Genomic DNA, 144,179 nt, shown 5'->3' on the forward strand with positions numbered 1-144,179 from the left:
CTCTGGAACTGAAATGGGAATGCTCACTGACATTTCCCCTATCTGAAAGTCTGATAAACGCCGGAAAAATGACTAAGTCCAAAAAAAATTTTTTTTAAACTTTTTTCAATTTTACCCCCGTGGGATATATATTCTACCCACACAAATTTGGAACTCTCCTTCGGTACCCTCACACATATTATTCCCTCATTTAGTGGATATTTTCACAAAAAAGTGAAATTTTCAAAAATCCAGAAAATTGGCTGAAAACGACTAAATATCAAAGACTCATTGGGCGAATCGCTCTGGAACTGAAATGGGAATGCTCACTGACATTTCCCCTGTCTTAAAGTCTGATAAACGCCAGAAAAATGACAATCAAAAAAAAAATTTTTTTTGTATTTTTTCAATTTTACCCCCGTGGGATATATATTCTACCCACACACATTTGGAACTCTCCTGGGGTACCCTCACACATATTATTCCCTCATTTAGTGGATATTTACACAAAGAAGTGAAATTTTCAAAAATCCAGAAAATTGGCTGAAAACGACTAAATATCAAAGACTCATTGGGCGAATTGCTCTGGAACTGAAATGGGAATGCTCACTGACATTTCCCCTATCTTAAAGTTTGATAAACGCCAGAAAAATGACTAAGTCCAAAAAAAAAATTTTTCAACTTTTTTCAATTTTACCCCCGTGGGATATATATTCTACCCACACACATTTGGAACTCTCCTGGGGTACCCTCATACAAATTATTCCCTCATTTAGTGGATATTTTCACAAAGAAGTGAAATTTTTGAAAAATCCAGAAAATTGGCTGAAAACGACTAATTATCAAGGACTCATTGGGCGAATCGCTCTGGAACTGAAATCGGAACGCTCACTGACATTTCCCCTATCTGAAAGTCTGATAAACGCCGGAAAAATGACTAAGTCCAAAAAAAATTTTTTTTAAACTTTTTTCAATTTTACCCCCGTGGGATATATATTCTACCCACACAAATTTGGAACTCTCCTGGGGTACCCTCACACATATTATTCCCTCATTTAGTGGATATTTTCACAAAAAAGTGAAATTTTCAAAAATCCAGAAAATTGGCTGAAAACAACTAAATAACAACGACTCATTGGGCGAATTGCTCTGGAACTAAAATCGGAACGCTCACTGACATTTCCCCTATCTGAAAGTCTGATAAACGCCGGAAAAATGACTAAGTCCAAAAAAATATTTTTTTCAACTTTTTTAAATTTTACCCCCGTGGGATATATATTCTACCCACACACATTTGGAACTCTCCTGGGGTACCTTCACACATATTATTCCCTCATTTAGTGGATATTGTCACAAAAAAGTGAAATTTTCAAAAATCCAGAAAATTGGCTGAAAATAATTAAATAACAAGGACTCATAAGGCGAATCGCTCTGGAACTAAAATCGGGACGCTCACTGACATTTCCCCGATCTGAAAGTCTGATAAACGCGGGAAAAATGACTAAGTCTAAAAAAAATTTTTTTCAACTTTTTTCAATTTTACCCCCGTGGGATATATATTCTACCCACACACATTTGGAACTCTCCTGGGGTACCCTCACACATATTATTCCCTCATTTAGTGGATATTTTCACAAAAAAGTGAAATTTTCAAAAATCCAGAAAATTGGCTGAAAACGACTAATTATCAAGGACTCATTGGGCGAATCGCTCTGGAACTGAAATCGGAACGCTCACTGACATTTCCCCTATCTGAAAGTCTGATAAACGCCGGAAAAATGACTAAGTCCAAAAAAAATTTTTTTTAAACTTTTTTCAATTTTACCCCCGTGGGATATATATTCTACCCACACAAATTTGGAACTCTCCTTCGGTACCCTCACACATATTATTCCCTCATTTAGTGGATATTTTCACAAAAAAGTGAAATTTTCAAAAATCCAGAAAATTGGCTGAAAACGACTAAATATCAAAGACTCATTGGGCGAATCGCTCTGGAACTGAAATGGGAATGCTCACTGACATTTCCCCTGTCTTAAAGTCTGATAAACGCCAGAAAAATGACAATCAAAAAAAAAATTTTTTTTGTATTTTTTCAATTTTACCCCCGTGGGATATATATTCTACCCACACACATTTGGAACTCTCCTGGGGTACCCTCACACATATTATTCCCTCATTTAGTGGATATTTACACAAAGAAGTGAAATTTTCAAAAATCCAGAAAATTGGCTGAAAACGACTAAATATCAAAGACTCATTGGGCGAATTGCTCTGGAACTGAAATGGGAATGCTCACTGACATTTCCCCTATCTTAAAGTTTGATAAACGCCAGAAAAATGACTAAGTCCAAAAAAAAAATTTTTCAACTTTTTTCAATTTTACCCCCGTGGGATATATATTCTACCCACACACATTTGGAACTCTCCTGGGGTACCCTCATACAAATTATTCCCTCATTTAGTGGATATTTTCACAAAGAAGTGAAATTTTTGAAAAATCCAGAAAATTGGCTGAAAACGACTAATTATCAAGGACTCATTGGGCGAATCGCTCTGGAACTGAAATCGGAACGCTCACTGACATTTCCCCTATCTGAAAGTCTGATAAACGCCGGAAAAATGACTAAGTCCAAAAAAAATTTTTTTTAAACTTTTTTCAATTTTACCCCCGTGGGATATATATTCTACCCACACAAATTTGGAACTCTCCTGGGGTACCCTCACACATATTATTCCCTCATTTAGTGGATATTTTCACAAAAAAGTGAAACTTTCAAAAATCCAGAAAATTGGCTGAAAACAACTAAATAACAACGACTCATTGGGCGAATTGCTCTGGAACTAAAATCGGAACGCTCACTGACATTTCCCCTATCTGAAAGTCTGATAAACGCCGGAAAAATGACTAAGTCCAAAAAAATATTTTTTTCAACTTTTTTAAATTTTACCCCCGTGGGATATATATTCTACCCACACACATTTGGAACTCTCCTGGGGTACCTTCACACATATTATTCCCTCATTTAGTGGATATTGTCACAAAAAAGTGAAATTTTCAAAAATCCAGAAAATTGGCTGAAAATAACTAAATAACAAGGACTCATAAGGCGAATCGCTCTGGAACTAAAATCGGGACGCTCACTGACATTTCCCCGATCTGAAAGTCTGATAAACGCGGGAAAAATGACTAAGTCTAAAAAAAATTTTTTTCAACTTTTTTCAATTTTACCCCCGTGGGATATATATTCTACCCACACAAATTTGGAACTCTCCTTCGGTACCCTCACACATATTATTCCCTCATTTAGTGGATATTTTCACAAAAAAGTGAAATTTTCAAAAATCCAGAAAATTGGCTGAAAACGACTAATTATCAAGGACTCATTGGGCGAATCGCTCTGGAACTGAAATCGGAACGCTCACTGACATTTCCCCTATCTGAAAGTCTGATAAATGGCGGAAAAATGACTAAGTCCAAAAAAAATTTTTTTTAAACTTTTTTCAATTTTACCCCCGTGGGATATATATTCTACCCACACAAATTTGGAACTCTCCTTCGGTACCCTCACACATATTATTCCCTCATTTAGTGGATATTTTCACAAAAAAGTGAAATTTTCAAAAATCCAGAAAATTGGCTGAAAACGACTAAATATCAAAGACTCATTGGGCGAATCGCTCTGGAACTGAAATGGGAATGCTCACTGACATTTCCCCTGTCTTAAAGTCTGATAAACGCCAGAAAAATGACAATCAAAAAAAAAATTTTTTTTGTATTTTTTCAATTTTACCCCCGTGGGATATATATTCTACCCACACACATTTGGAACTCTCCTGGGGTACCCTCACACATATTATACCCTCATTTAGTGGATATTTACACAAAGAAGTGAAATTTTCAAAAATCCAGAAAATTGGCTGAAAACGACTATCAAGGACTCATTGGGCGAATCGCTCTGGAACTGAAATGGGAATGCTCACTGACATTTCCCCTATCTGAAAGTCTGATAAACGCCGGTAAAATGACTAAGTCCCAAAAAAAAATTTTTTTAACTTTTTTCAATTTTACCCCCGTGGGATATATATTCTACCCACACAAATTTGGAACTCTCCTTCGGTACCCTCATACATTTTATTCCCTCATTTAGTGGATATTTTCACAAAAAAGTGAAATTTTCAAAAATCCAGAAAATTGGCTGAAAACGACTAAATACCAAAGACTCATTGGGCGAATCGCTCTGGAACTGAAATGGGAATGCTCACTGACATTTCCCCTGTCTTAAAGTCTGATAAACGCCAGAAAAATGACAATCAAAAAAAAAATTTTTTTTTACTTTTTTCAATTTTACCCCCGTGGGATATATATTCTACCCACACACATTTGGAACTCTCCTTCGGTACCCTCACACATATTATTCCCTCATTTAGTGGATATTTTCACAAAAAAGTGAAATTTTCAAAAATCCAGAAAATTGGCTGAAAACGACTAAATATCAAAGACTCATTGGGCGAATTGCTCTGGAACTGAAATGGGAATGCTCACTGACATTTCCCCTATCTTAAAGTTTGATAAACGCCAGAAAAATGACTAAGTCCAAAAAAAAAATTTTTCAACTTTTTTCAATTTTACCCCCGTGGGATATATATTCTACCCACACACATTTGGAACTCTCCTGGGGTACCCTCATACAAATTATTCCCTCATTTAGTGGATATTTTCACAAAGAAGTGAAATTTTCAAAAATCCAGAAAATTGGCTGAAAACGACTAATTATCAAGGACTCATTGGGCGAATCGCTCTGGAACTGAAATCGGAACGCTCACTGACATTTCCCCTATCTGAAAGTCTGATAAACGCCGGAAAAATGACTAAGTCCAAAAAAAATTTTTTTTAAACTTTTTTCAATTTTACCCCCGTGGGATATATATTCTACCCACACAAATTTGGAACTCTCCTGGGGTACCCTCACACATATTATTCCCTCATTTAGTGGATATTTTCACAAAAAAGTGAAATTTTCAAAAATCCAGAAAATTGGCTGAAAACAACTAAATAACAACGACTCATTGGGCGAATTGCTCTGGAACTAAAATCGGAACGCTCACTGACATTTCCCCTATCTGAAAGTCTGATAAACGCCGGAAAAATGACTAAGTCCAAAAAAATATTTTTTTCAACTTTTTTAAATTTTACCCCCGTGGGATATATATTCTACCCACACACATTTGGAACTCTCCTGGGGTACCCTCACACATATTATTCCCTCATTTAGTGGATATTGTCACAAAAAAGTGAAATTTTCAAAAATCCAGAAAATTGGCTGAAAATAACTAAATAACAAGGACTCATAAGGCGAATCGCTCTGGAACTAAAATCGGAACGCTCACTGACATTTCCCCGATCTGAAAGTCTGATAAACGCGGGAAAAATGACTAAGTCCAAAAAAAATTTTTTTCAACTTTTTTCAATTTTACCCCCGTGGGATATATATTCTACCCACACACATTTGGAACTCTCCTGGGGTACCCTCACACATATTATTCCCTCATTTAGTGGATATTTTCACAAAAAAGTGAAATTTTCAAAAATCCAGAAAATTGGCTGAAAACAACTAAATAACAAGGACTCATTGGGCGAATCGCTCTGGAACTGAAATCGGAACGCTCACTGACATTTCCCCTATCTGAAAGTCTGATAAACGCCGAAAAAATGACTAAATCCCAAAAAAAATTTTTTTAAACTTTTTTCAATTTTACCCCCGTGAGATATATATTCTACCCACACAAATTTGGAACTCTCCTTCGGTACCCTCACACATATTATTCCCTCATTTAGTGGATATTTTCACAAAAAAGTGAAATTTTCAAAAATCCAGAAAATTGGCTGAAAACAACTAAATAACAAGGACTCATTGGGCGAATCGCTCTGGAACTAAAATCGGAACGCTCACTGACATTTCCCCTATCTGAAAGTCTGATAAACGCCGGAAAAATGACTAAGTCCAAAAAAATTTTTTTTTCAACTTTTTTTAATTTTACCCCCGTGGGATATATATTCTACCCACACACATTTGGAACTCTCCTGGGGTACCTTCAGACATATTATTCCCTCATTTAGTGGATATTTTCACAAAAAAGTGAAATTTTCAAAAATCCAGAAAATTGGCTGAAAACAACTAAATAACAAGGACTCATTGGGCGAATCGCTCTGGAACTAAAATCGGAACGCTCACTGACATTTCCCCTATCTGAAAGTCTGATAAACGCCGGAAAAATGACTAAGTCCAAAAAAATTTTTTTTTCAACTTTTTTTAATTTTACCCCCGTGGGATATATATTCTACCCACACACATTTGGAACTCTCCTGGGGTACCCTCACACATATTATTCCCTCATTTAGTGGATATTTTCACAAAAAAGTGAAATTTTCAAAAATCCAGAAAATTGGCTGAAAACAACTAAATAACAAGGACTCATTGGGCGAATCGCTCTGGAACTAAAATCGGAACGTTCACTGACATTTCCCCTATCTGAAAGTCTGATAAACGCCAGAAAAATGACAATCAAAAAAAAAATTTTTTTTTACTTTTTTCAATTTTACCCCCGTGGGATATATATTCTACCCACACACATTTGGAACTCTCCTTCGGTACCCTCACACATATTATTCCCTCATTTAGTGGATATTTTCACAAAAAAGTGAAATTTTCAAAAATCCAGAAAATTGGCTGAAAACGACTAAATATCAAAGACTCATTGGGCGAATTGCTCTGGAACTGAAATGGGAATGCTCACTGACATTTCCCCTATCTTAAAGTTTGATAAACGCCAGAAAAATGACTAAGTCCAAAAAAAAAATTTTTCAACTTTTTTCAATTTTACCCCCGTGGGATATATATTCTACCCACACACATTTGGAACTCTCCTGGGGTACCCTCATACAAATTATTCCCTCATTTAGTGGATATTTTCACAAAGAAGTGAAATTTTCAAAAATCCAGAAAATTGGCTGAAAACGAATAATTATCAAGGACTCATTGGGCGAATCGCTCTGGAACTGAAATCGGAACGCTCACTGACATTTCCCCTATCTGAAAGTCTGATAAACGCCGGAAAAATGACTAAGTCCAAAAAAAATTTTTTTTAAACTTTTTTCAATTTTACCCCCGTGGGATATATATTCTACCCACACAAATTTGGAACTCTCCTGGGGTACCCTCACACATATTATTCCCTCATTTAGTGGATATTTTCACAAAAAAGTGAAATTTTCAAAAATCCAGAAAATTGGCTGAAAACAACTAAATAACAACGACTCATTGGGCGAATTGCTCTGGAACTAAAATCGGAACGCTCACTGACATTTCCCCTATCTGAAAGTCTGATAAACGCCGGAAAAATGACTAAGTCCAAAAAAATATTTTTTTCAACTTTTTTAAATTTTACCCCCGTGGGATATATATTCTACCCACACACATTTGGAACTCTCCTGGGGTACCCTCACACATATTATTCCCTCATTTAGTGGATATTGTCACAAAAAAGTGAAATTTTCAAAAATCCAGAAAATTGGCTGAAAATAACTAAATAACAAGGACTCATAAGGCGAATCGCTCTGGAACTAAAATCGGAACGCTCACTGACATTTCCCCGATCTGAAAGTCTGATAAACGCGGGAAAAATGACTAAGTCCAAAAAAAATTTTTTTCAACTTTTTTCAATTTTACCCCCGTGGGATATATATTCTACCCACACACATTTGGAACTCTCCTGGGGTACCCTCACACATATTATTCCCTCATTTAGTGGATATTTTCACAAAAAAGTGAAATTTTCAAAAATCCAGAAAATTGGCTGAAAACAACTAAATAACAAGGACTCATTGGGCGAATCGCTCTGGAACTGAAATCGGAACGCTCACTGACATTTCCCCTATCTGAAAGTCTGATAAACGCCGAAAAAATGACTAAGTCCCAAAAAAAATTTTTTTAAACTTTTTTCAATTTTACCCCCGTGGGATATATATTCTACCCACACACATTTGGAACTCTCCTGGGGTACCTTCAGACATATTATTCCCTCATTTAGTGGATATTTTCACAAAAAAGTGAAATTTTCAAAAATCCAGAAAATTGGCTGAAAACAACTAAATAACAAGGACTCATTGGGCGAATCGCTCTGGAACTAAAATCGGAACGCTCACTGACATTTCCCCTATCTGAAAGTCTGATAAACGCCGGAAAAATGACTAAGTCCAAAAAAATTTTTTTTTCAACTTTTTTTAATTTTACCCCCGTGGGATATATATTCTACCCACACACATTTGGAACTCTCCTGGGGTACCCTCACACATATTATTCCCTCATTTAGTGGATATTTTCACAAAAAAGTGAAATTTTCAAAAATCCAGAAAATTGGCTGAAAACAACTAAATAACAAGGACTCATTGGGCGAATCGCTCTGGAACTAAAATCGGAACGTTCACTGACATTTCCCCTATCTGAAAGTCTGATAAACGCCAGAAAAATGACTAAGTCCAAAAAAAATTTTTTTCAACTTTATTCAATTTTACCCCCGTGGGATATATATTCTACCCACACACATTTGGAACTCTCCTGGGGTCCCCTCATACATATTATTCCCTCATTTAGTGGATATTTTCACAAAAAAGTGAAATTTTCAAAAATCCAGAAAATTGGCTGAAAACGACTAAATATCAAGGACTCATTGGGCGAATCGCTCTGGAACTGAAATCGGAATGCTCACTGACATTTCCCCTATCTGAAAGTCTGATAAACGCCGGAAAAATGACTAAGTCCAAAAAAAAAATTTTTTCAACTTTTTTCAATTTTACCCCCATGGGATATATATTCTACCCACACACATTTGGAACTCTAGTGGGGAACCCTCACACATATTATTCCCTCATTTAGTGGATATTTTCACAAAAAAGTCAAATTTTGAAAAATCCAAAAAATTGGCTGAAAACAACTAAATATCAAGGACTCATTGGGCGAATCGCTCTGGAACTGAAATCGGAACACTCACTGACATTTCCCCTATCTGAAAGTCTGATAAACGCCAGAAAAATGACTAAGTGCAAAAAAAATTTTTTTTTAACTTTTTTCAATTTTACCCCCGTGGGATATATATTTTACCCACACACATTTGGAACTCTCCTGGGGTACCCTCACTCATATTATTCTCTCATTTAGTGGATATTTTCACAAAAAAGTGAAATTTTCAAAAATCAAGAAAATTGTCTGAAAACGAATAAATAACAAGGACTCATTGGTCGAATCGCTCTGGAACTGAAATCGAAACGCTCACTGACATTTCTCCTATCTTAAAGTCTGATAAACGCCAGAAAAATGACTAAGTCCAAAAAAAATTTTTTTTAAACTATTTTTCAATTTTACCCCCGTGGGATATATATTCTACCCACACACATTTGGAACTCTCCTGGGGTACCCTCATACATATTATTCCCTCATTTAGTGGATATTTTCACAAAAAAGTGAAGTTTTCAAAAATCCAGAAAATTGGCTGAAAACGACTAAATATCAAGGACTCATTGGGCGAATCACTCTGGAACAGAAATCGGAACGCTCACTGACATTTCCCCTATCTAAAAGTCTAATAAACGTCGGAAAAATGACTAAGTCCAAAAAAAAAATGTTTTCAATTTTACCCCCGTGGGATATATATTCTACCCACACACATTTGGAACTCTCCTGGTGTACACTCACACATATTATTCCCTCATTTAGTGGATATTTTCACAAAAAAGTGAAGTTTTCAAAAATCCAGAAAATTGGCTGAAAACGACTAAATATCAAGGACTCATTGGGCGAATCGCTCTGGAACTGAAATCGGAACGCTCACTGACATTTCCCCTATCTGAAAGTCTGATAAACGCCGGAAAAATAACTAAGTCCAAAAAAAAATGTTTTTCAACTTTTTTCAATTTTACCCCCGTGGGATATATATTCTTCCCACACACATTTGGAACTCTCCTGGGGTACCATCACACATAATATTCCCTCATTTAGTGGATATTTTCACAAAAAAGTGAAATTTTCAAAAATCCAGAAAATTGGCTGAAAACTACTAAATATCAAGGACTCATTGGGCGAATCACTCTGGAACTGAAATCAGAACACTCACTGACATGTCCCTTATCTTAAAGTCTGATAAACGCCAGAAAAATGACTAAATACAAAATAAAATTTTTTTCAACTTTTTTCAATTTTACCCCCATGGGATATATATTCTACCCACACACATTTGGAACTCTCCTGGGGTACCCTCATACATATTATTCCCTCATTTAGTGGATATTTTCACAAAAAAGTGAAATTTTTTGAAAAATCCAGAAAATTGGCTGAAAACGACTAAATATCAAGGACTCATTGGGCGAATCGCTCTGGAACTGAAATTGGAACTCTCACTGACATTTCCCCTATCTGAAAGTCTGATAAACGCCGGAAAAATGACTAAGTCCAAAAAAAATTTTTTTTAAACTTTTTTCAATTTTACCCCCGTGGGATATATATTCTACCCACACACATTTGGAACTCTCCTGGGGTACCCTCACACATATTATTCCCTCATTTAGTGGATATTTTCACAAAAAAGTGAAATTTTAAAAAATCCAAAAAATTGGCTGAAAACGACTAAATATCAAGGACTCATTGGGCGAATCGCTCTGGAACTGAAATTGGAACGCTCACTGACATTTCCCCTATCTGAAAGTCTGATAAACGCCGGAAAAATGACTAAGTCCAAAAAAAAATTTTTTTCAACTTTTTTAAATTTTACCCCTGTGGGATATATATTCTACCCACACACATTTAGAACTCTCCTGGGGTACCCTCACACATATTATTCCCTCATTTAGTGGATATTTTGCCAAAAATAGTGAAATTTTCAAAAATCCAGAAAATTGGCTGAAAACGACTAAATATCAAGGACTCATTGGGCGAATCACTCTGGAACTGAAATTGGAACGCTCACTGACATTTCCCCTATCTGAAAGTCTGATAAACGCCGGAAAAATGACGAAGTCCAAAAAAAAATTTTTTTCAACTTTTTTAAATTTTACCCCTGTGGGATATATATTCTACCCACACACATTTGGAACTCTCTTGGGGTACCGTCATACATATTATTCCCTCATTTAGTGGATATTTTCACAAAAAGGTGAAATTTTCAAAAATCCAGAAAATTGGCTGAAAACTACTAAATATCAAGGACTCATTGGGCGAATCACTCTGGAACTGAAATCAGAACACTCACTGACATTTCCCCTATCTTAAAGTCTGATAAACGCCAGAAAAATGACTAAATACAAAATAATTTTTTTTTCAACTTTTTTCAATTTTACCCCCATGGGATATATATTCTGCCCACACACATTTGGAACTCTCTTGGGGTACCGTCATACATATTATTCCCTCATTTAGTGGATATTTTCACAAAAAAGTGAAATTTTCAAAAATCCAGAAAATTGGCTGAAAACTACTAAATATCAAGGACTCATTGGGCGAATCACTCTGGAACTGAAATCAGAACACTCACTGACATTTCCCTTATCTTAAAGTCTGATAAACGCCAGAAAAATGACTAAATACAAAAATAAAATTTTTTTCAACTTTTTTCAATTTTACCCCCATGGGATATATATTCTACCCACACACATTTGGAACTCTCCTGGGGTACCCTCATACATAGTATTCCCTCATTTAGTGGATATTTTCACAAAAAAGTGAAGTTTTCAAAAATCCAGAAAATTGGCTGAAAACGACTAAATATCAAGGACTCATTGGGCGAATCACTCTGGAACAGAAATCGGAACGCTCACTGACATTTCCCCTATCTAAAAGTCTAATAAACGTCGGAAAAATGACTAAGTCCAAAAAAAAATGTTTTCAATTTTACCCCCGTGGGATATATATTCTACCCACACACATTTGGAACTCTCCTGGTGTACCCTCACACATATTATTCCCTCATTTAGTGGATATTTTCACAAAAAAGTGAAGTTTTCAAAAATCCAGAAAATTGGCTGAAAACGACTAAATATCAAGGACTCATTGGGCGAATCGCTCTGGAACTGAAATCGGAACGCTCACTGACATTTCCCCTATCTGAAAGTCTGATAAACGCCGGAAAAATAACTAAGTCCAAAAAAAAATGTTTTTCAACTTTTTTCAATTTTACCCCCGTGGGATATATATTCTTCCCACACACATTTGGAACTCTCCTGGGGTACCATCACACATAATATTCCCTCATTTAGTGGATATTTTCACAAAAAAGTGAAATTTTCAAAAATCCAGAAAATTGGCTGAAAACTACTAAATATCAAGGACTCATTGGGCGAATCACTCTGGAACTGAAATCAGAACACTCACTGACATGTCCCTTATCTTAAAGTCTGATAAACGCCAGAAAAATGACTAAATACAAAATAAAATTTTTTTCAACTTTTTTCAATTTTACCCCCATGGGATATATATTCTACCCACACACATTTGGAACTCTCCTGGGGTACCCTCATACATATTATTCCCTCATTTAGTGGATATTTTCACAAAAAAGTGAAATTTTTTGAAAAATCCAGAAAATTGGCTGAAAACGACTAAATATCAAGGACTCATTGGGCGAATCACTCTGGAACTGAAATCAGAATGCTCACTGACATTTCCCCTATCTGAAAGTCTGATAAACGCCGGAAAAATGACTAAGTCCAAAAAAAAATTTTTTTCAACTTTTTTCAATTTTACCCCCGTGGGATATATATTCTACCCACACACATTTGGAACTCTCCTGGTGTACCCTCACACATATTATTCCCTCATTTAGTGGATATTTTCACAAAAAAGTGAAGTTTTCAAAAATCCAGAAAATTGGCTGAAAACGACTAAATATCAAGGACTCATTGGGCGAATCGCTCTGGAACTGAAATCGGAACGCTCACTGACATTTCCCCTATCTGAAAGTCTGATAAACGCCGGAAAAATAACTAAGTCCAAAAAAAAATGTTTTTCAACTTTTTTCAATTTTACCCCCGTGGGATATATATTCTTCCCACACACATTTGGAACTCTCCTGGGGTACCATCACACATAATATTCCCTCATTTAGTGGATATTTTCACAAAAAAGTGAAATTTTAAAAAATCCAGAAAATTGGCTGAAAACGACTAAATATCAAGGACTCATTGGGCGAATCGCTCTGGAACTGAAATCGGAACTCTCACTGACATTTCCCCTATCTGAAAGTCTGATAAACGCCGGAAAAATGACTAAGTCCAAAAAAAATTTTTTTTAAACTTTTTTCAATTTTACCCCCGTGGGAAATATATTCTACCCACACACATTTGGAACTCTCCTGGGGTACCCTCACACATATTATTCCCTCATTTAGTGGATATTTTCACAAAAAAGTGAAATTTTAAAAAATCCAAAAAATTGGCTGAAAACGACTAAATATCAAAGACTCATTGGGCGAATCGCTCTGGAACTGAAATCGGAACGCTCACTGACATTTCCCCTATCTTAAAGTCTGATAAACGCCAGAAAAATGACTAAATCCCCCCAAAAAAATTTTTCAACTTTTTTGAATTTTACCCCCATGGGATATATATTCTACCCACACACATTTGGAACTCTCCTGGGGTACCCTCATACATATTATTCCCTCATTTAGTGGATATTTTCACAAAAAAGTGAAATTTTCAAAAATCCAGAAAATTGGCTGAAAACGACTAAATATCAAGGACTCATTGGGAGAATCGCTCTGGAACAGAAATCGGAACGCTCACTGACATTTCCCCTATCTGAAAGTCTAATAAACGTCGGAAAAATGACTAAGTCCAAAAAAAAAATGTTTTCAATTTTACCCCCGTGGGATATATATTCTACCCACACACATTTGGAACTCTCCTGGGGTACCATCATACATATTATTCCCTCATTTAGTGGATATTTTCACAAAAAAAGTGAAATTTTCAAAAATCCAGAATATTGGCTGAAAACGACTAAATATCAAGGACTCATTGGGCGAATCACTCTGGAACTGAAATTGGAACGCTCACTGACATTTCCCCTATCTGAAAGTCTGATAAACGCCGGAAAAATAACTAAGTCCAAAAAAAAATTTTTTTCAACTTTTTTAAATTTTACCCCTGTGGGATATATATTCTACCCACACACATTTAGAACTCTCCTGGGGTACCCTCACACATATTATTCCCTCATTTAGTGGATATTTTGACAAAAAAGTGAAATTTTCAAAAATCCAGAAAATTGGCTGAAAACGACTAAATAACAAGGACTCATTGGGCGAATCGCTCTGGAACTGAAATCGGAATGCTCACTGACATTTCCCCTATCTGAAAGTCTGATAAACGTCGGAAAAATGACTAAGTCCAAAAAAAAATTTTTTTAAACTTTTTTCAATTTTACCCCCGTCAGATAAATATTCTACCCACACACATTTGGAACTCTCTTGGGGTACCGTCATACATATTATTCCCTCATTTAGTGGATATTTTCACAAAAAAGTGAAATTTTCAAAAATCCAGAAAATTGGCTGAAAACTACTAAATATCAAGGACTCATTGGGCGAATCACTCTGGAACTGAAATCAGAACACTCACTGACATTTCCCTTATCTTAAAGTCTGATAAACGCCAGAAAAATGACTAAATACAAAAATAAAATTTTTTTCAACTTTTTTCAATTTTACCCCCATGGGATATATATTCTACCCACACACATTTGGAACTCTCCTGGGGTACCCTCATACATAGTATTCCCTCATTTAGTGGATATTTTCACAAAAAAGTGAAGTTTTCAAAAATCCAGAAAATTGGCTGAAAACGACTAAATATCAAGGACTCATTGGGCGAATCACTCTGGAACAGAAATCGGAACGCTCACTGACATTTCCCCTATCTAAAAGTCTAATAAACGTCGGAAAAATGACTAAGTCCAAAAAAAAAATGTTTTCAATTTTACCCCCGTGGGATATATATTCTACCCACACACATTTGGAACTCTCCTGGTGTACCCTCACACATATTATTCCCTCATTTAGTGGATATTTTCACAAAAAAGTGAAGTTTTCAAAAATCCAGAAAATTGGCTGAAAACGACTAAATATCAAGGACTCATTGGGCGAATCGCTCTGGAACTGAAATCGGAACGCTCACTGACATTTCCCCTATCTGAAAGTCTGATAAACGCCGGAAAAATAACTAAGTCCAAAAAAAAATGTTTTTCAACTTTTTTCAATTTTACCCCCGTGGGATATATATTCTTCCCACACACATTTGGAACTCTCCTGGGGTACCATCACACATAATATTCCCTCATTTAGTGGATATTTTCACAAAAAAGTGAAATTTTCAAAAATCCAGAAAATTGGCTGAAAACTACTAAATATCAAGGACTCATTGGGCGAATCACTCTGGAACTGAAATCAGAACACTCACTGACATGTCCCTTATCTTAAAGTCTGATAAACGCCAGAAAAATGACTAAATACAAAATAAAATTTTTTTCAACTTTTTTCAATTTTACCCCCATGGGATATATATTCTACCCACACACATTTGGAACTCTCCTGGGGTACCCTCATACATATTATTCCCTCATTTAGTGGATATTTTCACAAAAAAGGGAAATTTTTTGAAAAATCCAGAAAATTGGCTGAAAACGACTAAATATCAAGGACTCATTGGGCGAATCACTCTGGAACTGAAATCAGAATGCTCACTGACATTTCCCCTATCTGAAAGTCTGATAAACGCCGGAAAAATGACTAAGTCCAAAAAAAAATTTTTTTCAACTTTTTTCAATTTTACCCCCGTGGGATATATATTCTACCCACACACATTTGGAACTCTCCTGGTGTACCCTCACACATATTATTCCCTCATTTAGTGGATATTTTCACAAAAAAGTGAAGTTTTCAAAAATCCAGAAAATTGGCTGAAAACGACTAAATATCAAGGACTCATTGGGCGAATCACTCTGGAACAGAAATCGGAACGCTCACTGACATTTCCCCTATCTAAAAGTCTAATAAACGTCGGAAAAATGACTAAGTCCAAAAAAAAAATGTTTTCAATTTTACCCCCGTGGGATATATATTCTACCCACACACATTTGGAACTCTCCTGGTGTACCCTCACACATATTATTCCCTCATTTAGTGGATATTTACACAAAAAAGTGAAGTTTTCAAAAATCCAGAAAATTGGCTGAAAACGACTAAATATCAAGGACTCATTGGGCGAATCGCTCTGGAACTGAAATCGGAACGCTCACTGACATTTCCCCTATCTGAAAGTCTGATAAACGCCAGAAAAATCACTAAGTCCAAGAAAAAATTTTTTTCAACTTTTTTCAAATTTACCCCCGTGGGATATATATTCTTCCCACACACATTTGGAACTCTCCTGGGTTACCCTCACACATATTATTTCCTCATTTAGTGGATATTTTCACAAAAAAGTGAAATTTTAAAAAATCCAGAAAATTGGCTGAAAACGACTAAATAACAAGGACTCATTGGGAGAAGCAGTCTGGAACTGAAATCGGAACGCTCACTGACATTTCCCCTATCTGAAAGTCTGATAAACGCCGGAAAAATGACTAAGTCCAAAAAAAATTTTTTTTAAACTTTTTTCAATTTTACCCCCGTGGGATATATATTCTACCCACACACATTTGGAACTCTCCTGGGGTACCCTCACACATATTATTCCCTCATTTAGTGGATATTTTCACAAAAAAGTGAAATTTTCAAAAATCCATAAAATTGGCTGAAAACGACTAAATAACAAGGACTCATTGGGAGAATCACTCTGGAACTGAAATCGGAACGCTCACTGACATTTCCCCTATCTGAAAGTCTGATAAACGCCGGAAAAATGACTAAGTCCAAAAAAAAATTTTTTCAACTTTTTTCAATTTTACCCCCGTGGGCTATATATTCTACCCACACACATTTGGAACTCTCCTGGGGTACCCTCACACATATTATTCCCTCATTTAGTGGATATTTTCACAAAAAAGTGAAATTTTAAAAAATCCAAAAAATTGGCTGAAAACGACTAAATATCAAAGACTCATTGGGCGAATCGCTCTGGAACTGAAATCGGAACGCTCACTGATATTTCCCCTATCTGAAAGTCTAATAAACGTCGGAAAAATGACTAAGTCCAAAAAAAAAATGTTTTCAATTTTACCCCCGTGGGATATATATTCTACCCACACACATTTGGAACTCTCCTGGGGTACCATCATACATATTATTCCCTCATTTAGTGGATATTTTCACAAAAAAAGTGAAATTTTCAAACATCCAGAATATTGGCTGAAAACGACTAAATATCAAGGACTCATTGGGCGAATCACTCTGGAACTGAAATTGGAACGCTCACTGACATTTCCCCTATCTGAAAGTCTGATAAACGCCGGAAAAATAACTAAGTCCAAAAAAAATTTTTTTCAACTTTTTTAAATTTTACCCCTGTGGGATATATATTCTACCCACACACATTTAGAACTCTCCTGGGGTACCCTCACACATATTATTCCCTCATTTAGTGGATATTTTCACAAAAAAGTGAAATTTTCAAAAATACAGAAAATTGTCTGAAAACGACTAAATATCAAGGAATCATTGGGCGAATCGCTCTGGAACTGAAATCGGAATGCTCACTGACATTTCCCCTATCTGAAAGTCTCATAAACGCTGACAAAATGACTAAGTCCAAAAAAAAAAAATTTTTCAAATTTTTTCAATTTTACCCCCATGGGATATATATTCTACCCACACACATTTGGAACGCTCCTGGGGTACCCTCACACATGTTATTCCCTCATTTAGTGGATATTTTCACAAAAAAGTGAAATTTTCAAAAATCCAGAAAATTGGCTGAAAACGACTAAATAACAAGGACTCATTGGGAGAAGCAGTCTGGAACTGAAATCGGAACTCTCACTGACATTTCCCCTATCTGAAAGTCTGATAAACGCCAGAAAAATCACTAAGTCCAAGAAAAAATTGTTTTCAACTTTTTTCAAATTTACCCCCGTGGGATATATATTCTTCCCACACACATTTGGAACTCTCCTGGGGTACCCTCATACATATTATTCCCTCATTTAGTGGATATTTTCACAAAAAAGTGAAATTTTAAAAAATCCAGAAAATTGGCTGAAAACGACTAAATAACAAGGACTCATTGGGAGAAGCAGTCTGGAACTGAAATCGGAATGCTCACTGACATTTCCCCTATCTGAAAGTCTGATAAACGCCGGAAAAATGACTAAGTCCAAAAAAAATTTTTTTTAAACTTTTTTCAATTTTACCCCCGTGGGATATATATTCTACCCACACACATTTGAAACTCTCCTGGGGTACCCTCACACATATTATTCCCTCATTTAGTGGATATTTTCACAAAAAAGTGAAATTTTCAAAAATCCATAAAATTGGCTGAAAACGACTAAATAACAAGGACTCATTGGGAGAATCACTCTGGAACTGAAATCGGAACGCTCACTGACATTTCCCCTATCTGAAAGTCTGATAAACGCCGGAAAAATGACTAAGTCCAAAAAAAAATTTTTTTCAACTTTTTTCAATTTTACCCCCGTGGGCTATATATTCTACCCACACACATTTGGAACTCTCCTGGGGTACCCTCACACATATTATTCCCTCATTTAGTGGATATTTTCACAAAAAAGTGAAATTTTAAAAAATCCAAAAAATTGGCTGAAAACGACTAAATATCAAAGACTCATTGGGCGAATCGCTCTGGAACTGAAATCGGAACGCTCACTGACATTTCCCCTATCTTAAAGTCTGATAAACGCCAGAAAAATGACTAAATCCCCCAAAAAAATTTTTTCAACTTTTTTGAATTTTACCCCCATGGGATATATATTCTACCCACACACATTTGGAACTCTCCTGGGGTACCCTCATACATATTATTCCCTCATTTAGTGGATATTTTCACAAAAAAGTGAAATTTTCACAAATCCAGAAAATTGGCTGAAAACGACTAAATATCAAGGACTCATTGGGCGAATCGCTCTGGAACAGAAATCGGAACGCTCACTGACATTTCCCCTATCTGAAAGTCTAATAAACGTCGGAAAAATCACTAAGTCCAAAAAAAAAAATGTTTTCAATTTTACCCCCGTGGGATATATATTCTACCCACACACATTTGGAACTCTCCTGGGGTACCATCATACATATTATTCCCTCATTTAGTGGATATTTTCACAAAAAAAGTGAAATTTTCAAAAATCCAGAATATTGGCTGAAAACGACTAAATATCAAGGACTCATTGGGCGAATCACTCTGGAACTGAAATTGGAACGCTCACTGACATTTCCCCTATCTGAAAGTCTGATAAACGCCGGAAAAATAACTAAGTCCAAAAAAAATTTTTTTCAACTTTTTTAAATTTTACCCCTGTGGGATATATATTCTACCCACACACATTTAGAACTCTCCTGGGGTACCTCACACATATTATTCCCTCATTTAGTGGATATTTTCACAAAAAAGTGAAATTTTCAAAAATACAGAAAATTGTCTGAAAACGACTAAATATCAAGGACTCATTGGGCGAATCGCTCTGGAACTGAAATCGGAACGCTCACTGACATTTCCCCTATCTGAAAGTCTCATAAACGCTGACAAAATGACTAAGTCCAAAAAAAAAAAATTTTTCAAATTTTTTCAATTTTACCCCCATGGGATATATATTCTACCCACACACATTTGGAACGCTCCTGGGGTACCCTCACACATGTTATTCCCTCATTTAGTGGATATTTTCACAAAAAAGTGAAATTTTCAAAAATCCAGAAAATTGGCTGAAAACGACTAAATAACAAGGACTCATTGGGAGAAGCAGTCTGGAACTGAAATCGGAACTCTCACTGACATTTCCCCTATCTGAAAGTCTGATAAACGCCGGAAAAATCACTAAGTCCAAGAAAAAATTGTTTTCAACTTTTTTCAAATTTACCCCCGTGGGATATATATTCTTCCCACACACATTTGGAACTCTCCTGGGTTACCCTCATACATATTATTCCCTCATTTAGTGGATATTTTCACAAAAAAGTGAAATTTTAAAAAATCCAGAAAATTGGCTGAAAACGACTAAATAACAAGGACTCATTGGGAGAAGCAGTCTGGAACTGAAATCGGAACGCTCACTGACATTTCCCCTATCTGAAAGTCTGATAAACGCCGGAAAAATGACTAAGTCCAAAAAAAATTTTTTTTAAACTTTTTTCAATTTTACCCCCGTGGGATATATATTCTACCCACACACATTTGAAACTCTCCTGGGGTACCCTCACACATATTATTCCCTCATTTAGTGGATATTTTCACAAAAAAGTGAAATTTTCAAAAATCCATAAAATTGGCTGAAAACGACTAAATAACAAGGACTCATTGGGAGAATCACTCTGGAACTGAAATCGGAACGCTCACTGACATTTCCCCTATCTGAAAGTCTGATAAACGCCGGAAAAATGACTAAGTCCAAAAAAAAATTTTTTTCAACTTTTTTCAATTTTACCCCCGTGGGCTATATATTCTACCCACACACATTTGGAACTCTCCTGGGGTACCCTCACACATATTATTCCCTCATTTAGTGGATATTTTCACAAAAAAGTGAAATTTTAAAAAATCCAAAAAATTGGCTGAAAACGACTAAATATCAAAGACTCATTGGGCGAATCGCTCTGGAACTGAAATCGGAACGCTCACTGACATTTCCCCTATCTTAAAGTCTGATAAACGCCAGAAAAATGACTAAATCCCCCAAAAAAATTTTTTCAACTTTTTTGAATTTTACCCCCATGGGATATATATTCTACCCACACACATTTGGAACTCTCCTGGGGTACCCTCATACATATTATTCCCTCATTTAGTGGATATTTTCACAAAAAAGTGAAATTTTCACAAATCCAGAAAATTGGCTGAAAACGACTAAATATCAAGGACTCATTGGGCGAATCGCTCTGGAACAGAAATCGGAACGCTCACTGACATTTCCCCTATCTGAAAGTCTAATAAACGTCGGAAAAATCACTAAGTCCAAAAAAAAAAATGTTTTCAATTTTACCCCCGTGGGATATATATTCTACCCACACACATTTGGAACTCTCCTGGGGTACCATCATACATATTATTCCCTCATTTAGTGGATATTTTCACAAAAAAAGTGAAATTTTCAAAAATCCAGAATATTGGCTGAAAACGACTAAATATCAAGGACTCATTGGGCGAATCACTCTGGAACTGAAATTGGAACGCTCACTGACATTTCCCCTATCTGAAAGTCTGATAAACGCCGGAAAAATAACTAAGTCCAAAAAAAATTTTTTTTCAACTTTTTTAAATTTTACCCCTGTGGGATATATATTCTACCCACACACATTTAGAACTCTCCTGGGGTACCCTCACACATATTATTCCCTCATTTAGTGGATATTTTGACAAAAAAGTGAAATTTTCAAAAATCCAGAAAATTGGCTGAAAACGACTAAATAACAAGGACTCATTGGGCGAATCGCTCTGGAACTGAAATCGGAATGCTCACTGACATTTCCCCTATCTGAAAGTCTGATAAACGTCGGAAAAATGACTAAGTCCAAAAAAAATTTTTTTTCAACTTTTTTCAATTTTACCCCCGTCAGATAAATATTCTACCCACACACATTTGGAACTCTCTTGGGGTACCGTCATACATATTATTCCCTCATTTAGTGGATATTTTCACAAAAAAGTGACATTTTCAAAAATCCAGAAAATTGGCTGAAAACTACTAAATATCAAGGACTCATTGGGCGAATCACTCTGGAATTGAAATCAGAACACTCACTGACATTTCCCCTATCTTAAAGTCTGATAAACGCCAGAAAAATGACTAAATACAAAATAAATTTTTTTTCAACTTTTTTCAATTTTACCCCCATGGGATATATATTCTACCCACACACATTTGGAACTCTCCTGGGGTACCCTCATACATAGTATTCCCTCATTTAGTGGATATTTTCACAAAAAAGTGAAATTTTTTGAAAAATCCAGAAAATTAGCTGAAAACGACTAAATATCAAGGACTCATTGGGCGAATCGCTCTGGAACTGAAATCGGAACGCTCACTGACATTTCCACTATCTGAAAGTCTGATAAACGCCAGAAGAATCACTAAGTCCAAGAAAAAAATTTTTTCAACTTTTTTCAAATTTACCCCCGTGGGATATATATTCTTCCCACACACATTTGGAACTCTCCTGGGGTACCCTCACACATATTATTCCCTCATTTAGTGGATATTTTCACAAAAAAGTGAAATTTTAAAAAATCCAAAAAATTGGCTGAAAACGACTAAATATCAAGGACTCATTGGGCGAATCGCTCTGGAACTGAAATCGGAACGCTCACTGACATTTGCCCTATCTGAAAGTCTGATAAACGCAGGAAAAATGACTAAGTCCAAAAAAAAAATTTTTTTCAACTTTTTTCAATTTTACCCCCGTGGGATATACAGAGCCTACAAGTAGTATTCAACCCCCTGCAGATTTAGCTGGTTGACACATGCGGAATTAACTTGGCATTGTGACATTTGTACTGTAGATCAGTCTGGAAGTGGGAAATGCACTGCAGCAAATATATATATTTTTTTTTTAAAACGTTAAAAGTTAATTCAGAGTGTCATTTATTATTCAACTCCTCAAACCACAAGAATTCTGTTTGGTCCCCCTAAAGTATTAAGAAGTAGTACAGGCACCAAGAATAATGAGCTTCACATGTGTGGATTAAAGAACTCTTTTGCCAGCCTTTTCTGACTATTTAAGACCCTCCCCAAACTTGTGAACAGCACTCAGACATGGTCAACATGGGAAAGACAAAGGAGCATTCCAAGGCCATCAGAGACAAGATCGTGGAGGGTCACAAGGCTGGCAAGGGGTACAAAACCCTTTCCAAGGAGTTGGGCCTACCTGTCTCCACTGTTGGGGGCATCATCCGTAAGTGGAAGGCTTATGGAACTACTGTTAGCCTTCCACGGCCTGGACAGCCTTTGAAAGTGTCCTCCCGTGCCGAGGCCAGGCTTGTCCGAAGAGTCAAGGCTAACCCAAGGACAACAAGGAAGGAGCTCCGGGAAGATCTCATGGCAATGGGGACATTGGTTTCAGTCAATACCATAAGTAACGTACTCCACCGCAATGGTCTCCGTTCCAGACGAGCCCGTAAGGTACCTTTACTTTCAAAGCGTCATGTCAAGGTTCGTCTACAGTTTGCTCATGATCACTTGGAGGACTCTGAGACAGACTGGTTCAAGGTTCTATGGTCTGATGAGACCAAGATCGAGATCTTTGGTGCCAACCACACACGTGATGTTTGGAGACTGGATGGCACTGCATACGACCCCAAGAATACCATCCCTACAGTCAAGCATGGTGGTGGCAGCATCATGCTGTGGGGCTATTTCTTAGCCAAGGGGCCTGGCCATCTGGTCCGCATCCATGGGAAGATGGATAGCACGGCCTACCTGGATATTTTGGCAAAGAACCTCCGCTCCTCCATCAAGGATCTTAAGATGGGTCGTAATTTCATCTTCCAACAAGACAACGACCTAAAGCATACAGCCAAGAAAACCAAAGCCTGGTTCAAGAGGGAAAAAGTCAAGGTGTTGGAGTGGCCTAGTCAGTCTCCTGACCTTAACCCAATTGAAAACTTGTGGAAGGAGCTCAAGAATAAAGTCCACATGAGACACCCAAAGAACCTAGATAACTTGGAGAAGATCTGCATGGAGGAGTGGGCCAAGATAACTCCACAGACCTGTGCCGGCCTGATCAGGTCTTATAAAAGACGATTATTAGCTGTAACTGCAAACAAGGGTTATTCCACAAAATATTAAACATAGGGGTTGTATAATAATTGACCCACACTTTTATGTTTAAAATTTAATAAAATTCAACTGTGCAACAAACTTTTTGGTTTGTAAGATTTATGCTTCTGTTCATAAATCCTACTCTCGTTTGCAGTTTGAAGGCTCTAACTTATTTGCATCTTATCAAACCAGCTAAATCTGCAGGGGGTTGAATACTACTTGTAGGCACTGTATATTCTACCCACACACATTTGGAACTCTCCTGGGGTACCCTCACACATATTATTCCCTCATTTAGTGGATATTTTCACAAAAAAGTGACATTTTCAAAAATCCAGAAAATGGGCTGAAAATGACTAAATATCAAGGACTCATTGGGCGAATCGCTCTGGAACTGAAATTGGAACGCTCACTGACATTTCCCCTATCTGAGAGTCTGATAAACGCCGGAAAAATGACTAAGTCCAGAAAAAAATTTTTTCTACTTTTTTCAATTTTACCCCCGTGGGATATATATTCTTCCCACACACATTTGGAACTCTCCTGGGGTACCCTCACACATATTATTCCCTCATTTAGTGGATATTTTCACAAAAAAGTGAAATTTTCAAAAATCCAGAAAATTGGCTGAAAACGAATAAATAACAATGACTCATTGGGCGAATCGCTCTGGAACTGAAATCGGAACGCTCACTGACATTTCCCCTATCTGAAAGTCTGATAAACGCTGGAAAAATGACTAAGTCCAAAAAAAAAATTTTTTCAACTTTTTTCAATTTTTCCCCCGTGGGATATATATTCTACGCACACACATTTGGAACTCTCCTGGGGTACCCTCACACATATTATTCCCTCATTTAGTGGATATTTTCACAAAAAAGTGAAATTTTCAAAAATCCAGAAAATTGGCTGAAAACGACTAAATAACAATGACTCATTGGGCGAATCGCTCTGGAACTGAAATCGGAACGCTCACTGACATTTCCCCTATCTTAAAGTCTGATAAACGCCAGAAAAATGACTAAATCCCCCCAAAAAATTTTTTCAACTTTTTTGAATTTTACCCCCATGGGATATATATTCTACCCACACACATTTGGAACTCTCCTGGGGTACCCTCATACATATTATTCCCTCATTTAGTGGATATTTTCACAAAAAAGTGAAATTTTCACAAATCCAGAAAATTGGCTGAAAACGACTAAATATCAAGGACTCATTGGGCGAATCGCTCTGGAACAGAAATCGGAACGCTCACTGACATTTCCCCTATCTGAAAGTCTAATGAACGTCGGAAAAATCACTAAGTCCAAAAAAAAAAATGTTTTCAATTTTACCCCCGTGGGATATATATTCTACCCACACACATTTGGAACTCTCCTGGGGTACCATCATACATATTATTCCCTCATTTAGTGGATATTTTCACAAAAAAAGTGAAATTTTCAAAAATCCAGAATATTGGCTGAAAACGACTAAATATCAAGGACTCATTGGGCGAATCACTCTGGAACTGAAATTGGAACGCTCACTGACATTTCCCCTATCTGAAAGTCTGATAAACGCCGGAAAAATAACTAAGTCCAAAAAAAAATTTTTTTCAACTTTTTTAAATTTTACCCCTGTGGGATATATATTCTACCCACACACATTTAGAACTCTCCTGGGGTACCCTCACACATATTATTCCCTCATTTAGTGGATATTTTGACAAAAAAGTGAAATTTTCAAAAATCCAGAAAATTGGCTGAAAACGACTAAATAACAAGGACTCATTGGGCGAATCGCTCTGGAACTGAAATCGGAATGCTCACTGACATTTCCCCTATCTGAAAGTCTGATAAACGTCGGAAAAATGACTAAGTCCAAAAAAAATTTTTTTTAAACTTTTTTCAATTTTACCCCCGTCAGATAAATATTCTACCCACACACATTTGGAACTCTCTTCGGGTACCGTCATACATATTATTCCCTCATTTAGTGGATATTTTCACAAAAAAGTGAAATTTTCAAAAATCCAGAAAATTGGCTGAAAACTACTAAATATCAAGGACTCATTGGGCGAATCACTCTGGAACTGAAATCAGAACACTCACTGACATTTCCCCTATCTTAAAGTCTGATAAACGCCAAAAAAATGACTAAATACAAAATAAAATTTTTTTCAACTTTTTTCAATTTTACCCCCATGGGATATATATTCTACCCACACACATTTGGAACTCTCCTGGGGTACCCTCACACATATTATTCCCTCATTTAGTGCATATTTTCACAAAAAAGTGAAATTTTCAAAAATCCAGAAAATTGACTGAAAACGACTAAATATCAAGGACTCATTGGGTGAATCGCTCTGGAACTGAAATTGGAATGCTCACTGACATTTCCCCTATCTGAAAGTCTGATAAACGCCAGAAAAATGACTAAGTCCAAAAAAAAATTTTTTTCAACTTTTTTCAATTTTACCCCCGTGGGATATATATTCTACCCACACACATTTGGAACTCTCCTGGGATACCCTGACGCATATTATTCCCTCATTTAGTGGATATTTTCACAAAAAAGTTAAATTTTCAAAAATGCAGAAAATTGGCTGAAAATGACTAAATAACAAGGAGTGATTGGGCGAATTGCTCTGGAACTGAAATCTGTACGCTCACTGACATTTCCCCTATCTGAAAGTCTGATAAACGGTGGAAAAATGACTAAGTCCAAAAGAAAAAATTTTCAACTTTTTTCAATTTTACCCCCGAGGGATATATATTCTTCCCACACACATTTGGAACTCTCCTGGGGTACCCTCACACATATTATTCCCTCATTTAGTGCATATTTTCACAAAAATGTGAAATTTTCAAAAATCCAGAAAATTGACTGAAAACGACTAAATATCAAGGACTCATTGGGTGAATCGCTCTGGAACTGAAATTGGAATGCTCACTGACATTTCCCCTATCTGAAAGTCTGATAAACGCCAGAAAAATGACTAAGTCCAAAAAAAAATTTTTTTCAACTTTTTTCAATTTTACCCCCGTGGGATATATATTCTACCCACACACATTTGGAACTCTCCTGGGATACCCTGACGCATATTATTCCCTCATTTAGTGGATATTTTCACAAAAAAGTTAAATTTTCAAAAATGCAGAAAATTGGCTGAAAATGACTAAATAACAAGGAGTGATTGGGCGAATTGCTCGGGAACTGAAATCGGTACGCTCACTGACATTTCCCCTATCTGAAAGTCTGATAAACGCCAGAAAAATCACTAAGTCCAAAAAAAAATTTTTTTCAACTTTTTTCAATTTTACCCCTGTGGGATATATGTTCTTCCCACACACATTTGGAACTCTCCTGGGGTACCCTCACACATATTATTCCCTCATTTAGTGGATATTTTCACAAAAAAGTGACATTTTCAAAAATCCAGAAAATTGGCTGAAAACGACTAAATATCAAGGAATCATTGGGCGAATCGCTCTGGAACTGAAATCAGAACGCTCACTGACATTTCCCCTATCTGAAAGTCTGATAAACGTCGGAAAATTCACTAAGTCCAAAAAAAATTTTTTTTTTACTTTTTTCAATTTTACTCCCGTGGGATATATATTCTACCCACACACATTTGGTTCTCTCCTGGGGTACCCTCACACATATTATTCCCTCATTTAGTGGATATTTTCACAAAAAAGTGAAATTTTCAAAAATCCATAAAATTGGCTGAAAACGACTAAATAACAAGGACTCATTGGGAGAATCACTCTGGAACTGAAATCGGAACGCTCACTGACATTTCCCCTATCTGAAAGTCTGATAAACGGTAGAAAAATGAGTAAGTCCAAAAAAAAATTTTTTTCAACTTTTTTCAATTTTACCCCCGTGGGATATATATTCTACCCACACACATTTGGAACTCTCCTGGGGTACCCTCACACATATTATTCCCTCATTTAGTGGATATTTTCACAAAAAAGTGAAATTTTCAAAAATCCAGAAAATTGGCTGAAAACGACTAAATAACAAGGACTCATTGGGAGAAGCAGTCTGGAACTGAAATCGGAACGCTCACTGACATTTCCCCTATCTGAAAGTCTGATAAACGCTGGAAAAAAGACTAAGTCCAAAAAAAATTTTTTTTAAACTTTTTTCAATTTTACCCCCGTGGGATATATATTCTACCCACACACATTTGGAACTCTCCTGGGGTACCCTCACACATATTATTCCCTCATTTAGTGGATATTTTCACAAAAAAGTGAAATTTTCAAAAATCCATAAAATTGGCTGAAAACGACTAAATAACAAGGACTCATTGGGAGAATCACTCTGGAACTGAAATTGGAACGCTCACTGACATTTCCCCTATCTGAAAGTCTGATAAACGCCGGAAAAATGACTAAGTCCAAAAAAAAATTTTTTTCAACTTTTTTCAATTTTACCCCCGTGGGCTATATATTCTACCCACACACATTTGGAACTCTCCTGGGGTACCCTCACACATATTATTCCCTCATTTAGTGGATATTTTCACAAAAAAGTGAAATTTTAAAAAATCCAAAAAATTGGCTGAAAACGACTAAATATCAAAGACTCATTGGGCGAATCGCTCTGGAACTGAAATCGGAACGCTCACTGACATTTCCCCTATCTTAAAGTCTGATAAACGCCAGAAAAATGACTAAATCCCCCCAAAAAAATTTTTCAACTTTTTTGAATTTTACCCCCATGGGATATATATTCTACCCACACACATTTGGAACTCTCCTGGGGTACCCTCATACATATTATTCCCTCATTTAGTGGATATTTTCACAAAAAAGTGAAATTTTCACAAATCCAGAAAATTGGCTGAAAACGACTAAATATCAAGGACTCATTGGGCGAATCGCTCTGGAACAGAAATCGGAACGCTCACTGACATTTCCCCTATCTGAAAGTCTAATAAACGTCGGAAAAATCACTAAGTCCAAAAAAAAAAATGTTTTCAATTTTACCCCCGTGGGATATATATTCTACCCACACACATTTGGAACTCTCCTGGGGTACCATCATACATATTATTCCCTCATTTAGTGGATATTTTCACAAAAAAGTGAAATTTTCACAAATCCAGAAAATTGGCTGAAAACGACTAAATATCAAGGACTCATTGGGCGAATCGCTCTGGAACTGAAATATGAATGCTCACTGACATTTCCCCTATCTGAAAGTCTGATAAACGCCAGAGAAATGACTAAGTCAAAAAAAAAATTTTTTTCAACTTTTTTAAATTTTACCCCCGTGGGATATATATTCTACCCACACACATTTGGAACTCTCCTGGGGTACCTCCACGCATATTATTCCCTCATTTAGTGGATATTTTCACAAAAAAGTGAAATTTTCAAAAATCCAGAAAACTGGCTGAAAACGACTAAATATCAAGGACTCATTGGGCGAATCGCTCTGGAACTGAAATCGGAACGCTCACTGACATTTCCCCTATCTGAAAGTCTGATAAACGCTGGAAAAATGACTAAGTCCAAAAAAAAAAATTTTCAACTTTTTTCAATTTTACCCCCGAGGGATATATATTCTTTCCACACACATTTGGAACTCTCCTGGGGTACCCTCACACATATTATTCCCTCATTTAGTGCATATTTTCACAAAAAAGTGAAATTTTCAAAAATCCAGAAAATTGACTGAAAACGACTAAATATCAAGGACTCATTGGGTGAATCGCTCTGGAACTGAAATTGGAATGCTCACTGACATTTCCCCTATCTGAAAGTCTGATAAACGCCAGAAAAATGACTAAGTCCAAAAAAAAAAATTTTTTCAACTTTTTTCAATTTTTCCCCCGTGGGATATATATTCTACGCACACACACTTGGAACTCTCCTGGGGTACCCTCACACATATTATTCCCTCATTTAGTGGATATTTTCACAAAAAAGTGAAATTTTCAAAAATCCAGAAAATTGGCTGAAAACGACTAAATAACAAGGACTCATTGGGAGAATCACTCTGGAACTGAAATCGGAACGCTCACTGACATTTCCCCTATCTGAAAGTCTGATAAACGGTAGAAAAATGAGTAAGTCCAAAAAAAAATTTTTTTCAACTTTTTTCAATTTTACCCCCGTGGGATATATATTCTACCCACACACATTTGGAACTCTCCTGGGGTACCCTCACACATATTATTCCCTCATTTAGTGGATATTTTCACAAAAAAGTGAAATTTTAAAAAATCCAAAAAATTGGCTGAAAACGACTAAATATCAAAGACTCATTGGGCGAATCGCTCTGGAACTGAAATCGGAACGCTCACTGACATTTCCCCTATCTTAAAGTCTGATAAACGCCAGAAAAATGACTAAATCCCCCCAAAAAATTTTTTCAACTTTTTTGAATTTTACCCCCATGGGATATATATTCTACCCACACACATTTGGAACTCTCCTGGGGTACCCTCATACATATTATTCCCTCATTTAGTGGATATTTTCACAAAAAAGTGAAATTTTCACAAATCCAGAAAATTGGCTGAAAACGACTAAATATCAAGGACTCATTGGGCGAATCGCTCTGGAACAGAAATCGGAACGCTCACTGACATTTCCCCTATCTGAAAGTCTAATAAACGTCGGAAAAATCACTAAGTCCAAAAAAAAAAATGTTTTCAATTTTACCCCCGTGGGATATATATTCTACCCACACACATTTGGAACTCTCCTGGGGTACCATCATACATATTATTCCCTCATTTAGTGGATATTTTCACAAAAAAGTGAAATTTTCACAAATCCAGAAAATTGGCTGAAAACGACTAAATATCAAGGACTCATTGGGCGAATCGCTCTGGAACTGAAATTGGAATGCTCACTGACATTTCCCCTATCTGAAAGTCTGATAAACGTCGGAAAAATGACTAAGTCCAAAAAAAATTTTTTTTCAACTTTTTTCAATTTTACCCCCGTCAGATAAATATTCTACCCACACACATTTGGAACTCTCTTGGGGTACCGTCATACATATTATTCCCTCATTTAGTGGATATTTTCACAAAAAAGTGAAATTTTCAAAAATCCAGAAAATTGGCTGAAAACTACTAAATATCAAGGACTCATTGGGCGAATCACTCTGGAACTGAAATCAGAACACTCACTGACATTTCCCCTATCTTAAAGTCTGATAAACGCCAGAAAAATGACTAAATACAAAATAAAATTTTTTTCAACTTTTTTCAATTTTACCCCCATGGGATATATATTCTACCCACACACATTTGGAACTCTCCTGGGGTACCCTCATACATAGTATTCCCTCATTTAGTGGATATTTTCACAAAAAAGTGAAATTTTCAAAAATCCAGAAAATTGGCTGAAAACGACTAAATAGCAAGGACTCATTGGGCGAATCGCTCTGGAACTGAAATCGGAATGCTCACTGACATTTCCCCTATCTGAAAGTCTGATAAACGCCAGAGAAATGACTAAGTCAAAAAAAAAATTTTTTTCAACTTTTTTAAATTTTACCCCCGTGGGATATATATTCTACCCACACACATTTGGAACTCTCCTGGGGTACCTCCACGCATATTATTCCCTCATTTAGTGGATATTTTCACAAAAAAGTGAAATTTTCAAAAATCCAGAAAACTGGCTGAAAACGACTAAATATCAAGGACTCATTGGGCGAATCGCTCTGGAACTGAAATCGGAACGCTCACTGACATTTCCCCTATCTGAAAGTCTGATAAACGCTGGAAAAATGACTAAGTCCAAAAAAAAAAATTTTCAACTTTTTTCAATTTTACCCCCGAGGGATATATATTCTTTCCACACACATTTGGAACTCTCCTGGGGTACCCTCACACATATTATTCCCTCATTTAGTGCATATTTTCACAAAAAAGTGAAATTTTCAAAAATCCAGAAAATTGACTGAAAACGACTAAATATCAAGGACTCATTGGGTGAATCGCTCTGGAACTGAAATTGGAATGCTCACTGACATTTCCCCTATCTGAAAGTCTGATAAACGCCAGAAAAATGACTAAGTCCAAAAAAAAAAATTTTTTCAACTTTTTTCAATTTTTCCCCCGTGGGATATATATTCTACGCACACACACTTGGAACTCTCCTGGGGTACCCTCACACATATTATTCCCTCATTTAGTGGATATTTTCACAAAAAAGTGAAATTTTCAAAAATCCAGAAAATTGGCTGAAAACGACTAAATATCAAGGACTCATTGGGCGAATCGCTCTGGAACTGAAATCGGAATGCTCACTGACATTTCCCCTATCTGAAAGTCTGATAAATGCCAGAAAAATGACTAAGTCCAAAAAAAATTTTTTTTCAACTTTTTTAAATTTTACCCCCGTGGGATATATATTCTACCCACACACATTTGGAACTCTCCTGGGGTACCCCCACGCATATTATTCCCTCATTTAGTGGATATTTTCACAAAAAAGTGAAATTTTCAAAAATCCAGAAAACTGGCTGAAAACGACTAAATAACAAGGACTCATTGGGAGAATCACTCTGGAACTGAAATCGGAACGCTCACTGACATTTCCCCTATCTGAAAGTCTGATAAACGGTAGAAAAATGAGTAAGTCCAAAAAAAAATTTTTTTCAACTTTTTTCAATTTTACCCCCGTGGGATATATATTCTACCCACACACATTTGGAACTCTCCTGGGGTACCCTCACACATATTATTCCCTCATTTAGTGGATATTTTCACAAAAAAGTGAAATTTTCAAAAATCCAGAAAATTGGCTGAAAACGACTAAATAACAAGGACTCATTGGGAGAAGCAGTCTGGAACTGAAATCGGAACGCTCACTGACATTTCCCCTATCTGAAAGTCTGATAAACGCTGGAAAAAAGACTAAGTCCAAAAAAAATTTTTTTTAAACTTTTTTCAATTTTACCCCCGTGGGATATATATTCTACCCACACACATTTGGAACTCTCCTGGGGTACCCTCACACATATTATTCCCTCATTTAGTGGATATTTTCACAAAAAAGTGAAATTTTCAAAAATCCATAAAATTGGCTGAAAACGACTAAATAACAAGGACTCATTGGGAGAATCACTCTGGAACTGAAATTGGAACGCTCACTGACATTTCCCCTATCTGAAAGTCTGATAAACGCCGGAAAAATGACTAAGTCCAAAAAAAAATTTTTTTCAACTTTTTTCAATTTTACCCCCGTGGGCTATATATTCTACCCACACACATTTGGAACTCTCCTGGGGTACCCTCACACATATTATTCCCTCATTTAGTGGATATTTTCACAAAAAAGTGAAATTTTAAAAAATCCAAAATTTGGCTGAAAACGACTAAATATCAAAGACTCATTGGGCGAATCGCTCTGGAACTGAAATCGGAACGCTCACTGACATTTCCCCTATCTTAAAGTCTGATAAACGCCAGAAAAATGACTAAATCCCCCCAAAAAATTTTTTCAACTTTTTTGAATTTTACCCCCATGGGATATATATTCTACCCACACACATTTGGAACTCTCCTGGGGTACCCTCATACATATTATTCCCTCATTTAGTGGATATTTTCACAAAAAAGTGAAATTTTCACAAATCCAGAAAATTGGCTGAAAACGACTAAATATCAAGGACTCATTGGGCGAATCGCTCTGGAACAGAAATCGGAACGCTCACTGACATTTCCCCTATCTGAAAGTCTAATAAACGTCGGAAAAATCACTAAGTCCAAAAAAAAAAATGTTTTCAATTTTACCCCCGTGGGATATATATTCTACCCACACACATTTGGAACTCTCCTGGGGTACCATCATACATATTATTCCCTCATTTAGTGGATATTTTCACAAAAAAGTGAAATTTTCACAAATCCAGAAAATTGGCTGAAAACGACTAAATATCAAGGACTCATTGGGCGAATCGCTCTGGAACTGAAATTGGAATGCTCACTGACATTTCCCCTATCTGAAAGTCTGATAAACGTCGGAAAAATGACTAAGTCCAAAAAAAATTTTTTTTCAACTTTTTTCAATTTTACCCCCGTCAGATAAATATTCTACCCACACACATTTGGAACTCTCTTGGGGTACCGTCATACATATTATTCCCTCATTTAGTGGATATTTTCACAAAAAAGTGAAATTTTCAAAAATCCAGAAAATTGGCTGAAAACTACTAAATATCAAGGACTCATTGGGCGAATCACTCTGGAACTGAAATCAGAACACTCACTGACATTTCCCCTATCTTAAAGTCTGATAAACGCCAGAAAAATGACTAAATACAAAATAAAATTTTTTTCAACTTTTTTCAATTTTACCCCCATGGGATATATATTCTACCCACACACATTTGGAACTCTCCTGGGGTACCCTCATACATAGTATTCCCTCATTTAGTGGATATTTTCACAAAAAAGTGAAATTTTCAAAAATCCAGAAAATTGGCTGAAAACGACTAAATAGCAAGGACTCATTGGGCGAATCGCTCTGGAACTGAAATCGGAATGCTCACTGACATTTCCCCTATCTGAAAGTCTGATAAACGCCAGAGAAATGACTAAGTAAAAAAAAAAATTTTTTTCAACTTTTTTAAATTTTACCCCCGTGGGATATATATTCTACCCACACACATTTGGAACTCTCCTGGGGTACCTCCACGCATATTATTCCCTCATTTAGTGGATATTTTCACAAAAAAGTGAAATTTTCAAAAATCCAGAAAACTGGCTGAAAACGACTAAATATCAAGGACTCATTGGGCGAATCGCTCTGGAACTGAAATCGGAACGCTCACTGACATTTCCCCTATCTGAAAGTCTGATAAACGCTGGAAAAATGACTAAGTCCAAAAAAAAAAATTTTCAACTTTTTTCAATTTTACCCCCGAGGGATATATATTCTTTCCACACACATTTGGAACTCTCCTGGGGTACCCTCACACATATTATTCCCTCATTTAGTGCATATTTTCACAAAAAAGTGAAATTTTCAAAAATCCAGAAAATTGACTGAAAACGACTAAATATCAAGGACTCATTGGGTGAATCGCTCTGGAACTGAAATTGGAATGCTCACTGACATTTCCCCTATCTGAAAGTCTGATAAACGCCAGAAAAATGACTAAGTCCAAAAAAAAAATTTTTTTCAACTTTTTTCAATTTTTCCCCCGTGGGATATATATTCTACGCACACACACTTGGAACTCTCCTGGGGTACCCTCACACATATTATTCCCTCATTTAGTGGATATTTTCACAAAAAAGTGAAATTTTCAAAAATCCAGAAAATTGGCTGAAAACGACTAAATATCAAGGACTCATTGGGCGAATCGCTCTGGAACTGAAATCGGAATGCTCACTGACATTTCCCCTATCTGAAAGTCTGATAAATGCCAGAAAAATGACTAAGTCCAAAAAAAATTTTTTTTCAACTTTTTTAAATTTTACCCCCGTGGGATATATATTCTTCCCACACACATTTGGAACTCTCCTGGGGTACCCTCACACATATTATTCCCTCATTTAGTGGATATTTTCACAAAAAAGTTAAATTTTCAAAAATCCATAAAATTGGCTGAAAACGACTAAATAACAAGGACTCATTGGGAGAATCACTCTGGAACTGAAATCGGAACGCTCACTGACATTTCCCCTATCTGAAAGTCTGATAAACGTCGGAAAATTCACTAAGTCCAAAAAAAATTTTTTTTTTACTTTTTTCAATTTTACTCCTGTGGGATATATATTCTACCCACACACATTTGGTACTCTTCTGGGGTACCCTCACACATATTATTCCCTCATTTAGTGGATATTTTCACAAAAAAGTGAAATTTTCAAAAATCCATAAAATTGGCTGAAAACGACTAAATAACAAGGACTCATTGGGAGAATCACTCTGGAACTGAAATCGGAACGCTCACTGACATTTCCCCTATCTGAAAGTCTGATAAACGGTAGAAAAATGAGTAAGTCCAAAAAAAAATTTTTTTCAACTTTTTTCAATTTTACCCCCGTGGGATATATATTCTACCCACACACATTTGGAACTCTCCTGGGGTACCCTCACACATATTATTCCCTCATTTAGTGGATATTTTCACAAAAAAGTGAAATTTTCAAAAGTCCAGAAAATTGGCTGAAAACGACTAAATAACAAGGAGTTATTGGGCGAAATGCTCTGGAACGGAAATCGGAACGCTCACTGACATTTCCCCTCTCTGAAAGTCTGATAAACGCCAGAAAAATCACTAAGTCCAAAAAAAAATTTTTTTCAACTTTTTTCAATTTTACCCCTGTGGCATATATATTCTTCCCACACACATTTGGAACTCTCCTGGGGTACCCTCACACATATTAGTCCCTCATTTAGTGGATATTTTCACAAAAAAGTGAAATTTTCAAAAATCCAGAAAATTGGCTGAAAACGACTAAATAACAAGGACTCATTGGGAGAATCACTCTGGAACTGAAATCGGAATGCTCACTGACATTTCCCCTATCTGAAAGTCTGATAAACGCCGGAAAAATGACTAAGTCCAAAAAAAATTTTTTTTCAACTTTTTTCAATTTTACCCCCGTGGGCTATATATTCTACCCACACACATTTGGAACTCTCCTGGGGTACCCTCACACATATTATTCCCTCATTTAGTGGATATTTTCTCAAAAAAGTGAAATTTTCAAAAATCCAGAAAATTGGCTGCAAACGACTAAATAACAAGGACTCAATAGGCGAATCGCTCTGGAACTGAAATCGGAATGCTCACTGACATTTCCCCTATCTGAAAGTCTGATAAACGTCGGAAAATTCACGAAGTCCAAAAAAAATTTTTTTTTAACTTTTTTCAATTTTACTCCCATGGGATATATATTCTACCCACACACATTGGGTACTCTCCTGGGGTACCCTCACACATATTATTCCCTCATTTAGTGGATATTTTCACAAAAAAGTGAAATTTTCAAAAGTCCAGAAAATTGGCTGAAAACGACTAAATAACAAGGAGTCATTGGGCGAATTGCTCTGGAACGGAAATTGGAACGCTCACTGACATTTCCCCTATCTGAAAGTCTGATAAACGCCAGAAAAATCACTAAGTCCAAAAAAAAATTTTTTTCAACTTTTTTCAATTTTACCCCTGTGGCATATATATTCTTCCCACACACATTTGGAACTCTCCTGGGGTACCCTCACACATATTATTCCCTCATTTAGTGGATATTATGACAAAAAAGTGAAATTTTCAAAAATCCAAAAAATTGGCTGAAAATGACTAAATATCAAGGACTCATTGGGCGAATCGCTCTGGAACTGAAATCGGAACGCTCACTGACATTTGCCCTATCTGAAAGTCTGATAAACGCCGGAAAAATGACTAAGTCCAAAAAAAAATGTTTTCAACTTTTTTCAATTTTTCCCCCGTGGGATATATATTCTACCCACACACATTTGGAACTCTCCTGGGGTACCCTCACACATATTATTCCCTCATTTACTGGATATTTTCACAAAAAAGTGAAATTTTCAAAAATACAGAAAATTGGCTGAAATCGACTAAATAACAAGGACTCATTGGGAGAATCAGTCTGGAACTGAAATCGGAACGCTCACTGACATTTCCCCTATCTGAAAGTCTGATAAACGCCGGAAAAATGACTAAGTCGAAAAAAGATTTTTTTTCAACTTTTTTCAATTTTATCCCCGTGGGATATATATTCTACCCACGATCATTTGGAACTCTCCTGGGGTACCCTCACACATATTATTCCCTCATTTAGTGGATATTTTCACAAAAAAAGTGAAATTTTCAAAAATCCAGAAAATTGGCTGAAAACTACTAAATATCAAGGACTCTGGGCGAATCGCTCTGGAACTGAAATCGGAACGCTCACTGACATTTCCCCTAACTGAAAGTCTGATAAACGCTGGAAAAATGACTAAGTCCAAAAAAAAATGTTTTCAACTTTTTTCAATTTTTCCCCCGTGGGATATATATTCTACCCACACACATTTGGAACTCTCCTGGTGTACCCTCACACATATTATTCCCTCATTTAGTGGATATTTTCACAAAAAAGTGACATTTTCAAAAATCCAGAAAATTGGTTGAAAACGACTAAATAACAAGGATTCATTGGGCGAATCTCTCTGGAACTGAAATTGGAACACTCACTGACATTTCCCCTATCTGAAAGTCTTATAAACGCCGGAAAAATGACTAAATCCCCCCCAAAAAAATTTTTCAACTTTTTTCAATTTTACCCCGTGGGATATATATTCTTCCCACGCACATTTGGAACTCTCCTGGGGTACCCTCACACATATTATTCCCTCATTTAGTGGATATTTTCACAAAAAAGTGAAATTTTCAAAAATCCTGAAAATTGGCTGAAAACAACTAAGTAACAAGGACTCATTGGGCGAATCACTCTGGAACTGAAATCAGAATGCTCACTGACATTTCCCCTATGTGAAAGTCTGATAAACGCTGGAAAAATGACTAAGTCCAAAAAAAATTTTTTTCAACTTTTTTCAATTTTACCCCCGTGGGATATATATTCTACCCACACACATTTGGAACTCTCCTGGGGTACCCTCACACATATTATTCCCTCATTTAGTGGATATTTTCACAAAAAAGTGAAATTTTCAAAAATCCAGAAAATTGGCTGAAAACGACTAAATCTCAAGGACTCATTGGGCGAATCGCTCTGGAACTGAAATCGGAACGCTCACTGACATTTGACCTATCTGAAAGTCTGATAAACGCCGGAAAAATGACTAAGTCCAAAAAACAATTTTTTTCAATTTTACCCCCGCGGGATATATATTCTACCCACACACATTTGGAACTCTCCTGGGGTACCCTCACACATATTATTCCCTCATTTACTGGATATTTTCACAAAAAAGTGAAATTTTCAAAAATACAGAAAATTGGCTGAAATCGACTAAATAACAAGGACTCATTGGGCGAATCGCTCTGGAACTGAAATTGGAACGGTCACTGACATTTCCCCTATCTGAAAGTCGGATAAACGCCAGAAAAATGACTAAGTCCAAAAATAATTTTTTTTCAACTTTTTTCAATTTTACCACCGTGGGATATATATTCTACCCACACACATGTGGAACTCTCCTGGGGTACCCTCACACATATTATTCCCTCATTTAGTGGATATTTTCACAAAAAAAGTGAAATTTTCAAAAATCCAGAAAATTGGCTGAAAACGACTAAATATCAAGGACTCATTGGGCGAATCGCTCTGGAACTGAAATCGGAACGCTCACTGACATTTGACCTATCTGAAAGTCTGATAAACGCCGGAAAAATGACTAAGTCCAAAAAAAATTTTTTTTCAATTTTACCCCCGCGGGATATATATTCTACCCACACACATTTGGAACTCTCCTGGGGTACCCTCACACATATTATTCCTTCATTTAGTGGATATTTTCACAAAAAAGTGAAATTTTCAAAAATCCAGAAAATTGGCTGAAAACGACTAAATATCAAGGACTCATTGGGCGAATCGCTCTGAACTGAAATTGGAACGCTCACTGACATTTCCCCTATGTGAAAGTCTCATAAACGCCGGAAAAATGACTAAGTTCAAAAAAAAATTTTATTCAACTTTTTTCAATTTTACCCCTGTGGGATATATATTCTACCCACACACATTTGGAACTCTCCTGGGGTACCCTCACACATATTATTCCCTCATTTAATGGATATTTTCACAAAAAAGTGAAATTTTCAAAAATCCAGAAAATTGGCTGAAAACAACTAAATAACAAGGATTCATTGGGCGAATCGCTCTGGAACTGAAATCGGAACATTCACTGACATTTCCCCTATCTGAAAGTCTGATAAACGCCGGAAAAATGACTAAGTCCAAAAAAAAAATTTTTTCAACTTTTTTCAATTTTACCCCCGTGGGATATATATTCTACCCACACACATTTGGAACTCTTCTGGGGTACCCTCACACATATTATTCCCTCATTTAGTGGATATTTTCACAAAAAAGTGAAATTTTCAAAAATCCAGAAAATTGGCTGAAAACGACTAAATATCAAGGACTCATTGGGCGAATTGCTCTGGAACTGAAATCGGAACGCTCACTGAAATTTCCCCTATCTGAAAGTCTGATAAACGCCGGAAAAATGACTAAGTCCAAAAATAAATTTTTTTCAACTTTTTTCAATTTTACCACCGTGGGATATATATTCTTCCCACACACATTTGGAACTTTCCTGGGGTACCCTCACACATATTATTCCTTCATTTAGTGGATATTTTCACAAAAAAGTAAAATTTTCAAAAATCCAGAAAATTGGCTGAAAACGACTAAATATCAAAGACTCATTGGGCGAATCGCTCTGCAACTGAAATCGGAACGCTCACTGACATTTCCCCTATGTGAAAGTCTGATAAACGCCGGAAAAATGACTAAGTCCAAAAAAACATTTTTTTCAAATTTTTTCAATTTTACCCCCGTGGGATATATATTCTACCCACACACATTTGGAACTCTCCTGGGGTACCCTCACACATATTATTCCCTCATTTAGTGGATATTTTCACAAAAAAAGTGAAATTTTCAAAAATCCAGAAAATTGGCTGAAAACGACTAAATATCAAGGACTCATTGGGCGAATCGCTCTGGAACTGAAATCGGAACGCTCACTGACATTTGACCTATCTGAAAGTCTGATAAACGCCGGAAAAATGACTAAGTCCAAAAAAAAATTTTTTTCAATTTTACCGCCGCGGTATATATATTCTACCCACACACATTTGAAACTCTCCTGGGGGTACCCTCACACATATTATTCCTTCATTTAGTGGATATTTTCACAAAAAAGTGAAATTTTCAAAAATCCAGAAAATTGGCTGAAAACGACTAAATATCAAGGACTCATTGGCGAATCGCTCTGGAACTGAAATCGGAACGCTCACTGAAATTTGCCCTATCTGAAAGTCTGATAAACGCTGGAAAAATGACTAAGTCCCAAAAAAATTTTTTTTCCACTTTTTTCAATTTTACCCCCGTGGGATATATATTCTTCCCACACACATTTGGAACTCTCCTGGGGTGCCCTCACACATATTATTCCCTCATTTAGTGGATATTTTCACAAAAAAGTGAAATTTTCAAAAATCCAGAAAATTGGCTGAAAACAACAAAATAACAAGGACTCATTGGGCGAATCACTCTGGAACTGAAATCGGAACGCTCACTCACATTTCCCCTATATGAAATTCTGATAAACACCGGAAAAATGACTAAGTCCAAAAAAAAAATGTTTTCTACTTTTTTCAATTTTACCCCCGTGGGATATATATTCTACCCACACACATTTGGAACTCTCCTGGGGTACCCTCACACATATTATTCCCTCATTTAGTGGATATTTTCACAAAACAGTGAAATTTTCAAAAATCCAGAAAATTGGCTGAAAACGACTAAATATCAAGGACTCATTGGGCGAATCGCTCTGGAACTGAAATCGGAACGCTCACTGACATTTCCCCTATCTAAAAGTCTGATAAACGCCGGAAAAATGACTAAATCCCCCAAAAAAAAATTTTCAACTTTTTTCAATTTTACCCCCGCGGGATATATATTCTACCCACATACATTTGGAACTCTCCTGGGGTACCCTCACACATATTATTCCCTCATTTAGTGGATATTTTCACAAAAAAGTGAAATTTTCAAAAATCCAGAAAATTGGCTGAAAACGACTAAATATCAAGGACTCATTGGGCGAATCGCTCTGGAACTGAAATCGGAACGCTAACTGACATTTGCCCTATCTGAAAGTCTGATAAATAGAGATGAGCGTTGTTCTACTCGAACTGTTCGCCAATCTCAAATTCGAGCTGTTTTGGACGGTGTTCGAGCCGGTCGGCGAACACGAACAATTTGAGAAAAATTCGGCTGTTCGGGGTTATGTTCGATAACTGTTCGTGCACCAAAATCATAACTGGATTTTTTCTCAGTAATGATGAAAATTAATGTTAATACGCAGTTTGAGTGTACAGCGGGGCGGGGGGAGGGGCAGGGGATGGATCTCTGCAGGAACAATGAAGATCTCCATTTTTTTTTCTCTTTCCCGCATTTGCAGTGGGGAGGTGCAATCTGTCAGCCTATCAGCAGCGCACACACGGAGCGAAGTGCTTTTTTTCACACAAGCAAGGGCATGTGTGATTGGCAGTGTATGTCACATGTCCTTGCCCTATAAGACCAAGCTATTTTCCCCATCGCCACCATTTTCTCACTGCTGCAGCTGCGTGTTAGACGGCACCGCTGTTGCTGTGTGCGCTATACCTTGTTAATTTCAAGCCAATTTTCGCACAAATATACAGATAGCTTGGGAGTAGGGAATAGTTGTGATTGCAGTCCTTTTAAGGACTAGGTTACAGCATTTCCTACGACTTTTATCAGGCAGGTCTGTGCTCTTAAATAGATAGATGGTGGGAGTAAAGACTAATTGTAATTGGAGTCCTTTTCAGGACTAGGTTACATCAGTTCCTATCAGTTTTTGCCAGGCAGGTCTGTGCCAGTGCTGTGCAAGTTTTTTTCACAGCATTTGGCTGAAACTAGCAAAGCTAATCCTTTTTGGCCTATTGCAGAGTGTGTTAGTCAGTGGAGTAGCCTATCTGTGTTGCAAGATATACCACCTGTGTATAGAATACCAATTTTTTTACTGCACCTAGTGAAGTAAAATCTTTTGGGCATAGCATCATTCTATTAGTCCATCTATACTGACCTCCATCAGGTTGCAAACTGAATATAATTTTTTTCTGCATCTAGCTCTGAAAAAATATTTGGGCTTCTAGCAGTGTGTGGGACTTGGTCTATTAGTCCATCTATACTGACCTCCATCAGGTTGCAAATTAAAAATAATTTTTTTCTTCATTTAGCTCTGAAAAAATATTTGGGCTTCTAGCAGTGTGTGGGACTTGTTCTATTAGTCCCTCTATACTGACCTCCAGCAGGTTGCAAATTGAATATAATTTTTTTCTGCATCTAGCTCTGAAAAAATATTTGGGCTTCTAGCGGTGTGTGGGACTTGGTCTATTAGTCCATCTATACTGACCTCCATCAGGTTGCAAATTAAAAATAATTTTTTTCTGCATCTAGCTCTGAAAAAATATTTGGGCTTCTAGCAGTGTGTGGGACTTGGTCTATTAGTCCATCTATACTGACCTCCATCAGGTTGCAAATTAAAAATAATTTTTTTCTTCATTTATCTCTGAAAAAATATTTGGGCTTCTAGCAGCATGTGGGACTTGTTCTATTAGTCCATCTATACTGACCTCCATCAGGTTGCAAATTAAAAATAATTTTTTTCTGCATCTAGCTCTGAAAAAATATTTGGGCTTCTAGCAGTGTGTGGGACTTTGTCTATTAGTCCATCTATACTGACCTCCATCAGGTTGCAAATTAAAAATAATTTTTTTCTGCATCTAGCTCTGAAAAAATATTTGGGCTTCTAGCAGTGTGTGGGACTTGGTCTATTAGTCCATCTATACTGACCTCCATCAGGTTGCAAATTGAATAAAAAAAATTTCTGCATCTAGCTCTGAAAAAATATTTGGGCTTCTAGCGGTGTGTGGGACTTGGTCTATTAGTCCATCTATACTGACCTCCATCAGGTTGCAAATTGAATAAAAAAATTTTCTGCATCTAGCTCTGAAAAAATATTTGGGCTTCTAGCAGTGTGTGGGACTTGGTCTATTAGTCCATCTATACTGACCTCCATCAGGTTGCAAATTAAAAATAATTTTTTTCTGCATCTAGCTCTGAAAATATATTTGGGCTTCTAGCAGTGTGTGGGACTTGGTCTATTAGTCCATCTATACTGACCTCCATCAGGTTGCAAATTAAAAATAATTTTTTTCTTCATTTAGCTCTGAAAAAATATTTGGGCTTCTAGCAGAGTGTGGGACTTGTTCTATCAGTCCTTCTATACTGACGTCCAGCAGGTTGCAAATTGAATATAATTTTTTTCTGCATCTAGCTCTGAAAAAATATTTGGGCTTCTAGCGGTGTGTGGGACTTGGTCTATTAGTCCATCTATACTGACCTCCATCAGGTTGCAAATTAAAAATAATTTTTTTCTGCATCTAGCTCTGAAAAAATGTTTGGGCTTCTAGCAGTGTGTGGGACTTGGTCTATTAGTCCATCTATACTGACCTCCATCAGGTTGCAAATTAAAAATAATTTTTTTCTGCATCTAGCTCTGAAAAAATATTTGGGCTTCTAGCAGTGTGTGGGACTTGGTCTATTAGTCCATCTATACTGACCTCCATAAGGTTGCAAATTAAAAATATTTTTTTTCTGCATCTAACCCAGCCAATAGTTTTGGCCTAATACCACAGTTTGGCCACTCAGCTCTGCTCGGTTACCATCCATTGTTTTTTTGTGCAAACAACTCCAGAGTTGTGAATTAGTTAACCACCAAAATGAGTGGAAAAAGGCCTGCTGCTGGTGGAAAGGGGAATAGGCGTGTTGGGAAGGGGAAAAAAGGTTGTGTCCGTGGGGTAGGTGCAGAAGAAAGACCATCTTCCAGCCAAACTAAAATGTCTACTTCTTTTAGCGGACAATGTGATAAGATCCCTTTCTTACGGCCACGCCAATCGCTACAAATTCCAGATGAGGCACAAAAACAGCAGGTGCTTCAACGGATATCAAGTGCTCCTTTAAGTGGGCTCTCCTCCACATCAACTTCAACATCACAAATACTCCAGTCCTCAAAGGTGTCACCCAAATCGCACTTGCTTCCTCACAACTCCCAAATCTCCAGCTGCCCGTCTGAGTATGAGGTAGAACAGATGGTTGAGTCTGCAGAGCTGTTTACTCATACTATAGCCTGGGAATCAGAGGTCGACTCCAGCGCTTCTGTGAATCCAGACGAGGAAATGATCTGCACTGATGCCCAGAATCTTTATGAGTCGGATCCAGGACCAGACGCAGAAGGTTCTGACCATAATGTAGACCCTCATTCCCAAACTGTAACTCCTGTTGGTGGAGACAATGAGGAAGACGATGATAAGACTCAAATACCTGATTGGAGCGACAACTTTAGTTTTTTGTCAGGGCAGGAACAGGTTGGCTCTGAGGACGACGGGTGTGATAACGCACAGGGTGATGATGATGAGGTCGGAGATCCCACTTACTGTCAACCCACAGTCAGCCAAGAGATGAGGTCAGCAGAGGAGGTGGAGGAAGATGCTAGTGACGACGAGGTCAGGTTGCGCCTTCCTGGACAGAGACGTAGTACTGGAAGCATGTCAACAACTGCATCCTCAAACACAACTCTGCCTCTCACCACAAGTCGTGGTGGCTCTTCAGGTCGCATGGGTGCTAAGCCTTGCATAGCCTGGGCATTTTTTCAGATCGATAAAGATGACCCAACTCGTGTTATCTGTAACATTTGTCAGCAAAAGCTAAGTAGAGGCCAAAAAATACATAGTTTGAGTACTTCATGCATGAACCGGCACATGGACATGAAGCATAAGTTGCAGTGGGAAGCTCAGTGTGCTACAATGCGGTCTAGCCGGCCGGGCCAACCACCGTCTGCCATATCTTGTGCATCCGCAGCCTCTTCATCCTCTGTGACTGGGGGGACAGCAGTCACACCTGTTTTGGGGCGCAGACCTGCCACCTCTTTACCCGCAACAGCCAGCGTGATTGGCAGGTCATCATTTTCTTTGGAGGTGGGAACACCAGCTGGTCTTGAGCGCTGTCCGACATCGATAGCACCACCTTTGGATCAAGGCAACCTAACATGTCCGCCTGCATCTTCCTCACAGACCGGCAGTTTGCCGGGGACACCCTTATCAACCCCGTCTAAGCACAATAGCCAGCCCTCGGTCCCTCAGATGTGGACAAGTAAAAGACCATTTCCTCCTAGCCATGAGAAAGCTAAGAGGTTGAATTTCACCATCTGCAAGCTCTTGGCTACAGAAATGCTGCCTTTCCGCCTGGTGGACACAGAGGATTTTCGAGACCTTATGTCCGTCGCAGTGCCCCAGTACCAGATGCCCAGTCGGCACTACTTCTCAAAGAAAGGTGTGCCTGCGCTCCACCAGCATGTCGCACACAACATCACCGCTTCTTTGAGAAACTCTGTGTGTGACAGGGTGCATTTCACCACAGACACTTGGACGAGTAGGCATGGACAGGGGCGTTACATGTCGCTGACTGGGCACTGGGTAACTATGGTGACAGCAGGACAAGGGGCTGCTGTCCAAGTCTTGCCGTCCCCACGAGTTGTGCGTCAATCCTCTTTATGTCATTTTTCCTCCACTGCTTCTGCCTCCTCAACCTCCTCTCGGTCTTCCACCTGCACCCAAAGCCTGTCTGGTCATGCCACAAGCTTTCTAACTGCGCAGAAGGGATCCTGCACACCTCCTTACTATGCTGGCAGTAGGGCTCAATGTCATCAGGCGGTTTTTACATTGAAATGTCTGGGAAATGTGAGTCACACAGCTGAGGAGTTGTGGTCAGCTCTGGAGAACCAATTTCATGAATGGTTGTCTCCACTGGACCTGAAACCAGGGAAGGCCGTGTGCGACAATGCTGCAAACCTGGGTGCGGCCCTTCGCCGGGGCAATGTCACACACGTGCCTTGTATGGCTCACGTGTTGAACCTGGTTGTCCAGCAATTTTTAGCCCACTATCCCAGACTAGATGGCCTTCTGCAGAGGGCACGGTCGCTGTGTGCTCACTTCCGCCGTTCGCATCCCGCAGCTCAGCGACTTACATCTCTACAGAAGTCGTTGGGCCTGCCACTTCACCGGCTAAAATGCGATGTGCCTACCCGGTGGAATTCAACTCTGCACATGTTGCAGCGACTGTGGCAGCACCGACAAGCCCTGGTGCAATACGTTCTGACGTATAGCCTGGGCCAACGAGATTCAGAGGTGGGGCAAATCACGCTGGAGGAGTGGTCTCAGATCAGGGACCTATGCACCCTTCTGCACAGTTTTGAAATGGCGACGAAGATGTTTAGTGCTGACGATGCCATTATCAGCATGACTATTCCGGTGATTTACATGCTGGAGCACATGTTAAACAGAATTCGGAGTCAGGTGGTGGCACAAGAGGAGGTGGAGGAAGTAGAGGAGGAGGAGTTGTATGCGGAAGGGCTAACATCTGCAAGGTCCAGACGGTCGGCAGCACCAGGGCGGCAGGCATGTGAGAGTGGGGGAGATGATTTTACCAGGGCGCATGGTAGCAGCCAAACTAGTGAGGAAGGTGCAGGAGCCCAGGAAGAAGTGGAGGACGAACTGATGGAAGACTCATCAGATGAGGGAGACCTTGATCACATTTCTGTTGTGCGAGGTTGGGGGGAGAGGACAGAGGAAGGAAGCATGATTGTTACCTCGCCACCAACACAACAGGGACTTGGTGCTCCTGGATGCGCAACACACATGAGTGCCTTCTTGCTGCACTACCTGCAACATGACCCTCGAATTGTGAGAATTAGAAATAATCCTGACTACTGGGTTGCCACACTGTTAGATTCCCGGTACAAAAGTAAATTTGCAGAAATTATTCCTGCCATAGAAAGGGATGCACGCATGCAGGAGTATCAGCAGAGACTGTTGCAGAATCTTACATGTGCTTTTCCACAAAATACCAGTGGTGCACGTAGTGAATCTCACAGTTCCAACTTGCCAACCGTGGGACCGTCAAGTGTTCAGCACTCAAACCGTAACAGAACCACAGTATCTGCTGGTAACATCAATTTTGCGGAATCATTTCACCACTTTTTTAGCCCATCCTTTGCAAGGCCACAGGAGACAAGAAGTCTGACACATAGTCAACGCCTAGAGACGATGGTACAGGAGTATCTCCAAGTAAACATTGAAGCCACGACTGTGTCACTGGACCCTTGCTCTTTTTGGGCTTCCAATCTGGATAAATGGCCGGAGCTAGCCACTTACGCCTTGGAGATCTTGTCATGCCCCGCAGCCAGCGTTCTGTCTGAACGTGTGTTCAGCGCTGCTGGTGGTGTGCTGACAGATAAGCGCACGCGGCTCTCCACTGATAATGTAGACAGACTCACGTTCATAAAGATGAACAAATCATGGATCCGAGACGACTTTTCTACCCCTGTTTCATCCTGGGGAGAGTAAAAGCTTGATGATTGGTTAAAATCACCCTACCAACCGTTTTAAGCTTTCAAATTACTAATCATGTTTATCTGTATCTTGACTGGAAAATAAATTGGGCTTTGTAGCAGTGTGCAGCACTGATCCTATTAGGCCATCTATAATAAGCTTCACCAGATTTAAAATTAAAAATAATTTTTATCTGCATCTAGCCCGGAAAATAATTTTGGGGCTCCGAGATGCGCAAGACACATAAGTGCCTTCTTGCTGCACTACCTGCAGCATGACCCTCATATTGTCAGAATTCGAAGTAATCATGACTACTGGGTTGCCACACTCTTAGATCCCCCAAACTTTTCGATCAACCTTTTCATTTTAATAAAGACCAAAAAAATGGTCATTTTTGAAATTATAAGCATTAGCAGGTTGTTAGAAACTGAAATCAAACAGTTTTCAACTCAAAACTTTATTCTAGGTGATGTTACATTTTCACATAGGACCCCTTGTTCGAAAGGAGCTTCTGAACTCTCTCGTCCATTGAATTTGTCAGGTTTTGGATGGTTTCTGCTTCAATTGTTTTGCATGAGGACAGAATACCCTCCCAGAGCTGTTGCTTAGATGTGAACTGCCTCCCGCCATCATAGACACTCCTTTTAATGATGCTCCAAAGGTTCTGAATGGGGTAGAGTTCAGGGGAGCATGGGGGTCACACCATAAGTTTGTCCCCTTTTATGCCCATATCAGCCAGAGATGCAGATGTTTTATGTGCAGCATGAGATGGTGCATTATCATGCAGAAAAATGATCTTGCTGTGAAATACACGGTTCTTCTTCTTGAACCATGGCAGGAAGTGCTGTTTGAGAAAATCCACATACATTATGGAGTTCATCTTTAGCGCCTTCAGGGATCCTAAAGGGGCCGACAATCTCTCTCCCCATGATTCCAGCCCAAAACATTACTCCACCTCCTCCTTGTTGGCGCTGTAGCCGTGTTTGCGTGGGGTGTCCATCAACCAGCCATCCTCCACTCCATTCATCTGGACCATCGAGCGCTGCACGGCACTCATCCGTGAACAAAACAGTTTTGAAATCAGTCTTCATGTAATGTTTGGCCCACTGGAGCCGTTTCTGCTTGTGTGAAGTGGATAGAGGAGGTCGACAGGATGGCGTATGCACAGCTGCAAACCTCTGAAGGACCCTGCATCTTGTTGTTCGGGGGACGTTGGAGGCACAAGCAGCTTCAAAAACTTGTCTGCTGCTATGACAAGGCTTTTTTGCCGCTGCTCTTTCAACCTGACGTAATTGCCTGTAGGAAAGAGTCCTCAATTTGCGCTTATCAGCACGCACACGTGTGTACTGTGAATCAGCTACATACTTCTTGATTGCCAAGACACTTCATCCTGATCATCGCACAATGTTGATTGTAGTCATGCCTTGACCTAAACACTCCACAATTTGTTGCTTCTCAGCAGCCGACACATCCTTTTTCTTTCCCATTTTGGCAGAAAATGTAGGCTGCTTAATAATGTGAGAGAGCCTTCTTAAGTAGTCTTGCCTTTCATTGGACACACCTGCCAAACTAATTAGCACAGGTGTCTGCAATTGCTTACAGTGATATAAAGAGCCCTGACACACATCACCATCAATGAGTTTAACTGACAAACAAACAAATTCTTCCCTTATCACTCCTAAACACTTTTTGCATAATAATTTGGAACGCGGTGTACATGTGCTTTTCCACAAAACACCAGTGGTTCACGTAGTGAATCTTACAGTTCTAACTTGCCAACCGTGGTCTGTATGGAATTGTTCAATAAAGGGCCCAAAATTAAGATAACATAGATGGGAGAGGTCTCTATGAATAGGAATTCCTAAGTATTTGATACCCTGTGAGGGCCAGGCAAAGGGAAAGTTGGACTGGATGGAATCCTATATGGATTTAGGGAGGGAGACATCGAGGGTCTCAGACTTCGCTGCATTGATTTTAAAATTTTACCATGTAACAAAGTGATCTATTTCAGCCATAACAGCAGGGATGGATATATGTGATTGAGTGATATATACTAGGACATCATCAGCAAATAGAGAGCACTTGTACTCGGTGCCTCCCACCTCAATCCACCTAATATTGGGGTTATGGCGAATTGATGAGAGCAGGTGCTCCGTCACTAGGATGTATAAGAGAGGGGACAGAGGACATCCCTGCCTTGTCCCATTGGTGATTGTGAAAGGTGATGAAAATGTTCTGACGCACCCCCTGGGCCTTGGGACACCCGGAGCCGGACCCTTTTTGGTGGATGCTGGTGGTTGTAGTCTTCGTGGCGGCGATCCGGTTCCGTGGCTCAGGGCGGTCAAACCAGTGGCGGAACTATTTATGTGGTTTTGATGTTTAAATGTCCGACTACGCCACCCGTGGATTGCGGTCAGAGTGAACCGCCGCTACAGGGCAGACCGCTAAGGCTGGTGTTGTGGGTGCAGCAGAGCGTAGCATAACTCCCCACGGGAGGAGTATAGCCTCAGGGCAGTGTATGCGGAGGATGGGGGTGATGGTGCAGGGCAGCAGCAGTAACGACACGGAGTCAGTGATGCAGTTCAGGGCCTTTACTCACAGTTCTTATTATCCAGACCACGTCTGCAGGTAACGGCTGCCCAAGTCGTACTGTGCTCATCAGGTGAGGGGCTCAGACAACTCCCAGATAACTTTGGAGCGCTTCACAGGACCCCCTTTGTGTGTCCTTTGTCTGGCCTTTCTTACCAACACTTCTGTCCGGCTGCCTCGGGCCTCCTCTTGGTAAACTTGGCGCCAGTTTCCCTGACCCTATGTGGTGCCTTCCTAGCGGGTGGAGCAAGGGGCTGCGCCACATAAAATGTCAGAGCCTCCGGTTTCTAGCTGAGGGTCGTTTCCTGCCTCCACTAGTTCGGGGACCGGTCTCCCCCTTTGGCCTGACCCATCCACGCAGGTGGATTCGGGCGTGCGGTGGCGACTCGCCCGTCCGCACCCCTGGGATCCCTTCATTCCTCGTTCCTGGAGCCTTCTCCGCTCCTCTTCCTTCCTTCTCCCTCTTGCAGGCCTGGGCCTCTGTTACTAGGCCCGCCTCCGGAGCAGAGCTCATGCAGAGCCCCTGCTCCCTGACACTTCTGCTCAGACTTCTCTGCACTGAACTAAGATGGTGCCCACCTTTTATACTCCCTTCTCAATGCACCCAGGAACTGCTTCTTACCTGCTCCTGCACTGCAGGGTTCCCCTTCCTCAGTGTTCCCTCCCCCCACTCCAGCCAGGGACAGGGACTGTCGTGCCCATCTCAGCTGCATATTGGTCGCCCTGCCCCACGGCAATGTGGTGTAATGCATGCAGGTGTCGGGTCCTGATCCACACTCCATCCTTATCTGAGAGTGAGATATCACACCTCTGGGTGAGGTGCAATACGTCTGTAGCAACCGAGCCCTCGGTGCTACAGTTCCATTTATCTTCAGCCTAGGTGACGTATTGTGATACAGGGCCGTGATTTTGGCTATAAAAGGGTCCCCTAGACCCCTACCCCAAGCTTTTTAAGAGAATCATATATGGCGTGCCAGGAGACTCTATGGAATGCTTTCTCAGCATCCAATGAGAGTATCTACTTACAAATTTTTAACTGCATCTAGCCCAGGAAATACTTTGTGCCTAGTAGCAGTGTCTGCTAGTCAGCGGATTATCCCGGCTGTTAAGCAAGCTACACCACCTGTAGTTTGGACACTTAATTTTTTCAAAGGAAATGCTTCGGGACCACGGGATACTTAGTGAAGAGCATCAGGAGGCACCCCAAGGCATAGGGGCTGGGACTGGCACTAGGATGCCTTGCGGTGGACAGCCGAGCTCGATCCTTATAAAAGCTTTTTAACTGCAGCAGCTTTAGTGGACGCTACTGGAGCTGGAATTACGCGGCTGCTGGCATGAGACTTGCCCTCCAATAGATCCTTGTAAATGGATTTAAAGTGTATTCATTCAAATTAGTGGGACAATTTAAATTAAAAAGCTTAGAGCTGACTCCACCACAGGGGGGCTCTCTCGACCCACCAGCGGACAGGCACCAGTATTGGGAGAGGGGGGCTGGCCGTCAGGGTTCACCGCGGCTCTGGCACAAACCCGGCGACACGGAGGTGGCACGGGCAAGAGCGGACTGGCCGTGTCGGCTTCTCACTTTTTGGATTTTAGAAGGGCATGACATGCCTATATCTGTGTCTCCCCCTCCTTTTACTCCTCCACCTCTTTTCTTTTCACATGACTATATGTACTTGTCACTTTTCCATGTGTTAGTTGTGTCTTCTGAGCAGTTTGTCAGCTTTTGGACACCTTTGAAGGTGTTTTCTATGTGTTTCTATGTGTTTTTGTTTGCTGCCATTGGTTTTAACGGTGTTCGAAGGTGTTCGACGAACAGTTCGACGAACAGTTCGGCGAACACACGGGTGTTCGACGAACCGAACCGAACTCGAACACTACGGGGGTGGCTCAACACTACTGATAAACCCCCGAAAAATGACTAAGTCCAAAAAAAAAAATTTTTTATACTTTTTTCAATTTTACCCCCGTGGGATATATATTCTACCCACACACATTTGGAACTCTCCTGGGGTACCCTCACACATATTATTCCCTCATTTAGTGGATATTTTCACAAAAAAGTGAAATTTTCAAAAATCCAGAAAATTGGCTGAAAACAACTAAATAACAAGGACTCATTGGGCGAATCGCTCTGGAACTGAAATCGGAACACTCACTGACATTTCCCCTATCTGAAAGTCTGATAAACGCCGGAAAAATGACTAAATCCCCCCCAAAAAAATGTTCAACTTTTTTCAATTTTACCCCCGCGGGATATATATTCTACCCACACACATTTGGAACTCTTCTGTGGTACCCTCACACATATTATTCCCTCATTTAGTGGACATTTTCACAAAAAAGTGAAATTTTCAAAAATCCAGAAAATTGGCTGAAAACGACTAAATATCAAGGACTCATTGGGCGAATCGCTCTGGAACTGAAATCGGAACGCTAACTGACATTTGCCCTATCTGAAAGTCTGATAAACCCCCGAAAAATGACAGTCCAAAAAAAAAAATTTTTTATACTTTTTTCAATTTTACCCCCGTGGGATAAATATTCTACCCACACACATTTGGAACTCTCCTGGGGTACCCTCACACATATTATTTCCTCATTAAGTGGATATTTTCACAAAAAAAGTGAAATTTTCAAAAATCCAGAAAATTGGCTGAAAATGACTAAATATCAAGGACTCATTGGGCGAATCGCTCTGGAACTGAAATTGGAACGCTCACTGACATTTCCCCTATCTGAAAGTCTGATAAATGCCGGAAAAATGACTAAATCCCCCCCAAAAAATTTTTTCAACTTTTTTCAATTTTACCCCCGCGGGATATATATTCTACCCACACACATTTGGAACTCTTCTGTGGTACCCTCACACATATTATTCCCTCATTTAGTGGACATTTTCACAAAAAAGTGAAATTTTCAAAAATCCAGAAAATTTGCTGAAAACGAATAAATATCAAGGACTCATTGGGCGAATCGCTCTGGAACTGAAATCGGAACGCTAACTGACATTTGCCCTATCTGAAAGTCTGATAAACCCCCGAAAAATGACTAAGTCCAAAAAAAAAAAATTTTTATACTTTTTTCAATTTTACCCCCCGTGGGATATATATTCTACCCACACACATTTGGAACTCTCCTGGGGTACCCTCACACATATTATTCCCTCATTTAGTGGATATTTTTACAAAAAAGTGAAATTTTCAAGAATCCAGAAAATTGGCAGAAAACGACTAAATATCAAGGAATCATTGGGCGAATCGCTCTGGAACTGAAATCGGAATTCTCACTGACATTTCCCCTATCTGAAAGTCTGATAAACGCCGGAAAAATTACTAAGTCCAAAAAAAATTTTTTTTTAACTTTCTTCAATTTTACCCCCGTGGGATATATATTCTTCCCACACACATTTGGAACTCTCCTGGGGTACCCTCACACATATTATTCCCTCATTTAGTGGATATTTTCACAAAAAAGTGAAATTTTCAAAAATCCAGAAAATTGGCTGAAAACGACTAAATATCAAGGACTCATGGGGCGAATCGCTCTGGAACTGAAATTGGAATGCTCACTGACATTTCCCCTATCTGAAAGTCTGATAAACGCCGGAAAAATGACTAAGTCCAAAAAAAAATTTTTTTCAACCTTTTTCAATTTTACCCCCGTGGGATATACATTCTACCCACACACATTTGGAACTCTCCTGGGGTACCCTCACACATATTATTCCCTCATTTAGTGGATATTTTCACAAAAAAGTGAAATTTTCAAAAATCCAGAAAATTGGCTGAAAACAACTAAATAACAAGGACTCAATGGGCGAATCGCTCTGGAACTGAAATCGGAACACTCACTGACATTTCCCCTCTCTGAAAGTCTGATAAACGCCGGAAAAATGACTAAATCCCCCGCAAAATTTTTTTAAACTTTTTTCAATTTTACCCCCGCGGGATATATATTCTACCCACACACATTTGGAACTCTCCTGGGGTACCCTCACACATATTATTCCCTCATTTAGTGGATATTTTCACAAAAAAGTGAAATTTTCAAAAATCCAGAAAATTGGCTGAAAACAACTAAATAACAAGGACTCATTGGGCGAATCGCTCTGGAACTGAAATTGGAACACTCACTGACATTTCCCCTATCTGAAAGTCTGATAAACGCTGGAAAAATGACTAAATCCCCCCCAAAAAATTTTTTCAACTTTTTTCAATTTTACCCCCGCGGGATATATATTCTACCCACACACATTTGGAACTCTTCTGTGGTACCCTCACACATATTATTCCCTCATTTAGTGGACATTTTCACAAAAAAGTGAAATTTTCAAAAATCCAGAAAATTTGCTGAAAACGAATAAATATCAAGGACTCATTGGGCGAATCGCTCTGGAACTGAAATCGGAACGCTAACTGACATTTGCCCTATCTGAAAGTCTGATAAAACCCCGAAAAATGACTAAGTCCAAAAAAAAAAATTTTTTTAACTTTCTTCAATTTTACCCCCGTGGGATATACATTCTTCCCACACACATTTGGAACTCTCCTGGGGTACCCTCACACATATTATTCCCTCATTTAGTGGATATTTTCACAAAAAAGTGAAATTTTCAAAAATCCAGAAAATTGGCTGAAAACGACTAAATATCAAGGAATCATGGGGCGAATCGCTCTGGAACTGAAATTGGAACGCTCACTGACATTTCCCCTCTCTGAAAGTCTGATAAACGCCGGAAAAATGACTAAGTCCAAAAAAGTTTTTTTTCAACCTTTTTCAATTTTACCCCCGTGGGATATACATTCTACCCACACACATTTGGAACTCTCCTGGGGTACCCTCACACATATTATTCCCTCATTTAGTGGATATTTTCACAAAAAAGTGAAATTTTCAAAAATCCAGAAAATTGGCTGAAAACACCTAAATAACAAGGACTCATTGGGCGAATCGCTCTGGAACTGAAATCGGAACACTCACTGACATTTCCCCTCTCTGAAAGTCTGATAAACGCCGGAAAAATGACTAAATCCCCCCAAAAAATTTTTTAAACTTTTTTCAATTTTACCCCCGCGGGATATATATTCTACCCACACACATTTGGAACTCTCCTGGGGTACCCTCACATATATTATTCCCTCATTTAGTAGATATTTTCACAAAAAAGTGAAATTTTCAAAAATCCAGAAAATTGGCTGAAAACAACTAAATAACAAGGACTCATTGGGCGAATCGCTCTGGAACTGAAATCGGAACACTCACTGACATTTCCCCTATCTGAAAGTCTGATAAACGCCGGAAAAATAACTAAATCCCCCCCAAAAAATTTTTTCAACTTTTTTCAATTTTACCCCCGCGGGATATATATTCTACCCACACACATTTGGAACTCTTCTGTGGTACCCTCACACATATTATTCCCTCATTTAGTGGACATTTTCACAAAAAAGTGAAATTTTCAAAAATCCAGAAAATTAGCAGAAAACGACTAAATATCAAGGACTCATTGGGCGAATCGCTCTGGAACTGAAATCGGAACGCTCACTGACATTTCCCCTATCTGAAAGTCTGATAAACGCCGGAAAAATGACTAAGTCCAAAAAAAAAAATTTTTCAACTTTTTTCAATTTTACCCCCGTGGGATATATATTCTTCCCACACACATTTGTAACTCTCCTGGGGTACCCTCACACATATTATTCCCTCATTTAGTGGATATTTTCACAAAAAAGTGAAATTTTCAAAAATCCAGAAAATTGGCAGAAAACGACTAAATATCAAGGAATCATGGGGCGAATCGCTCTGGAACTGAAATTGGAACGCTCACTGACATTTCCCCTATCTGAAAGTCTGATAAACGCCGGAAAAATGACTAAATCCCACCCAAAAAATTTTTAAACTTTTTTCAATTTTACCCCCGCGGGATATATATTCTACCCACACACATTTGGAACTCTCCTGGGGTACCCTCACACATATTACTCCCTCATTTAGTGAATATTTTCACAAAAAAGTGAAATTTTCAAAAATCCAGAAAATTGGCTGAAAACGACTAAATATCAAGGACTCATTGGGCGAATCGCTCTGGAACTGAAATCGGAACGATCACTGACATTCGCCCTATCTGAAAGTCTGATAAACGCCGGAAAAATGACTAAGTCCAAAAAAAAAATTTTTTCAACTTTTTTCAATTTTACCCCCGTGGGATATATATTCTTCCCACACACATTTGGAACTCTCCTGGGGTACCCTCACATATAGTATTCCCTCATTTAGTAGATATTTTCACAAAAAAGTGAAATTTTCAAAAATCCAGAAAATTGGCTGAAAACAACTAAATAACAAGGACTCAATGGGCGAATCGCTCTGGAACTGAAATCGGAACACGCACTGACATTTCCCCTCTCTGAAAGTCTGATAAACGCCGGAAAAATGACTAAATCCCCCGCAAAATTTTTTTAAACTTTTTTCAATTTTACCCCCGCGGGATATATATTCTACCCACACACATTTGGAACTCTCCTGGGGTACCCTCACACATATTATTCCCTCATTTAGTGGATATTTTCACAAAAAAGTGAAATTTTCAAAAATCCAGAAAATTGGCAGAAAACGACAAAATATCAAGGACTCATTGGGCGAATCGCTCTGGAACTGAAATCGGAATGCTCACTGACATTTCCCCTATCTGAAAGTCTGATAAACGCCGGAAAAATGACTAAGTCCAAAAAAAAATTTTTTTTAATTTTCTTCAATTTTACCCCCGTGGGATATATATTCTTCCGACACACATTTGGAACTCTCCTGGGGTACCCTCACACATATTATTCCCTCATTTAGTGGATATTTTCACAAAAAAAGTGAAATTTTCAAAAATCCAGAAAATTGGCAGAAAACGACAAAATATCAAGGACTCATTGGGCGAATCGCTCTGGAACTGAAATCGGAATGCTCACTGACATTTCCCCTATCTGAAAGTCTGATAAACGCCGGAAAAATGACTAAGTCCAAAAAAAAAAATTTTTTCAACTTTTTTCAATTTTACCCCCGCGGGATATATATTCTACCCACACACATTTGGAACTCTCCTGGGCTACCCTCACACATATTATTCCCTCATTTAGTGGATATTTTCACAAAAAAGTGAAATTTTCAAAAATCCAGAAAATTGGCTGAAAACAACTAAATAACAAGGACTCATTGGGCGAATCGCTCTGGAACTGAAATCGGAACACTCACTGACATTTCCCCTATCTGAAAGTCTGATAAACGCCGGAAAAATGACTAAATCCCCCCCAAAAAATTTTTTCAACTTTTTTCAATTTTACCCCCGCGGGATATATATTCTACCCACACACATTTGGAACTCTTCTGTGGTACCCTCACACATATTATTCCCTCATTTAGTGGACATTTTCACAAAAAAGTGAAATTTTCAAAAATCCAGAAAATTAGCAGAAAACGACTAAATATCAAGGACTCATTGGGCGAATCGCTCTGGAACTGAAATCGGAACGCTCACTGACATTTCCCCTATCTGAAAGTCTGATAAACGCCGGAAAAATGACTAAGTCCAAAAAAAAAAATTTTTCAACTTTTTTCAATTTTACCCCCGTGGGATATATATTCTTCCCACACACATTTGTAACTCTCCTGGGGTACCCTCACACATATTATTCCCTCATTTAGTGGATATTTTCACAAAAAAGTGAAATTTTCAAAAATCCAGAAAATTGGCAGAAAACGACTAAATATCAAGGAATCATGGGGCGAATCGCTCTGGAACTGAAATTGGAACGCTCACTGACATTTCCCCTATCTGAAAGTCTGATAAACGCCGGAAAAATGACTAAATCCCACCCAAAAAATTTTTAAACTTTTTTCAATTTTACCCCCGCGGGATATATATTCTACCCACACACATTTGGAACTCTCCTGGGGTACCCTCACACATATTACTCCCTCATTTAGTGAATATTTTCACAAAAAAGTGAAATTTTCAAAAATCCAGAAAATTGGCTGAAAACGACTAAATATCAAGGACTCATTGGGCGAATCGCTCTGGAACTGAAATCGGAACGATCACTGACATTCGCCCTATCTGAAAGTCTGATAAACGCCGGAAAAATGACTAAGTCCAAAAAAAAAATTTTTTCAACTTTTTTCAATTTTACCCCCGTGGGATATATATTCTTCCCACACACATTTGGAACTCTCCTGGGGTACCCTCACATATAGTATTCCCTCATTTAGTAGATATTTTCACAAAAAAGTGAAATTTTCAAAAATCCAGAAAATTGGCTGAAAACAACTAAATAACAAGGACTCAATGGGCGAATCGCTCTGGAACTGAAATCGGAACACTCACTGACATTTCCCCTCTCTGAAAGTCTGATAAACGCCGGAAAAATGACTATATCCCCCGCAAAATTTTTTTAAACTTTTTTCAATTTTACCCCCGCGGGATATATATTCTACCCACACACATTTGGAACTCTCCTGGGGTACCCTCACACATATTATTCCCTCATTTAGTGAATATTTTCACAAAAAAGTGAAATTTTCAAAAATCCAGAAAATTGGCTGAAAACGACTAAATGTCAAGGACTCATTGGGCGAATCGCTCTGGAACTGAAATCGGAACGCTCACTGACATTCGCCCTATCTGAAAGTCTGATAAACGCCGGAAAAATGACTAAGTCAAAAAAAATTTTTTTTTCAACTTTCTTCAATTTTACCCCCGTGGGATATATATTCTTCCGACACACATTTGGAACTCTCCTGGGGTACCCTCACACATATTATTCCCTCATTTAGTGGATATTTTCACAAAAAAGTGAAATTTTCAAAAATCCAGAAAATTGGCAGAAAACGACAAAATATCAAGGACTCATTGGGCGAATCGCTCTGGAACTGAAATCGGAATGCTCACTGACATTTCCCCTATCTGAAAGTCTGATAAACGCCGGAAAAATGACTAAGTCCAAAAAAAAATTTTTTTTAATTTTCTTCAATTTTACCCCCGTGGGATATATATTCTTCCGACACACATTTGGAACTCTCCTGGGGTACCCTCACACATATTATTCCCTCATTTAGTGGATATTTTCACAAAAAAGTGAAATTTTCAAAAATCCAGAAAATTGGCAGAAAACGACAAAATATCAAGGACTCATTGGGCGAATCGCTCTGGAACTGAAATCGGAATGCTCACTGACATTTCCCCTATCTGAAAGTCTGATAAACGCCGGAAAAATGACTAAGTCCAAAAAAAAAAATTTTTTCAACTTTTTTCAATTTTACCCCCGCGGGATATATATTCTACCCACACACATTTGGAACTCTTCTGTGGTACCCTCACACATATTATTCCCTCATTTAGTGGACATTTTCACAAAAAAGTGAAATTTTCAAAAATCCAGAAAATTTGCTGAAAACGAATAAATATCAAGGACTCATTGGGCGAATCGCTCTGGAACTGAAATCGGAACGCTAACTGACATTTGCCCTATCTGAAAGTCTGATAAACCCCCGAAAAATGACTAAGTCCAAAAAAAAAAATTTTTTTAACTTTCTTCAATTTTACCCCCGTGGGATATATATTCTTCCCACACACATTTGGAACTCTCCTGGGGTACCCTCACACATATTATTCCCTCATTTAGTGGATATTTTCACAAAAAAGTGAAATTTTCAAAAATCCAGAAAATTGGCTGAAAAAGACTAAATATCAAGGAATCATGGGGCGAATCGCTCTGGAACTGAAATTGGAACGCTCACTGACATTTCCCCTATCTGAAAGTCTGATAAACGCCGGAAAAATGACTAAATCCCACCCAAAAAATTTTTAAACTTTTTTCAATTTTACCCCCGCGGGATATATATTCTACCCACACACATTTGGAACTCTCCTGGGGTACCCTCACACATATTATTCCCTCATTTAGTGGACATTTTCACAAAAAAGTGAAATTTTCAAAAATCCAGAAAATTGGCAGAAAATGACTAAATATCAAGGACTCATTGGGCGAATCGCTCTGGAACTGAAATCGGAACGCTCACTGACATTTCCCCTATCTGAAAGTCTGATAAACGCCGGAAAAATGACTAAGTCCAAAAAAAAAATTTTTTCAACTTTTTTCAATTTTACCCCCGTGGGATATACATTCTCCCCACACACATTTGGAACTCTCCTGGGGTACCCTCACACATATTATTCCCTCATTTAGTGGATATTTTCACAAAAAAGTGAAATTTTCAAAAATCCAGAAAATTGGCTGAAAACACCTAAATAACAAGGACTCATTGGGCGAATCGCTCTGGAACTGAAATCGGAACACTCACTGACATTTCCCCTCTCTGAAAGTCTGATAAACGCCGGAAAAATGACTAAATCCCCCCAAAAAAATTTTTAAACTTTTTTCAATTTTACCCCCGCGGGATATATATTCTACCCACACACATTTGGAACTCTCCTGGGGTACCCTCACATATATTATTCCCTCATTTAGTAGATATTTTCACAAAAAAGTGAAATTTTCAAAAATCCAGAAAATTGGCTGAAAACAACTAAATAACAAGGACTCATTGGGCGAATCGCTCTGGAACTGAAATCGGAACACTCACTGACATTTCCCCTATCTGAAAGTCTGATAAACGCCGGAAAAATGACTAAATCCCCCCCAAAAAATTTTTTCAACTTTTTTCAATTTTACCCCCGCGGGATATATATTCTACCCACACACATTTGGAACTCTTCTGTGGTACCCTCACACATATTATTCCCTCATTTAGTGGACATTTTCACAAAAAAGTGAAATTTTCAAAAATCCAGAAAATTGGCAGAAAACGACTAAATATCAAGGACTCATTGGGCGAATCGCTCTGGAACTGAAATCGGAACGCTCACTGACATTTCCCCTATCTGAAAGTCTGATAAACGCCGGAAAAATGACTAAGTCCAAAAAAAAAATTTTTTCAACTTTTTTCAATTTTACCCCCGTGGGATATATATTCTTCCCACACACATTTGGAACTCTCCTGGGGTACCCTCACATATAGTATTCCCTCATTTAGTAGATATTTTCACAAAAAAGTGAAATTTTCAAAAATCCAGAAAATTGGCTGAAAACAACTAAATAACAAGGACTCAATGGGCGAATCGCTCTGGAACTGAAATCGGAACACTCACTGACATTTCCCCTCTCTGAAAGTCTGATAAACGCCGGAAAAATGACTAAATCCCCCGCAAAATTTTTTTAAACTTTTTTCAATTTTACCCCCGCGGGATATATATTCTACCCACACACATTTGGAACTCTCCTGGGTACCCTCACACATATTATTCCCTCATTTAGTGGATATTTTCACAAAAAAGTGAAATTTTCAAAAATCCAGAAAATTGGCAGAAAACGACAAAATATCAAGGACTCATTGGGCGAATCGCTCTGGAACTGAAATCGGAATGCTCACTGACATTTCCCCTATCTGAAAGTCTGATAAACGCCGGAAAAATGACTAAGTCCAAAAAAAAATTTTTTTTAATTTTCTTCAATTTTACCCCCGTGGGATATATATTCTTCCGACACACATTTGGAACTCTCCTGGGGTACCCTCACACATATTATTCCCTCATTTAGTGGATATTTTCACAAAAAAGTGAAATTTTCAAAAATCCAGAAAATTGGCAGAAAACGACAAAATATCAAGGACTCATTGGGCGAATCGCTCTGGAACTGAAATCGGAATGCTCACTGACATTTCCCCTATCTGAAAGTCTGATAAACGCCGGAAAAATGACTAAGTCCAAAAAAAAAAATTTTTTCAACTTTTTTCAATTTTACCCCCGCGGGATATATATTCTACCCACACACATTTGGAACTCTCCTGGGCTACCCTCACACATATTATTCCCTCATTTAGTGGATATTTTCACAAAAAAGTGAAATTTTCAAAAATCCAGAAAATTGGCTGAAAACAACTAAATAACAAGGACTCATTGGGCGAATCGCTCTGGAACTGAAATCGGAACACTCACTGACATTTCCCCTATCTGAAAGTCTGATAAACGCTGGAAAAATGACTAAATCCCCCCCAAAAAATTTTTTCAACTTTTTTCAATTTTACCCCCGCGGGATATATATTCTACCCACACACATTTGGAACTCTCCTGGGGTACCCTCACATATATTATTCCCTCATTTAGTAGATATTTTCACAAAAAAGTGAAATTTTCAAAAATCCAGAAAATTGGCTGAAAACAACTAAATAACAAGGACTCATTGGGCGAATCGCTCTGGAACTGAAATCGGAACACTCACTGACATTTCCCCTATCTGAAAGTCTGATAAACGCCGGAAAAATGACTAAATCCCCCCCAAAAAATTTTTTCAACTTTTTTCAATTTTACCCCCGCGGGATATATATTCTACCCACACACATTTGGAACTCTTCTGTGGTACCCTCACACATATTATTCCCTCATTTAGTGGACATTTTCACAAAAAAGTGAAATTTTCAAAAATCCAGAAAATTGGCAGAAAACGACTAAATATCAAGGACTCATTGGGCGAATCGCTCTGGAACTGAAATCGGAACGCTCACTGACATTTCCCCTATCTGAAAGTCTGATAAACGCCGGAAAAATGACTAAGTCGAAAAAAAAAATTTTTTCAACTTTTTTCAATTTTACCCCCGTGGGATATATATTCTTCCCACACACATTTGGAACTCTCCTGGGGTACCCTCACACATATTATTCCCTCATTTAGTGGATATTTTCACAAAAAAGTGAAATTTTCAAAAATCCAGAAAATTGGCAGAAAACGACTAAATATCAAGGACTCATTGGGCGAATCGCTCTGGAACTGAAATCGGAATGCTCACTGACATTTCCCCTATCTGAAAGTCTGATAAACGCCGGAAAAATGACTAAGTCCAAAAAAAATTTTTTTTCAACTTTTTTCAATTTTACCCCCGTGGGATATATATTCTACCCACACACATTTGGAACTCTCCTGGGGTACCCTCACATATATTATTCCCTCATTTAGTAGATATTTTCACAAAAAAGTGAAATTTTCAAAAATCCAGAAAATTGGCTGAAAACAACTAAATAACAAGGACTCATTGGGCGAATCGCTCTGGAATTGAAATCGGAACACTCACTGACATTTCCCCTATCTGAAAGTCTGATAAACGCCGGAAAAATGACTAAATCCCCCCCCCAAAATTTTTTCAACTTTTTTCAATTTTACCCCCGCGGGATATATATTCTACCCACACACATTTGGAACTCTTCTGTGGTACCCTCACACATATTATTCCCTCATTTAGTGGACATTTTCACAAAAAAGTGAAATTTTCAAAAATCCAGAAAATTGGCAGAAAACGACTAAATATCAAGGACTCATTGGGCGAATCGCTCTGGAACTGAAATCGGAATGCTCACTGACATTTCCCCTATCTGAAAGTCTGATAAACGCCGGAAAAATGACTAAGTCCAAAAAAAAAATTTTTTCAACTTTTTTCAATTTTACCCCCGTGGGATATATATTCTTCCCACACACATTTGGAACTCTCCTGGGGTACCCTCACACATATTATTCCCTCATTTAGTGGATATTTTCACAAAAAAGTGAAATTTTCAAAAATCCAGAAAATTGGCAGAAAACGACTAAATATCAAGGACTCATTGGGCGAATCGCTCTGTAACTGAAATCGGAACGCTCACTGACATTTCCCCTATCTGAAAGTCTGATAAACGCCGGAAAAATGACTAAGTCCAAAAAAAATTTTTTTTCAACTTTTTTCAATTTTACCCCCGTGGGATATATATTCTACCCACACACATTTGGAACTCTCCTGGGGTACCCTCACATATATTATTCCCTCATTTAGTAGATATTTTCACAAAAAAGTGAAATTTTCAAAAATCCAGAAAATTGGCTGAAAACAACTAAATAACAAGGACTCATTGGGCGAATCGCTCTGGAACTGAAATCGGAATGCTCACTGACATTTGCCCTATCTGAAAGTCTGATAAACCCCCGAAAAATGACTAAGTCCAAAAAAAAAAATTTTTTATACTTTATTCAATTTTACCCCCTGTGGGATATATATTCTACCCACACACATTTGGAACTCTCCTGGGGTACCCTCACACATATTATTCCCTCATTTAGTGGATATTTTTACAAAAAAGTGAAATTTTCAAAAATCCAGAAAATTGGCAGAAAACGACTAAATATCAAGGACTCATTGGGCGAATCGCTCTGGAACTGAAATCGGAATGCTCACTGACATTTCCCCTATCTGAAAGTCTGATAAACGCCGGAAAAATGACTAAGTCCAAAAAAATTTTTTTTTTAACTTTCTTCAATTTTACCCCCGTGGGATATATATTCTTCCCACACACATTTGGAACTCTCCTGGGGTACCCTCACACATATTATTCCCTCATTTACTGGATATTTTCACAAAAAAGTGAAATTTTCAAAAATCCAGAAAATTGGCTGAAAACGACTAAATATCAAGGACTCATGGGGCGAATCGCTCTGGAACTGAAATTGGAACGCTCACTGACATTTCCCCTATCTGAAAGTCTGATAAACGCCGGAAAAATGACTAAGTCCAAAAAAAAATTTTTTTCAAATTTTTCAATTTTACCCCGTGGGATATATATTCTACCCACACACATTTGGAACTCTCCTGGGGTACCCTCACACATATTATTCCCTCATTTAGTGGATATTTTCACAAAAAAGTGAAATTTTTGAAAAATCCAGAAAATTGGCAGAAAACGACTAAATATCATGGACTCATTGGGCGAATCGCTCTGGAACTGAAATCGGAACGCTCACTAACATTCGCCCTATCTGAAAGTCTGATAAACGCCGGAAAAATGACTAAGTCCAAAAAAAAAATTTTTTCAACTTTTTTCAATTTTACCCCCGTGGGATATATATTCTTCCCACACACATTTGGAACTCTCCTGGGGTACCCTCACACATATTATTCCCTCATTTAGTGGATATTTTCACAAAAAAGTGAAATTTTCAAAAATCCAGAAAATTGGCAGAAAACGACTAAATATCATGGACTCATTGGGCGAATCGCTCTGGAACTGAAATCGGAACGCTCACTGACATTTCCCCTATCTGTAAGTCTGATAAACGCCGGAAAAATGACTAAATCCCCCCAAAAAAATGTTTTCAACTTTTTCAATTTTACCCCCGCGGGATATTTATTCTACCCACACACATTTGGAACTCTTCTGTGGTACCCTCACACATATTATTCCATCATTTAGTGGACATTTTCACAAAAAAGTGAAATGTTCAAAAATCCAGAAAATTGGCTGAAAACGAATAAATATCAAGCACTCATTGGTCGAATCGCTCTGGAACTGAAATCGGAACGCTAACTGACATTTGCCCTATCTGAAAGTCTGATAAACCCCCGAAAAATGACTAAGTCCAAAAAAAAAAATTTTTTATACTTTTTTCAATTTTACCCCCCGTGGGATATATATTCTACCCACACACATTTGGAACTCTCCTGGGGTACCCTCACACATATTATTCCCTCATTTAGTGGATATTTTTACAAAAAAGTGAAATTTTCAAAAATCCAGAAAATTGGCAGAAAACGACTAAATATCAAGGACTCATTGGGCGAATCGCTCTGGAACTGAAATCGGAATGCTCACTGACATTTCCCCTATCTGAAAGTCTGATAAACGCCGGAAAAATGACTAAGTCCAAAAAAAAAATTTTTTCAACTTTTTTCAATTTTACCCCCGTGGGATATATATTCTTCCCACACACATTTGGAACTCTCCTGGGGTACCCTCACACATATTATTCCCTCATTTAGTGGATATTTTCACAAAAAAGTGAAATTTTCAAAAATCCAGAAAATTGGCAGAAAACGACTAAATATCAAGGACTCATTGGGCGAATCGCTCTGTAACTGAAATCGGAACGCTCACTGACATTTCCCCTATCTGAAAGTCTGATAAACGCCGGAAAAATGACTAAGTCCAAAAAAAATTTTTTTTCAACTTTTTTCAATTTTACCCCCGTGGGATATATATTCTACCCACACACATTTGGAACTCTCCTGGGGTACCCTCACATATATTATTCCCTCATTTAGTAGATATTTTCACAAAAAAGTGAAATTTTCAAAAATCCAGAAAATTGGCTGAAAACAACTAAATAACAAGGACTCATTGGGCGAATCGCTCTGGAACTGAAATCGGAATGCTCACTGACATTTGCCCTATCTGAAAGTCTGATAAACCCCCGAAAAATGACTAAGTCCAAAAAAAAAAATTTTTTATACTTTATTCAATTTTACCCCCTGTGGGATATATATTCTACCCACACACATTTGGAACTCTCCTGGGGTACCCTCACACATATTATTCCCTCATTTAGTGGATATTTTTACAAAAAAGTGAAATTTTCAAAAATCCAGAAAATTGGCAGAAAACGACTAAATATCAAGGACTCATTGGGCGAATCGCTCTGGAACTGAAATCGGAATGCTCACTGACATTTCCCCTATCTGAAAGTCTGATAAACGCCGGAAAAATGACTAAGTCCAAAAAAATTTTTTTTTTAACTTTCTTCAATTTTACCCCCGTGGGATATATATTCTTCCCACACACATTTGGAACTCTCCTGGGGTACCCTCACACATATTATTCCCTCATTTACTGGATATTTTCACAAAAAAGTGAAATTTTCAAAAATCCAGAAAATTGGCTGAAAACGACTAAATATCAAGGACTCATGGGGCGAATCGCTCTGGAACTGAAATTGGAACGCTCACTGACATTTCCCCTATCTGAAAGTCTGATAAACGCCGGAAAAATGACTAAGTCCAAAAAAAAAATTTTTTCAACTTTTTTCAATTTTACCCCCGTGGGATATATATTCTTAACACACACATTTGGAACTCTCCTGGGGTACCCTCACACATATTATTCCCTCATTTAGTGGATATTTTCACAAAAAAGTGAAATTTTCAAAAATCCAGAAAATTGGCTGAAAACAACTAAATAACAAGGACTCATTGGGCGAATCGCTCTGGAACTGAAATCGGAACACTCACTGACATTTCCCCTCTCTGAAAGTCTGATAAACGCCGGAAAAATGACTAAGTCCAAAAAAAATTTTTTTTCAACTTTTTTCAATTTTACCCCCGTGGGATATATATTCTACCCACACACATTTGGAACTCTCCTGGGGTACCCTCACATATATTATTCCCTCATTTAGTAGATATTTTCACAAAAAAGTGAAATTTTCAAAAATCCAGAAAATTGGCTGAAAACAACTAAATAACAAGGACTCATTGGGCGAATCGCTCTGGAACTGAAATCGGAACACTCACTGACATTTCCCCTATCTGAAAGTCTGATAAACGCCGGAAAAATGACTAAATCCCCCCCAAAAAATTTTTTCAACTTTTTTCAATTTTACCCCCGCGGGATATATATTCTACCCACACACATTTGGAACTCTTCTGTGGTACCCTCACACATATTATTCCCTCATTTAGTGGACATTTTCACAAAAAAGTGAAATTTTCAAAAATCCAGAAAATTGGCAGAAAACGACTAAATATCAAGGACTCATTGGGCGAATCGCTCTGGAACTGAAATCGGAACGCTCACTGACATTTCCCCTATCTGAAAGTCTGATAAACGCCGGAAAAATGACTAAGTCCAAAAAAAAAATTTTTTCAACTTTTTTCAATTTTACCCCCGTGGGATATATATTCTTCCCACACACATTTGGAACTCTCCTGGGGTACCCTCACACATATTATTCCCTCATTTAGTGGATATTTTCACAAAAAAGTGAAATTTTCAAAAATCCAGAAAATTGGCAGAAAACGACTAAATATCAAGGACTCATTGGGCGAATCGCTCTGGAACTGAAATCGGAATGCTCACTGACATTTCCCCTATCTGAAAGTCTGATAAACGCCGGAAAAATGACTAAGTCCAAAAAAAATTTTTTTTCAACTTTTTTCAATTTTACCCCCGTGGGATATATATTCTACCCACACACATTTGGAACTCTCCTGGGGTACCCTCACATATATTATTCCCTCATTTAGTAGATATTTTCACAAAAAAGTGAAATTTTCAAAAATCCAGAAAATTGGCTGAAAACAACTAAATAACAAGGACTCATTGGGCGAATCGCTCTGGAATTGAAATCGGAACACTCACTGACATTTCCCCTATCTGAAAGTCTGATAAACCCCCGAAAAATGACTAAGTCCAAAAAAAAAAATTTTTTATACTTTATTCAATTTTACCCCCTGTGGGATATATATTCTACCCACACACATTTGGAACTCTCCTGGGGTACCCTCACACATATTATTCCCTCATTTAGTGGATATTTTTACAAAAAAGTGAAATTTTCAAAAATCCAGAAAATTGGCAGAAAACGACTAAATATCAAGGACTCATTGGGCGAATCGCTCTGGAACTGAAATCGGAATGCTCACTGACATTTCCCCTATCTGAAAGTCTGATAAACGCCGGAAAAATGACTAAGTCCAAAAAAATTTTTTTTTTAACTTTCTTCAATTTTACCCCCGTGGGATATATATTCTTCCCACACACATTTGGAACTCTCCTGGGGTACCCTCACACATATTATTCCCTCATTTACTGGATATTTTCACAAAAAAGTGAAATTTTCAAAAATCCAGAAAATTGGCTGAAAACGACTAAATATCAAGGACTCATGGGGCGAATCGCTCTGGAACTGAAATTGGAACGCTCACTGACATTTCCCCTATCTGAAAGTCTGATAAACGCCGGAAAAATGACTAAGTCCAAAAAAAAATTTTTTTCAAATTTTTCAATTTTACCCCGTGGGATATATATTCTACCCACACACATTTGGAACTCTCCTGGGGTACCCTCACACATATTATTCCCTCATTTAGTGGATATTTTCACAAAAAAGTGAAATTTTCAAAAATCCAGAAAATTGGCTGAAAACAACTAAATAACAAGGACTCATTGGGCGAATCGCTCTGGAACTGAAATCGGAACACTCACTGACATTTCCCCTCTCTGAAAGTCTGATGAACACCGGAAAAATGACTAAATCCCCGCCAAAAAATGTTTAAACTTTTTTCAATTTTACCCCCGCGGGATATATATTCTACCCACACACATTTGGAACTCTCCTGGGGTACCCTCACACATATTATTCCCTCATTTAGTGGATATTTTCACAAAAAAGTGAAATTTTCAAAAATCCAGAAAATTGGCAGAAAACGACTAAATATCATGGACTCATTGGGCGAATCGCTCTGGAACTGAAATCGGAACGCTCACTAACATTCGCCCTATCTGAAAGTCTGATAAACGCCGGAAAAATGACTAAGTCCAAAAAAAAAATTTTTTCAACTTTTTTCAATTTTACCCCCGTGGGATATATATTCTTCCCACACACATTTGGAACTCTCCTGGGGTACCCTCACACATATTATTCCCTCATTTAGTGGATATTTTCACAAAAAAGTGAAATTTTCAAAAATCCAGAAAATTGGCAGAAAACGACTAAATATCATGGACTCATTGGGCGAATCGCTCTGGAACTGAAATCGGAACGCTCACTGACATTTCCCCTATCTGAAAGTCTGATAAACGCCGGAAAAATGACTAAGTCCAAAAAAAATTTTTTTTCAACTTTTTTCAATTTTACCCCCGTGGGATATATATTCTACCCACACACATTTGGAACTCTCCTGGGGTACCCTCACATATATTATTCCCTCATTTAGTGGATATTTTCACAAAAAAGTGAAATTTTCAAAAATCCAGAAAATTCGTTGAAAACAACTAAATAACAAGGACTCATTGGGCGAATCGCTCTGGAACTGAAATCGGAACACTCACTGACATTTCCCCTATCTGAAAGTCTGATAAACGCCGGAAAAATGACTAAATCCCCCCAAAAAAATGTTTTCAACTTTTTCAATTTTACCCCCGCGGGATATTTATTCTACCCACACACATTTGGAACTCTTCTGTGGTACCCTCACACATATTATTCCATCATTTAGTGGACATTTTCACAAAAAAGTGAAATGTTCAAAAATCCAGAAAATTGGCTGAAAACGAATAAATATCAAGCACTCATTGGTCGAATCGCTCTGGAACTGAAATCGGAACGCTAACTGACATTTGCCCTATCTGAAAGTCTGATAAACCCCCGAAAAATGACTAAGTCCAAAAAAAAAAATTTTTTATACTTTTTTCAATTTTACCCCCCGTGGGATATATATTCTACCCACACACATTTGGAACTCTCCTGGGGTACCCTCACACATATTATTCCCTCATTTAGTGGATATTTTTACAAAAAAGTGAAATTTTCAAAAATCCAGAAAATTGGCAGAAAACGACTAAATATCAAGGACTCATTGGGCGAATCGCTCTGGAACTGAAATCGGAATGCTCACTGACATTTCCCCTATCTGAAAGTCTGATAAACGCCGGAAAAATGACTAAGTCCAAAAAAATTTACCCCGTGGGATATATATTCTTCCCACACACATTTGGAACTCTCCTGGGGTACCCTCACACATATTATTCCCTCATTTAGTGAATATTTTCACAAAAAAGTGAAATTTTCAAAAATCCAGAAAATTGGCTGAAAACGACTAAATATCAAGGACTCATGGGGCGAATCGCTCTGGAACTGAAATTGGAACGCTCACTGACATTTCCCCTATCTGAAAGTCTGATAAACGCCGGAAAAATGACTAAGTCCAAAAAAAAATTTTTTTCAACCTTTTTCAATTTTACCCCCGTGGGATATACATTCTACCCACACACATTTGGAACTCTCCTGGGGTACCCTCACACATATTATTCCCTCATTTAGTGGATATTTTCACAAAAAAGTGAAATTTTCAAAAATCCAGAAAATTGGCTGAAAACACCTAAATAACAAGGACTCATTGGGCGAATCGCTCTGGAACTGAAATCGGAACACTCACTGACATTTCCCCTCTCTGAAAGTCTGATAAACGCCGGAAAAATGACAAAATCCCCCCCAAAAATTTTTTAAACTTTTTTCAATTTTACCCCCGCGGGATATATATTCTACCCACACACATTTGGAACTCTCCTGGGGTACCCTCACACATATTATTCCCTCATTAAGTGGATATTTTCACAAAAAAGTGAAATTTTCAAAAATCCAGAAAATTGGCTGAAAACGACTAAATATCAAGGACTCATTGGGCGAATCGCTCTGGAACTGAAATCGGAACGCTCACTGACATTCGCCCTATCTGAAAGTCTGATAAACGCCGGAAAAATGACTAAGTCCAAAAAAAAAATTTTTTCAACTTTTTTCAATTTTACCCCCGTGGGATATATATTCTTCCCACACACATTTGGAACTCTCCTGGGGTACCCTCACACATATTATTCCCTCATTTAGTGGATATTTTCACAAAAAAGTGAAATTTTCAAAAATCCAGAAAATTGGCTGAAAACAACTAAATAACAAGGACTCATTGGGCGAATCGCTCTGGAACTGAAATCGGAACACTCACTGACATTTCCCCTCTCTGAAAGTCTGATGAACACCGGAAAAATGACTAAATCCCCCCCAAAAAATGTTTAAACTTTTTTCAATTTTACCCCCGCGGGATATATATTCTACCCACACACATTTGGAACTCTCCTGGGGTACCCTCACACATATTATTCCCTCATTTAGTGGATATTTTCACAAAAAAGTGAAATTTTCAAAAATCCAGAAAATTGGCAGAAAACGACTAAATATCATGGACTCATTGGGCGAATCGCTCTGGAACTGAAATCGGAACGCTCACTAACATTCGCCCTATCTGAAAGTCTGATAAACGCCGGAAAAATGACTAAGTCCAAAAAAAAAATTTTTTCAACTTTTTTCAATTTTACCCCCGTGGGATATATATTCTTCCCACACACATTTGGAACTCTCCTGGGGTACCCTCACACATATTATTCCCTCATTTAGTGGATATTTTCACAAAAAAGTGAAATTTTCAAAAATCCAGAAAATTGGCAGAAAACGACTAAATATCATGGACTCATTGGGCGAATCGCTCTGGAACTGAAATCGGAACGCTCACTGACATTTCCCCTATCTGAAAGTCTGATAAACGCCGGAAAAATGACTAAGTCCAAAAAAAATTTTTTTTCAACTTTTTTCAATTTTACCCCCGTGGGATATATATTCTACCCACACACATTTGGAACTCTCCTGGGGTACCCTCACATATATTATTCCCTCATTTAGTGGATATTTTCACAAAAAAGTGAAATTTTCAAAAATCCAGAAAATTCGTTGAAAACAACTAAATAACAAGGACTCATTGGGCGAATCGCTCTGGAACTGAAATCGGAACACTCACTGACATTTCCCCTATCTGAAAGTCTGATAAACGCCGGAAAAATGACTAAATCCCCCCAAAAAAATGTTTTCAACTTTTTTCAATTTTACCCCCGCGGGATATTTATTCTACCCACACACATTTGGAACTCTTCTGTGGTACCCTCACACATATTATTCCATCATTTAGTGGACATTTTCACAAAAAAGTGAAATGTTCAAAAATCCAGAAAATTGGCTGAAAACGAATAAATATCAAGCACTCATTGGTCGAATCGCTCTGGAACTGAAATCGGAACGCTAACTGACATTTGCCCTATCTGAAAGTCTGATAAACCCCCGAAAAATGACTAAGTCCAAAAAAAAAAATTTTTTATACTTTTTTCAATTTTACCCCCCGTGGGATATATATTCTACCCACACACATTTGGAACTCTCCTGGGGTACCCTCACACATATTATTCCCTCATTTAGTGGATATTTTTACAAAAAAGTGAAATTTTCAAAAATCCAGAAAATTGGCAGAAAACGACTAAATATCAAGGACTCATTGGGCGAATCGCTCTGGAACTGAAATCGGAATGCTCACTGACATTTCCCCTATCTGAAAGTCTGATAAACGCCGGAAAAATGACTAAGTCCAAAAAAATTTACCCCGTGGGATATATATTCTTCCCACACACATTTGGAACTCTCCTGGGGTACCCTCACACATATTATTCCCTCATTTAGTGAATATTTTCACAAAAAAGTGAAATTTTCAAAAATCCAGAAAATTGGCTGAAAACGACTAAATATCAAGGACTCATGGGGCGAATCGCTCTGGAACTGAAATTGGAACGCTCACTGACATTTCCCCTATCTGAAAGTCTGATAAACGCCGGAAAAATGACTAAGTCCAAAAAAAAATTTTTTTCAACCTTTTTCAATTTTACCCCCGTGGGATATACATTCTACCCACACACATTTGGAACTCTCCTGGGGTACCCTCACACATATTATTCCCTCATTTAGTGGATATTTTCACAAAAAAGTGAAATTTTCAAAAATCCAGAAAATTGGCTGAAAACACCTAAATAACAAGGACTCATTGGGCGAATCGCTCTGGAACTGAAATCGGAACACTCACTGACATTTCCCCTCTCTGAAAGTCTGATAAACGCCGGAAAAATGACAAAATCCCCCCCAAAAATTTTTTAAACTTTTTTCAATTTTACCCCCGCGGGATATATATTCTACCCACACACATTTGGAACTCTCCTGGGGTACCCTCACACATATTATTCCCTCATTAAGTGGATATTTTCACAAAAAAGTGAAATTTTCAAAAATCCAGAAAATTGGCTGAAAACGACTAAATATCAAGGACTCATTGGGCGAATCGCTCTGGAACTGAAATCGGAACGCTCACTGACATTCGCCCTATCTGAAAGTCTGATAAACGCCGGAAAAATGACTAAGTCCAAAAAAAAAATTTTTTCAACTTTTTTCAATTTTACCCCCGTGGGATATATATTCTTCCCACACACATTTGGAACTCTCCTGGGGTACCCTCACACATATTATTCCCTCATTTAGTGGATATTTTCACAAAAAAGTGAAATTTTCAAAAATCCAGAAAATTGGCAGAAAACGACTAAATAGCAAGGACTCATTGGGCGAATCGCTCTGGAACTGAAATCGGAATGCTCACTGACATTTCCCCTATCTGAAAGTCTGATAAACGCCGGAAAAATGACTAAGTCCAAAAAAAATTTTTTTTTAACTTTCTTCAATTTTACCCCCGTGGGATATATATTCTTCCCACACACATTTGGAACTCTCCTGGGGTACCCTCACACATATTATTCCCTCATTAAGTGGATATTTTCACAAAAAAGTGAAATTTTCAAAAATCCAGAAAATTGGCTGAAAATGACTAAATATCAAGGACTCATTGGGTGAATCGCTCTGGAACTGAAATTGGAACGCTCACTGACATTTCCCCTATCTGAAAGTCTGATAAACGCCGGAAAAATGACTAAGTCCAAAAAAAAATTTTTTTCAACCTTTTTCAATTTTACCCCCGTGGGATATACATTCTACCCACACACATTTGGAACTCTCCTGGGGTACCCTCACACATATTATTCCCTCATTTAGTGGATATTTTCACAAAAAAGTGAAATTTTCAAAAATCCAGAAAATTGGCTGAAAACACCTAAATAACAAGGACTCATTGGGCGAATCGCTCTGGAACTGAAATCGGAACACTCACTGACATTTCCCCTCTCTGAAAGTCTGATAAACGCCGGAAAAATGACAAAATCCCCCCCAAAAATTTTTTAAACTTTTTTCAATTTTACCCCCGCGGGATATATATTCTACCCACACACATTTGGAACTCTCCTGGGGTACCCTCACACATATTATTCCCTCATTAAGTGGATATTTTCACAAAAAAGTGAAATTTTCAAAAATCCAGAAAATTGGCTGAAAACGACTAAATATCAAGGACTCATTGGGCGAATCGCTCTGGAACTGAAATCGGAACGCTCACTGACATTCGCCCTATCTGAAAGTCTGATAAACGCCGGAAAAATGACTAAGTCCAAAAAAAAAATTTTTTCAACTTTTTTCAATTTTACCCCCGTGGGATATATATTCTTCCCACACACATTTGGAACTCTCCTGGGGTACCCTCACACATATTATTCCCTCATTTAGTGGATATTTTCACAAAAAAGTGAAATTTTCAAAAATCCAGAAAATTGGCAGAAAACGACTAAATAGCAAGGACTCATTGGGCGAATCGCTCTGGAACTGAAATCGGAATGCTCACTGACATTTCCCCTATCTGAAAGTCTGATAAACGCCGGAAAAATGACTAAGTCCAAAAAAAATTTTTTTTTAACTTTCTTCAATTTTACCCCCGTGGGATATATATTCTTCCCACACACATTTGGAACTCTCCTGGGGTACCCTCACACATATTATTCCCTCATTAAGTGGATATTTTCACAAAAAAGTGAAATTTTCAAAAATCCAGAAAATTGGCTGAAAATGACTAAATATCAAGGACTCATTGGGTGAATCGCTCTGGAACTGAAATTGGAACGCTCACTGACATTTCCCCTATCTGAAAGTCTGATAAACGCCGGAAAAATGACTAAGTCCAAAAAAAACTTTTTTTCAACCTTTTTCAATTTTACCCCCGTGGGATATACATTCTACCCACACACATTTGGAACTCTCCTGGGGTACCCTCACACATATTATTCCCTCATTTAGTGAATATTTTCACAAAAAAGTGAAATTTTCAAAAATCCAGAAAATTGGCTGAAAACACCTAAATAACAAGGACTCATTGGGCGAATCGCTCTGGAACTGAAATCGGAACACTCAATGACATTTCCCCTCTCTGAAAGTCTGATAAACACTGGAAAAATGACTAAATCCCCCCCAAAATTTTTTTTAACTTTTTTCAATTTTACCCCCGCGGGATATATATTCTTCCCACACACATTTGGAACTCTCCTGGGGTACCCTCACACATATTATTCCCTCATTTAGTGGATATTTTCACAAAAAAGTGAAATTTTCAAAAATCCAGAAAATTGGCAGAAAACGACTAAATAGCAAGGACTCATTGGGCGAATCGCTCTGGAACTGAAATCGGAATGCTCACTGACATTTGCCCTATCTGAAAGTCTGATAAACCCCCGAAAAATGACTAAGTCCAAAAAAAAAAATTTTTTATACTTTATTCAATTTTACCCCCTGTGGGATATATATTCTACCCACACACATTTGGAACTCTCCTGGGGTACCCTCACACATATTATTCCCTCATTTAGTGGATATTTTTACAAAAAAGTGAAATTTTCAAAAATCCAGAAAATTGGCAGAAAACGACTAAATATCAAGGACTCATTGGGCGAATCGCTCTGGAACTGAAATCGGAATGCTCACTGACATTTCCCCTATCTGAAAGTCTGATAAACGCCGGAAAAATGACTAAGTCCAAAAAAATTTTTTTTTTAACTTTCTTCAATTTTACCCCCGTGGGATATATATTCTTCCCACACACATTTGGAACTCTCCTGGGGTACCCTCACACATATTATTCCCTCATTTACTGGATATTTTCACAAAAAAGTGAAATTTTCAAAAATCCAGAAAATTGGCTGAAAACGACTAAATATCAAGGACTCATGGGGCGAATCGCTCTGGAACTGAAATTGGAACGCTCACTGACATTTCCCCTATCTGAAAGTCTGATAAACGCCGGAAAAATGACTAAGTCCAAAAAAAAATTTTTTTCAAATTTTTCAATTTTACCCCGTGGGATATATATTCTACCCACACACATTTGGAACTCTCCTGGGGTACCCTCACACATATTATTCCCTCATTTAGTGGATATTTTCACAAAAAAGTGAAATTTTCAAAAATCCAGAAAATTGGCTGAAAACAACTAAATAACAAGGACTCATTGGGCGAATCGCTCTGGAACTGAAATCGGAACACTCACTGACATTTCCCCTCTCTGAAAGTCTGATAAACGCCGGAAAAATGACTAAATCCCCCCCAAAAAAATTTTTTCAACTTTTTTCAATTTTACCTCCGCGGGATATATATTCTACCCACACACATTTGGAACTCTACTGTGGTACCCTCACACATATTATTCCCTCATTTAGTGGACATTTTCACAAAAAAGTGAAATTTTCAAAAATCCAGAAAATTGGCTGAAAACGAATAAATATCAAGGACTCATTGGGCGAATCGCTCTGGAACTGAAATCAGAACGCTCACTGACATTCGCCCTATCTGAAAGTCTGATAAACGCCGGAAAAATGACTAAGTCCAAAAAAAAAAATTTTTCAACTTTTTTCAATTTTACCCCCGTGGGATATATATTCTACCCACACAGATTTGGAACTCTTCTGGGGTACCCTCACACATATTATTCCCTCATTTAGTGGATATTTTCACAAAAAAGTTAAATTTTCAAAAATCCAGAAAATTGGCAGAAAACGACTAAATATCAAGGACTCATTGGGCGAATCGCTCTGGAACTGAAATTGGAACGCTCACTGACATTTCCCCTATCTGAAAGTCTGATAAACGCCGGAAAAATGACTAAGTCCAAAAAAAAATTTTTTTCAAATTTTTCAATTTTACCCCGTGGGATATATATTCTACCCACACACATTTGGAACTCTCCTGGGGTACCCTCACACATATTATTCCCTCATTTAGTGGATATTTTCACAAAAAAGTGAAATTTTCAAAAATCCAGAAAATTGGCTGAAAACAACTAAATAACAAGGACTCATTGGGCGAATCGCTCTGGAACTGAAATCGGAACACTCACTGACATTTCCCCTCTCTGAAAGTCTGATAAACGCCGGAAAAATGACTAAATCCCCCCCAAAAAAATTTTTTCAACTTTTTTCAATTTTACCTCCGCGGGATATATATTCTACCCACACACATTTGGAACTCTACTGTGGTACCCTCACACATATTATTCCCTCATTTAGTGGACATTTTCACAAAAAAGTGAAATTTTCAAAAATCCAGAAAATTGGCTGAAAACGAATAAATATCAAGGACTCATTGGGCGAATCGCTCTGGAACTGAAATCAGAACGCTCACTGACATTCGCCCTATCTGAAAGTCTGATAAACGCCGGAAAAATGACTAAGTCCAAAAAAAAAAATTTTTCAACTTTTTTCAATTTTACCCCCGTGGGATATATATTCTACCCACACAGATTTGGAACTCTTCTGGGGTACCCTCACACATATTATTCCCTCATTTAGTGGATATTTTCACAAAAAAGTTAAATTTTCAAAAATCCAGAAAATTGGCAGAAAACGACTAAATATCAAGGACTCATTGGGCGAATCGCTCTGGAACTGAAATCGGAACGCTCACTGACATTCGCCCTATCTGAAAGTCTGAAAAACACCGGAAAAATGACTAAGTCCAAAAAAAAAAATTTTTCAACTTTTTTCAATTTTTCCCCCGTGGGATATATATTCTATCCACACACATTTGGAACTCTTCTGGGGTACCCTCACACATATTATTCCCTCATTTAGTGGATATTTTCACAAAAAAGTGAAATTTTCAAAAATCCAGATAATTGGCTGAAAACGACTAAATATCAAGGACTCATTGGGCGAATCGCTCTGGAACTGAAATTGGAACCCTCACTGACATTTCCCCTATCTGAAAGTCTGATAAACGCCGGAAAAATGACAGTCCAAAAAAAAATTTTTTTCTAACTTTTTCAATTTTACCCCCTTGGGATATATATTCTAACCACACACATTTGGAACTCTCCTGGGGTACCCTCACACATATTAGTCCCTCAGTTAGTGGATATTTTCACAAAAAAGTGAAATTTTCAAAAATCCATAAAATTGGCTGAAAACAACTAAATAACAAGGACTCATTGGGCGAATCGCTCTGGAACTGAAATCGGAGCACTCACTAACATTTCCCCTATCTGAAAGTCTGATAAACGCCGGAAAAATGACTAAATCCCCCCCAAAAAAATTTTTCAACTTTTTTCAATTTTACCCCCGCGGGATATATATTCTACCCACACACATTTGGAACTCTTCTGTGGTACCCTCACACATATTATTCCCTCATTTAGTGGACATTTTCACAAAAAAGTGAAATTTTCAAAAATCCAGAAAATTGGCTGAAAACGAATAAATATCAAGGACTCATGGGGCGAATCGCTCTGGAACTGAAATTGGAACGCTCACTGACATTTCCCCTATCTGAAAGTCTGATAAACGCCGGAAAAATGACTAAGTCCAAAAAAAAATTTTTTTCAAACTTTTTCAATTTTACCCCCGTGGGATATATATTCTAACCACACACATTTGGAACTCTCCTGGGGTACCCTCACACATATTATTCCCTCAGTTAGTGGATATTTTCACAAAAAAGTGAAATTTTCAAAAATCCAGAAAATTGGCTGAAAACAACTAAATAACAAGGACTCATTGGGCGAATCGCTCTGGAACTGAAATCGGAACACTCACTGACATTTCCCCTCTCTGAAAGTCTGATAAACGCCAGAAAAATGACTAAATCCCCCCCCAAAAATTTTTAAACTTTTTTCAATTTTACCCCCGCGGGATATATATTCTACCCACACACATTTGGAACTCTCCTGGGGTACCCTCACACATATTATTCCCTCATTTAGTGAATATTTTCACAAAAAAGTGAAATTTTCAAAAATCCAGAAAATTGGCTGAAAACGACTAAATATCAAGGACTCATTGGGAGAATCGCTCTGGAACTGAAATCGGAACGCTCACTGACATTCGCCCTATCTGAAAGTCTGATAAACGCCGGAAAAATGACTAAGTCCAAAAAAAAATTTTTTTAAACTTTTTTCAATTTTACCCCCGTGGGATATATATTCTTCCCACACACATTTGGAACTCTCCTGGGGTACCCTCACACATATTATTCCCTCATTTAGTGGATATTTTCACAAAAAAGTGAAATTTTCAAAAATCCAGAAAATTGGCTGAAAACAACTAAATAACAAGGACTCATTGGGCGAATCGCTCTGGAACTGAAATCGGAACACTCACTGACATTTCCCCTATCTGAAAGTCTGATAAACGCCGGAAAAATGACTAAATCCCCCCCCAAAAAATGTTTCAACTTTTTTCAATTTTACCCCTGCGGGATATATATTCTACCCACACACATTTGGAATTCTTCTGTGGTACCCTCACACATATTATTCCCTCATTTAGTGGACATTTTCAAAAAAAGTGAAATTTTCAAAAATCCAGAAAATTGGCAGAAAACGACTAAATATCAAGGACTCATTGGGCAAATTGCTCTGGAACTGAAATCGGAACGCTCACTGACATTTCCCCTATCTGAAAGTCTGATAAACGCCGGAAAAATGACTAAGTCCAAAAAAAAATTTTTTCAACAATTTTCAATTTTACCCCCGTGGGATATATATTCTACCCACACACATTTGGAACTCTTCTGGGGTACACTCACACATATTATTCCCTCATTTAGTGAATATTTTCACAAAAAAGTGAAATTTTCAAAAATCCAGAAAATTGGCTGAAAACACCTAAATAACAAGGACTCATTGGGCGAATCGCTCTGGAACTGAAATCGGAACACTCAATGACATTTCCCCTCTCTGAAAGTCTGATAAACACTGGAAAAATGACTAAATCCCCCCAAAAATTTTTTTTAACTTTTTTCAATTTTACCCCCGCGGGATATATATTCTTCCCACACACATTTGGAACTTTCCTGGGGTACCCTCACACATATTATTCCCTCATTTAGTGGATATTTTCACAAAAAAGTGAAATTTTCAAAAATCCAGAAAATTGGCAGAAAACGACTAAATAGCAAGGACTCATTGGGCGAATCGCTCTGGAACTGAAATCGGAATGCTCACTGACATTTGCCCTATCTGAAAGTCTGATAAACCCCCGAAAAATGACTAAGTCCAAAAAAAAAAATTTTTTATACTTTATTCAATTTTACCCCCTGTGGGATATATATTCTACCCACACACATTTGGAACTCTCCTGGGGTACCCTCACACATATTATTCCCTCATTTAGTGGATATTTTTACAAAAAAGTGAAATTTTCAAAAATCCAGAAAATTGGCAGAAAACGACTAAATATCAAGGACTCATTGGGCGAATCGCTCTGGAACTGAAATCGGAATGCTCACTGACATTTCCCCTATCTGAAAGTCTGATAAACGCCGGAAAAATGACTAAGTCCAAAAAAATTTTTTTTTTAACTTTCTTCAATTTTACCCCCGTGGGATATATATTCTACCCACACACATTTGGAACTCTCCTGGGGTACCCTCACACATATTATTCCCTCATTTAGTGGATATTTTCACAAAAAAGTGAAATTTTCAAAAATCCAGAAAATTGGCTGAAAACAACTAAATAACAAGGACTCATTGGGCGAATCGCTCTGGAACTGAAATCGGAACACTCACTGACATTTCCCCTCTCTGAAAGTCTGATAAACGCCGGAAAAATGACTAAGTCCAAAAAAAAAATTTTTTCAACTTTTTTCAATTTTACCCCCGTGGGATATATATTCTTCCCACACACATTTGGAACTCTCCTGGGGTACCCTCACACATATTATTCCCTCATTTAGTGGATATTTTCACAAAAAAGTGAAATTTTCAAAAATCCAGAAAATTGGCAGAAAACGACTAAATATCATGGACTCATTGGGCGAATCGCTCTGGAACTGAAATCGGAACGCTCACTGACATTTCCCCTATCTGAAAGTCTGATAAACGCCGGAAAAATGACTAAGTCCAAAAAAAATTTTTTTTCAACTTTTTTCAATTTTACCCCCGTGGGATATATATTCTACCCACACACATTTGGAACTCTCCTGGGGTACCCTCACATATATTATTCCCTCATTTAGTGGATATTTTCACAAAAAAGTGAAATTTTCAAAAATCCAGAAAATTCGTTGAAAACAACTAAATAACAAGGACTCATTGGGCGAATCGCTCTGGAACTGAAATCGGAACACTCACTGACATTTCCCCTATCTGAAAGTCTGATAAACGCCGGAAAAATGACTAAATCCCCCCCAAAAAATTTTTTCAACTTTTTTCAATTTTACCTCCGCGGGATATATATTCTACCCACACACATTTGGAACTCTTCTGTGGTACCCTCACACATATTATTCCCTCATTTAGTGGACATTTTCACAAAAAAGTGAAATTTTCAAAAATCCAGAAAATTGGCTGAAAACGAATAAATATCAAGGACTCATTGGGCGAATCGCTCTGGAACTGAAATCAGAACGCTCACTGACATTCGCCCTATCTGAAAGTCTGATAAACGCCGGAAAAATGACTAAGTCCAAAAAAAAAAATTTTTCAACTTTTTTCAATTTTACCCCCGTGGGATATATATTCTACCCACACAGATTTGGAACTCTTCTGGGGTACCCTCACACATATTATTCCCTCATTTAGTGGATATTTTCACAAAAAAGTTAAATTTTCAAAAATCCAGAAAATTGGCAGAAAACGACTAAATATCAAGGACTCATTGGGCGAATCGCTCTGGAACTGAAATCGGAACGCTCACTGACATTCGCCCTATCTGAAAGTCTGAAAAACACCGGAAAAATGACTAAGTCCAAAAAAAAAAATTTTTCAACTTTTTTCAATTTTACCCCCGTGGGATATATATTCTATCCACACACATTTGGAACTCTTCTGGGGTACCCTCACACATATTATTCCCTCATTTAGTGGATATTTTCACAAAAAAGTGAAATTTTGAAAAATCCAGATAATTGGCTGAAAACGACTAAATATCAAGGACTCATTGGGCGAATCGCTCTGGAACTGAAATTGGAACCCTCACTGACATTTCCCCTATCTGAAAGTCTGATAAACGCCGGAAAAATGACAGTCCAAAAAAAAATTTTTTTCTAACTTTTTCAATTTTACCCCCTTGGGATATATATTCTAACCACACACATTTGGAACTCTCCTGGGGTACCCTCACACATATTAGTCCCTCAGTTAGTGGATATTTTCACAAAAAAGTGAAATTTTCAAAAATCCATAAAATTGGCTGAAAACAACTAAATAACAAGGACTCATTGGGCGAATCGCTCTGGAACTGAAATCGGAACACTCACTAACATTTCCCCTATCTGAAAGTCTGATAAACGCCGGAAAAATGACTAAATCCCCCCCAAAAAAATTTTTCAACTTTTTTCAATTTTACCCCCGCGGGATATATATTCTACCCACACACATTTGGAACTCTTCTGTGGTACCCTCACACATATTATTCCCTCATTTAGTGGACATTTTCACAAAAAAGTGAAATTTTCAAAAATCCAGAAAATTGGCTGAAAACGAATAAATATCAAGGACTCATGGGGCGAATCGCTCTGGAACTGAAATTGGAACGCTCACTGACATTTCCCCTATCTGAAAGTCTGATAAACGCCGGAAAAATGACTAAGTCCAAAAAAAAATTTTTTTCAAACTTTTTCAATTTTACCCCCGTGGGATATATATTCTAACCACACACATTTGGAAGTCTCCTGGGGTACCCTCACACATATTATTCCCTCAGTTAGTGGATATTTTCACAAAAAAGTGAAATTTTCAAAAATCCAGAAAATTGGCTGAAAACAACTAAATAACAAGGACTCATTGGGCGAATCGCTCTGGAACTGAAATCGGAACACTCACTGACATTTCCCCTCTCTGAAAGTCTGATAAACGCCAGAAAAATGACTAAATCCCCCCCCAAAAATTTTTAAACTTTTTTCAATTTTACCCCCGCGGGATATATATTCTACCCACACACATTTGGAACTCTCCTGGGGTACCCTCACACATATTATTCCCTCATTTAGTGGATATTTTCACAAAAAAGTTAAATTTTCAAAAATCCAGAAAATTGGCAGAAAACGACTAAATATCAAGGACTCATTGGGCGAATCGCTCTGGAACTGAAATCGGAACGCTCACTGACATTTGCCCTATCTGAAAGTCTGATAAACGCCGGAAAAATGACTAAGTCCAAAAAAAAAATTTTTTCTACTTTTTTCAATTTTACCCCCGTGGGATATATATTCTACCCAAACACATTTGGAACTGTCCTGGGGTACCCTCACACATATTATTCCCTCATTTAATGGATATTTTTACAAAAAAGTGAAATTTTCAAAAATCCAGAAAATTGGCTGAAAACGACTAAATATGAAGGACTCATTGGGCGAATCGCTCTGGAACTGAAATCGGAACACTCACTGACATTCGCCCTATCTGAAACTCTGATAAATGCCGGAAAAATGACTAAGTCCAAAAAAAAAATGTTTTCAACTTTTTTAAATTTTACCCCCGTGGGATATATATTCTACCCACACACATTTGGAACTCTTCTGGGGTACCCTCACACATATTATTCCCTCATTTAGTGGATATTTTCACAAAAAAGTGAAATTTTCAAAAATCCAGAAAATTGGCTGAAAACGACTAAATATCAAGGACTCAATGGGAGAATCGCTCTGGAACTGAAATCGGAACGCTCACTGACATTCGCCCTATCTGAAAGTCTGATAAACGCCGGAAAAATGACTAAGTCCAAAAAAAAAATTTTTTCAACTTTTTTCAATTTTACCCCCGTGGGATATATATTCTTCCCACACACATTTGGAACTCTCCTGGGGTACCCTCACACATATTATTCCCTCATTTAGTGGATATTTTCACAAAAAAGTGAAATTTTCAAAAATCCAGAAAATTGTCTGAAAACAACTAAATAACAAGGACTCATTGGGCGAATCGCTCTGGAACTGAAATCGGAACACTCACTGACATTTCCCCTATCTGAAAGTCTGATAAACGCCGGAAAAATGACTAAATCCCCCCCCAAAAAATGTTTCAACTTTTTTCAATTTTACCCCTGCGGGATATATATTCTACCCACACACATTTGGAACTCTTCTGTGGTACCCTCACACATATTATTCCCTCATTTAGTGGACATTTTCAAAAAAAGTGAAATTTTCAAAAATCCAGAAAATTGGCAGAAAACGACTAAATATCAAGGACTCATTGGGCAAATTGCTCTGGAACTGAAATCGGAACGCTCACTGACATTTCCCCTATCTGAAAGTCTGATAAACGCCGGAAAAATGACTAAGTCCAAAAAAAAATTTTTTCAACATTTTTCAATTTTACCCCCGTGGGATATATATTCTACCCACACACATTTGGAACTCTTCTGGGGTACACTCACACATATTATTCCCTCATTTAGTGAATATTTTCACAAAAAAGTGAAATTTTCAAAAATCCAGAAAATTGGCTGAAAACACCTAAATAACAAGGACTCATTGGGCGAATCGCTCTGGAACTGAAATCGGAACACTCAATGACATTTCCCCTCTCTGAAAGTCTGATAAACACTGGAAAAATGACTAAATCCCCCCCAAAATTTTTTTTAACTTTTTTCAATTTTACCCCCGCGGGATATATATTCTTCCCACACACATTTGGAACTCTCCTGGGGTACCCTCACACATATTATTCCCTCATTTAGTGGATATTTTCACAAAAAAGTGAAATTTTCAAAAATCCAGAAAATTGGCAGAAAACGACTAAATAGCAAGGACTCATTGGGCGAATCGCTCTGGAACTGAAATCGGAATGCTCACTGACATTTGCCCTATCTGAAAGTCTGATAAACCCCCGAAAAATGACTAAGTCCAAAAAAAAAAATTTTTTATACTTTATTCAATTTTACCCCCTGTGGGATATATATTCTACCCACACACATTTGGAACTCTCCTGGGGTACCCTCACACATATTATTCCCTCATTTAGTGGATATTTTTTCAAAAAAGTGAAATTTTCAAAAATCCAGAAAATTGGCAGAAAACGACTAAATATCAAGGACTCATTGGGCGAATCGCTCTGGAACTGAAATCGGAATGCTCACTGACATTTCCCCTATCTGAAAGTCTGATAAACGCCGGAAAAATGACTAAGTCCAAAAAAATTTTTTTTTTTAACTTTCTTCAATTTTACCCCCGTGGGATATATATTCTACCCACACACATTTGGAACTCTCCTGGGGTACCCTCACACATATTATTCCCTCATTTAGTGGATATTTTCACAAAAAAGTGAAATTTTCAAAAATCCAGAAAATTGGCTGAAAACAACTAAATAACAAGGACTCATTGGGCGAATCGCTCTGGAACTGAAATCGGAACACTCACTGACATTTCCCCTCTCTGAAAGTCTGATAAACGCCGGAAAAATGACTAAGTCAAAAAAAAAAATTTTTTCAACTTTTTTCAATTTTACCCCCGTGGGATATATATTCTTCCCACACACATTTGGAACTCTCCTGGGGTACCCTCACACATATTATTCCCTCATTTAGTGGATATTTTCACAAAAAAGTGAAATTTTCAAAAATCCAGAAAATTGGCAGAAAACGACTAAATATCATGGACTCATTGGGCGAATCGCTCTGGAACTGAAATCGGAACGCTCACTGACATTTCCCCTATCTGAAAGTCTGATAAACGCCGGAAAAATGACTAAGTCCATAAAAAATTTTTTTTCAACTTTTTTCAATTTTACCCCCGTGGGATATATATTCTACCCACACACATTTGGAACTCTCCTGGGGTACCCTCACATATATTATTCCCTCATTTAGTGGATATTTTCACAAAAAAGTGAAATTTTCAAAAATCCAGAAAATTCGTTGAAAACAACTAAATAACAAGGACTCATTGGGCGAATCGCTCTGGAACTGAAATCGGAACACTCACTGACATTTCCCCTATCTGAAAGTCTGATAAACGCCGGAAAAATGACTAAATCCCCCCCAAAAAAAATTTTCAACTTTTTTCAATTTTACCTCCGCGGGATATATATTCTACCCACACACATTTGGAACTCTTCTGTGGTACCCTCACACATATTATTCCCTCATTTAGTGGACATTTTCACAAAAAAGTGAAATTTTCAAAAATCCAGAAAATTGGCTGAAAACGAATAAATATCAAGGACTCATTGGGCGAATCGCTCTGGAACTGAAATCAGAACGCTCACTGACATTCGCCCTATCTGAAAGTCTGATAAACGCCGGAAAAATGACTAAGTCCAAAAAAAAAAATTTTTCAACTTTTTTCAATTTTACCCCCGTGGGATATATATTCTACCCACACAGATTTGGAACTCTTCTGGGGTACCCTCACACATATTATTCCCTCATTTAGTGGATATTTTCACAAAAAAGTTAAATTTTCAAAAATCCAGAAAATTGGCAGAAAACGACTAAATATCAAGGACTCATTGGGCGAATCGCTCTGGAACTGAAATCGGAACGCTCACTGACATTCGCCCTATCTGAAAGTCTGAAAAACACCGGAAAAATGACTAAGTCCAAAAAAAAAAATTTTTCAACTTTTTTCAATTTTACCCCCGTGGGATATATATTCTATCCACACACATTTGGAACTCTTCTGGGGTACCCTCACACATATTATTCCCTCATTTAGTGGATATTTTCACAAAAAAGTGAAATTTTCAAAAATCCAGATAATTGGCTGAAAACGACTAAATATCAAGGACTCATTGGGCGAATCGCTCTGGAACTGAAATTGGAACCCTCACTGACATTTCCCCTATCTGAAAGTCTGATAAACGCCGGAAAAATGACAGTCCAAAAAAAAATTTTTTTCTAACTTTTTCAATTTTACCCCCTTGGGATATATATTCTAACCACACACATTTGGAACTCTCCTGGGGTACCCTCACACATATTAGTCCCTCAGTTAGTGGATATTTTCACAAAAAAGTGAAATTTTCAAAAATCCATAAAATTGGCTGAAAACAACTAAATAACAAGGACTCATTGGGCGAATCGCTCTGGAACTGAAATCGGAACACTCACTAACATTTCCCCTATCTGAAAGTCTGATAAACGCCGGAAAAATGACTAAATCCCCCCCAAAAAAATTTTTCAACTTTTTTCAATTTTACCCCCGCGGGATATATATTCTACCCACACACATTTGGAACTCTTCTGTGGTACCCTCACACATATTATTCCCTCATTTAGTGGACATTTTCACAAAAAAGTGAAATTTTCAAAAATCCAGAAAATTGGCTGAAAACGAATAAATATCAAGGACTCATGGGGCGAATCGCTCTGGAACTGAAATTGGAACGCTCACTGACATTTCCCCTATCTGAAAGTCTGATAAACGCCGGAAAAATGACTAAGTCCAAAAAAAAATTTTTTTCAAACTTTTTCAATTTTACCCCCGTGGGATATATATTCTAACCACACACATTTGGAAGTCTCCTGGGGTACCCTCACACATATTATTCCCTCAGTTAGTGGATATTTTCACAAAAAAGTGAAATTTTCAAAAATCCAGAAAATTGGCTGAAAACAACTAAATAACAAGGACTCATTGGGCGAATCGCTCTGGAACTGAAATCGGAACACTCACTGACATTTCCCCTCTCTGAAAGTCTGATAAACGCCAGAAAAATGACTAAATCCCCCCCCAAAAATTTTTAAACTTTTTTCAATTTTACCCCCGCGGGATATATATTCTACCCACACACATTTGGAACTCTCCTGGGGTACCCTCACACATATTATTCCCTCATTTAGTGAATATTTTCACAAAAAAGTGAAATTTTCAAAAATCCAGAAAATTGGCAGAAAACGACTAAATATCAAGGACTCATTGGGCGAATCGCTCTGGAACTGAAATCGGAATGCTCACTGACATTTCCCCTATCTGAAAGTCTGATAAACGCCGGAAAAATGACTAAGTCCAAAAAAATTTTTTTTTTTAACTTTCTTCAATTTTACCCCCGTGGGATATATATTCTACCCACACACATTTGGAACTCTCCTGGGGTACCCTCACACATATTATTCCCTCATTTAGTGGATATTTTCACAAAAAAGTGAAATTTTCAAAAATCCAGAAAATTGGCTGAAAACAACTAAATAACAAGGACTCATTGGGCGAATCGCTCTGGAACTGAAATCGGAACACTCACTGACATTTCCCCTCTCTGAAAGTCTGATAAACGCCGGAAAAATGACTAAGTCAAAAAAAAAAATTTTTTCAACTTTTTTCAATTTTACCCCCGTGGGATATATATTCTTCCCACACACATTTGGAACTCTCCTGGGGTACCCTCACACATATTATTCCCTCATTTAGTGGATATTTTCACAAAAAAGTGAAATTTTCAAAAATCCAGAAAATTGGCAGAAAACGACTAAATATCATGGACTCATTGGGCGAATCGCTCTGGAACTGAAATCGGAACGCTCACTGACATTTCCCCTATCTGAAAGTCTGATAAACGCCGGAAAAATGACTAAGTCCATAAAAAATTTTTTTTCAACTTTTTTCAATTTTACCCCCGTGGGATATATATTCTACCCACACACATTTGGAACTCTCCTGGGGTACCCTCACATATATTATTCCCTCATTTAGTGGATATTTTCACAAAAAAGTGAAATTTTCAAAAATCCAGAAAATTCGTTGAAAACAACTAAATAACAAGGACTCATTGGGCGAATCGCTCTGGAACTGAAATCGGAACACTCACTGACATTTCCCCTATCTGAAAGTCTGATAAACGCCGGAAAAATGACTAAATCCCCCCCAAAAAAAATTTTCAACTTTTTTCAATTTTACCTCCGCGGGATATATATTCTACCCACACACATTTGGAACTCTTCTGTGGTACCCTCACACATATTATTCCCTCATTTAGTGGACATTTTCACAAAAAAGTGAAATTTTCAAAAATCCAGAAAATTGGCTGAAAACGAATAAATATCAAGGACTCATTGGGCGAATCGCTCTGGAACTGAAATCAGAACGCTCACTGACATTCGCCCTATCTGAAAGTCTGATAAACGCCGGAAAAATGACTAAGTCCAAAAAAAAAAATTTTTCAACTTTTTTCAATTTTACCCCCGTGGGATATATATTCTACCCACACAGATTTGGAACTCTTCTGGGGTACCCTCACACATATTATTCCCTCATTTAGTGGATATTTTCACAAAAAAGTTAAATTTTCAAAAATCCAGAAAATTGGCAGAAAACGACTAAATATCAAGGACTCATTGGGCGAATCGCTCTGGAACTGAAATCGGAACGCTCACTGACATTCGCCCTATCTGAAAGTCTGAAAAACACCGGAAAAATGACTAAGTCCAAAAAAAAAAATTTTTCAACTTTTTTCAATTTTACCCCCGTGGGATATATATTCTATCCACACACATTTGGAACTCTTCTGGGGTACCCTCACACATATTATTCCCTCATTTAGTGGATATTTTCACAAAAAAGTGAAATTTTCAAAAATCCAGATAATTGGCTGAAAACGACTAAATATCAAGGACTCATTGGGCGAATCGCTCTGGAACTGAAATTGGAACCCTCACTGACATTTCCCCTATCTGAAAGTCTGATAAACGCCGGAAAAATGACAGTCCAAAAAAAAATTTTTTTCTAACTTTTTCAATTTTACCCCCTTGGGATATATATTCTAACCACACACATTTGGAACTCTCCTGGGGTACCCTCACACATATTAGTCCCTCAGTTAGTGGATATTTTCACAAAAAAGTGAAATTTTCAAAAATCCATAAAATTGGCTGAAAACAACTAAATAACAAGGACTCATTGGGCGAATCGCTCTGGAACTGAAATCGGAACACTCACTAACATTTCCCCTATCTGAAAGTCTGATAAACGCCGGAAAAATGACTAAATCCCCCCCAAAAAAATTTTTCAACTTTTTTCAATTTTACCCCCGCGGGATATATATTCTACCCACACACATTTGGAACTCTTCTGTGGTACCCTCACACATATTATTCCCTCATTTAGTGGACATTTTCACAAAAAAGTGAAATTTTCAAAAATCCAGAAAATTGGCTGAAAACGAATAAATATCAAGGACTCATGGGGCGAATCGCTCTGGAACTGAAATTGGAACGCTCACTGACATTTCCCCTATCTGAAAGTCTGATAAACGCCGGAAAAATGACTAAGTCCAAAAAAAAATTTTTTTCAAACTTTTTCAATTTTACCCCCGTGGGATATATATTCTAACCACACACATTTGGAAGTCTCCTGGGGTACCCTCACACATATTATTCCCTCAGTTAGTGGATATTTTCACAAAAAAGTGAAATTTTCAAAAATCCAGAAAATTGGCTGAAAACAACTAAATAACAAGGACTCATTGGGCGAATCGCTCTGGAACTGAAATCGGAACACTCACTGACATTTCCCCTCTCTGAAAGTCTGATAAACGCCAGAAAAATGACTAAATCCCCCCCCAAAAATTTTTAAACTTTTTTCAATTTTACCCCCGCGGGATATATATTCTACCCACACACATTTGGAACTCTCCTGGGGTACCCTCACACATATTATTCCCTCATTTAGTGAATATTTTCACAAAAAAGTGAAATTTTCAAAAATCCAGAAAATTGGCTGAAAACGACTAAATATCAAGGACTCATTGGGAGAATCGCTCTGGAACTGAAATCGGAACGCTCACTGACATTCGCCCTATCTGAAAGTCTGATAAACGCCGGAAAAATGACTAAGTCCAAAAAAAAATTTTTTTCAACTTTTTTCAATTTTACCTCCGTGGGATATATATTCTTCCCACACACATTTGGAACTCTCCTGGGGTACCCTCACACATATTATTCCCTCATTTAGTGGATATTTTCACAAAAAAGTGAAATTTTCAAAAATCCAGAAAATTGGCTGAAAACAACTAAATAACAAGGACTCATTGGGCGAATCGTTCTGGAACTGAAATCGGAACACTCACTGACATTTCCCCTATCTGAAAGTCTGATAAACGCCGGAAAAATGACTAAATCCCCCCCCAAAAAATGTTTCAACTTTTTTCAATTTTACCCCTGCGGGATATATATTCTACCCACACACATTTGGAACTCTTCTGTGGTACCCTCACACATATTATTCCCTCATTTAGTGGACATTTTCAAAAAAAGTGAAATTTTCAAAAATCCAGAAAATTGGCAGAAAACGACTAAATATCAAGGACTCATTGGGCAAATTGCTCTGGAACTGAAATCGGAACGCTCACTGACATTTCCCCTATCTGAAAGTCTGATAAACGCCGGAAAAATGACTAAGTCCAAAAAAAAATTTTTTCAACATTTTTCAATTTTACCCCCGTGGGATATATATTCTACCCACACACATTTGGAACTCTTCTGGGGTACACTCACACATATTATTCCCTCATTTAGTGGATATTTTCACAAAAAAGTTAAATTTTCAAAAATCCAGAAAATTGGCAGAAAACGACTAAATATCAAGGACTCATTGGGCGAATCGCTCTGGAACTGAAATCGGAACGCTCACTGACATTTGCCCTATCTGAAAGTCTGATAAACGCCGGAAAAATGACTAAGTCCAAAAAAAAAATTTTTTCTACTTTTTTCAATTTTACCCCCGTGGGATATATATTCTACCCAAACACATTTGGAACTGTCCTGGGGTACCCTCACACATATTATTCCCTCATTTAATGGATATTTTTACAAAAAAGTGAAATTTTCAAAAATCCAGAAAATTGGCTGAAAACGACTAAATATGAAGGACTCATTGGGCGAATCGCTCTGGAACTGAAATCGGAACACTCACTGACATTCGCCCTATCTGAAACTCTGATAAATGCCGGAAAAATGACTAAGTCCAAAAAAAAAATGTTTTCAACTTTTTTAAATTTTACCCCCGTGGGATATATATTCTACCCACACACATTTGGAACTCTTCTGGGGTACCCTCACACATATTATTCCCTCATTTAGTGGATATTTTCACAAAAAAGTGAAATTTTCAAAAATCCAGAAAATTGGCTGAAAACGACTAAATATCAAGGACTCAATGGGAGAATCGCTCTGGAACTGAAATCGGAACGCTCACTGACATTCGCCCTATCTGAAAGTCTGATAAACGCCGGAAAAATGACTAAGTCCAAAAAAAAAATTTTTTCAACTTTTTTCAATTTTACCCCCGTGGGATATATATTCTTCCCACACACATTTGGAACTCTCCTGGGGTACCCTCACACATATTATTCCCTCATTTAGTGGATATTTTCACAAAAAAGTGAAATTTTCAAAAATCCAGAAAATTGTCTGAAAACAACTAAATAACAAGGACTCATTGGGCGAATCGCTCTGGAACTGAAATCGGAACACTCACTGACATTTCCCCTATCTGAAAGTCTGATAAACGCCGGAAAATGACTAAATCCCCCCCAAAAAAATGTTTCAACTTTCTTCAATTTTACCCCCGTGGGATATATATTCTTCCCACACACATTTGGAACTCTCCTGGGGTACCCTCACACATATTATTCCCTCATTTAGTGAATATTTTCACAAAAAAGAGAAATTTTCAAAAATCCAGAAAATTTGCTGAAAACGACTAAATATCAAGGACTCATTGGGCGAATCGCTCTGGAACTGAAATCGGAACGCTCACTGACATTCGCCCTATCTGAAAGTCTGATAAACGCTGGAAAAATGACTAAATCCCCCCAAAAAATGTTTTAAACTTTTTTCAATTTTACCCCCGCGGGATATATATTCTACCCACACACATTTGGAACTCTCCTGGGGTACCCTCACACATATTATTCCCTCATTTAGTGGATATTTTCACAAAAAAGTTAAATTTTCAAAAATCCAGAAAATTGGCTGAAAACGACTAAATATCAAGGACTCATTGGGCGAATCGCTCTGGAACTGAAATCAGAACGCTCACTGACATTCGCCCTATCTGAAAGTCTGATAAACGCCGGAAAAATGACTAAGTCCAAAAAAAAAATTTTTTCAACTTTTTTCAATTTTACCCCCGTGGGATATATATTCTACCCACACAGATTTGGAACTCTTCTGGGGTACCCTCACACATATTATTCCCTCATTTAGTGGATATTTTCACAAAAAAAGTGAAATTTTCAAAAATCCAGAAAATTGGCAGAAAACGACTAAATATCAAGGACTCATTGGGCGAATCGCTCTGGAACTGAAATCGGAACGCTCACTGACATTTGCCCTATCTGAAAGTCTGATAAACGCCAGAAAAATGACTAAATCCCCCCCAAAAAATTTTTCAACTTTTTTCAATTTTACCCCCGCGGGATATATATTCTACCCACACACATTTGGAACTCTTCTGGGGTACCCTCACACATATTATTCCCTCATTTAGTGGATATTTTCACAAAAAAGTTAAATTTTCAAAAATCCAGAAAATTGGCAGAAAACGACTAAATATCAAGGACTCATTGGGCGAATCGCTCTGGAACTGAAATCGGAACGCTCACTGACATTTGCCCTATCTGAAAGTCTGATAAACGCCAGAAAAATGACTAAATCCCCCCAAAAAAATTTTTCAACTTTTTTCAATTTTACCCCCGCAGGATATATATTCTACCCACACACATTTGGAACTCTCCTGGGGTACCCTCACACATATTATTCCCTCATTTAGTGGATATTTTCACAAAAAAGTGAAATTTTCAAAAATCCAGAAAATTGGCTGAAAACGACTAAATATCAAGGACTCATTGGGCGAATCGCTCTGGAACTGAAATCGGAACGCTCACTGACATTCGCCCTATCTGAAAGTCTGAAAAACACCGGAAAAATGACTAAGTCCAAAAAAAAAAATTTTTCTACTTTTTTCAATTTTACCCCCTTGGGATATATATTCTATCCACACACATTTGGAACTCTTCTGGGGTACCCTCACACATATTATTCCCTCATTTAGTGGATATTTTCACAAAAAAGTGAAATTTTCAAAAATCCAGATAATTGGCTGAAAACGACTAAATATCAAGGACTCATTGGGCGAATCGCTCTGGAACTGAAATTGGAACCCTCACTGACATTTCCCCTATCTGAAAGTCTGATAAACGCCGGAAAAATGACTTAGTCCAAAAAAAAATTTTTTTCTAACTTTTTCAATTTTACCCCCTTGGGATATATATTCTAACCACACACAAATTTGAACTCTCCTGGGGTACCCTCACACATATTAGTCCCTCAGTTAGTGGATATTTTCACAAAAAAGTGAAATTTTCAAAAATCCATAAAATTGGCTGAAAACAACTAAATAACAAGGACTCATTGGGCGAATCGCTCTGGAACTGAAATCGGAACACTCACTAACATTTCCCCTATCTGAAAGTCTGATAAACGCCGGAAAAATGACTAAATCCCCCCCAAAAAAAATTTTCAACTTTTTTCAATTTTACCCCCGCGGGATATATATTCTACCCACACACATTTGGAACTCTTCTGTGGTACCCTCACACATATTATTCCCTCATTTAGTGGACATTTTCACAAAAAAGTGAAATTTTCAAAAATCCAGAAAATTGGCTGAAAACGAATAAATATCAAGGACTCATTGGACGAATCGCTCTGGAACTGAAATCGGAACGCTAACTGACATTTGCCCTATCTGAAAGTCTGATAAACCCCCGAAAAATGACTAAGTCCAAAAAAAAAAATTTTTTATACTTTTTTCAATTTTACCCCCCTTGGGATATATATTCTACCCACACACATTTGGAACTCTCCTGGGGTACCCTCACACATATTATTCCCTCATTTAGTGGATATTTTTACAAAAAAGTGAAATTTTCAAAAATCCAGAAAATTGGCAGAAAACGACTAAATATCAAGGACTCATTGGGCGAATCGCTCTGGAACTGAAATCGGAATGCTCACTGACATTTCCCCTATCTGAAAGTCTGATAAACGCCGGAAAAATGACTAAGTCCAAAAAAAAATTTTTTTTAACTTTCTTCAATTTTACCCCCGTGGGATATATATTCTTCCCACACACATTTGGAACTCTCCTGGGGTACCCTCACACATATTATTCCCTCATTTAGTGGATATTTTCACAAAAAAGTGAAATTTTCAAAAATCCAGAAAATTGGCTGAAAATGAGTAAATATCAAGGACTCATGGGGCGAATCGCTCTGGAACTGAAATTGGAACGCTCACTGACATTTCCCCTATCTGAAAGTCTGATAAACGCCGGAAAAATGACTAAGTCCAAAAAAAAATTTTTTTCTACTTTTTTCAATTTTACCCCCGTGGGATATATATTCTACCCACACACATTTGGAACTCTCCTGGGGTACCCTCACACATATTATTCCCTCATTTAATGGATATTTTTACAAAAAAGTGAAATTTTCAAAAATCCAGAAAATTGGCTGAAAACGACTAAATATGAAGGACTCATTGGGCGAATCGCTCTGGAACTGAAATCGGAACACTCACTGACATTCGCCCTATCTGAAACTCTGATAAATGCCGGAAAAATGACTAAGTCCAAAAAAAAAATGTTTTCAACTTTTTTAAATTTTACCCCCGTGGGATATATATTCTACCCACACACATTTGGAACTCTTCTGGGGTACCCTCACACATATTATTCCCTCATTTAGTGGATATTTTCACAAAAAAGTGAAATTTTCAAAAATCCAGAAAATTGGCTGAAAACAACTAAATAACAAGGAATCATTGGGCGAATCGCTCTGGAACTGAAATCGGAACACTCACTGACATTTCCCCTATCTGAAAGTCTGATAAACGCCAGAAAAATGACTAAGTCCAAAAAATAATTTTTTTCAACTTTTTTCAATTTTACCCCCGTGGGATATATATTCTTCCCACACACATTTGGAACTCTCCTGGGGTACCCTCACACATATTATTCCCTCATTTAGTGGATATTTTCACAAAAAAGTGAAATTTTCAAAAATCCAGAAAATTGGCTGAAAACAACTAAATAACAAGGACTCATTGGGCGAATCACTCTGGAACTGAAATTGGAACGCTCACTGACATTTCCCCTATCTGAAAGTCTGATAAACGCCGGAAAAATGACTAAGTCCAAAAAAAATTTTTTTTCAACTCTTTTCAATTTTACCTCCGTGGGATATATATTCTTCCCACACACATTTGGAACTCTCCTGGGGTACCCTCACACATATTATTCCCTCATTTAGTGGATATTTTCACAAAAAAGTGAAATTTTCAAAAATCCAGAAAATTGGCTGAAAACGACTAAATATCAAGGACTCATTGGGCGAATCGCTCTGGAACTGAAATCAGAACGCTCACTGACATTTCCCCTATCTGAAAGTCTGATAAACGCCAGAAAAATGACTAAGTCCAAAAAATAATTTTTTTCAACTTTTTTCAATTTTACCCCCGTGGGATATATATTCTTCCCACACACATTTGGAACTCTCCTGGGGTACCCTCACACATATTATTCCCTCATTTAGTGGATATTTTCACAAAAAAGTGAAATTTTCAAAAATCCAGAAAATTGGCTGAAAACAACTAAATAACAAGGACTCATTGGGCGAATCGCTCTGGAACTGAAATCGGAACGCTCACTAACATTTCCCCTATCTGAAAGTCTGATAAACGCCAGAAAAATGACTAAGTCCAAAAAAAATTTTTTTTCAACTCTTTTCAATTTTACCTCCGTGGGATATATATTCTTCCCACACACATTTGGAACTCTCCTGGGGTACCCTCACACATATTATTCCCTCATTTAGTGGATATTTTCACAAAAAAGTGAAATTTTCAAAAATCCAGAAAATTGGCTGAAAACAACTAAATAACAAGGACTCATTGGGCGAATCGCTCTGGAACTGAAATCGGAACGCTCACTGACATTTCCCCTATCTGAAAGTCTTATAAACGCCAGAAAAATGACTAAGTCCAAAAAATAATTTTTTTCAACTTTTTTCAATTTTACCCCCGTGGGATATATATTCTTCCCACACACATTTGGAACTCTCCTGGGGTACCCTCACACATATTATTCCCTCATTTAGTGGATATTTTCACAAAAAAGTGAAATTTTCAAAAATCCAGAAAATTGGCTGAAAACAACTAAATAACAAGGACTCATTGGGCGAATCACTCTGGAACTGAAATTGGAACGCTCACTGACATTTCCCCTATCTGAAAGTCTGATAAACGCCGGAAAAATGACTAAGTCCAAAAAAAATTTTTTTTCAACTCTTTTCAATTTTACCTCCGTGGGATATATATTCTTCCCACACACATTTGGAACTCTCCTGGGGTACCCTCACACATATTATTCCCTCATTTAGTGGATATTTTCACAAAAAAGTGAAATTTTCAAAAATCCAGAAAATTGGCTGAAAACGACTAAATATCAAGGACTCATTGGGCGAATCGCTCTGGAACTGAAATCGGAACGCTCACTGACATTTCCCCTATCTGAAAGTCTGATAAACGCCAGAAAAATGACTAAGTCCAAAAAATAATTTTTTTCAACTTTTTTCAATTTTACCCCGTGGGATATATATTCTTCCCACACACATTTGGAACTCTCCTGGGGTACCCTCACACATATTATTCCCTCATTTAGTGGATATTTTCACAAAAAAGTGAAATTTTCAAAAATCCAGAAAATTGGCTGAAAACAACTAAATAACAAGGACTCATTGGGCGAATCGCTCTGGAACTGAAATCGGAACGCTCACTGACATTTCCCCTATCTGAAAGTCTTATAAACGCCAGAAAAATGACTAAGTCCAAAAAATAATTTTTTTCAACTTTTTTCAATTTTACCCCCGTGGGATATATATTCTTCCCACACACATTTGGAACTCTCCTGGGGTACCCTCACACATATTATTCCCTCATTTAGTGGATATTTTCACAAAAAAGTGAAATTTTCAAAAATCCAGAAAATTGGCTGAAAACAACTAAATAACAAGGACTCATTGGGCGAATCACTCTGGAACTGAAATTGGAACGCTCACTGACATTTCCCCTATCTGAAAGTCTGATAAACGCCGGAAAAATGACTAAGTCCAAAAAAAATTTTTTTTCAACTCTTTTCAATTTTACCTCCGTGGGATATATATTCTTCCCACACACATTTGGAACTCTCCTGGGGTACCCTCACACATATTATTCCCTCATTTAGTGGATATTTTCACAAAAAAGTGAAATTTTCAAAAATCCAGAAAATTGGCTGAAAACAACTAAATAACAAGGACTCATTGGGCGAATCGCTCTGGAACTGAAATCGGAACGCTCACTGACATTTCCCCTATCTGAAAGTCTTATAAACGCCAGAAAAATGACTAAGTCCAAAAAATAATTTTTTTCAACTTTTTTCAATTTTACCCTCGTGGGATATATATTCTTCCCACACACATTTGGAACTCTCCTGGGGTACCCTCACACATATTATTCCCTCATTTAGTGGATATTTTCACAAAAAAGTGAAATTTTCAAAAATCCAGAAAATTGGCTGAAAACAACTAAATAACAAGGACTCATTGGGCGAATCACTCTGGAACTGAAATTGGAACGCTCACTGACATTTCCCCTATCTGAAAGTCTGATAAACGCCGGAAAAATGACTAAGTCCAAAAAAAATTTTTTTTCAACTCTTTTCAATTTTACCTCCGTGGGATATATATTCTTCCCACAAACATTTGGAACTCTCCTGGGGTACCCTCACACATATTATTCCCTCATTTAGTGGATATTTTCACAAAAAAGTGAAATTTTCAAAAATCCAGAAAATTGGCTGAAAACGACTAAATATCAAGGACTCATTGGGCGAATCGCTCTGGAACTGAAATCGGAACGCTCACTGACATTTCCCCTATCTGAAAGTCTGATAAACGCCAGAAAAATGACTAAGTCCAAAAAATAATTTTTTTCAACTTTTTTCAATTTTACCCCCGTGGGATATATATTCTTCCCACACACATTTGGAACTCTCCTGGGGTACCCTCACACATATTATTCCCTCATTTAGTGGATATTTTCACAAAAAAGTGAAATTTTCAAAAATCCAGAAAATTGGCTGAAAACTAAATAACAAGGACTCATTGGGCGAATCACTCTGGAACTGAAATCGGAACGCTCACTGACAATTCCCCTATGGGAAAGTCTGATAAATGCCAGAAAAATGACTAAGTCCAAAAAAAATTTTTTTTCAACTTTTTTCAATTTTACCCCCGTGGGATATATATTCTTCCCACACACATTTGGAACTCTCCTGGGGTACCCTCACACATATTATTCCCTCATTTAGTGGATATTTTCACAAAAAAGTGAAATGTTCAAAAATCCAGAAAATTGGCTGAAAACAACTAAATAACAAGGACTCATTGGGCGAATAACTCTGGAACTGAAATCGGAATGCTCACTGACATTTCCCCTATGGGAAAGTCTGATAAATGCCAGAAAAATGACTAAGTCCAAAAAAAAATTTTTTTCAACTTTTTTCAATTTTACCCCCGTGGGATATATATTCTTCCCACACACATTTGGAACTCTCCTGGGGTACCCTCACACATATTATTCCCTCATTTAGTGGATATTTTTACAAAAAAGTGAAATTTTCAAAAATCCAGACAATTGGCTGAAAACAACTAAATAACAAGGACTCATTGGGCGAATCGCTCTGGAACTGAAATCGGAACGCTCACTGACATTTCCCCTATCTGAAAGTCTGATAAACGCCAGAAAAATGACTAAGTCCAAAAAATAATTTTTTTCAACTTTTTTCAATTTTACCCCCGTGGGATATATATTCTTCCCACACACATTTGGAACTCTCCTGGGGTACCCTCACACATATTATTCCCTCATTTAGTGGATATTTTCACAAAAAAGTGAAATTTTCAAAAATCCAGAAAATTGGCTGAAAACAACTAAATAACAAGGACTCATTGGGCGAATCACTCTGGAACTGAAATTGAAACGCTCACTGACATTTCCCCTATCTGAAAGTCTGATAAACGCCCGAAAAATGACTAAGTCCAAAAAATAATTTTTTTCAACTTTTTTCAATTTTACCCCCGTGGGATATATATTCTTCCCACACACATTTGGAACTCTCCTGGGGTACCCTCACACATATTATTCCCTCATTTAGTGGATATTTTCACAAAAAAGTGAAATTTTCAAAAATCCAGAAAATTGGCTGAAAACTAAATAACAAGGACTCATTGGGCGAATCACTCTGGAACTGAAATCGGAACGCTCACTGACATTTCCCCTATGGGAAAGTCTGATAAATGCCAGAAAAATGACTAAGTCCAAAAAAAAATTTTTTTCAACTTTTTTCAATTTTACCCCCGTGGGATATATATTCTTCCCACACACATTTGGAACTCTCCTGGGGTACCCTCACACATATTATTCCCTCATTTAGTGGATATTTTCACAAAAAAGTGAAATTTTCAAAAATCCAGAAAATTGGCTGAAAACAACTAAATAACAAAGACTCATTGGGCGAATCGCTCTGGAACTGAAATCGGAACGCTCACTGACATTTCCCCTATCTGAAAGTCTGATAAACGCCAGAAAAATGACTAAGTCCAAAAAATAATTTTTTTCAACTTTTTTCAATTTTACCCCCGTGGGATATATATTCTTCCCACACACATTTGGAACTCTCCTGGGGTACCCTCACACATATTATTCCCTCATTTAGTGGATATTTTCACAAAAAAGTGAAATGTTCAAAAATCCAGAAAATTGGCTGAAAACAACTAAATAACAAGGACTCATTGGGCGAATAACTCTGGAACTGAAATCGGAACGCTCACTGACATGTCCCCTATGGGATATTCTGATAAATGCCAGAAAAATGACTAAGTCCAAAAAAAATTTTTTTTCAACTTTTTTCAATTTTACCCCCGTGGGATATATATTCTTCCCACACACATTTGGAACTCTCCTGGGGTACCCTCACACATATTATTCCCTCATTTAGTGGATATTTTCACAAAAAAGTGAAATTTTCAAAAATCCAGAAAATTGGCTGAAAACAACTAAATAACAAGGACTCATTGGGTGAATCGCTCTGGAACTGAAATCGGAACGCTCACTGACATTTCCCCTATCTGAAAGTCTGATAAACGCCAGAAAAATGACTAAGTCCAAAAAATAATTTTTTTCAACTTTTTTCAATTTTACCCCCGTGGGATATATATTCTTCCCACACACATTTGGAACTCTCCTGGGGTACCCTCACACATATTATTCCCTCATTTAGTGGATATTTTCACAAAAAAGTGAAATTTTCAAAAATCCAGAAAATTGGCTGAAAACAACTAAATAACAAGGACTCATTGGGCGAATCGCTCTGGAACTGAAATCGGAACGCTCACTGACATTTCCCCTATCTGAAAGTCTGATAAACGCCAGAAAAATGACTAAGTCCAAAAAATAATTTTTTTCAACTTTTTTCAATTTTACCCCCGTGGGATATATATTCTTCCCACACACATTTGGAACTCTCCTGGGGTACCCTCACACATATTATTCCCTCATTTAGTGGATATTTTCACAAAAAAGTGAAATTTTCAAAAATCCAGAAAATTGGCTGAAAACAACTAAATAACAAGGACTCATTGGGCGAATCACTCTGGAACTGAAATTGAAACGCTCACTGACATTTCCCCTATCTGAAAGTCTGATAAACGCCCGAAAAATGACTAAGTCCAAAAAATAATTTTTTTCAACTTTTTTCAATTTTACCCCCGTGGGATATATATTCTTCCCACACACATTTGGAACTCTCCTGGGGTACCCTCACACATATTATTCCCTCATTTAGTGGATATTTTCACAAAAAAGTGAAATTTTCAAAAATCCAGAAAATTGGCTGAAAACTAAATAACAAGGACTCATTGGGCGAATCACTCTGGAACTGAAATCGGAACGCTCACTGACATTTCCCCTATGGGAAAGTCTGATAAATGCCAGAAAAATGACTAAGTCCAAAAAAAAATTTTTTTCAACTTTTTTCAATTTTACCCCCGTGGGATATATATTCTTCCCACACACATTTGGAACTCTCCTGGGGTACCCTCACACATATTATTCCCTCATTTAGTGGATATTTTCACAAAAAAGTGAAATTTTCAAAAATCCAGAAAATTGGCTGAAAACAACTAAATAACAAGGACTCATTGGGCGAATCGCTCTGGAACTGAAATCGGAACGCTCACTGACATTTCCCCTATCTGAAAGTCTGATAAACGCCAGAAAAATGACTAAGTCCAAAAAATAATTTTTTTCAACTTTTTTCAATTTTACCCCCGTGGGATATATATTCTTCCCACACACATTTGGAACTCTCCTGGGGTACCCTCACACATATTATTCCCTCATTTAGTGGATATTTTCACAAAAAAGTGAAATGTTCAAAAATCCAGAAAATTGGCTGAAAACAACTAAATAACAAGGACTCATTGGGCGAATAACTCTGGAACTGAAATCGGAACGCTCACTGACATTTCCCCTATGGGATATTCTGATAAATGCCAGAAAAATGACTAAGTCCAAAAAAAATTTTTTTTCAACTTTTTTCAATTTTACCCCCGTGGGATATATATTCTTCCCACACACATTTGGAACTCTCCTGGGGTACCCTCACACATATTATTCCCTCATTTAGTGGATATTTTCACAAAAAAGTGAAATTTTCAAAAATCCAGAAAATTGGCTGAAAACAACTAAATAACAAGGACTCATTGGGCGAATCGCTCTGGAACTGAAATCGGAACGCTCACTGACATTTCCCCTATCTGAAAGTCTGATAAACGCCAGAAAAATGACTAAGTCCAAAAAATAATTTTTTTCAACTTTTTTCAATTTTACCCCCGTGGGATATATATTCTTCCCACACACATTTGGAACTCTCCTGGGGTACCCTCACACATATTATTCCCTCATTTAGTGGATATTTTCACAAAAAAGTGAAATTTTCAAAAATCCAGAAAATTGGCTGAAAACAACTAAATAACAAGGACTCATTGGGCGAATCACTCTGGAACTGAAATTGGAACGCTCACTGACATTTCCCCTATCTGAAAGTCTGATAAACGCCGGAAAAATGACTAAGTCCAAAAAAAATTTTTTTTCAACTCTTTTCAATTTTACCTCCGTGGGATATATATTCTTCCCACACACATTTGGAACTCTCCTGGGGTACCCTCACACATATTATTCCCTCATTTAGTGGATATTTTCACAAAAAAGTGAAATGTTCAAAAATCCAGAAAATTGGCTGAAAACAACTAAATAACAAGGACTCATTGGGCGAATAACTCTGGAACTGAAATCGGAACGCTCACTGACATTTCCCCTATGGGATATTCTGATAAATGCCAGAAAAATGACTAAGTCCAAAAAAAATTTTTTTTCAACTTTTTTCAATTTTACCCCCGTGGGATATATATTCTTCCCACACACATTTGGAACTCTCCTGGGGTACCCTCACACATATTATTCCCTCATTTAGTGGATATTTTCACAAAAAAGTGAAATTTTCAAAAATCCAGAAAATTGGCTGAAAACAACTAAATAACAAGGACTCATTGGGCGAATCGCTCTGGAACTGAAATCGGAACGCTCACTGACATTTCCCCTATCTGAAAGTCTGATAAACGCCAGAAAAATGACTAAGTCCAAAAAATAATTTTTTTCAACTTTTTTCAATTTTACCCCCGTGGGATATATATTCTTCCCACACACATTTGGAACTCTCCTGGGGTACCCTCACACATATTATTCCCTCATTTAGTGGATATTTTCACAAAAAAGTGAAATTTTCAAAAATCCAGAAAATTGGCTGAAAACAACTAAATAACAAGGACTCATTGGGCGAATCACTCTGGAACTGAAATTGGAACGCTCACTGACATTTCCCGTATCTGAAAGTCTGATAAACGCCAGAAAAATGACTAAGTCCAAAAAATAATTTTTTTCAACTTTTTTCAATTTTACCCCCGTGGGATATATATTCTTCCCACACACATTTGGAACTCTCCTGGGGTACCCTCACACATATTATTCCCTCATTTAGTGGATATTTTCACAAAAAAGTGAAATGTTCAAAAATCCAGAAAATTGGCTGAAAACAACTAAATAACAAGGACTCATTGGGCGAATCACTCTGGAACTGAAATCGGAACGCTCACTGACATTTCCCCTATGGGAAAGTCTGATAAATGCCAGAAAAATGACTAAGTCCAAAAAAAAATTTTTTTCAACTTTTTTCAATTTTACCCCTGTGGGATATATATTCTTCCCAAACACATTTGGAACTCTCCTGGGGTACCCTCACACATATTATTCCCTCATTTAGTGGATATTTTCACAAAAAAGTGAAATTTTCAAAAATCCAGAAAATTGGCTGAAAACGACTAAATATCAAGGACTCATTGGGCGAATCGCTCTGGAACTGAAATCGGAGCGCTCACTGACATTTCCCCTATCTGAAAGTATGATAAACGCCGGAAAAATGACTAAGTCCAAAAAAAAATTTTTTTCAACCTTTTTCAATTTTACCCCCGTGGGATATATATTCTTCCCACACACATTTGGAACTCTCCTGGGGTACCCTCACACATATTATTCCCTCATTTAGTGGATATTTTCACAAAAAAGTGAAATGTTCAAAAATCCAGAAAATTGGCTGAAAACAACTAAATAACAAGGACTCATTGGGCGAATAACTCTGGAACTGAAATCGGAACGCTCACTGACATTTCCCCTATGGGATATTCTGATAAATGCCAGAAAAATGACTAAGTCCAAAAAAAATTTTTTTTCAACTTTTTTCAATTTTACCCCCGTGGGATATATATTCTTCCCACACACATTTGGAACTCTCCTGGGGTACCCTCACACATATTATTCCCTCATTTAGTGGATATTTTCACAAAAAAGTGAAATTTTCAAAAATCCAGAAAATTGGCTGAAAACAACTAAATAACAAGGACTCATTGGGCGAATCGCTCTGGAACTGAAATCGGAACGCTCACTGACATTTCCCCTATCTGAAAGTCTGATAAACGCCAGAAAAATGACTAAGTCCAAAAAATAATTTTTTTCAACTTTTTTCAATTTTACCCCCGTGGGATATATATTCTTCCCACACACATTTGGAACTCTCCTGGGGTACCCTCACACATATTATTCCCTCATTTAGTGGATATTTTCACAAAAAAGTGAAATTTTCAAAAATCCAGAAAATTGGCTGAAAACAACTAAATAACAAGGACTCATTGGGCGAATCACTCTGGAACTGAAATTGGAACGCTCACTGACATTTCCCGTATCTGAAAGTCTGATAAACGCCAGAAAAATGACTAAGTCCAAAAAATAATTTTTTTCAACTTTTTTCAATTTTACCCCCGTGGGATATATATTCTTCCCACACACATTTGGAACTCTCCTGGGGTACCCTCACACATATTATTCCCTCATTTAGTGGATATTTTCACAAAAAAGTGAAATGTTCAAAAATCCAGAAAATTGGCTGAAAACAACTAAATAACAAGGACTCATTGGGCGAATCACTCTGGAACTGAAATCGGAACGCTCACTGACATTTCCCCTATGGGAAAGTCTGATAAATGCCAGAAAAATGACTAAGTCCAAAAAAAAATTTTTTTCAACTTTTTTCAATTTTACCCCTGTGGGATATATATTCTTCCCAAACACATTTGGAACTCTCCTGGGGTACCCTCACACATATTATTCCCTCATTTAGTGGATATTTTCACAAAAAAGTGAAATTTTCAAAAATCCAGAAAATTGGCTGAAAACGACTAAATATCAAGGACTCATTGGGCGAAACGCTCTGGAACTGAAATCGGAACGCTCACTGACATTTCCCCTATCTGAAAGTCTGATAAACGCCAGAAAAATGACTAAGTCCCAAAAAAAATTTTTTTCAACTTTTTTCAATTTTACCCCCGTGGGATATATATTCTTCCCACACACATTTGGAACTCTCCTGGGGTACCCTCACACATATTATTCCCTCATTTAGTGGATATTTTCACAAAAAAGTGAAATTTTCAAAAATCCAGAAAATTGGCTGAAAACGACTAAATATCAAGGACTCATTGGGCGAATCGCTCTGGAACTGAAATCGGAGCGCTCACTGACATTTCCCCTATCTGAAAGTATGATAAACGCCGGAAAAATGACTAAGTCCAAAAAAAAATTTTTTTCAACCTTTTTCAATTTTACCCCCGTGGGATATATATTCTTCCCACACACATTTGGAACTCTCCTGGGGTACCCTCACACATATTATTCCCTCATTTAGTGGATATTTTCACAAAAAAGTGAAATTTTCAAAAATCCAGAAAATTGGCACAAAACAACTAAATAACAAGGACTCATTGGGCGAATCGCTCTGGAACTGAAATCGGAACGCTCACTGACATTTCCCCTATCTGAAAGTCTGATAAACGCCAGAAAAATGACTAAGTCCAAAAAATAATTTTTTTCAACTTTTTTCAATTTTACCCCCGTGGGATATATATTCTTCCCACACACATTTGGAACTCTCCTGGGGTACCCTCACACATATTATTCCCTCATTTAGTGGATATTTTCACAAAAAAGTGAAATTTTCAAAAATCCAGAAAATTGGCTGAAAACAACTAAATAACAAGGACTCATTGGGCGAATCACTCTGGAACTGAAATTGAAACGCTCACTGACATTTCCCCTATCTGAAAGTCTGATAAACGCCCGAAAAATGACTAAGTCCAAAAAATAATTTTTTTCAACTTTTTTCAATTTTACCCCCGTGGGATATATATTCTTCCCACACACATTTGGAACTCTCCTGGGGTACCCTCACACATATTATTCCCTCATTTAGTGGATATTTTCACAAAAAAGTGAAATTTTCAAAAATCCAGAAAATTGGCTGAAAACTAAATAACAAGGACTCATTGGGCGAATCACTCTGGAACTGAAATCGGAACGCTCACTGACATTTCCCCTATGGGAAAGTCTGATAAATGCCAGAAAAATGACTAAGTCCAAAAAAAAATTTTTTTCAACTTTTTTCAATTTTACCCCCGTGGGATATATATTCTTCCCACACACATTTGGAACTCTCCTGGGGTACCCTCACACATATTATTCCCTCATTTAGTGGATATTTTCACAAAAAAGTGAAATTTTCAAAAATCCAGAAAATTGGCTGAAAACAACTAAATAACAAGGACTCATTGGGCGAATCGCTCTGGAACTGAAATCGGAACGCTCACTGACATTTCCCCTATCTGAAAGTCTGATAAACGCCAGAAAAATGACTAAGTCCAAAAAATAATTTTTTTCAACTTTTTTCAATTTTACCCCCGTGGGATATATATTCTTCCCACACACATTTGGAACTCTCCTGGGGTACCCTCACACATATTATTCCCTCATTTAGTGGATATTTTCACAAAAAAGTGAAATTTTCAAAAATCCAGAAAATTGGCTGAAAACTAAATAACAAGGACTCATTGGGCGAATCACTCTGGAACTGAAATCGGAACGCTCACTGACATTTCCCCTATGGGAAAGTCTGATAAATGCCAGAAAAATGACTAAGTCCAAAAAAAAATTTTTTTCAACTTTTTTCAATTTTACCCCCGTGGGATATATATTCTTCCCACACACATTTGGAACTCTCCTGGGGTACCCTCACACATATTATTCCCTCATTTAGTGGATATTTTCACAAAAAAGTGAAATTTTCAAAAATCCAGAAAATTGGCTGAAAACAACTAAATAACAAGGACTCATTGGGCGAATCGCTCTGGAACTGAAATCGGAACGCTCACTGACATTTCCCCTATCTGAAAGTCTGATAAACGCCAGAAAAATGACTAAGTCCAAAAAATAATTTTTTTCAACTTTTTTCAATTTTACCCCCGTGGGATATATATTCTTCCCACACACATTTGGAACTCTCCTGGGGTACCCTCACACATATTATTCCCTCATTTAGTGGATATTTTCACAAAAAAGTGAAATTTTCAAAAATCCAGAAAATTGGCTGAAAACTAAATAACAAGGACTCATTGGGCGAATCACTCTGGAACTGAAATCGGAACGCTCACTGACATTTCCCCTATGGGAAAGTCTGATAAATGCCAGAAAAATGACTAAGTCCAAAAAAAAATTTTTTTCAACTTTTTTCAATTTTACCCCCGTGGGATATATATTCTTCCCACACACATTTGGAACTCTCCTGGGGTACCCTCACACATATTATTCCCTCATTTAGTGGATATTTTCACAAAAAAGTGAAATTTTCAAAAATCCAGAAAATTGGCTGAAAACAACTAAATAACAAGGACTCATTGGGCGAATCGCTCTGGAACTGAAATCGGAACGCTCACTGACATTTCCCCTATCTGAAAGTCTGATAAACGCCAGAAAAATGACTAAGTCCAAAAAATAATTTTTTTCAACTTTTTTCAATTTTACCCCCGTGGGATATATATTCTTCCCACACACATTTGGAACTCTCCTGGGGTACCCTCACACATATTATTCCCTCATTTAGTGGATATTTTCACAAAAAAGTGAAATTTTCAAAAATCCAGAAAATTGGCTGAAAACAACTAAATAACAAGGACTCATTGGGCGAATCACTCTGGAACTGAAATTGGAACGCTCACTGACATTTCCCGTATCTGAAAGTCTGATAAACGCCAGAAAAATGACTAAGTCCAAAAAATAATTTTTTTCAACTTTTTTCAATTTTACCCCCGTGGGATATATATTCTTCCCACACACATTTGGAACTCTCCTGGGGTACCCTCACACATATTATTCCCTCATTTAGTGGATATTTTCACAAAAAAGTGAAATGTTCAAAAATCCAGAAAATTGGCTGAAAACAACTAAATAACAAGGACTCATTGGGCGAATCACTCTGGAACTGAAATCGGAACGCTCACTGACATTTCCCCTATGGGAAAGTCTGATAAATGCCAGAAAAATGACTAAGTCCAAAAAAAAATTTTTTTCAACTTTTTTCAATTTTACCCCTGTGGGATATATATTCTTCCCAAACACATTTGGAACTCTCCTGGGGTACCCTCACACATATTATTCCCTCATTTAGTGGATATTTTCACAAAAAAGTGAAATTTTCAAAAATCCAGAAAATTGGCTGAAAACGACTAAATATCAAGGACTCATTGGGCGAAACGCTCTGGAACTGAAATCGGAACGCTCACTGACATTTCCCCTATCTGAAAGTCTGATAAACGCCAGAAAAATGACTAAGTCCCAAAAAAAATTTTTTTCAACTTTTTTCAATTTTACCCCCGTGGGATATATATTCTTCCCACACACATTTGGAACTCTCCTGGGGTACCCTCACACATATTATTCCCTCATTTAGTGGATATTTTCACAAAAAAGTGAAATTTTCAAAAATCCAGAAAATTGGCTGAAAACGACTAAATATCAAGGACTCATTGGGCGAATCGCTCTGGAACTGAAATCGGAGCGCTCACTGACATTTCCCCTATCTGAAAGTATGATAAACGCCGGAAAAATGACTAAGTCCAAAAAAAAATTTTTTTCAACCTTTTTCAATTTTACCCCCGTGGGATATATATTCTTCCCACACACATTTGGAACTCTCCTGGGGTACCCTCACACATATTATTCCCTCATTTAGTGGATATTTTCACAAAAAAGTGAAATTTTCAAAAATCCAGAAAATTGGCACAAAACAACTAAATAACAAGGACTCATTGGGCGAATCGCTCTGGAACTGAAATCGGAACGCTCACTGACATTTCCCCTATCTGAAAGTCTGATAAACGCCAGAAAAATGACTAAGTCCAAAAAATAATTTTTTTCAACTTTTTTCAATTTTACCCCCGTGGGATATATATTCTTCCCACACACATTTGGAACTCTCCTGGGGTACCCTCACACATATTATTCCCTCATTTAGTGGATATTTTCACAAAAAAGTGAAATTTTCAAAAATCCAGAAAATTGGCTGAAAACTAAATAACAAGGACTCATTGGGCGAATCACTCTGGAACTGAAATCGGAACGCTCACTGACATTTCCCCTATGGGAAAGTCTGATAAATGCCAGAAAAATGACTAAGTCCAAAAAAAAATTTTTTTCAACTTTTTTCAATTTTACCCCCGTGGGATATATATTCTTCCCACACACATTTGGAACTCTCCTGGGGTACCCTCACACATATTATTCCCTCATTTAGTGGATATTTTCACAAAAAAGTGAAATTTTCAAAAATCCAGAAAATTGGCTGAAAACAACTAAATAACAAGGACTCATTGGGCGAATCGCTCTGGAACTGAAATCGGAACGCTCACTGACATTTCCCCTATCTGAAAGTCTGATAAACGCCAGAAAAATGACTAAGTCCAAAAAATAATTTTTTTCAACTTTTTTCAATTTTACCCCCGTGGGATATATATTCTTCCCACACACATTTGGAACTCTCCTGGGGTACCCTCACACATATTATTCCCTCATTTAGTGGATATTTTCACAAAAAAGTGAAATTTTCAAAAATCCAGAAAATTGGCTGAAAACAACTAAATAACAAGGACTCATTGGGCGAATCACTCTGGAACTGAAATTGGAACGCTCACTGACATTTCCCGTATCTGAAAGTCTGATAAACGCCAGAAAAATGACTAAGTCCAAAAAATAATTTTTTTCAACTTTTTTCAATTTTACCCCCGTGGGATATATATTCTTCCCACACACATTTGGAACTCTCCTGTGGTACCCTCACACATATTATTCCCTCATTTAGTGGATATTTTCACAAAAAAGTGAAATGTTCAAAAATCCAGAAAATTGGCTGAAAACAACTAAATAACAAGGACTCATTGGGCGAATCACTCTGGAACTGAAATCGGAACGCTCACTGACATTTCCCCTATGGGAAAGTCTGATAAATGCCAGAAAAATGACTAAGTCCAAAAAAAAATTTTTTTCAACTTTTTTCAATTTTACCCCTGTGGGATATATATTCTTCCCAAACACATTTGGAACTCTCCTGGGGTACCCTCACACATATTATTCCCTCATTTAGTGGATATTTTCACAAAAAAGTGAAATTTTCAAAAATCCAGAAAATTGGCTGAAAACGACTAAATATCAAGGACTCATTGGGCGAAACGCTCTGGAACTGAAATCGGAACGCTCACTGACATTTCCCCTATCTGAAAGTCTGATAAACGCCAGAAAAATGACTAAGTCCCAAAAAAAATTTTTTTCAACTTTTTTCAATTTTACCGCCGTGGGATATATATTCTTCCCACACACATTTGGAACTCTCCTGGGGTACCCTCACACATATTATTCCCTCATTTAGTGGATATTTTCACAAAAAAGTGAAATTTTCAAAAATCCAGAAAATTGGCTGAAAACGACTAAATATCAAGGACTCATTGGGCGAATCGCTCTGGAACTGAAATCGGAGCGCTCACTGACATTTCCCCTATCTGAAAGTATGATAAACGCCGGAAAAATGACTAAGTCCAAAAAAAAATTTTTTTCAACCTTTTTCAATTTTACCCCCGTGGGATATATATTCTTCCCACACACATTTGGAACTCTCCTGGGGTACCCTCACACATATTATTCCCTCATTTAGTGGATATTTTCACAAAAAAGTGAAATTTTCAAAAATCCAGAAAATTGGCACAAAACAACTAAATAACAAGGACTCATTGGGCGAATCGCTCTGGAACTGAAATCGGAACGCTCACTGACATTTCCCCTATCTGAAAGTCTGATAAACGCCAGAAAAATGACTAAGTCCAAAAAATAATTTTTTTCAACTTTTTTCAATTTTACCCCCGTGGGATATATATTCTTCCCACACACATTTGGAACTCTCCTGGGGTACCCTCACACATATTATTCCCTCATTTAGTGGATATTTTCACAAAAAAGTGAAATTTTCAAAAATCCAGAAAATTGGCTGAAAACAACTAAATAACAAGGACTCATTGGGCGAATCACTCTGGAACTGAAATTGAAACGCTCACTGACATTTCCCCTATCTGAAAGTCTGATAAACGCCCGAAAAATGACTAAGTCCAAAAAATAATTTTTTTAAACTTTTTTCAATTTTACCCCCGTGGGATATATATTCTTCCCACACACATTTGGAACTCTCCTGGGGTACCCTCACACATATTATTCCCTCATTTAGTGGATATTTTCACAAAAAAGTGAAATTTTCAAAAATCCAGAAAATTGGCTGAAAACTAAATAACAAGGACTCATTGGGCGAATCACTCTGGAACTGAAATCGGAACGCTCACTGACATTTCCCCTATGGGAAAGTCTGATAAATGCCAGAAAAATGACTAAGTCCAAAAAAAAATTTTTTTCAACTTTTTTCAATTTTACCCCCGTGGGATATATATTCTTCCCACACACATTTGGAACTCTCCTGGGGTACCCTCACACATATTATTCCCTCATTTAGTGGATATTTTCACAAAAAAGTGAAATTTTCAAAAATCCAGAAAATTGGCTGAAAACAACTAAATAACAAGGACTCATTGGGCGAATCGCTCTGGAACTGAAATCGGAACGCTCACTGACATTTCCCCTATGGGATATTCTGATAAATGCCAGAAAAATGACTAAGTCCAAAAAAAATTTTTTTCAACTTTTTTCAATTTTACCCCCGTGGGATATATATTCTTCCCACACACATTTGGAACTCTCCTGGGGTACCCTCACACATATTATTCCCTCATTTAGTGGATATTTTCACAAAAAAGTGAAATTTTCAAAAATCCAGAAAATTGGCTGAAAACGACTAAATATCAAGGACTCATTGGGCGAATCGCTCTGGAACTGAAATCGGAGCGCTCACTGACATTTCCCCTATCTGAAAGTATGATAAACGCCGGAAAAATGACTAAGTCCAAAAAAAAATTTTTTTCAACCTTTTTCAATTTTACCCCCGTGGGATATATATTCTTCCCACACACATTTGGAACTCTCCTGGGGTACCCTCACACATATTATTCCCTCATTTAGTGGATATTTTCACAAAAAAGTGAAATTTTCAAAAATCCAGAAAATTGGCACAAAACAACTAAATAACAAGGACTCATTGGGCGAATCGCTCTGGAACTGAAATCGGAACGCTCACTGACATTTCCCCTATCTGAAAGTCTGATAAACGCCAGAAAAATGACTAAGTCCAAAAAATAATTTTTTTCAACTTTTTTCAATTTTACCCCCGTGGGATATATATTCTTCCCACACACATTTGGAACTCTCCTGGGGTACCCTCACACATATTATTCCCTCATTTAGTGGATATTTTCACAAAAAAGTGAAATTTTCAAAAATCCAGAAAATTGGCTGAAAACAACTAAATAACAAGGACTCATTGGGCGAATCACTCTGGAACTGAAATTGAAACGCTCACTGACATTTCCCCTATCTGAAAGTCTGATAAACGCCCGAAAAATGACTAAGTCCAAAAAATAATTTTTTTCAACTTTTTTCAATTTTACCCCCGTGGGATATATATTCTTCCCACACACATTTGGAACTCTCCTGGGGTACCCTCACACATATTATTCCCTCATTTAGTGGATATTTTCACAAAAAAGTGAAATTTTCAAAAATCCAGAAAATTGGCTGAAAACTAAATAACAAGGACTCATTGGGCGAATCACTCTGGAACTGAAATCGGAACGCTCACTGACATTTCCCCTATGGGAAAGTCTGATAAATGCCAGAAAAATGACTAAGTCCAAAAAAAAATTTTTTTCAACTTTTTTCAATTTTACCCCCGTGGGATATATATTCTTCCCACACACATTTGGAACTCTCCTGGGGTACCCTCACACATATTATTCCCTCATTTAGTGGATATTTTCACAAAAAAGTGAAATTTTCAAAAATCCAGAAAATTGGCTGAAAACAACTAAATAACAAGGACTCATTGGGCGAATCGCTCTGGAACTGAAATCGGAACGCTCACTGACATTTCCCCTATCTGAAAGTCTGATAAACGCCAGAAAAATGACTAAGTCCAAAAAATAATTTTTTTCAACTTTTTTCAATTTTACCCCCGTGGGATATATATTCTTCCCACACACATTTGGAACTCTCCTGGGGTACCCTCACACATATTATTCCCTCATTTAGTGGATATTTTCACAAAAAAGTGAAATGTTCAAAAATCCAGAAAATTGGCTGAAAACAACTAAATAACAAGGACTCATTGGGCGAATAACTCTGGAACTGAAATCGGAACGCTCACTGACATTTCCCCTATGGGATATTCTGATAAATGCCAGAAAAATGACTAAGTCCAAAAAAAATTTTTTTTCAACTTTTTTCAATTTTACCCCCGTGGGATATATATTCTTCCCACACACATTTGGAACTCTCCTGGGGTACCCTCACACATATTATTCCCTCATTTAGTGGATATTTTCACAAAAAAGTGAAATTTTCAAAAATCCAGAAAATTGGCTGAAAACAACTAAATAACAAGGACTCATTGGGCGAATCGCTCTGGAACTGAAATCGGAACACTCACTGACATTTCCCCTATCTGAAAGTCTGATAAACGCCAGAAAAATGACTAAGTCCAAAAAATAATTTTTTTCAACTTTTTTCAATTTTACCCCCGTGGGATATATATTCTTCCCACACACATTTGGAACTCTCCTGGGGTACCCTCACACATATTATTCCCTCATTTAGTGGATATTTTCACAAAAAAGTGAAATTTTCAAAAATCCAGAAAATTGGCTGAAAACAACTAAATAACAAGGACTCATTGGGCGAATCACTCTGGAACTGAAATTGGAACGCTCACTGACATTTCCCCTATCTGAAAGTCTGATAAACGCCGGAAAAATGACTAAGTCCAAAAAAAATTTTTTTTCAACTCTTTTCAATTTTACCTCCGTGGGATATATATTCTTCCCACACACATTTGGAACTCTCCTGGGGTACCCTCACACATATTATTCCCTCATTTAGTGGATATTTTCACAAAAAAGTGAAATTTTCAAAAATCCAGAAAATTGGCTGAAAACAACTAAATAACAAGGACTCATTGGGCGAATCGCTCTGGAACTGAAATCGGAACGCTCACTGACATTTCCCCTATCTGAAAGTCTGATAAACGCCAGAAAAATGACTAAGTCCAAAAAATAATTTTTTTCAACTTTTTTCAATTTTACCCCCGTGGGATATATATTCTTCCCACACACATTTGGAACTCTCCTGGGGTACCCTCACACATATTATTCCCTCATTTAGTGGATATTTTCACAAAAAAGTGAAATTTTCAAAAATCCAGAAAATTGGCTGAAAACAACTAAATAACAAGGACTCATTGGGCGAATCACTCTGGAACTGAAATTGGAACGCTCACTGACATTTCCCCTATCTGAAAGTCTGATAAACGCCGGATAAATGACTAAGTCCAAAAAAAATTTTTTTTCAACTCTTTTCAATTTTACCTCCGTGGGATATATATTCTTCCCACACACATTTGGAACTCTCCTGGGGTACCCTCACACATATTATTCCCTCATTTAGTGGATATTTTCACAAAAAAGTGAAATGTTCAAAAATCCAGAAAATTGGCTGAAAACAACTAAATAACAAGGACTCATTGGGCGAATCACTCTGGAACTGAAATCGGAACGCTCACTGACATTTCCCCTATGGGAAAGTCTGATAAATGCCAGAAAAATGACTAAGTCCAAAAAAAAATTTTTTTCAACTTTTTTCAATTTTACCCCTGTGGGATATATATTCTTCCCAAACACATTTGGAACTCTCCTGGGGTACCCTCACACATATTATTCCCTCATTTAGTGGATATTTTCACAAAAAAGTGAAATTTTCAAAAATCCAAAAAATTGGCTGAAAACGACTAAATATCAAGGACTCATTGGGCGAAACGCTCTGGAACTGAAATCGGAACGCTCACTGACATTTCCCCTATCTGAAAGTCTGATAAACGCCCGAAAAATGACTAAGTCCAAAAAATAATTTTTTTCAACTTTTTTCAATTTTACCCCCGTGGGATATATATTCTTCCCACACACATTTGGAACTCTCCTGGGGTACCCTCACACATATTATTCCCTCATTTAGTGGATATTTTCACAAAAAAGTGAAATTTTCAAAAATCCAGAAAATTGGCTGAAAACTAAATAACAAGGACTCATTGGGCGAATCACTCTGGAACTGAAATCGGAACGCTCACTGACATTTCCCCTATGGGAAAGTCTGATAAATGCCAGAAAAATGACTAAGTCCAAAAAAAAATTTTTTTCAACTTTTTTCAATTTTACCCCCGTGGGATATATATTCTTCCCACACACATTTGGAACTCTCCTGGGGTACCCTCACACATATTATTCCCTCATTTAGTGGATATTTTCACAAAAAAGTGAAATTTTCAAAAATCCAGAAAATTGGCTGAAAACAACTAAATAACAAGGACTCATTGGGCGAATCGCTCTGGAACTGAAATCGGAACGCTCACTGACATTTCCCCTATCTGAAAGTCTGATAAACGCCAGAAAAATGACTAAGTCCAAAAAATAATTTTTTTCAACTTTTTTCAATTTTACCCCCGTGGGATATATATTCTTCCCACACACATTTGGAACTCTCCTGGGGTACCCTCACACATATTATTCCCTCATTTAGTGGATATTTTCACAAAAAAGTGAAATGTTCAAAAATCCAGAAAATTGGCTGAAAACAACTAAATAACAAGGACTCATTGGGCGAATAATTCTGGAACTGAAATCGGAACGCTCACTGACATTTCCCCTATGGGATATTCTGATAAATGCCAGAAAAATGACTAAGTCCAAAAAAAATTTTTTTTCAACTTTTTTCAATTTTACCCCCGTGGGATATATATTCTTCCCACACACATTTGGAACTCTCCTGGGGTACCCTCACACATATTATTCCCTCATTTAGTGGATATTTTCACAAAAAAGTGAAATTTTCAAAAATCCAGAAAATTGGCTGAAAACAACTAAATAACAAGGACTCATTGGGCGAATCGCTGTGGAACTGAAATCGGAACACTCACTGACATTTCCCCTATCTGAAAGTCTGATAAACGCCAGAAAAATGACTAAGTCCAAAAAATAATTTTTTTCAACTTTTTTCAATTTTACCCCCGTGGGATATATATTCTTCCCACACACATTTGGAACTCTCCTGGGGTACCCTCACACATATTATTCCCTCATTTAGTGGATATTTTCACAAAAAAGTGAAATTTTCAAAAATCCAGAAAATTGGCTGAAAACAACTAAATAACAAGGACTCATTGGGCGAATCACTCTGGAACTGAAATTGGAACGCTCACTGACATTTCCCCTATCTGAAAGTCTGATAAACGCCGGAAAAATGACTAAGTCCAAAAAAAATTTTTTTTCAACTCTTTTCAATTTTACCTCCGTGGGATATATATTCTTCCCACACACATTTGGAACTCTCCTGGGGTACCCTCACACATATTATTCCCTCATTTAGTGGATATTTTCACAAAAAAGTGAAATGTTCAAAAATCCAGAAAATTGGCTGAAAACAACTAAATAACAAGGACTCATTGGGCGAATAACTCTGGAACTGAAATCGGAACGCTCACTGACATTTCCACTATGGGATATTCTGATAAATGCCAGAAAAATGACTAAGTCCAAAAAAAATTTTTTTTCAACTTTTTTCAATTTTACCCCCGTGGGATATATATTCTTCCTACACACATTTGGAACTCTCCTGGGGTACCCTCACACATATTATTCCCTCATTTAGTGGATATTTTCACAAAAAAGTGAAATTTTCAAAAATCCAGAAAATTGGCTGAAAACAACTAAATAACAAGGACTCATTGGGCGAATCGCTCTGGAACTGAAATCGGAACGCTCACTGACATTTCCCCTATCTGAAAGTCTGATAAACGCCAGAAAAATGACTAAGTCCAAAAAATAATTTTTTTCAACTTTTTTCAATTTTACCCCCGTGGGATATATATTCTTCCCACACACATTTGGAACTCTCCTGGGGTACCCTCACACATATTATTCCCTCATTTAGTGGATATTTTCACAAAAAAGTGAAATTTTCAAAAATCCAGAAAATTGGCTGAAAACAACTAAATAACAAGGACTCATTGGGCGAATCACTCTGGAACTGAAATTGGAACGCTCACTGACATTTCCCCTATCTGAAAGTCTGATAAATGCCGGAAAAATGACTAAGTCCAAAAAAAATTTTTTTTCAACTCTTTTCAATTTTACCTCCGTGGGATATATATTCTTCCCACACACATTTGGAACTCTCCTGGGGTACCCTCACACATATTATTCCCTCATTTAGTGGATATTTTCACAAAAAAGTGAAATTTTCAAAAATCCAGAAAATTGGCTGAAAACTAAATAACAAGGACTCATTGGGCGAATCACTCTGGAACTGAAATCGGAACGCTCACTGACATTTCCCCTATGGGAAAGTCTGATAAATGCCAGAAAAATGACTAAGTCCAAAAAAAAATTTTTTTCAACTTTTTTCAATTTTACCCCCGTGGGATATATATTCTTCCCACACACATTTGGAACTCTCCTGGGGTACCCTCACACATATTATTCCCTCATTTAGTGGATATTTTCACAAAAAAGTGAAATTTTCAAAAATCCAGAAAATTGGCTGAAAACAACTAAATAACAAGGACTCATTGGGCGAATCGCTCTGGAACTGAAATCGGAACGCTCACTGATATTTCCCCTATCTGAAAGTCTGATAAACGCCAGAAAAATGACTAAGTCCAAAAAATAATTTTTTTCAACTTTTTTCAATTTTACCCCCGTGGGATATATATTCTTCCCACACACATTTGGAACTCTCCTGGGGTACCCTCACACATATTATTCCCTCATTTAGTGGATATTTTCACAAAAAAGTGAAATTTTCAAAAATCCAGAAAATTGGCTGAAAACAACTAAATAACAAGGACTCATTGGGCGAATCACTCTGGAACTGAAATTGAAACGCTCACTGACATTTCCCGTATCTGAAAGTCTGATAAACGCCAGAAAAATGACTAAGTCCAAAAAATAATTTTTTTCAACTTTTTTCAATTTTACCCCCGTGGGATATATATTCTTCCCACACACATTTGGAACTCTCCTGGGGTACCCTCACACATATTATTCCCTCATTTAGTGGATATTTTCACAAAAAAGTGAAATGTTCAAAAATCCAGAAAATTGGCTGAAAACAACTAAATAACAAGGACTCATTGGGCGAATCACTCTGGAACTGAAATCGGAACGCTCACTGACATTTCCCCTATGGGAAAGTCTGATAAATGCCAGAAAAATGACTAAGTCCAAAAAAAAATTTTTTTCAACTTTTTTCAATTTTACCCCTGTGGGATATATATTCTTCCCAAACACATTTGGAACTCTCCTGGGGTACCCTCACACATATTATTCCCTCATTTAGTGGATATTTTCACAAAAAAGTGAAATTTTCAAAAATCCAGAAAATTGGCTGAAAACGACTAAATATCAAGGACTCATTGGGCGAAACGCTCTGGAACTGAAATCGGAACGCTCACTGACATTTCCCCTATCTGAAAGTCTGATAAACGCCCGAAAAATGACTAAGTCCAAAAAATAATTTTTTTCAACTTTTTTCAATTTTACCCCCGTGGGATATATATTCTTCCCACACACATTTGGAACTCTCCTGGGGTACCCTCACACATATTATTCCCTCATTTCGTGTATATTTTCACAAAAAAGTGAAATTTTCAAAAATCCAGAAAATTGGCTGAAAACTAAATAACAAGGACTCATTGGGCGAATCACTCTGGAACTGAAATCGGAACGCTCACTGATATTTCCCCTATGGGAAAGTCTGATAAATGCCAGAAAAATGACTAAGTCCAAAAAAAAATTTTTTTCAACTTTTTTCAATTTTACCCCCGTGGGATATATATTCTTCCCACACACATTTGGAACTCTCCTGGGGTACCCTCACACATATTATTCCCTCATTTAGTGGATATTTTCACAAAATAGTGAAATTTTCAAAAATCCAGAAAATTGGCTGAAAACAACTAAATAACAAGGACTCATTGGGCGAATCGCTCTGGAACTGAAATCGGAACGCTCACTGACATTTCCCCTATCTGAAAGTCTGATAAACGCCAGAAAAATGACTAAGTCCAAAAAATAATTTTTTTCAACTTTTTTCAATTTTACCCCCGTGGGATATATATTCTTCCCACACACATTTGGAACTCTCCTGGGGTACCCTCACACATATTATTCCCTCATTTAGTGGATATTTTCACAAAAAAGTGAAATGTTCAAAAATCCAGAAAATTGGCTGAAAACAACTAAATAACAAGGACTCATTGGGCGAATAACTCTGGAACTGAAATCGGAACGCTCACTGACATTTCCCCTATGGGATATTCTGATAAATGCCAGAAAAATGACTAAGTCCAAAAAAAATTTTTTTTCAACTTTTTTCAATTTTACCCCCGTGGGATATATATTCTTCCCACACACATTTGGAACTCTCCTGGGGTACCCTCACACATATTATTCCCTCATTTAGTGGATATTTTCACAAAAAAGTGAAATTTTCAAAAATCCAGAAAATTGGCTGAAAACAACTAAATAACAAGGACTCATTGGGCGAATCACTCTGGAACTGAAATTGGAACGCTCACTGACATTTCCCCTATCTGAAAGTCTGATAAACGCCGGAAAAATGACTAAGTCCAAAAAAAATTTTTTTTCAACTCTTTTCAATTTTACCTCCGTGGGATATATATTCTTCCCACACACATTTGGAACTCTCCTGGGGTACCCTCACACATATTATTCCCTCATTTAGTGGATATTTTCACAAAAAAGTGAAATTTTCAAAAATCCAGAAAATTGGCTGAAAACTAAATAACAAGGACTCATTGGGCGAATCACTCTGGAACTGAAATCGGAACGCTCACTGACATTTCCCCTATGGGAAAGTCTGATAAACGCCAGAAAAATGACTAAGTCCAAAAAATAATTTTTTTCAACTTTTTTCAATTTTACCCCCGTGGGATATATATTCTTCCCACACACATTTGGAACTCTCCTGGGGTACCCTCACACATATTATTCCCTCATTTAGTGGATATTTTCACAAAAAAGTGAAATTTTCAAAAATCCAGAAAATTGGCTGAAAACAACTAAATAACAAGGACTCATTGGGCGAATCACTCTGGAACTGAAATTGAAACGCTCACTGACATTTCCCGTATCTGAAAGTCTGATAAACGCCAGAAAAATGACTAAGTCCAAAAAATAATTTTTTTCAACTTTTTTCAATTTTACCCCCGTGGGATATATATTCTTCCCACACACATTTGGAACTCTCCTGGGGTACCCTCACACATATTATTCCCTCATTTAGTGGATATTTTCACAAAAAAGTGAAATGTTCAAAAATCCAGAAAATTGGCTGAAAACAACTAAATAACAAGGACTCATTGGGCGAATCACTCTGGAACTGAAATCGGAACGCTCACTGACATTTCCCCTATGGGAAAGTCTGATAAATGCCAGAAAAATGACTAAGTCCAAAAAAAAATTTTTTTCAACTTTTTTCAATTTTACCCCTGTGGGATATATATTCTTCCCAAACACATTTGGAACTCTCCTGGGGTACCCTCACACATATTATTACCTCATTTAGTGGATATTTTCACAAAAAAGTGAAATTTTCAAAAATCCAGAAAATTGGCTGAAAACGACTAAATATCAAGGACTCATTGGGCGAAACGCTCTGGAACTGAAATCGGAACGCTCACTGACATTTCCCCTATCTGAAAGTCTGATAAACGCCCGAAAAATGACTAAGTCCAAAAAATAATTTTTTTCAACTTTTTTCAATTTTACCCCCGTGGGATATATATTCTTCCCACACACATTTGGAACTCTCCTGGGGTACCCTCACACATATTATTCCCTCATTTAGTGGATATTTTCACAAAAAAGTGAAATTTTCAAAAATCCAGAAAATTGGCTGAAAACTAAATAACAAGGACTCATTGGGCGAATCACTCTGGAACTGAAATCGGAACGCTCACTGATATTTCCCCTATGGGAAAGTCTGATAAATGCCAGAAAAATGACTAAGTCCAAAAAAAAATTTTTTTCAACTTTTTTCAATTTTACCCCCGTGGGATATATATTCTTCCCACACACATTTGGAACTCTCCTGGGGTACCCTCACACATATTATTCCCTCATTTAGTGGATATTTTCACAAAAAAGTGAAATTTTCAAAAATCCAGAAAATTGGCTGAAAACAACTAAATAACAAGGACTCATTGGGCGAATCGCTCTGGAACTGAAATCGGAACGCTCACTGACATTTCCCCTATCTGAAAGTCTGATAAACGCCAGAAAAATGACTAAGTCCAAAAAATAATTTTTTTCAACTTTTTTCAATTTTACCCCCGTGGGATATATATTCTTCCCACACACATTTGGAACTCTCCTGGGGTACCCTCACACATATTATTCCCTCATTTAGTGGATATTTTCACAAAAAAGTGAAATGTTCAAAAATCCAGAAAATTGGCTGAAAACAACTAAATAACAAGGACTCATTGGGCGAATAACTCTGGAACTGAAATCGGAACGCTCACTGACATTTCCCCTATGGGATATTCTGATAAATGCCAGAAAAATGACTAAGTCCAAAAAAAATTTTTTTTCAACTTTTTTCAATTTTACCCCCGTGGGATATATATTCTTCCCACACACATTTGGAACTCTCCTGGGGTACCCTCACACATATTATTCCCTCATTTAGTGGATATTTTCACAAAAAAGTGAAATTTTCAAAAATCCAGAAAATTGGCTGAAAACAACTAAATAACAAGGACTCATTGGGCGAATCACTCTGGAACTGAAATTGGAACGCTCACTGACATTTCCCCTATCTGAAAGTCTGATAAACGCCGGAAAAATGACTAAGTCCAAAAAAAATTTTTTTTCAACTCTTTTCAATTTTACCTCCGTGGGATATATATTCTTCCCACACACATTTGGAACTCTCCTGGGGTACCCTCACACATATTATTCCCTCATTTAGTGGATATTTTTACAAAAAAGTGAAATTTTCAAAAATCCAGAAAATTGGCTGAAAACTAAATAACAAGGACTCATTGGGCGAATCACTCTGGAACTGAAATCGGAACGCTCACTGACATTTCCCCTATGGGAAAGTCTGATAAATGCCAGAAAAATGACTAAGTCCAAAAAAAAATTTTTTTCAACTTTTTTCAATTTTACCCCCGTGGGATATATATTCTTCCCACACACATTTGGAACTCTCCTGGGGTACCCTCACACATATTATTCCCTCATTTAGTGGATATTTTCACAAAAAAGTGAAATTTTCAAAAATCCAGAAAATTGGCTGAAAACAACTAAATAACAAGGACTCATTGGGCGAATCACTCTGGAACTGAAATTGAAACGCTCACTGACATCTCCCCTACCTGAAAGTCTGATAAACGCCCGAAAAATGACTAAGTCCAAAAAATAATTTTTTTCAACTTTTTTCAATTTTACCCCCGTGGGATATATATTCTTCCCACACACATTTGGAACTCTCCTGGGGTACCCTCACACATATTATTCCCTCATTTAGTGGATATTTTCACAAAAAAGTGACATTTTCAAAAATCCAGAAAATTGGCTGAAAACTAAATAACAAGGACTCATTGGGCGAATCACTCTGGAACTGAAATCGGAACGCTCACTGACATTTCCCCTATGGGAAAGTCTGATAAATGCCAGAAAAATGACTAAGTCCAAAAAAAAATTTTTTTCAACTTTTTTCAATTTTACCCCCGTGGGATATATATTCTTCCCACACACATTTGGAACTCTCCTGGGGTACCCCCACACATATTATTCCCTCATTTAGTGGATATTTTCACAAAAAAGTGAAATGTTCAAAAATCCAGAAAATTGGCTGAAAACAACTAAATAACAAGGACTCATTGGGCGAATAACTCTGGAACTGAAATCGGAACGCTCACTGACATTTCCCCTATGGGATATTCTGATAAATGCCAGAAAAATGACTAAGTCCAAAAAAAATTTTTTTTCAACTTTTTTCAATTTTACCCCCGTGGGATATATATTCTTCTCACACACATTTGGAACTCTCCTGGGGTACCCTCACACATATTATTCCCTCATTTAGTGGATATTTTCACAAAAAAGTGAAATTTTCAAAAATCCAGAAAATTGGCTGAAAACAACTAAATAACAAGGACTCATTGGGCGAATCACTCTGGAACTGAAATTGGAACGCTCACTGACATTTCCCCTATCTGAAAGTCTGATAAACGCCGGAAAAATGACTAAGTCCAAAAAAAATTTTTTTTCAACTCTTTTCAATTTTACCTCCGTGGGATATATATTCTTCCCACACACATTTGGAACTCTCCTGGGGTACCCTCACACATATTATTCCCTCATTTAGTGGATATTTTCACAAAAAAGTGAAATTTTCAACAATCCAGAAAATTGGCTGAAAACTAAATAACAAGGACTCATTGGGCGAATCACTCTGGAACTGAAATCGGAATGCTCACTGACATTTCCCCTATGGGAAAGTCTGATAAATGCCAGAAAAATGACTTAGTCCAAAAAAAAATTTTTTTCAACTTTTTTCAATTTTACCCCCGTGGGATATATATTCTTCCCACACACATTTGGAACTCTCCTGGGGTACCCTCACACATATTATTCCCTCATTTAGTGGATATTTTCACAAAAAAGTGAAATGTTCAAAAATCCAGAAAATTGGCTGAAAACAACTAAATAACAAGGACTCATTGGGCGAATCACTCTGGAACTGAAATCGGAACGCTCACTGACATTTCCCCTATGGGAAAGTCTGATAAATGCCAGAAAAATGACTAAGTCCAAAAAAAAATTTTTTTCAACTTTTTTCAATTTTACCCCTGTGGGATATATATTCTTCCCAAACACATTTGGAACTCTCCTGGGGTACCCTCACACATATTATTACCTCATTTAGTGGATATTTTCACAAAAAAGTGAAATTTTCAAAAATCCAGAAAATTGGCTGAAAACGACTAAATATCAAGGACTCATTGGGCGAAACGCTCTGGAACTGAAATCGGAACGCTCACTGACATTTCCCCTATCTGAAAGTCTGATAAACGCCCGAAAAATGACTAAGTCCAAAAAATAATTTTTTTCAACTTTTTTCAATTTTACCCCCGTGGGATATATATTCTTCCCACACACATTTGGAACTCTCCTGGGGTACCCTCACACATATTATTCCCTCATTTAGTGGATATTTTCACAAAAAAGTGAAATTTTCAAAAATCCAGAAAATTGGCTGAAAACTAAATAACAAGGACTCATTGGGCGAATCACTCTGGAACTGAAATCGGAACGCTCACTGATATTTCCCCTATGGGAAAGTCTGATAAATGCCAGAAAAATGACTAAGTCCAAAAAAAAATTTTTTTCAACTTTTTTCAATTTTACCCCCGTGGGATATATATTCTTCCCACACACATTTGGAACTCTCCTGGGGTACCCTCACACATATTATTCCCTCATTTAGTGGATATTTTCACAAAAAAGTGAAATTTTCAAAAATCCAGAAAATTGGCTGAAAACAACTAAATAACAAGGACTCATTGGGCGAATCGCTCTGGAACTGAAATCGGAACGCTCACTGACATTTCCCCTATCTGAAAGTCTGATAAACGCCAGAAAAATGACTAAGTCCAAAAAATAATTTTTTTCAACTTTTTTCAATTTTACCCCCGTGGGATATATATTCTTCCCACACACATTTGGAACTCTCCTGGGGTACCCTCACACATATTATTCCCTCATTTAGTGGATATTTTCACAAAAAAGTGAAATGTTCAAAAATCCAGAAAATTGGCTGAAAACAACTAAATAACAAGGACTCATTGGGCGAATAACTCTGGAACTGAAATCGGAACGCTCACTGACATTTCCCCTATGGGATATTCTGATAAATGCCAGAAAAATGACTAAGTCCAAAAAAAATTTTTTTTCAACTTTTTTCAATTTTACCCCCGTGGGATATATATTCTTCCCACACACATTTGGAACTCTCCTGGGGTACCCTCACACATATTATTCCCTCATTTAGTGGATATTTTCACAAAAAAGTGAAATTTTCAAAAATCCAGAAAATTGGCTGAAAACAACTAAATAACAAGGACTCATTGGGCGAATCACTCTGGAACTGAAATTGGAACGCTCACTGACATTTCCCCTATCTGAAAGTCTGATAAACGCCGGAAAAATGACTAAGTCCAAAAAAAATTTTTTTTCAACTCTTTTCAATTTTACCTCCGTGGGATATATATTCTTCCCACACACATTTGGAACTCTCCTGGGGTACCCTCACACATATTATTCCCTCATTTAGTGGATATTTTTACAAAAAAGTGAAATTTTCAAAAATCCAGAAAATTGGCTGAAAACTAAATAACAAGGACTCATTGGGCGAATCACTCTGGAACTGAAATCGGAACGCTCACTGACATTTCCCCTATGGGAAAGTCTGATAAATGCCAGAAAAATGACTAAGTCCAAAAAAAAATTTTTTTCAACTTTTTTCAATTTTACCCCCGTGGGATATATATTCTTCCCACACACATTTGGAACTCTCCTGGGGTACCCTCACACATATTATTCCCTCATTTAGTGGATATTTTCACAAAAAAGTGAAATTTTCAAAAATCCAGAAAATTGGCTGAAAACAACTAAATAACAAGGACTCATTGGGCGAATCACTCTGGAACTGAAATTGAAACGCTCACTGACATCTCCCCTACCTGAAAGTCTGATAAACGCCCGAAAAATGACTAAGTCCAAAAAATAATTTTTTTCAACTTTTTTCAATTTTACCCCCGTGGGATATATATTCTTCCCACACACATTTGGAACTCTCCTGGGGTACCCTCACACATATTATTCCCTCATTTAGTGGATATTTTCACAAAAAAGTGACATTTTCAAAAATCCAGAAAATTGGCTGAAAACTAAATAACAAGGACTCATTGGGCGAATCACTCTGGAACTGAAATCGGAACGCTCACTGACATTTCCCCTATGGGAAAGTCTGATAAATGCCAGAAAAATGACTAAGTCCAAAAAAAAATTTTTTTCAACTTTTTTCAATTTTACCCCCGTGGGATATATATTCTTCCCACACACATTTGGAACTCTCCTGGGGTACCCTCACACATATTATTCCCTCATTTAGTGGATATTTTCACAAAAAAGTGAAATTTTCAAAAATCCAGAAAATTGGCTGAAAACAACTAAATAACAAGGACTCATTGGGCGAATCACTCTGGAACTGAAATTGGAACGCTCACTGACATTTCCCCTATCTGAAAGTCTGATAAACGCCGGAAAAATGACTAAGTCCAAAAAAAATTTTTTTTCAACTCTTTTCAATTTTACCTCCGTGGGATATATATTCTTCCCACACACATTTGGAACTCTCCTGGGGTACCCTCACACATATTATTCCCTCATTTAGTGGATATTTTCACAAAAAAGTGAAATTTTCAACAATCCAGAAAATTGGCTGAAAACTAAATAACAAGGACTCATTGGGCGAATCACTCTGGAACTGAAATCGGAATGCTCACTGACATTTCCCCTATGGGAAAGTCTGATAAATGCCAGAAAAATGACTTAGTCCAAAAAAAAATTTTTTTCAACTTTTTTCAATTTTACCCCCGTGGGATATATATTCTTCCCACACACATTTGGAACTCTCCTGGGGTACCCTCACACATATTATTCCCTCATTTAGTGGATATTTTCACAAAAAAGTGAAATTTTCAAAAATCCAGAAAATTGGCTGAAAACAACTAAATAACAAGGACTCATTGGGCGAATCGCTCTGGAACTGAAATCGGAACGCTCACTGACATTTCCCCTATCTGAAAGTCTGATAAACGCCAGAAAAATGACTAAGTCCAAAAAATAATTTTTTTCAACTTTTTTCAATTTTACCCCCGTGGGATATATATTCTTCCCACACACATTTGGAACTCTCCTGGGGTACCCTCACACATATTATTCCCTCATTTAGTGGATATTTTCACAAAAAAGTGAAATTTTCAAAAATCCAGAAAATTGGCTGAAAACAACTAAATAACAAGGACTCATTGGGCGAATCACTCTGGAACTGAAATTGAAACGCTCACTGACATCTCCCCTACCTGAAAGTCTGATAAACGCCCGAAAAATGACTAAGTCCAAAAAATAATTTTTTTCAACTTTTTTCAATTTTACCCCCGTGGGATATATATTCTTCCCACACACATTTGGAACTCTCCTGGGGTACCCTCACACATATTATTCCCTCATTTAGTGGATATTTTCACAAAAAAGTGACATTTTCAAAAATCCAGAAAATTGGCTGAAAACTAAATAACAAGGACTCATTGGGCGAATCACTCTGGAACTGAAATCGGAACGCTCACTGACATTTCCCCTATGGGAAAGTCTGATAAATGCCAGAAAAATGACTAAGTCCAAAAAAAAATTTTTTTCAACTTTTTTCAATTTTACCCCCGTGGGATATATATTCTTCCCACACACATTTGGAACTCTCCTGGGGTACCCTCACACATATTATTCCCTCATTTAGTGGATATTTTCACAAAAAAGTGAAATTTTCAAAAATCCAGAAAATTGGCTGAAAACAACTAAATAACAAGGACTCATTGGGCGAAACGCTCTGGAACTGAAATCGGAACGCTCACTGACATTTCCCCTATCTGAAAGTCTGATAAACGCCAGAAAAATGACTAAGTCCAAAAAATAATTTTTTTCAACTTTTTTCAATTTTACCCCCGTGGGATATATATTCTTCCCACACACATTTGGAACTCTCCTGGGGTACCCCCACACATATTTTTCCCTCATTTAGTGGATATTTTCACAAAAAAGTGAAATGTTCAAAAATCCAGAAAATTGGCTGAAAACAACTAAATAACAAGGACTCATTGGGCGAATAACTCTGGAACTGAAATCGGAACGCTCACTGACATTTCCCCTATGGGATATTCTGATAAATGCCAGAAAAATGACTAAGTCCAAAAAAAATTTTTTTTCAACTTTTTTCAATTTTACCCCCGTGGGATATATATTCTTCTCACACACATTTGGAACTCTCCTGGGGTACCCTCACACATATTATTCCCTCATTTAGTGGATATTTTCACAAAAAAGTGAAATTTTCAAAAATCCAGAAAATTGGCTGAAAACAACTAAATAACAAGGACTCATTGGGCGAATCACTCTGGAACTGAAATTGGAACGCTCACTGACATTTCCCCTATCTGAAAGTCTGATAAACGCCGGAAAAATGACTAAGTCCAAAAAAAATTTTTTTTCAACTCTTTTCAATTTTACCTCCGTGGGATATATATTCTTCCCACACACATTTGGAACTCTCCTGGGGTACCCTCACACATATTATTCTCTCATTTAGTGGATATTTTCACAAAAAAGTGAAATTTTCAACAATCCAGAAAATTGGCTGAAAACTAAATAACAAGGACTCATTGGGCGAATCACTCTGGAACTGAAATCGGAACGCTCACTGACATTTCCCCTATGGGAAAGTCTGATAAATGCCAGAAAAATGACTAAGTCCAAAAAAAAATTTTTTTCAACTTTTTTCAATTTTACCCCCGTGGGATATATATTCTTCCCACACACATTTGGAACTCTCCTGGGGTACCCTCACACATATTATTCCCTCATTTAGTGGATATTTTCACAAAAAAGTGAAATTTTCAAAAATACAGAAAATTGGCTGAAAACAACTAAATAACAAGGACTCATTGGGCGAATGGCTCTGGAACTGAAATCGGAACGCTCACTGATATTTCCCCTATCTGAAAGTCTGATAAACGCCAGAAAAATGACTAAGTCCAAAAAATAATTTTTTTCAACTTTTTTCAATTTTACCCCCGTGGGATATATATTCTTCCCACACACATTTGGAACTCTCCTGGGGTACCCTCACACATATTATTCCCTCATTTAGTGGATATTTTCACAAAAAAGTGAAATTTTCAAAAATCCAGAAAATTGGCTGAAAACAACTAAATAACAAGGACTCATTGGGCGAATCACTCTGGAACTGAAATTGAAACGCTCACTGACATTTCCCCTATCTGAAAGTCTGATAAACGCCAGAAAAATGACTAAGTCCAAAAAATAATTTTTTTCAACTTTTTTCAATTTTACCCCCGTGGGATATGTATTCTTCCCACACACATTTGGAACTTTCCTGGGGTACCCTCACACATATTATTCCCTCATTTAGTGGATATTTTCACAAAAAAGTGAAATGTTCAAAAATCCAGAAAATTGGGTGAAAACAACTAAATAACAAGGACTCATTGGGCGAATCACTCTGGAACTGAAATCGGAACGCTCACTGACATTTCCCCTATGGGAAAGTCTGATAAATGCCAGAAAAATGACTAAGTCCAAAAAAAAATTTTTTTCAACTTTTTTCAATTTTACCCCTGTGGGATATATATTCTTCCCAAACACATTTGGAACTCTCCTGGGGTACCCTCACACATATTATTCCCTCATTTAGTGGATATTTTCACAAAAAATTAAATTTTCAAAAATCCAGAAAATTGGCTGAAAACGACTAAATATCAAGGACTCATTGGGCGAATCGCTCTGGAACTGAAATCGGAATGCTCACTGACATTTCCCCTATCTGAAAGTCTGATAAACGCCGGAAAAATGACTAAATCCCCCAAAAACATTTTTTCAACTTTTTTCAATTTTACCCCCGCGGGATATATATTCTACCCACACACATTTGGAACTCTCCTGGGGTACCCTCACACATATTATTCCCTCATTTAGTGAATATTTTCACAAAAAAGTGAAATTTTCAAAAATCCAGAAAATTGGCTGAAAATGACTACATATGAAGGACTCATTGGGCGAATCGCTCTGGAACTGAAATCGGAATGCTCACTGACATTTCCCCTATCTGAAAGTCTGATAAACGCCGGAAAAATGACTAAATCCCCCAAAAACATTTTTTCAACTTTTTTCAATTTTACCCCCGCGGGATATATATTCTACCCACACACATTTGGAACTCTCCTGGGGTACCCTCACACATATTATTCCCTCATTTAGTGAATATTTTCACAAAAAAGTGAAATTTTCAAAAAAACCAGAAAATTGGCTGAAAATGACTACATATGAAGGACTCATTGGGCGAATCGCTCTGGAACTGAAATCGGAACGCTCACTGACATTCGCCCTATCTGAAAGTCTGATAAACGCCGGAAAAATGACTAAGTCCAAAAAAAAAATGTTTTCAACTTTTTTCAATTTTACCCCCGTGGGATATATATTCTTCCCACACACATTTGGAACTCTCCTGGGGTACCCTCACACATATTATTCCCTCATTTAGTGGATATTTTCACAAAAAATTAAATTTTCAAAAATCCAGAAAATTGGCTGAAAACGACTAAATATCAAGGACTCATTGGGCGAATCGCTCTGGAACTGAAATCGGAATGCTCACTGACATTTCCCCTATCTGAAAGTCTGATAAACGCCGGAAAAATGACTAAATCCCCCAAAAACATTTTTTCAACTTTTTTCAATTTTACCCCCGTGGGATATATATTCTACCCACACACATTTGGAACTCTCCTGGGGTACCCTCACACATATTATTCCCTCATTTAGTGGATATTTTCACAAAAAAGTGAAATTTTCAAAAATCCAGAAAATTGGCTGAAAACAACTAAATAACAAGGACTCATTGGGCGAATCACTCTGGAACTGAAATCGGAACACTCACTGACATTTCCCCTATCTGAAAGTCTGATAAACGCCGGAAAAATGACTAAATCCCCCAAAAAAATTTTTTCTACTTTTTTCAATTTTACCCCCGGGGGATATATATTCTACCCACACACATTTGGAACTCTCCTGGGGTACCCTCACACATATTATTCCCTCATTTAGTGAATGTTTTCACAAAAAAGTGAAATTTTCAAAAATCCAGAAAATTGGCTGAAAATGACTACATATCAAGGACTCATTGGGCGAATCGCTCTGGAACTGAAATCGGAACGCTCACTGACATTCGCCCTATCTGAAAGTCTGATAAACGCCGGAAAAATGACTAAGTCCAAAAAAAAAATTTTTTCAACTTTTTTCAATTTTACCCCCGTGGGATATATATTCTTCCCACACACATTTGGAACTCTCCTGGGGTACCCTCACACATATTATTCCCTCATTTAGTGGATATTTTCACAAAAAAGTGAAATTTTCAAAAATCCAGAAAATTGGCTGAAAACAACTAAATAACAAGGACTCATTGGGCGAATCACTCTGGAACTGAAATTGAAACGCTCACTGACATTTCCCCTATCTGAAAGTCTGATAAACGCCAGAAAAATGACTAAGTCCAAAAAATAATTTTTTTCAACTTTTTTCAATTTTACCCCCGTGGGATATATATTCTTCCCACACACATTTGGAACTCTCCTGGGGTACCCTCACACATATTATTCCCTCATTTAGTGGATATTTTCACAAAAAAGTGAAATGTTCAAAAATCCAGAAAATTGGCTGAAAACAACTAAATAACAAGGACTCATTGGGCGAATCACTCTGGAACTGAAATCGGAACGCTCACTGACATTTCCCCTATGGGAAAGTCTGATAAATGCCAGAAAAATGACTAAGTCCAAAAAAAAATTTTTTTCAACTTTTTTCAATTTTACCCCTGTGGGATATATATTCTTCCCAAACACATTTGGAACTCTCCTGGGGTACCCTCACACATATTATTCCCTCATTTAGTGGATATTTTCACAAAAAAGTGAAATTTTCAAAAATCCAGAAAATTGGCTGAAAACGACTAAATATCAAGGACTCATTGGGCGAAACGCTCTGGAACTGAAATCGGAACGCTCACTGACATTTCCCCTATCTGAAAGTCTGATAAACGCCAGAAAAATGACTAAGTCCAAAAAAAAATTTTTTTCAACTTTTTTCAATTTTACCCCCGTGGGATATATATTCTTCCCACACACATTTGGAACTCTCCTGGGGTACCCTCACACATATTATTCCCTCATTTAGTGGATATTTTCACAAAAAAGTGAAATTTTCAAAAATCCAGAAAATTGGCTGAAAACGACTAAATATCAAGGACTCATTGGGCGAATCGCTCTGGAACTGAAATCGGAGCGCTCACTGACATTTCCCCTATCTGAAAGTATGATAAACGCCGGAAAAATGACTAAGTCCAAAAAAAAATTTTTTTCAACCTTTTTCAATTTTACCCCCGTGGGATATATATTCATCCCAAACACATTTGGAACTCTCCTGGGGTACCCTCACACATATTATTCCCTCATTTAGTGGATATTTTCACAAAAAAGTGAAATTTTCAAAAATCCAGAAAATTGGCACAAAACAACTAAATAACAAGGACTCATTGGGCGAATCGCTCTGGAACTGAAATCGGAACGCTCACTGACATTTCCCCTATCTGAAAGTCTGATAAACGCCAGAAAAATGACTAAGTCCAAAAAAAATTTTTTTTCAACTTTTTTCAATTTTACCCCCGTGGGATATATATTCTTCCCACACACATTTGGAACTCTCCTGGGGTACCCTCACACATATTATTCCCTCATTTAGTGGATATTTTCACAAAAAAGTGAAATTTTCAAAAATCCAGAAAATTGGCTGAAAACAACTAAATAACAAGGACTCATTGGGCGAATCACTCTGGAACTGAAATTGAAACGCTCACTGACATTTCCCCTATCTGAAAGTCTGATAAACGCCAGAAAAATGACTAAGTCCAAAAAATAATTTTTTTCAACTTTTTTCAATTTTACCCCCGTGGGATATGTATTCTTCCCACACACATTTGGAACTCTCCTGGGGTACCCTCACACATATTATTCCCTCATTTAGTGGATATTTTCACAAAAAAGTGAAATGTTCAAAAATCCAGAAAATTTGCTGAAAACAACTAAATAACAAGGACTCATTGGGCGAATCACTCTGGAACTGAAATCGGAACGCTCACTGACATTTCCCCTATGGGAAAGTCTGATAAATGCCAGAAAAATGACTAAGTCCAAAAAAAAATTTTTTTCGACTTTTTTCAATTTTACCCCTGTGGGATATATATTCTTCCCAAACACATTTGGAACTCTCCTGGGGTACCCTCACACATATTATTCCCTCATTTAGTGGATATTTTCACTAAAAAGAGAAATTTTCAAAAATCCAGAAAATTGGCTGAAAACGACTAAATATCAAGGACTCATTGGGCGAATCGCTCTGGAACTGAAATCGGAACGCTCACTGACATTTCCCCTATCTGAAAGTATGATAAACGCCGGAAAAATGACTAAGTCCAAAAAAAAAATTTTCTCAACCTTTTTCAATTTTACCCCCGTGGGATATATATTCTACCCACACACATTTGGAACTCTCCTGGGGTACCCTCACATATATTATTCCCTCATTTAGTGGATATTTTCACAAAAAAGTGAAATTTTCAAAAATCCAGAAAATTGGCTGAAAACAAATAAATAACAAGGACTCATTGGGCGAATCGCTTTGGAACTGAAATCGGAACACTCACTGACATTTCCCCTATCTGAAAGTCTGATAAACACCGGAAAAATGACTAAATCCCCCAAACAAATTTTTTCAACTTTTTTCAATTTTACCCCCGCGGGATATATATTCTACCCACACACATTTGGAACTCTCCTGGGGTACCCTCACACATATTATTCCCTCATTTAGTGAATATTTTCACAAAAAAGTGAAATTTTCAAAAATCCAGAAAATTGGCTGAAAATGACTAAATATCAAGGACTCATTGGGCGAATCGCTCTGGAACTGAAATCGGAAAGCTCACTGACATTCGCCCTATCTGAAAGTCTGATAAACGCCGGAAAATTGATTAAGCTCAAAAAAAAAATTTTTTAAACTTTTTTCAATTTTACCCCCGTGGGATATATATTCTTCCCACACACATTTGGAACTCTCCTGGGGTACACTCACACATATTATTCCCTCATTTAGTGGATATTTTCACAAAAAAGTGAAATTTTCAAAAATCCAGAAAATTGGCTGAAAACAACTAAATAACAAGGACTCATTGGGCGAATCACTCTGGAACTGAAATCGGAACGCTCACTGACATTTCCCCTATGTGAAAGTCTGATAAACGCCGGAAAAATTACTAAGTCCAAAAAAAAATTTTTTTCAATTTTACCCCCGTGGGATATATATTCTTCCCACACACATTTGGAACTCTCCTGGGGTACCCTCACACATATTATTCCCTCATTTAGTGGATATTTTCACAAAAAAGTGAAATTTTCAAAAATCCAGAAAATTGGCTGAAAACAACTAAATAACAAGGACTCATTGGGCGAATCGCTCTGGAACTGAAATCGGAATGCTCACTGACATTTCCCCTATCTGAAAGTCTGATAAACTCCAGAAAAATGACTAAGTCCAAAAAAAAATTTTTTTCAACTTTTTTCAATTTTACCCCCGTGGGATATATATTCTTCCCCCACACATTTGGAACTCTCCTGGGGTACCCTCACACATATTATTCCCTCATTTAGTGGATATTTTCACAAAAAAGTGAAATTTTCAAAAATCCAGAAAATTGGCTGAAAACAAATAAATAACAAGGACTCATTGGGTGAATCGCTCTGGAACTGAAATCGGAATGCTCACTGACATTTCCCCTATCTGAAAGTCTGATAAACGCCAGAAAAATGACTAAGTCCAAAAAAAAATTTTTTTCAACCTTTTACAATTTTACCCCCGTGGGATATATATTCTACCCACACACATTTGGAACTCTCCTGGGGTACCCTCACACATATTATTCCCTCATTTAGTGGATATTTTCACAAAAAAGTGAAATTTTCAAAAATCCAGAAAATTGGCTGAAAACAACTAAATAACAAGGACTCATTGGGCGAATCGCTCTGGAACTGAAATCGGAACACTCACTGACATTTCCCCTATCTGAAAGTCTGATAAACGCCGGAAAAATGACTAAATCCCCCCAAAAAATTTTTTAAACTTTTTTCAATTTTACCCCCGCGGGATATATATTCTATCCACACACATTTGGAACTCTCCTGGGGTACCCTCACACATATTATTCCCTCATTTAGTGAATATTTTCACAAAAAAGTGAAATTTTCAAAAATCCAGAAAATTGGCTGAAAATGACTAAATATCAAGGACTCATTGGGCGAATCGCTCTGGAACTGAAAAAGGAAAGCTCACTGACATTCGCCCTATCTGAAAGTCTGATAAACGCCGGAAAAATGATTAAGCTCAAAAAAAAAATTTTTTAAACTTTTTTCAATTTTACCCCCGTGGGATATATATTCTTCCCACACACATTTGGAACTCTCCTGGGGTACACTCACACATATTATTCCCTCATTTAGTGGATATTTTCACAAAAAAGTGAAATTTTCAAAAATCCAGAAAATTGGCTGAAAACAACTAAATAACAAGGACTCATTGGGCGAATCACTCTGGAACTGAAATCGGAACGCTCACTGACATTTCCCCTATGTGAAAGTCTGATAAACGCCGGAAAAATGACTAAGTCCAAAAAAAAATTTTTTCAATTTTACCCCCGTGGGATATATATTCTACCCACACACATTTGGAACTCTCCTGGGGTACCCTCACACATATTATTCCCTCATTTAGTGGATATTTTCACAAAAAAAGTGAAATTTTCAAAAATCCAGAAAATTGGCTGAAAATGACTAAATATCAAGGACTCATTGGGCGAATCGCTCTGGAACTGAAATCGGAACGCTCACTGACATTTCCCCTATCTGAAAGTCTGATAAACGCCAGAAAAATGACTAAGTCCAAAAAATAATTTTTTTCAACTTTTTTCAATTTTACCCCCGTGGGATATATATTCTTCCCACACACATTGGGAACTCTCCTGGAGTACCCTCACACATATTATTCCCTCATTTAGTGGATATTTTCACAAAAAAGTGAAATTTTCAAAAATCCAGAAAATTGGCTGAAAACGACTAAATATCAAGGACTCATTGGGCGAATCACTCTGGAACTGAAATTGGAACGCTCACTGACATTTCCCCTATCTGAAAGTCTGATAAACGCCGGAAAAATAACTAAGTCCAAAAAAAAATTTTTTTCAACCTTTTACAATTTTACCCCCGTGGGATATATATTCTACCCACACACATTTGGAACTCTCCTGGGGTACCCTCACACATATTATTCCCTCATTTAGTGGATATTTTCACAAAAAAGTGAAATTTTCAAAAATCCAGAAAATTGGCTGAAAACAACTAAATAACAAGGACTCATTGGGCGAATCGCTCTGGAACTGAAATCGGAACACTCACTGACATTTCCCCTATCTGAAAGTCTGATAAACGCCGGAAAAATGACTAAATCCCCCCAAAAAATTTTTTCAACTTTTTTCAATTTTACCCCCGCGGGATATATATTCTACCCACACACATTTGGAACTCTCCTGGGGTACCCTCACACATATTATTCCCTCATTTAGTGGATATTTTCACAAAAAAGTGAAATTTTCAAAAATCCAGAAAATTGGCTGAAAACGACTAAATATCAAGGACTCATTGGGTGAATCGCTCTGGAACTGAAATTGGAACGCTCACTGACATTTCCCCTATCTGAAAGTATGATAAACGCCGGAAAAATGAGTAAGTCCAAAAAAAAATTTTTTTCAACCTTTTTCAATTTTACCCCCGTGGGATATATATTCTACCCACACACATTTGGAACTCTCCTGGGGTACCCTCACACATATTATTCCCTCATTTAGTGGATATTTTCACAAAAAAGTGAAATTTTCAAAAATCCAGAAAATTGGCTGAAAACAACTAAATAACAAGGACTCATTGGGCGAATCGCTCTGGAACTGAAATCGGAACACTCACTGACATTTCCCCTATCTGAAAGTCTGATAAACACCGGAAAAATGACTAAATCCCCCAAACAAATTTTTTCAACTTTTTTCAATTTTACCCCCGCGGGATATATATTCTACCCACACACATTTGGAACTCTCCTGGGGTACCCTCACACATATTATTCCCTCATTTAGTGAATATTTTCACAAAAAAGTGAAATTTTCAAAAATCCAGAAAATTGGCTGAAAATGACTAAATATCAAGGACTCATTGGGCGAATCGCTCTGGAACTGAAATCGGAAAGCTCACTGACATTCGCCCTATCTGAAAGTCTGATAAACGCCGGAAAAATGATTAAGCTCAAAAAAAAAAATTTTTAAACTTTTTTCAATTTTACCCCCGTGGGATATATATTCTTCCCACACACATTTGGAACTCTCCTGGGGTACCCTCACACATATTATTCCCTCATTTAGTGGATATTTTCACAAAAAAGTGAAATTTTCAAAAATCCAGAAAATTGGCTGAAAACAACTAAATAACAAGGACTCATTGGGCGAATCACTCTGGAACTGAAATCGGAACGCTCACTGACATTTCCCCTATCTGAAAGTCTGATAAACGCCGGAAAAATGACTAAGTCCAAAAAAAATTTTTTTTCAACCTTTTTCAATTTTACCCCCGTGGGATATATATTCTACCCACACACATTTGGAACTCTCCTGGGGTACCCTCACACATATTATTCCCTCATTTAGTGGATATTTTCACAAAAAAGTGAAATTTTCAAAAATCCAGAAAATTGGCTGAAAATGACTAAATATCAAGGACTCATTGGGCGAATCGCTCTGGAACTGAAATCGGAACGCTCACTGACATTCGCCCTATCTGAAAGTCTGATAAACGCCGGAAAAATGACTAAGTCCAAAAAAAAATTTTTTTCAACTTTTTTCAATTTTACCCCCGTGGGATATATATTCTTCCCACACACATTTGGAACTCTCCTGGGGTACCCTCACACATATTATTCCCTCATTTAGTGGATATTTTCACAAAAAAGTGAAATTTTCAAAAATCCAGAAAATTGGCTGAAAACAACTAAATAACAAGGACTCATTGGGCGAATCACTCTGGAACTGAAATCGGAACGCTCACTGACATTTCCCCTATGTGAAAGTCTGATAAACGCCGGAAAAATGACTAAGTCCAAAAAATAATTTTTTTCAACTTTTTTCAATTTTACCCCCGTGGGATATATATTCTTCCCACACACATTTGGAACTCTCCTGGGGTACCCTCACACATATTATTCCCTCATTTAGTGGATATTTTCACAAAAAAGTGAAATTTTCAAAAATCCAGAAAATTGGCTGAAAACAACTAAATAACAAGGACTCATTGGGCGAATCGCTCTGGAACTGAAATCGGAACACTCACTGACATTTCCCCTATCTGAAAGTCTGATAAACGCCGGAAAAATGACTAAATCCCCCCCAAAAATTTTTTCAACTTTTTTCAATTTTACCCCCGCGGGATATATATTCTACCCACACACATTTGGAACTCTCCTGGGGTACCCTCACACATATTATTCCCTCATTTAGTGGATATTTTCACAAAAAAGTGAAATTTTCAAAAATCCAGAAAATTGGCTGAAAACGACTAAATATCAAGGACTCATTGGGTGAATCGCTCTGGAACTGAAATTGGAACGCTCACTGACATTTCCCCTATCTGAAAGTATGATAAACGCCGGAAAAATGACTAAGTCCAAAAAAAAATTTTTTTCAACCTTTTTCAATTTTACCCCCGTGGGATATATATTCTACCCACACACATTTGGAACTCTCCTGGGGTACCCTCACACATATTATTCCCTCATTTAGTGGATATTTTCACAAAAAAGTGAAATTTTCAAAAATCCAGAAAATTGGCTGAAAACAACTAAATAACAAGGACTCATTGGGCGAATCACTCTGGAACTGAAATCGGAACGCTCACTGACATTTCCCCTATGTGAAAGTCTGATAAACGCCGGAAAAATGACTAAGTCCAAAAAAAAATTTTTTTCAATTTTACCCCCGTGGGATATATATTCTTCCCACACACATTTGGAACTCTCCTGGGGTACCCTCACACATATTATTCCCTCATTTAGTGGATATTTTCACAAAAAAGTGAAATTTTCAAAAATCCAGAAAATTGGCTGAAAACAACTAATTAACAAGGACTCATTGGGCGAATCACTCTGGAACTGAAATCGGAACGCTCACTGACATTTCCCCTATCTGAAAGTCTGATAAACGCCGGAAAAATGACTAAGTCCAAAAAAAATTTTTTTTTCAACCTTTTTCAATTTTACCCCCGTGGGATATATATTCTACCCACACACATTTGGAACTCTCCTGGGGTACCCTCACACATATTATTCCCTCATTTAGTGGATATTTTCACAAAAAAGTGAAATTTTCAAAAATCCAGAAAATTGGCTGAAAATGACTAAATATCAAGGACTCATTGGGCGAATCGCTCTGGAACTGAAATCGGAACGCTCACTGACATTCGCCCTATCTGAAAGTCTGATAAACGCCGGAAAAATGACTAAGTCCAAAAAAAAATTTTTTTCAACTTTTTTCAATTTTACCCCCGTGGGATATATATTCTTCCCACACACATTTGGAACTCTCCTGGGGTACCCTCACACATATTATTCCCTCATTTAGTGGATATTTTCACAAAAAAGTGAAATTTTCAAAAATCCAGAAAATTGGCTGAAAACAACTAAATAACAAGGACTCATTGGGCGAATCACTCTGGAACTGAAATCGGAACGCTCACTGACATTTCCCCTATGTGAAAGTCTGATAAACGCCGGAAAAATGACTAAGTCCAAAAAAAATTTTTTTTCAACTTTTTTCAATTTTTCCCCCGTGGGATATATATTCTTCCCAAACACATTTGGAACTCTTCTGGGGTACCCTCACACATATTATTCCCTCATTTAGTGGATATTTTCACAAGAAAGTGAAATTTTCAAAAATCCAGAAAATTGGCTGAAAACAACTAAATAACAAGGACTCATTGGGCGAAACGCTCTGGAACTGAAATCGGAACGCTCACTGACATTTCCCCTATCTGAAAGTCTGATAAACGCCAGAAAAATGACTAAGTCCAAAAAATAATTTTTTTCAACTTTTTTCAATTTTACCCCCGTGGGATATATATTCTTCCCACACACATTTGGAACTCTCCTGGGGTACCCTCACACATATTATTCCCTCATTTAGTGGATATTTTCACAAAAAAGTGAAATGTTCAAAAATCCAGAAAATTGGCTGAAAACAACTAAATAACAAGGACTCATTGGGCGAATCACTCTGGAACTGAAATCGGAACGCTCACTGACATTTCCCCTATGGGAAAGTCTGATAAATGCCAGAAAAATGACTAAGTCCAAAAAAAAATTTTTTTCAACTTTTTTCAATTTTACCCCCGTGGGATATATATTCTTCCCACACACATTTGGAACTCTCCTGGGGTACCCTCACACATATTATTCCCTCATTTAGTGGATATTTTCACAAAAAAGTGAAATTTTCAAAAATCCAGAAAATTGGCTGAAAACGACTAAATATCAAGGACTCATTGGGCGAAACGCTCTGGAATGGAAATCGGAACGCTCACTGACATTTCCCCTATCTGAAAGTCTGATAAACGCCAGAAAAATGACTAAGTCCAAAAAAAAATTTTTTTCAACTTTTTTCAATTTTACCCCCGTGGGATATATATTCTTCCCACACACATTTGGAACTCTCCTGGGGTACCCTCACACATATTATTCCCTCATTTAGTGGATATTTTCACAAAAAAGTGAAATTTTCAAAAATCCAGAAAATTGGCTGAAAACAACTAAATAACAAGGACTCATTGGGCGAATCGCTCTGGAACTGAAATCGGAACACTCACTGACATTTCCCCTATCTGAAAGTCTGATAAACGCCGGAAAAATGACTAAATCCCCCCCAAAAATTTTTTCAACTTTTTTCAATTTTACCCCCGCGGGATATATATTCTACCCACACACATTTGGAACTCTCCTGGGGTACCCTCACACATATTATTCCCTCATTTAGTGGATATTTTCACAAAAAAGTGAAATTTTCAAAAATCCAGAAAATTGGCTGAAAACGACTAAATATCAAGGACTCATTGGGTGAATCGCTCTGGAACTGAAATTGGAACGCTCACTGACATTTCCCCTATCTGAAAGTATGATAAACGCCGGAAAAATGAGTAAGTCCAAAAAAAAATTT

This window comes from Phyllobates terribilis, unplaced genomic scaffold, assembly GCF_046119375.1.
Source record: "Phyllobates terribilis strain yellow unplaced genomic scaffold, ASM4611937v1 Scaffold_2__4_contigs__length_985480577, whole genome shotgun sequence".
Classification (NCBI taxonomy): domain Eukaryota; kingdom Metazoa; phylum Chordata; class Amphibia; order Anura; family Dendrobatidae; genus Phyllobates; species Phyllobates terribilis.